Raw genomic sequence first — 144,179 nt, 5'->3', positions numbered from 1 at the left:
ATGCTTCCTCTGGAGAACTACATAATTCAAATTGATTTAACAATTGCATTTTAGGAGAACATTCAAAGGAGCTGCAAGTTTTCCACTACAGTAATTCTGAAGATTGAAGTCTACTGAGTTTATAGCTTTCTATTCAATTCAACAGGATCTTTCCAAATAGACAGATGGTTACTTACAACCCTTTTTACAACTTTCCTGCAAACAAGTCTGGCAAGCTTTGCTTTAAGGCAACGTTTAAGGTTGTTGTACAACCGCTTTGAGGTTATTTACAACCAAGCGGCGTATAAATGTTATGAAATAAATAAATGAACAACATCCATTTCTTTCAAGCAGTGCTTTAGAGGATTTCACCCACAATGCAAGCCTCATTCAAAATAAAGGAATGAGTTCAAATCTCATATGAAATAAATAATGCAAACTGGCACAGAATTCCCCGTAACAGTTGTGGCAAATTCCCTCAGTAAAGATGGGAGTGAGGCAACATGGTCTGGGTGATTTAAACTTAGATACTCCCTGTTAGAAACAACTATGAATTCAGAAACTCTATGAGTGTGGTAGCGCTTACTGTAATTCAGCAACAAGGACTCGTTGTTGGGGTCCTGTGACCACTTACTTTGTGAAGTGGAAATATATGAAAGATGAGGCACGATGGAAACAAAACTGGAATTTTATTAACGAGCACTCTATGAGAGATAAAGCATTCTGCTTTCACTAGTAAAGGGACAGTACTTCATTTCAGTCATAACTTGATGTACTTTTAACGTTCCTCTATAAAACTATTTCTAATAAATTTAATTCCTCCCAGAATGGCTATTGGTTTTACGCTGCCACTGAAATGCCTCCAGCCCTTTTCTGGGATCTCCTCCTTTCCCTAGGGAAAATTAAACCTGTTTGTAGTGCCTTACAAACCCCTGACTACCACCCAGCTACTTCCATAGCCAGGCCCTCTCAGAAAGTTAAACTCAATTTTTACCTTTTTCCTCTCTGGTCCCTCCTGATTGGTTGTTTTATTCAACTGGCCATAATTGGCAACAGGGTCTCCAGGAGGATGAGCCAAGCTCTGTCTGTCATACCAGCCACCACTTTTGCTTAGCCTCATATACCAGGCTTGGAGCAAAGGTCTAATCTCCTTGACTCAACCCACACCTGCCTTATATAGCCAGCAGACTCTTAGGTGAGATCCTGGCCTCTTGCAGTTTTGACTAATGTGCACATTTCTGAAAAAACGCTCATGAAAATTCATTTGCACTTAAATGTGTATTTCCCCTAATACACAGGTTTGTCTGCAATTTTGCCTAATATATGCATTTTTCCCAATATATGAATTTTTGTGCATATTGCTTGGTTAGAGAACTGCACTGCAAAATTCAGTTTTTAAAAGGTTTCATTTTAATTGTGAATGTTTATTTCAATGTTTTGATGAAATTGTTTCATTGTGCATTTTAATATGAATGCTGTTTTGAAATTGGCTTGATACTTGTAAAGTGCCTAGAAGTGGTAATTAGTTAGCAATTACGCCATAAAAATAATAATCATGGTTGATAATCATGGTTGACGGGCAATGTCAAGGCACTTGCTCTCCCTTCCTACGTTTTCTTATTCTTAAGTTTGATTTGGATTGGACAGCTCTTCAAATAGAAGACTGTCTTCCATAAAGTATGACACGTGGCCACTCTGGCTTCACACATCCCCAATAGACCAGAGCTATTGCCCCATCTCTCGGGCTCTGGGGATATTTTGGATGGCCCTGTTCTCCATCAGAAGAGACACAGGTAGGCTCAAAATCTTTTTCCATACTGAGCAGAGCCACTTCTCCACGTGATCGTTTATTCCAGTATTACACCAGAGCACTCTGGTCAATTACAGGACTTCAGGCAACTGTCAAAAGTTGGAGTTTTAAAAAAACTTCCTTGGGGCTAAGGCTTAATGCATTTCAAGCAGGGGGAAGCAAGAGAATGACATGAACTTGGCTTGGGGCTTTGACTTGTGTCGGCTGCTGCAGACTAGACTGTCACTGATTATATATATATTTGTTTCCATTGCGTTATTCTGAGTGTTCATGGCTACATTCCTCGGTTCTTTGCCAGACTTCCTCCTCTAAATCTGGCTATTTTCCAGCAATACAATGTGGTGCTTTCTGGTTTATCTGCCAAGACTGGTCAAGAACTGTTTCTGTGGGCATTATTTATCAAAGCACCCATTCAGTGAAAACATCATTCATCACCAGCACTCATCCTTGCATTTTCAAAGCTCTTTCATGTACACTATCTCACAAGAACTTTATCTATTAAGAACCTCCCATGGGTGTTAAGGTTGGCAGAGAGGGCCCTATTGGTAGTTCCACCACCCTTGGAGGTTCAGGAGAAGTGGAAGCACAGGAGAGGGCCTTCTATCTGTGACAGCCTGTAAACTGTGGCCTCCCCTCCCCCATAAAGGTGTGTCTAGTACCCTCATGATATAGTTTCCATCCTTTTCTGAACATGCACCTCTTTACCAAGGCCTTTTGGCATCTGAGATACATGTTCTTAGGACTTCGTATTTTAAATGTTTTCAACTGATTTCAATGTTATATTTTAACATAGTTGAAACCTACCCTGGGAGCATGTGGTGGCTAAGAATATAAATAAATAAATAAATAGAGCTGTAGCCAACAGAGTTTGACTCAGAGTAAACACATTGTAATTAATGAGCAAAGCTAGCTTATCTTCATTGATTTCAGTGTGTGTTCTACTAGTGCCACTCAGAGTAAACCCATTAAAATTGATAAATTAACTTATTCAAGTTCATCAGTTTCAATGGGTCGACTCTGAGGAGAACTTCATTGAATATAACCCATTATTAGTGCTGTAATTCTAGGAGGAATCATAACTTGATAGAAGGTTTATCTACAGGGCTAACACCATCTGCACTGTCACTTTTTGTAACATTAGAAGGCTGATTTTGATCGTAAAATAAACTAAGGAGATTGCTTAACAAAACTTCAGAAATTGGATCAGGATTATTCCCTCCCTGTTCCCATCACATTTTGTTCACAGCACCTCAATAAAGCAAAGGTGACCCCGTGTCAGTTTCAGCTTATTGGTTAATTTTTCTAGTAGGGCTGTTTCCCATACTATTTGGTACCATTGGTCCATGCTTACTCCTGACAGGTCTTCCCAGTGTCTGGTTATGATGCTTCTGGTTGCGGAGAGTAAGTGGGTTATGAGTTCTTTGTAGTGTACTTGGGCATTATTGTCTTGGAAAATGTTTAGTAAGGCCAATTCTGGGGTCATTTCTAATGTTTGCTTGGTTATTTTACTTATTTCCCGTATGGTTGTTTTCCAGAATAGTTGAATTTTGGGGCACTCCACCTCATCTACTTCTATCCCCCTCTTTCTTCCCAATGTCTCAACAAATGAAACTGATTTGTAAACATGTTATGAGAGACATTGCATATATTTCTGTAACTCAAGAAAACCTTTAATAAAATAAAAATAATAAAAAATAAAGCAAAGGTGATATCCTGCAAGGCTGCCAGGGGGAGAAAGGCCAAATCTATCTTCCAGAATAAAACTCCGCAAGAACAGATTACCTCATTTGACAACTGACTGAGCTCAGAGACTGCCACTGCTCCCAGTGGATAGAGTTGTAGCTACCCTGTGACAGCAAACATCCTGTTTTGCAAATTTCAGCCACCTGGCCTGCCACTTTTGAGTGCTTAATGTTGCACTGCTGTATGATACAGCTTCTCCAGATGGCTAAATCTCTTTCATCTTTCCAGTTGCTAATGACAGATGTGTCGGCAGGAGGAGGGGAGCCACTAATCCTGCTAAATCTGTGTTTTGGTGAAGTGTGTATAACCTATCCCGTTGTCATAAAGGATCTAAAAGATTAAAGTGTACCATCACTGTCCAGGGGGCGGCACCAGTAAAGGCTCTGGGTCTTGATCCTTGCCTGAACCTCCTTTAAAATTGCATTATAAAAACTACTTGAGCCGATTGACAGCCTTTCTTTTAAAAACAGCGGCACGTCCCTACAACTTTGCTGCACAGGAAAAAACAATTCCCTCCTCGAGGAATTGGCTTTTATGCCGTCATTCAGAGTATATGTTTCAAAACATTATTCATGTTAGCAACAACCATATCCAAAGCTGGAGTGTGTTCTTAAGGTTCCAAATTTACTCCACAGCTTTTCTCATGGTGTGTGTGTGTGTGTGTGTGTGTGTGTGTGTGTGTGTGTGTAGCTGAATGACCTCAGGGTTGGCAGAATCAAGTGAAATGGAGATAGCAATTCGATGTTCCCCTTTCGTGAAATATCCAGTATTGTGAAATCGTTGTTAGACTGACCTAAATAGATAAGGTGTAAATTTGTAGCACAGGAGGTCAAATGAATACTGGCTCCGATATGTCAGGTATGAAGCAATCTCCCTCTCACTTCTGTTGGGAAAAGGCTGGAGCGGGGCTGTGGGTCAGTGTGCTTAAAGGCAGGCTTGAGAATGTGGGGGTGATATGTGCACTCCTATTGTTAGCCTGCTTCATCGTGGTTAGTAAAGGACTCACCTGTTACCTGTGAAAGGGAGTCCTTTGAGGAAGTGGGGTTCGATTCTTTTGCTCAGAGCCAAACTACACTTGGTGTTAAGCCAGGGGCAGCCAACATGGTGCCCTCCAGATGTGTTGCTGCACTACAGCTCCCTTCATCCCTGACCATTGGCCATCCTGGATAGAACTTCTGGGAGCTGTGATTCACAACATCTGGAGAGATGTTTAGCCTGGAGAAGAGAAGGCTAAGGGGTGATATGATAGCCATGTTCAAATATATAAAAGGATGACATATAGAGGAGGGAGGGAGGTTGTTTTCTGCTGCTCCAGAGAAGTGGACACGGAGCAATGGATTCAAACTACAAGAAAGAAGATTCCACCTAAACATTAGGAAGAACTTTCTGTTCAGCAGTGGAATTTGCTGCCAAGGAGTGTGGTGGAGTCTCCTTCTTTGGAGGTCTTTAAGCAGAGGCTTGGCAGGCATATGTCAAGAATGCTTTGATGGTGTTTCCTGCTTGGCAGGGGGTTGGACTGGATGGCCCTTGTGGTCTCTTCCAACTCTATGATTCTATGATTCTATTCTATGAGAGCGGCAGGTTAGCTACCAGCTCTCTATCAAACCATTGGCTTGCGTGGGCTAGATCTTCTCTCCCTCGTGCACCAGTTATTTTATTTTATTTTATTTGCTGGAAGCCTTTTGCCATTGGGAAAGCTCAAAATGATACAGCCCCGCCCTCAGTCTGAAGCAGCCTGCTCCACTCCACCACCTCTTGATTCTACCACTACAGTTCTATGTTTGTATGGAGCAGGAAATTAGAAAGCTAATGAAGCCATCTCTAAGCAAATTGCAACGAATGCTTTAAGGCAAAAACAGAAGCTGGACACAATACTTCCGGTCAAATAAAATATAGAAATTGCCTTCAAGATAATTTGGACATAGAACCGGCCCTATCATTAGCCCAGGTGAAATGCCCTATCTTAGATGGCGGATTCTAGAGTGTTGTCCAAGGGCAGGAAAGGGACAGTTATGTAGCTGTTGTTATATTTTTAGCTCTAAGGGGATTCAGAATTTCAATTTTCTCCCCCAAGTGTACAAAGATTTCTTGGTCCCTTTATTTTGGGGTATTATTAACTACTAGACTTACATGTTTTAAATGACAATTGTAATTACATTTTGATAACATTTATATTAATAAACGTATGAAAAGGGTTTAAACAACTATTGATTATCTTACTTATTTGTGATAAAAAGCATATATCACTATCCATAAAAAGCAGTATGGTTTACAACAAACATACATTAAACCGTACAATGAAAACCATATAAAAAAATAAGAACAATTACAGAAAAGAATTTTCTTAATTGCCAGCATAAGCTTGGTAAAGGTAAAGAGACCCCTAACCGTTAGGTCTTGTCACGGACAACTCTGAGCTTGCGGCGCTCATCTCGCTTTACTGGCCGAGGGAGCCGGTGTACAGCTTCCGGGTCATGTGGCCAGCATGACTAAGCCGCTTCTGACGAACCAGAGCAGAGCACGGAAACGCCATTTACCTTCCCACCAGAGCGGTACCTATTTATCTACTTGCACTTTGACATGCTTTCGAACTGCTAGGTGGGCAGAAGCTGGGACCAAACAACTGGAGCTCACACCGTCGCGGGGATTTGAACCACTGACCTTCCAATCAGCAAGCCCTATGCTCAGTGGTTTAGAGCACAGCGCCACCCGTGTCCCTCTAGCATAAGCTTAGTGGCATAGAAATGTTTTCAACAGGCATTTACGGATTAAAAGAGAAGGTGCCTATCCCATTAAAGATATAAGATAGCAAGCAACATTTGATTATTATTTGTTTACTGCTCAGTGCAATGGATGGTATCCAACCTGCTCTGAGTAGACCCACCAGACTTAATGGGCATGACCAACTGAGTTTCATTCATTTTAGTGGGTCTACTCTGAGTATGAGTCAGTTAGCTACAGCCCATCAAACCCTGCCCCCTCCCCCCCCTAGGCCTAGAAATAAAATTTTATTGATAGCTTATTGTAGTATTTTTATTGCGCTGTCATTTTTCATATTGGAAATTACTGCATTTGCTTTAGTTTCATATTATTGGGAGCTTTGGGGCTTCCTTTTGAAAGGAGAAGCAGTGTACAAAAAGGCAAAAGGCAATGAAATGAAAGCATCACCAACTGGATGTTCTCAATCACATTTATTTGAGGTGTTTACCTAGAAATCTCCAGGCTGAATCTCCAGGCTGTTTAAATCACTCCAGTTGCAGAATGGCTCCAGATCACTCAGGGGAAAGAAAATCCTTCTCCCAGTTTGGGGATTCCATTCCCTTTCCAATTTAGGGATTAGATTTGGCACGGTTCTTTTTCCTCCCAGCAGCCCTCCCCCACCCTAGCAGCAGAGCGCAGTGATATTTGGATAGAGAACATTCTGTTCTCTGCCACATACAAAACGTTACAGAAATGGGAACGAGAGCTTGCAGAACACAGGCAGGGCCTCAGCCAAAGGCTATCCAGCTTCCCGGCAGAGGGCTACAAAGTCTGCTAAAATCAACAATGGGCAAAGACGTTCCTTGTAATATTAGTTACATGTCTCTAAACAGATTTTCCAGGAGGATTCTTTGTCCCTTGTGAATGCACAGACACGCTGAAGCACAATATACAATTTAGCCTCATTTCGCTTGCCACCGCCGCCTTATGTCAAATGGTCTTGCAGCCCAGATTAAGCTTCCCTGCCCCTAGTTTCCAGGTGAAGCATCTCCTGTCCCCCTCTGCCATTCCTTCTGTCAAAATTTAACATGGAGATGGCCCTAAGGAATGGCAGCTGCTCAGAATGTGTTGGGCTGCAACACTTCATGACAATGTTGGACTGCAGTATTTCCCACTAATAATATTATTTCCCTCAATGAATCAAGCGGGAGATAACCAGAGCATGTACCACTCTGGCGAGACAGTGTGCGGGCAGGTAGGGTCTCAGCCTGCGTACCAGATGGAGCTGGTGGATACAGAATTAACCTGTGCTTCCATGGGCGGCTGAGAATCCAAAATGACCCCAAGGCTTTGCACCTGGTATTTTAGTGGCACACTTACTCCATTCAAGACCAAGGAGTCCCCCTTGCCTGCCTGCCCCATGTCCCTCAAAAACAGGGCTTCTGTCTTGTAGGGATTCAACCTCAATCTGTTAACCACAATCCTTAACAAACTCCAGTTCCCAGGATTATTTGAAGGGAAATGTTTAAAATGTGCTTTGTATGTATGGTGTCTTCACAGCTTCACCTCTTTTTCTTAAAAAAATAATAGTCAAGAAAGTTGCATTTCAAAATACTTTCTTCTTCCTGTGACAATCCCTTTAACATTTGACTCAAAGTACCTTTTCACTCCCATTGCCTAGACTCATTATTGCTTAGAATGTCAAACAGACCAGGATGGTAAATTAACACCTGTACAGCAATGCCTTACAAGCGGTCGGCAATTTCCAGCCTAGTTTCCTAAAGTGGAGGTAGTGATCCAATATTCTGGAAAATGAAGAGTGAAATGGGTTGAAAAGTCCCTTCTGTACCAGCTGACAGGCTTCTCCGACACGTTGTTGGGTAAAATAAAGAGTTTGCATCTCTGGAGAGCTTGCTACAAACTGGATGATACACAATTAAGTAAAATTGCTGCTGTTATTGATTGCTTGGGGCCAATTATTCTCTACGGAGAACTGGAGATTTGTTATCTTATCTGTTCTGTTAGTTTTCACTGCTATGATTGCTGCTTTCTTTCCAAAAGACTTCCTTTGTTAAATGTACTTCATGTGGACAGGGGGAGGTAGAAATCAGAACTTCTCCCAGATTAACTGAACCAACAGCTGGTTCACATATACATATAAGGTGTCTTCAGTCCTTCTTAATTTGCATTCATGGAGAGTCATAGGGGTGTCCATTCCAACCACAATCTCTCTGCCCCAACCTTCCCACATGATGATGATGACGATGACGATGACGATGATATATTTATATCCCGCCCATCTGGCTGGGTTTCCCTAGCCACTCTGGGCGGCTCCCAACAGAATATTAAAAATAGAATCAAGCATTAAAAACTTCCCTAAACAGGGCTGCCTTCAGATGTCTTCTGAAAGTCAGATAGTTGTTTATTTCCTTGACATCTGATTCCTTGACATCATTCCTAAGGGTGGGCGCCACTACCGAGAAGGCCCTCTGCCTGGTTCCCTGTAACCTCACTTCTCGCAGTGAGGGAACCGCTAGAAGGCCCTCAGAGCTGGAACTCAGTTTCCAGGCTGGACGATGGGGGTGGAGACGCTCCTTCAGGTATACTGGGCCGACACCGTTTAGGGCTTTAAAGGTCAGCACCAACACTTTGAATTGTGCTCGGAAATGTACAAGGAGCCAATGTAGGTCTTTCAGGACTTGTGTTATATGGTCTTGGTGAGTCCAAAGGGGGACAGCAAGCACATTCAGCTTACAACCCCACTTCAGACCTTCTTCCTGAATGCCAGGAAGTTAGAGTGGACAGAACAAGCCAAACACACACACAGCTCTGCACTCCTGCATGGTTACAAATTCACCGGAGGAGAGCTATATACGATCATTCAACACTTCATTATGCAATATTTAGGAGCATAAAAAGATCCCTAGGCCTATCTAGACCAGCATTCTGTTCTCACAGAGGCCAACCAGATGTCTATGAGATGCCTGCAGGCAGGAACCGATCACAACAGCAGACTCTCTCCTCCAAGGTACCAACACTTCTTGGTATGCACTGTGCATTGATTACTTTAAACAGTACCATATTTGAGGTGAAAGGGGTTGATGCCAATGTTATTTTTGACTGACATCAGACATGACATTTGACAAGTGACAGAGACCATTTAATAGCATTCCGACTGCTCTGTAAACAATTTACATTATTTTCTTTACCTGTAGAAGAGCTGTGGCAAACTGGTTCTGCAGGATTTCAAAGTGGTTCAGCCTGAATGGGGGAAAACCAGCTTTGGGTGTTGCCTATTGACTAGCATCCATGCATTGCAAACTCACATTCCCCATCTCCCAATCCCCAAAGTAATTGCCAGGTCCTTTTAAAATGCTTGCAAACACATCACCCTCGGTCTTCAGCTCTCTCTGTCTCTCTGCTGGGGACAGACAGATCAGTTTATTTCTAGCCCATGCCAATTTTGCATGTACTCAATTATCAATTACCCATTTCCATGCTTTGACAAAATATGTGTTTTTGTAAACAACTGCCCCCACCTAAACTACTCATGTTTCTACACATTGCATCATCAAAGAGCACACATTATAATCTGTGCATTTTGGCACACCTTTTGCTAATCTTTTTGAGCTGAGAACCACATAACAAAATGCAACAACTGCAGGGTCATTGTGTTCCATTCCATGTGCAAATCAGGTTGTTTTACTTAAAATTACAAACTGGTTGAAATCATTGAACATCGCTACACCCTGCTTAGGAACCAGGACACCCACAGCCCTATTTGGAGATTTCAGGGGCTGAAACTGGGGTCTTCTGCAAGAAAATAGATTGTACCACTGAACTATGGCCCTCCCCTTCAGACTCTCTCAGCTGGTTCAGGCAATGCTAAACCATGTCCCCACCCCTGCATTCCCCTGGTGTGGTTTTGGTACAATTTTACACCAACTCATTTACAATGTCATCGAATTACAAAACTAGAAGAAATCTCAGTTGCCATCTAATTATCTGAGGAGAAATCCTGGTTTCTAAATGGAATGAGGTTCAACCTGTTCAAACAAGACTGGAAATCTGGCTTGCAAAACACCAACAACAGCAAAATGCAAACAAGAATAAAATTTAAAACAATCTCTATACAATAAGTACCACCAACATAAAAAGGCACAGATTCACATATAACCTAGGAAAAAGCAACCTAAAATCAATATAGAACGAGCCCCTACTACTCGCCCATCCCCACCAAAGAGCCTACATACACCAGAGACCTAATATACATTAACATCTTTAGTTAACTAGCTAGCTATCAAATTTTGATCCCCCCCCAAAAAAAGGCACCCCAGGGGACAAACATCAAAATATTGAAGCAATACAAATTAAAATAATAAAAGCATATTTAAAACATTTAAAAACTTTCAAATGTCTAAAAATGTTTAAAAGCAATCACATAATTCAGTTACTTATTTGAGAATCATGTGGGATTATTTGGTAATAATTATTTGGTAATAATAGGGACCCAGGTGGCGCTGTGGGTTAAACCACAGAGCCGGGGGCTTGCTGATCAGAAGGTCGGCGGTTCGAATCCCTGCAACGAGGTGAGCTCCCGTTGCTCGGTCCCAGCTCCTGCCCACCTAGCAGTTCGAAAGCACATCAAAGTGCAAGTAGATAAATAGGGACCGCTCCGGCGGGAAGGTAAAGGGCGTTTCCGTGTGCTGCTCTGGTTCGCCAGAAGCAGCTTTGTCATGCTGGCCACATGACCCAGAAGCTGTCTGCGGACAAACGCTGGCTCCCTCGGCCAATAGAGCGAGATGAGCGCCGCAACCCCAGAGTCGGACACGACTGGACCTGATGGTCAGGGGCCCCTTTACCTTTACCTTTACCTATTTGGTAATATGTCTCTCTGAGTAAGTTCAAGGTAGTGGTGGTGGTGCTTCTTTAATAATGAGATGTTTCATCCCTGGAAGAAATTATGGAATTATTAGGTGGGATCAGACTAGTCCATTTAACTTAATTTAGCTGAGACATGACAATGGTTTTAACCAGGAAATATGGAGGTATAACAGCTGAAACTCCTTTCAAATTACAGATAATAAAACGTATCTCCCAGTGTTCTTCTACTAAAATTTATCTAATGCTATTAAACTCATTGAAAAAGGATGATCATTTTAAGGAGGAATGTGGAAAATATATAGTACAATTTATTTTATGGGATTAATGGGTCGAGATGTGGAAAAATATTCTATCTTCTAGACTGAGCCCTGCATAACTGAAGGAAAACTTCCATAAAATATATCAATAGTATCTAACATCTCACAGCATTTGCAAAAAAATTATGAAACAAACTATGATGTATTTAATTATCTTTGGCCTTCTCAGCAGAAATCTTTGATATATTTTGGACCTGCCCAGTTATTAATCAGTTTTGGAGGAAATTAACTGGCAAATGGTTGAGATTAACATGGTCTTTCTCACCAGCTGACCTCACAGTAATTTTATTGTGTTATATGAGGGTGATAGTGACAGGATCTGATTTAAAATGAACAATTAATGTACTAAATGTAGCTCGTGTCTGCATTGCAATTTCCTGGATGAACACTGTCCCACATTTTTATTTTATATCATATTATTTCATAAGATCTAAATACTGCTTGGTGGTTGTTGTTTATTTTTAAAAAAATACCTCAATGTGGTTAACAAATGAATAAAACAATAAAATTATCAGTAAAAGCAGTTAAAACAGCTATTTAAAACATTCTAATAATAATTGAGATCAATGATAGGCTAAGAACAGATTAAAACTCATGTAAATCTTCTACATATATTTTATTTCATAAAATTTATATATTACTCCTCTGGAAAAAATGGCACGTTGCTGTTATTTGCATTTTTATTTTTATTTTTTGAGGGCTCAAAGGGAAGTGAATGTTGACACTTGCGGGTTTTTGGAAATGTGGGTTTTATTCACTGCATTCTGGAATGAAAGAGAAACAGAGAATGGACATTGACATATCCTTCCTGTCAGTTTCCATTTCTTAGTGCAGAAAGTATTGACCCAATGTGTAGAGCTCTTTCCTATTCTGATTAATTCAAGAGGGTTCTGGAAGCTACTGGAAGCTTCTCTGTATGAAAGAAGCTTCTTGGTTGTTTGGGTTATACCTTCAGAGAAGCTGAGTACAGCTGGCTTCAACTGGTTCTCTTATCTCTTCCAATTAACTATAAATATAAACCAGAAGGAGCCTGGGTTTTACTATCTCTTTCTATCTCTCTTCCTTCTGGTGTGGTGTTCTGTACATAGTATGCTTAGTGTTAAGGTTTAGTCTTGTTGTAAGTTTATAAGTTTTTGTAAGTGCTGCAACTGGATTTTTATCCTGATTATATTAGATTTGTGACCATTATGCTCATTTGCCTTCAGTTGCAAGTAAAGCTCTGCTGGATGAAGTACAATTGCCTCTGGGTCTGTTTTTTAGAAACTCAGCTATGTGTTTAAGTTTTGCGTGGACAGGCGGAGTCCCCCCAAAACCCCGGCGCCCCGCTGCGCAGAATAAAGACGCATAACAACGTGCTATGGGATTCAAATTGGCCACAACTTTATTAAGATTCAGATGTAGGGAGACCTTGGCTCAGGCATTGAGCGTTATCCTTCCCAGTCCCCAGCCGGGGTTCTGGGAGGCTTCGGGGTTATCTACATGTATGGGGGTTGGGGCTGGCTCTGGAGAACATATGTTCAAGCAGAGAGAGCCCGCCCCCTGTTCGCCGCCGCTGGAAGGGGGAAGTGATGACGCCTATTGGCATGGTCAAAGCTGCCCCCAATACCCTGCTCTTGTTGCCGCAAAGGGGGTGAGGTCTCTGCCTCACGCACCTCCCTCTAGGAAAATCGCCAAAGAATTCCACCCAAGGCCTGACACCGCCAAAGTTGTGACGTATTGCTACGGGAAAGGCGAAACCTGCCAATGCAGGAAAATTCCTTTCCGACCCTTCAACAGCGGCCTTAAGATTCAAATGCTCTTGTGTGAGCCGGACAGTCCCTCCCCTTACCTGGCCATCCCCTGGTAACACCTCCCCAGGCAGGATTGGATGCTGGGCTTGGGTAGGCACAGACCCCTGGCATCCTACCTGGGAAGGCAATGCCAGCCCCAAACTACCAGGGAGTCGCCTCTGGGGCCAGGGGGCTGCGAGCGTCCACGCAAAAGTCGTCCCCCATTGATGTGTGGAGGTCATTTCCCTCCTCCGGCACTGGCATGTCACTTCCATCCCTAGCAGCGGTTTTTCCGGGGTCTTAGAGAAGGGTCCCTTTTCCAGCAACTATTTGGAGATATTGAGGTTTGAAACTGGCACCTCCAGTATGCAAAGTGTGGGCCCTGCCTCCCTTAAATGTGGCAAAACACAGTTAAATGCAGTTTGGTGTCGAGGCCCCCAAGACATCCTCAAATAAATTCACGCTTCACACAGAATTTTTGTTTAAAGATTTGGGCATAAATTTGGCCACAACTTTATTAAAATACAAAATATGAGTGGTTGCTTAGGCATTGGTTACAACTACGGTATCTGTCCCCGCCCAGGGACAGAACTGACCTCCGCACGCCTGCAAAAGTCAGTAAGGGAAAACACTTTGGGGAGAGAATGGAGCTGGGCGTCAGACCCTCGCCTCTCCCCTAATGCTCCCATGCACTCTTGCGCAGCCCTAGCCCCTTGCCGGGGGTACGGACAAAAGCATGGCAAGCCCCTGGATTCCTTTGATGGCCTTGCAGCAGCAGCATTGGAGGGGCAGGCACAACCAATCCATACCCCTCCACCAACCAGTTTTTTAAACCAATGCCTAACTGCAACCTTACAAGTTGTGACCATTTGCTACGCAGTAGGCAAAAACCAAATGGCACCAGCCAATCAGCCAAATGGACAAAATTCCCACGAGGCCCCTGCCCCCAAAGCAGATGACCCCATGACAGGCATAGCAAGGTCAAACGCAAACAGCCCTAAAATAGGGAGGGTGGGCGGGTGATCTGATGCGCGCAGCGAAAAGAGAAAGCTCAACGCTGCGTGCAGGGAATATATAATTTCTAAACTGTCAATCAACCATTGGCAACATCAACATCTCCCCAACAACCAGAAGAGCCCAATCACATCCATGGCCATCCAAACTAACCCACCCAGCAACAGAGGGGTGTCTTGCTAGCCCCCACCGCAACACGTGCTCTCCATGAAGGAGAACCCGCTTTGTGCAAAGGCTCCAGCATCTGTCTCCTGACCACTGTGTCTGTTGGGAAAGGGCTGTGACTCAGTGGCAGAGCATCTGCTTGCATGGAGAAGGTCCCGGCTTCAACCCCCAGCATTCCCAGGCAAGGCTGGGGAAGATTCCTGCCTGGGCAGCTATTGCAGTGAGACAATCCCAAGAAAGGATTAGGCATCTTCCTAAGCCTGTAAATCAATTACACATCCATATATTCTTCAAGACATCTTCTTAGCTCCTTCAAGAATGTTCCTTAAATTGCCCTATCCATTAAACTTTGTTTCTTGATGGTAGCAATTGTATTAATTATAACTGAATTGCAGGCAGGGGATATCATGGGCCCTTACAGCCAAATGCAATTGAGAGTCATCAGTTTGGCCTTCTGTGTGCTTGCACAGCTAGAGAAGAGTAAATCCAGGCATGCTAGGAGCAGCGGCTGGCAGACCTCCAGCAGCTAGCTTCAGATTCTGTAACATCTCAGCAATTCTCCCAATATCACCAGAGTCCTGAAAAGAGCGGCCTTAAAGAGGCAGGGCAACATTTTAGACTCGGATCTTGGATTCAAATACAGAAATCATTTCCAAACCTTTGCAGTTCACAGAGCACCTGAATATCATGTTGTTCTCTGCAAAACAACAAGAAAAATGGTGCTGGTTGTTGATTTATTGCCCACCAATCACACTAAGATTCCAGGGCAGGACACAATAATATAAAATACATTAAAAGTAGTTTATGCCATCATTCAAACTTGGAACAATATTAACAGATAGCAATTAAGTGTTATATTGCAGTCTACATATCTAAAGAAATAATAATGATTATCATAATTGCAGTAACAAAAACTATATTTATTTAATCACACTAACAAGGACAAAAGATAAATAAAAATAACAAAATGAGCCTAATTATGAAATTTAATGTGATGGTTGAGCCTGATGGCTTTAGTAAATACCCTTGATATCAGGTGTGATATCTGTCAACTAAATGTGCATTCTGAGTTCTGAACTCAGTTTCTGAACTCTGTTTTTGTGGAGATATAGCTAGAAAATCCAGTATCATGCAGAACTGGGAAAAGGTTGCCATTACTTGATTTCTGTGACAAGAACCCATTGGTGCATGGAGCAGCTGTGTTCTGCAGGAGCACAGTTGGGGAAGGTGCTTCCACATGGCTGTTTACTGTGGCCTTGGGTTTTTTTAGCTCATCAGATTGCCCACAGAAATGGTAAACCAGGAATAAAAGGTGGGATAGGATGGCATTTTGATACAGGCCAGGTTGTACGGATACTATGAAAAACTTGCAAGCATGAACAAGCACCAAGAACACCATCATAGAAGCATAGAAATGTAGAGTTGAATGGGATCCTGGTGATCATCTTATCCAACCTCCTGCAATGTAGGAATTTCAACTACAGCATCCATGATAGATGGCAATAAAGTGTTATGTGGAAGCACAGAGAAAGGGAGAGAGCGAGATTAGTGCCAATGAATTGTTTGAGGTTACTTTTATATTGTTTTTATTTTGTAAGCTGCCTTGAGAGAGTTTTACTCCTAGAAACATAGATAGCTGCCTTATGCCAAATCTAGATCTCTATTGTCTTCTATGACTAGCAGGAGCTCTCCAAGGTTTCAGGCAGGTGCCATTCGTAGCCCTACCTGAAGATGTTGGGGATTGAAACTGGGACCTAGTTTGAAAAACAAATAAACTCAATGGGTCTTAAGTCTATCCTAAGCAAGCAAAGACCAGCTATATCTTTCATTCTATTGTTTCTTCTGCAGAGAAAGCGGTTTTCTGTGGGACTATTATGATCTTGACATTTTCTTTAATAATTTGTCAATAATTTTCTGTACTTGATGTGATTGTTTGCTGATTGCCTTGTGTTTCCCAATGGAAATGACTTCATTCAATAATTCACTCTATTCCCAAAGTTCAGGCTGTGAGTACTGTTGAAAAAAGCCCCACCCACATGCAAGAGGGAGGTATCAGCAGGCTGAGGAGAGTGCCAAGGTTTACCCTGGGCCAGTCTCTCCACCACCTTGGCCCTCCCCTTCTCCCTCGCAGCTAGCAGCAGCAGCCTCATGTTGGAAATCCAGGTCAGCAGCACTCCTGCACTCTTACAGCTGCTACTGAAGATGGGAAACTTCCCAACGCCATAACATTTTGATGCAAGTCCCTCTTGTAAATAAACAAATCTTGTACGGTGCTGCAAATCATCCTACATGATTACTTTAGGACTTTAGCTACACACACACCCTCAGCATTGTGGAATAGATGGAATAGTCAGCAAAGGAATTCCCAGTGGTTGATTTTTAAAGACGCTCCAAGTTTCAGTTGCTTCCAGGTTCCCTCCACAGTTCAACAATAGCACTTGCCTTTATGCTCTGCATATGTGCTTTCCAGACTACTGACTACTGGAAACAGAATGGTGGGAAGAGATCTGCAGTGGAGAATCTTTGGCCCTCCAGATATTGCTGAACATCAACTCCCATCAGCCCTAACAATCCTGTTGCACAGCCAGGAATAATGAGAGTTGTCGTTCAGCAACATCTCTGGGGCAGGGGAGGGGGGAAAGGTTCCCCACACCTGAACTAGATTGACTTTGGTCTCACCCATCTGATTCACCCTTACATTCTTATCCATGACATTTTCTGCCACAGGAGACAGTCACATTTGGTTGATCTTCCCCACTTAATCTTCTGGTGGGATTGCTAGCAAAGAGTGAAACCTGACACAGAGTACTTTCCTCATCAAATAATTCAATTTTGATATGAATTCATTCTTCCGCCATCGTTAACAGTTAACAGTTAAAATGTCCCATTTCTTCCCAGTTCTAATTTACCATCTGAGGACTTCATTATTGACTCTCTCTTTTTTAGATGCCTTGAAAAAATGAGTTGCTGTTCAAGAAGATAAGAGGCAATATCTCACATTACAGATCAGCTGTGTGCTCTTACAGATGAGATTCTGGCACTAGAAATATTAAACTGATGTTGTTTGGCAAAAGCTTAGCCATAGGCTGCAGCTGCAGTGTGTTTGAAAACCAAATTGATTGGCAGCACACTATATAATTGAGCTTGTTTTCTACTGCTAGGTGAGGGAATATTATCTCCCTTTATTTTGATGTTTCTACTTACAAGCAACCAGATCTGCAAGCTGGTTAAACTGAAATTTTTGGCTTTAAACACGTGCATACATATTTCACTGTCTAAATTTATCAAAGTTTTATACCCTGCTTTTCCATCCCCTAAAACAGAGGTAGGAAACCTGTGGCTCTCCAGATATTGTGGGACTGGAACTCCACTGATCCTTGACCATGCTGGCTCTGACTGATAGCAATTGTCATCCAACCACAAGTGCCAGCTCCCAGCTCCCAATCTTCTTTTTAAAATGCTTCTTGTTTGTTTTTAACTGCTGCTGTTCTCACAGATTGAGCAGCGATATTCAAGAGACACTATATAGTATCACTGAACAAGCTTGCATCAAATCTCTAAGTCTTGTTGATGTCTTCCAGCAAATTGTAACAGAACACAGGCCCTATCTGATAACATCTACAATTAATAACTACACACAATCAACACACCGTGGCTGGTTGGACGGTCCATGCAAAGCAAAAGTTCTAGCTAAGGGATTGCATGAGAATCCAAGGAAAATTTGACCAAAGGTAGATTGGAATACAAGAGTCTGCTCAAAAACAAGAGAGCTGAAAATAAAAAAAACCAGTGGTAAGGAACTGGGACTAGCAGTAATGGAGCAGGGGGAATACAAATTATGGGAACTGGTGGCCCGGGGTTTAAATGAAGTGAGAACATCATTCCTGCCTCTGGTTGGGTTATGTAAAAATTTCTCCAACATAGTTGGTTGTCAATCTGGGCAATCACATGTGCCAGCAGTGTGTGTGGATTTCTCAAACCTACCTGAATGGCTACCAGTCTCCTGTAATGTGACAAAGGCCATTATTTCCTGCATGAAATCAAACAAAGCTCCTGGAGAAGATATGCTTCCACCTGAGCTCTAGAAGGAATACATAGAATGGTGGACACCTATCCTGGTAGGCTTATTTACCTAAACAACACAGACTATGAGAGATATTTCAAATTGGTAACATTGACTGCAGACTTCTGCTATTGATCCAAGAACTATGCAGCAACATAGAGATGAGGGTCAGAGTAGGTTTAAATGGTGGTATGACTGATGCTTTTAAAACACCATGAGGAGTGAAGCAAACTTCCTCTCTCGGAAGTGCCAAATGGAGGCAGTGAAAGTCAAAGCACAGAAAACCAGAGGGGCATTGATGAAATTCTGTTGCAATAAGGGAGGACAGCTGATTGAACCTACTCTAAAGATATTTGGTGCCTAAATGCTTACTCAAATGCTCGGTGGTGTTGAAATCTGGAGCTCTGTTTGAATTTCATTAAAGTTTTGGAAATTGTGCAGAATAATATTTTCCCTCCAGAAACTATACTCTCTACCATCAGGAATATCAGCAGCTCTTTCTTGGTTCAGAATCCAGGTAGCCAACAATTCAGGCAAGAGTGGACTGCACTCAGTTAAAGTATATTTTGAAAATAGCTGCTATGCCTATTGAGCATTTTTCTGCACTGTGCTATATGGAATTGGGTGAAAACCTATCATACCAGTTTTGTATAGTTAACAAGCAATCACTTCTCTGTAAGAATGTGGCCTCCATCTGTGCTGCTACCAGGAAATGGATTATTAATAGCTTAAACAAAGTATCTTAATTTGCTCCTCAAAATTAAAGTCTAGGTCTTTAATCACTGTAATAGTCAGGATTTTAGAGATCATGTGGAACACATCATCCCCAAACTTCCTTACAGGCTAACACTATAAGCAATATCAACCATTCTCAAATGTGACCTGTGTGTTTCATTCAGGTGGTCCAGGAAAGATTGTGTGTCATGAACTGGCAGGACAGCAGGGAGGAGAAAGAGGAGTATAGCCATGACTGGGACACACCAGGGCAAGCAGGAGATGGAGAAGGAGAGGATGGTGTAGAAAGTACTCACGGGATGATGGAGGATGGCAAGGGGATGAAGGTCAGTGCACAGGAACCAGAGCTGTGACCCATCACCGGAGGCAGAGGGGCTCCTGTCTCCCTGAACATGCCAAGCTCTAAGGCATAAGAAGAAGCAGGAGGAACACTCTAGGACCGTGGTGGCCAAACTTGGCCCTCCAGCTGCTTTTGGACTACAACTCCCATCATCCTAGGTAACAGAACCAGTGGTCAGGGGTGATGGGAATTGTAGTCCCAAAACTTCTGGAGGGCCAAGTTTGGCCACCGCTGCTCTAGGAGGTGGAGGCAGGCCAGAGCCCAGATCACTAGCTGGCCAGGTAGAGCTTGTTAGCTCTGAGAGGAGGTGTGTGATTCATTTGCTGGAGTAGGCTTGGAACAGGTGAGGGTCACATGCCTTGTCAAACCCAGATGCTGCAATCAGCATGCAAGGTATAAAAGAGAAGCAGAGCTGACATGTTGGGTCTTCCCATGTCTTGGATGTTCCAGGGAGCTCTTTGGGGCTGTGCTTGTGCAGGACTGACCTCAGGTGCTCTGATCCCTGGATCAGCTGCAGAGGCAGGAACCTGGCCTGACTGTACTTCGGACCTGTTGGCCTGCTGGACTGCATGCTAGCATCTGCCATAGGATTGTGCAACTCCAGCAGGACTTGCTGCCAGGTACCCCATGGTTCAGGACATTCTGTAACAAACAATCTAGAATATTTGTACTTGGCCCTACATTTTGTTCCCTCACCCACCCATGACAGAGATGACGGCAACTTTGACCAGGGCAAGGCTATTAAGGCTCTAACTTGGGATGCACAATTTTCTTTAAATGGGGCTGGTGCACTCTACTAAATTTTCTCTGAAAGCTGCCAGTTCTCAGCAGGCTGGGCTAGGGCCAATGATTTTCACAATGTGGCACTGGTTTTGACCATTTCTACGCTGAAAGAAAACAATGAGTTGCTTTCATTCATAGGGGAAAAAACAATTATTCATTCATTCATTCATTCATTCATTATTCCAAGTGGCACACGCACATTCACACATGCCCACGCCCACGTATGAGAATTGCTCATAGGACATGGTTATCAGACCCCTCACTACCCTGGTCCACCTCCCCTGAATTTCCTCCAGTTGGCCAATTTTATTCTTAAAACATGACACCCATAACTGGACACAGGACTCCAGGCAGATGAATCTGCCAGTTTGGTTTCTCTCGGTATCTCATTTTCCCAACCTTAATTTCAGTTTGCAATTTTTTAATTAAAAAAAAATACATGGAAGTTTATTAGTGTTTAAGTGTGCATAATGCAGTTTGTATGCAATTTTGCCTAATATATACATTCCCCCCCAACAGAATAAGTTTTGTATGTTATATACACTAATAAAAGCATTTATATGCACACCCTAGTAAATGCAATTTTATGCACATGTTTCAAAGGATGGCTGCATTTCAGTTCATATATTATTTTGGAGAGTTTAAATCTGGTAGGTCCTCGTTTAAATGCAAGCTGAATCAGATTTCTTTCCCATCCCTATCCCTGACCAATGCAGAATAAAACGGGATGATCAGGCTATATGCTGTTGCAAACAGGAAGGTGGGCTACACGGACCTTAGGTCTTGCGCAGCAGTTCTCTTCTGATGTTCTCAGCATTTCAGAAAACTGTCAGAGAGGTCAGACGCTTTCCATGTTCTGTGTATTTGCTGTGACCAATAGGACTGGGAGCTCCCTGCTCTCAGTCTCACACGTCTGCCATCTCAGTACAACATTAGCGGCAAGGGGGCTATAGAACAGGTGGAGAATCAATAAGGACCCGCTGGAAGTTATTTGCAGATGCTAGGGGGAATGGGGAAACACAGCAAGAAATGGCACATACTACTTATTCAATAATAAAAGGACCCTGCTGGAAATGGAAGAGGAAGTGTTTTCTGAAAAGCCTCCAGGTTTTCACGGGGAAGAGATTGCGAGAACTAACAGAAGCACCAGTTTCGGCAGCAGCTACTTAAACATTCCAGCAGGTTTGAAATGGCAAAATTCTGAAGATAAAGAAATTCAGGGAAGGGTCACCATGTACCCTACTTTTTGTCCATGTATTTTATGGATTTGCTGCAGCTTCTAAGTTATACTCAGAGTAGTTCCATAGAAATTAATGGACCTAACTGACCAGGTCTAACATAGGATTAGGGATGGACAATTTTTCTTTTTTCCAGTTCTTAGCATTTCTGCATCAGCTTGTGATTATTGTTTTTTTTCCTCAAAACAAAAGTTCTTGTTAAAATTTGCCAGCATTTTAGTGCGAATTTCTCCTAATACATAAATTATTGCCAGCAAATTTCCCGAATATAATGCATTATATATCTTTCTATAAAATTTTAACTTATACAGTGGTACCTCATGTTGCGAACGGGATCCGTTCCGGCGGCCCGTTCGCAACATGAAAAGGCCGCAACATGAAGCGCCACATCTGCGCACACGTGTGACGCAATGCAGTGTGCATGCACAAAGCGTGATTTAGCGCTTCTGCGCATGCACGCAGGTCACGGACGCGCCGAACCCAGAAGTAATCCGTTCCGGGACTTCAGGGTTCGGTGCGTCCATAACCTGAAAAGATGCAACCCACAGTGGACGTATCCTGAGGTATATGCTTTTTATATACTTTTTATGCACACTTTCCCCTAGTAAGTCACATGATGGACTGTGTGAAAGTTGCTACAGGTTTACCAGTGAGTATGCGGCCTTAGTTAGCAGGGAGAATGCATAGCTATAATGACTCATTCTTCTCATCAAAACCATGCCTTTTCCCTGCAAATGCTCATTTAGCTAAAAGCCACTTTTTGATTCTGGGTTTGTTCAGCTCCATTCTACTCAGGGACTAGCTGGAGCTATTTTTGTTGCTTAATCACCTGCGTTCCTATAGTTGCATAATCAATCTGTGTAGACGGGGATTTGCTAGACGACTGAACAAACGGAAAGAGTTCAGGCCAGTGTATGGGTTTGTAAACACAGCCCAAGAGCAGGCTTGGATCGGAAAGAAAGAAAAAAGTGGTTCCTGGGAGGAGGAAATAGCCACAGAGTGGAACTCACAAAAACACACAGAAAACAAAATCTGAAAGCAAAGGAGAGATTCAAATAAAAGTGATTTTCTCATTCATTTACAGCAATGGACAGAAAGAAACATCCTCTAACACACTGGCAATGTGCTACGGATGAAAATATTCCCACCGTGCACACATATACAATGTGGGGGTAAATTTTGCCTTTTTATTAACATCTGTAGGTGTTGTGTTTTGTGATTATTTTATGCTGTAAGTGACTTAAGGACATTCTTCTTTGTGTAAGAACATCTTCCATCAAGATTGCCCAGAGACTGCAGAGATGAAGGGCAGCATACTCCGGCTTCTACCTCAGTCACAAAACTAGGACACCCCTTGCTTCCCAGGAAACCCATGAGGGCATAGGGAAGATCATGGTGTAACTCAGACCCTCCAAGTGTCCCTATTTTCCAGGGACGTCCCTGATTTAAAGAAGCTGTCCCGGTTTCGGATTTGATTCCGGAATGTTCCACTTTTCCTTAGGGTGTCCTTATTTTCATTGGATAAATGTTGGAGGGTAAGGAGTTACACAACCCCCAAGTTGTCTGAAGGCAATCCTGTAGAGGGAAGGTTTTTTTTAATGTTTAATGTTTTATTATGTTGGAAGCTGCCCAGAGTGGCTGAGGCAATCCAGTAAAATGTGTGGGGTATAAATAGTAAAATTATCATTATGGAATGGGACTTCCCTATGTTCATCGGAGAAATGTTGGAGGGTATGGTAACTTCTCCTGTATCAAAGGCAGGAGGATTCTGAATTCCAACTGCTGGGTATCACCATTGGGAGAAGGTTATTCAACTCATGTCCTGCTTGTTGGCTTCCCACAGGCAACTGCTTGGTCACTGTGAGAACAGCATGCTAGTCTAGATGGGCCTTTGTTCTGATCCAATATGACTGTTCTTAAGCTATCAATGTGTAAGACAATCAGCAGAGGTAACTTACTTGCTTACTTTCCTCCAAGTACTTCAAGGTGTAGATCACTTCTCACTTATCTCATACCCTCCAACATTTCTCCGATGAACATAGGGACGTCCCATTCCATAATGATAATTTTACTATTTATACCCCACACATCTTACTGGGTTGCCCCAGTCACTCTGGGCAGCTTCCAACATAATAAAACATTAAACATTAAAAAAAGAAAAAAGAACTTTCCTGTACAGGATTGTCTTCAGACAACTCAGAGGTTGGATAACTCCATAGCCTCCAACATTTCTCAATGAAATCTGGTTTCGGTGTTTTGTTGCGCCAGAAGCGGCTTAAGTCGTGCTGGCCACATGACCTGGAAAAACTGTCTGCAGACAAACGCCGGCTCCCTCAGCCTGTAAAGCGAGATGAGCGCTGCAACCCCAGAGTCGTCCATGATGGTCAGGGGTCCTTTACCTTTTTAGGAAAAGCCGGATATTTTGGGATCAAATCAGAATCCAGGACAGCTTCTCTAAATCAGGAATGCCCCTGGAAAAAAGGACACTTGGAGGGTGTTATGTACTGAGCTGAATCCTAGAACAATAGGATTCAGAATCAGCAGTCTGATTGGTCCGCAGGAGCTACCCAATCCAACTCCAGGTGGAAGTGAATCCGCAACCTGATTGGCCTGCAGGAGCAGCCAATCAGGCGGCTGGAAGAAGTGAATCTGCAACCTGATTGGCCTGTAGGAGCAGCCAATCAGGCTGCAGGCAGAAGTCAATCCACAACCTGATTGGCCCACAGGTGTAGCCCTGAGGTAGCCAATCACGCAAGAGCCATTCTTCTTCTCTTCTTCTCCTTGATGACTATGAGCTGAATAAAGAGCATGAAATTCACTCTCGACTCCGAGTATATTTCACTGGCGACGAGGATGGGATCCTGCTGAGAGTGAATTTCAGAGGGTCTGTTATCTTCATGATGCCATGTTAAATCCATTTTATTTTGGAAAGCTTGTAGGGATGAGGCCCAGTTGCCCATCTAGCCTAGCATCATGTTCTCAAAGTGGCCAGTCAGATGCCTCAATGGGAAACCAGCAAGCAGGACCCAAACCCAAGAGCACTCTCTCCTTATGCAGTTTCTAGCAACTTATACTCAGAAGCATTGCTGCCTTCAAATGTGGAGGCAGCATATAGCCATGTTGGCTAGTAGCCATTGTTAGCCTTGTCGCTCATGAATTTGTCTGATCTTCTTTTAAAGCCGCCCAAGTTGGCAGCCATCACTGCCTCTTGTGAGAGTAGATTCGATAATTTAACTCTGCATTGTGTGAAGTACCATTTTCGTCTGTCCCGAGTCTTCCAACATTCAGCTTCATTTGATGTCCCCATGTTGTAGTGCTATGAGTAAAGAAGAAAAGCTTCTCTCTGTCCATCTTCTCCACTCCATGCATCATGCTGTACACCACTATCATGTCGTCTTTTACTTTCCTTTTCTCTAAACGAAAATTGCCCAAAGGAAGGTGCTTTTACCATTTTGTCGCTGCTGCACTATACATGCAGAGCCTCTTCCCCAAGTGACATTATGCCTGTTTTGAAAGCTGAAGGAGTGGACAGGAACATGGGGACAGCATAGCAGATCCCCCAAACCCAATCAACACAATATCGTTTTCCCCAGCCAAGATGGCTCCATTTATAAAGCTGAAACCTTCAATTAAGTGTAATGTGCTAAACCCAGCAATTCAGGAGAGACGTAAAATTGTATAGACCAAATCTAACCACCAAGGAGAATTCATAAAGCTAATTATCCCTTGTTGTTCACAGCTCAGATTTGATCTAAATGCAAAATATTTATACAGAAATGTTTGTTTCACTTAACACTCTTTATGCTAGCTATCAGATTTTGCCCAACTTATTGCTTCTGTGTCATGCAGTACTTAAAACAAAAAGACATATCATTTGTAAAAAATATTGGAGTTGCTTTTGGGGGGGACAGAGAAAGGGGGGACAAAGAAACTGGTGGTTAACGATGGCAGGAGAATACTTCTTTATGTATTTCTCACTGAAAAAGGCAGTTTTATTATGACATATGATGGGAAACAGACACACAATTTTGATATTGGCTATGATTGTATTTACAATTTTGTGTGTGCATGCCAAATGTTGTCTTTGAGTAATGTAAAGGGAGAAGAATAGTCACAATGAGCTGTGTGTTTGTGTTTGGAGAGAAGATGGAACGGGGCATGAAATCTTAAAAGTAAGGGGAACTAGGGACTGAAGCAAAGAAAGACAGTGGAACAGCTGTAGCTTAGTGGTAGGGCATCTGCTTTGCATGCAGAAGGTCCCAGGTTCAATCCCCGGTATCTCCAAGAAGGGCTAGGAGTGAACCTGGTCTGAAATCCTGAAGAACAAGGTGGACCCAAGGGTCCAACATGGTATATATTCTAGTTGGGATGGTGATGGTGATTTGGTTGGTTGTTCATTAGAGCAGGAAAGAGGATGTACGTAGGTTAAAGAACACCCCACCACCACAGCCAAAAACCAACAGCAGTGGTACCACCTTCTTCCCCACACAGCCAAATACTTTCCTGAATAGAACAGCTTTAGCTTAGCACTGAGAAGTTGAGGGGGAAAAAATGTTATATTTGCATCATGCTTATTGATCTGCTCAGGTGACCAGTTCATCTGAATGAGAAGCATGAGAAAATAGTGAGGAAGTAGGGATATATTTTAATATAAGCCGATTTTGGTTGCAAATCTAAGCAAGTTTAAATCCCACTGTAAGGTTGCAAGCAGGCTAACTGTATTCAGGATTGCTGCAGTAGAGAAGCGCTTTATGAGATGAGGGGTTTTCAGAAGTACATTTTGGCAGATTATTCAGAAGTGCCATCAGGAATGTCTCAAAATCATTTTCTCTGCCATTTTCCTCATCAGCAACCGCAAATCCCCATCATTAATATCAGTTCTCAGGTAAAATTATGCCTTCAGTCACTTTCTTGGGGTACAAAAAGCTTATTTCTGTGAGCAAGCACAGTGGTGGCTGATGTAAATGCCTCCCCCCACCCCCCTGTTGGGTCAGCCTCACTGTGGTAATGGCACTCTTGTAGGTATAGGGTAGTTGTTCAAATGCTTTATAAGTGTGGGTGTTCTGTTCAGGAAAGTTTTTGGTTGTGGGGGGAGGAAGGTGGTGTCACTGCTGTTGATTTTAGATTGCATTTTTATATGTATTTATTTTGTTTGTAGTGGGTTTTTTACGTTGCCTTTATATTGTTTTGTTAAATTTTTGCCAATTATTAAACCACCATTTAAGACAGCCATAGCTTGGGCAAGGAGGCATTGCACAAGCAGTCAGAACATTTTACTGTAAGTAATCACTTAGACAAATGGGTAAGCCAAGGATTAGCATGCTTCGAGGAGCATCTGCTGCTTTATAAACCTACCCAGGCCTTTGGAGATTGTTGATATGACTGTTTTTACATTGTATGTTGTATTTTATTTTTAATTTTGTGTATCACTACGGCAACCTTTGAGCTCTTGTATTGGTCTACTCAGGGTTCCTGTGAAGGAACTGGAATTTCAGTCACTTTTTGTTGGGCTTTTGGTTGAAAAATATAGCATATAATGGGGTTGCTTTTTCCTTTAAGGGCTCTTGTGCATAGGACGATCAGGAGATCATATGAAGATTAAAAGTTCAATGGGGTGTTTTGCTCAGGGAGTTGTCCACAGGAGAGTCAAAAGTTTAAGAGGGGATGTTTTGCTGAGGAAATTTTGCACAGGAGGGTCCAAAGGTTCATCCTAGGCACCTAGAAATTAAAGAGAAAGAGAAACTAAACCAACACTCTCCTCTCCTTCTGAATCACTAAAAAGCTGGAAAGGAGAGAGAGTGCAAATACTCTATATGTCAGGCTAGAAAAACGTGGAATAGGCGGAAGGTTGTGGAGTGAGAAGTTTGAAGAACTTCATGAGACGGGGGGGGGGGATTTGGAATAGTGGAGGGCACTGGCACTGCAGGAAGAAGGAACCAGGAGAAGGTCATGAAGTGATCCAGAAGCTGAACTTAACAATGTGAATGGATAAATATTGGTTTGGTCAGGGAAATAATCTAGAAAAGGTACACCTAGATATGTTTATTTAAAAAAAATGCTCTTTGGGGTAGCAATTTCCTTGAAAACTGTGTAATGTGTTGTCTTTCTAAATCTGTAAGTAAAAGCCTCATGTCTTTGGGAGAGAGGGGAATTAGTCTAAGGCCTTGTTATGCACCACACACCTACCGGGAGTAGGCTGGGTCACTTAGAGACTAGAAGGTTAAAGAAGCAGCCAGGGAAAAATTTACATATTCACTTGGCAGTGGTGATGTTAATAAGAAGGAGGTGTTGGTTCGACTGGTTTGCTTGCTTGCCTCCCTCCTCTCTTATGATGCACTGTGCAATCACAGTGACTAACAGCATAGGTGTAAACAGTAATAATGAAATACTCAGCTGATGGATATATGCATGCAAGGCTGTGTATTTTGTGTATTGACCACCATGCTTCTTGATATATATTTTTCTGCCAAGTGTGTGGAGTCAGTTTCTAAAATGCACTTAAACATGAATCACCCAGCAGTCTCAGAAGGATGAGCTTGCATTAGTCATAAACAAACACAATAGTGTAATTACAAAAAGACATCTACGGTGAGCAGGAGGAGGAATGAGAGCATGAAATACAGTTATTTTTGTCAGCAGAAACAGTGCACATACATTAAATCAAATTAACTTCAACATTCATAGCCAGCAGAGGGAGCCTGGACAAGTGCTTAACACCCTGAGAAAAAGATTAATACTGTAAAAATAAACTTTTTAAAAATGCAAATACCTCCCCCCACCCCTTTGCACATGTCAAGCGCTTTGCTGCCTTCTGTGATTTAGAATTACTTGGTACGTCAAATTACTTGGTACTCTCAGCATTTGAAATCCCATGGTCCCAAGCATGTGGTTGGACCCACACATATTACCCTCTGCTATGAGAATGGAGAAGGAGGAGAGGAGTTTGGATTTGATATCCCGCTTTATCACTACCCGAAGGAGTCTCAAAGTGGCTAACAATCTCCTTCCCCTCCCTCCCCCACAACAAACACTCTGTGAGGTGAGTGGGGCTGAGAGACTTCAGAGAAGTGTGACTAGCCCAAGGTCACCCAGCAGCTGCATGTGGAGGAGCAGAGACGCAAACCCGGTTCCCCAGATTAGGAGTCTACCGCTCTTAACCACTACACCACACTGGCTCTCATGGTGACCTTGAGTGTAGCATGTAGCCTGATATGTGATTACCTCCATGCATATATCTGGCCAGTCCATGTAACCTCTCCATTCCACATATTGAGAAGGGAGAATAATGAGATTTATATGATACATGCTTATGTACATATGTGCATATGTTCCCTGTAATATTTATGCTGTACTTTTCCCAGTTGCATTTCAGACAAGTGTTGAAGGTCTTCCTATTGCTACGAGTCTTTTAATTGGATATGGTTACACTTAGATGCGTCCCAAATCTCCAAGCGGTGGAGAGATTTCAGGGGCACCAGGCGTGCTTATCAGGGTCTGTGTTTCTTTTTGGATAATGAGGCACAGCAGAGACTGTGGTGTCTTTATGATGTATGGATTATATACGCATATACACAACCAAAGTCTAGAGGGAGAGAGGGCAGAGCGTTCACATCCCAAGAGGGTCCTGTTCCTTCCATTGCTGCAGCTTAGATTCAAAGAGACCACAAACATTGTGTCTGAGTAACTCTGCGGCATAAAACATAACACCCGCCTTCTGCTCTGGCCCCTCCCTCTCAGGCTTGCAAAACTGACACTGTTTCCTGCTCATTTACATCGGGCAAGCTGAAATCCTACACCCTTTAAATCCTTCTGTCTCTTCCCACTAACACACAGCTGGAGGAGGAGCCCCACGCCTCCTTGTCTTGGCCTTCCTAACGGACTTGTCTTATTTCCCTCTCTTTCCAGGGAAGTCCTGGAGTTTGTAGTTCTGTGAGGGGAACAGAGGTCTCCCGGATAACTCCCAGCACCTAAGGTTATTTGGGGGCAGCCAGGAGTGCTGAAGTGTTGTCAGAGTGCTTTAAATGTATAATGTCCCTAAACCATGGGTAGGCAAACTAAGGCCCTTGGGCCGGATCCGGTTCAATCGCCTTCTAAATCTGGCCTGCGGACGGTCCAGGAATCAGCGTGTTTTTACATGAGTAGAATGTGTGCTTTTATTCAAAATGCATCTCTGGGTTATTTGTGGGGCATAGGAATTCGTTCATTTCCCACCCACCCCCTCCCCCCCAAAATATAGTCCGTCCCCCCACATGGTCTGAGGGACAGTGGACCGGCCCCCTGCTGAAAAAGTTTGCTGACCTCTGCCCTAAACTGTTTAGTAATATCTATTTCTATGTTGCTATTTTTATCTACCATGGAATCATAGAATTGTAGAGTTGGAAAGGGACCACAAGGGTCATGTAGTCCAACCCTTGCAATGTAGAAATCTTTCACCCAACGAGGGGCTCGAACCCACAAGCCTGAGATTAAGAGTCTCATGCTCTACCGACTGAGCTACTATGTCAGCACCTTATTCTTAAAAACCTAAAGCAGAATAGGAAGGACATAAAGGTAAAGGTAAAGGTAAAGGGACCCCTGACCATTAGGTCCAGTCGTGACTGACTCTGGGGTTGCGCGCTCATCTCGCATTATTGGCCGAGGGAGCCGCCGTATAGCTTCCAGGTCATGTGGCCAGCATGACAGAGCCACTTCTGGCAAACCAGAGCAGCACATGGAAACACCGTTTACCTTCCCGCTGTAGCGGTTCCTATTTATCTACTTGCATTTTTTGACGTGCTTTCGAACTACTAGGTTGGCAGGAGCTGGGACCAAGCAACGGGAGCTCACCCCGTCACAGGGATTCGAACCGCCGACCTTCTGATCAGCAAGCCCTAGGCTCAGTGGTTTAACCACAGCGCCACCTGGGTCCCTAGGATTACGGACATACCGTAATCCTAAATCAGACATTGTTGAACTACAGCTCCCATCATTCTTTAAACTATAACTCCCATCTTCCCTCACTATTGACTGCTATAACTGGGGCTGGTGGGAGCTGGAGTCCAGCAACATTTGGCAGGCCACGGGTTCCCTAGTCCTAGTTTAACACTTTGACTGGATCATGTTCTATATTTCCTTATTTCAATCACTTTGATCTTCTCTTCTAAGAACCTACAACAGCCTTTCCTATTGGCAATGACATTATTAATTCAGGGTTACAAGAGACAGTTAAGAGTTTGATGTCTTCCTTCATATACTACTATTCTCTTCCACAGTCGCAAAGCATCAGAGCTGTTCACCCTGAACTGCAAGAAGCCATGATTCTGTTAATGTTCTTCGCAGCAAGGAAAGCAAACCTCACTTTGCTTTCTGTTTATTTGCTGATCACAAGTATCGATTGACAGTTTCTATTTATATAGAGGGTTTGCCAGTTAACTGCAATCCACTTCTAACACCATCCAAACACTGGAAACTTGTTTCTAATTGTGATAGCAGTAAATTTCAAGAGCTCTGATTCAAACTATGGCTGTTAAGGCCATTTTATGCATTGGTATGTTTAGGACAAGAGTAGGCAAAAGGTAAATCAGGATCAACTGGTATATCACTGAATGATCAGCCAGAGAGTTTCTGACTCCCAATTGAGTTCCCATATCGGAAATTAAACTTTTTCATCCTTGACCAGTAATAAATGTACATTTCTGTTTTTTTTTGAGGATTTTATAATTCCATTAGATTCTTACAACATTTTACAGCATCAAACACAACATTATATTCAGCCATTGCTCTGAAGATGGAGTTTAGGCAACACATCACAAATAATGTCCAAATAACAAGTTTCTATCCCAGATAAGCATTTATATAGACGTTTATATACAGTTTATGCTAAACAAAAACAATGTATAATGTGAGAAGAGTCCTCTGTCTTCATTTTTAGCCATGTACGTAATAAAGCTATATCAGTCGGGCTGCAAAAGAATCTCTGTGCTTCTGCCGATTTTATAAGTGCTATTTTCAATACTTTATTGTATCAGATTGTCAAAAAAGCATCCTCCATATTCTTCCAGTATCTTGTGATTATGAGCCTGGCCGCTGGTAAAAGATAACATTAAGTTACAGTTCAAACTCCTAATAAGTTATCTTCCATAAAAAGACTGAGCAGTGCCAGCTCTGGACAGGTAGAGGCTTTTTGTCTGGTAATTGCTTTTATTTCAACAAATAGTTCCTCCTAGAACCGAGCCATTTTCCCATGTGTCCATCACATAAGTTGAATAAAGCTTAACATTCCATATCCTCTCTAGCAGTTCAGCAAATAGGAGGCAGCCAAATGGGCCAAACATATACTGTAGGTGTGAGATACCATCTGTGCAATATTTTAAGTGTGACATCTTTCATTGTGACAGATTTAGAAGGAAATTTCTCCCACACTCAAGTCCAGACCTCTTCATTGATAGCAATCTGCCAATCAGCTTCTCACATCTGCTTTTGACTATTATCCAATCTGTTATGATTGGCATGCTACACAGTCTAGAGACTAGGCCCTGTTCTATATTTTGGGAGTCCCAACAAAAATTCAAAACGGGCAAAGTCCCTCGGTGCCTGTTCTGTGGTGTGGGTTTGGCATATAACATTTTCACTTTGGCACCATATCAATCAAGGGATTCTACATTCCTTAAGTTGGGATTTGCACATATCCCTTGGATGTAGTTGGGGTAGAAAAAGAAGTTTCTTCTGGCTGCACAGATGCCATTGTTAGGAAAGGTTTGGCTTCCTGGACCATAGTCTCCATTTTCTTGAGGAAGGACTTATGGCAAGAGATGGGCTGTACCTCACAGCGGTTGACAAGAATGTGTTTGCCAAGAGTCTCACGAACCTGATCAGGAGAGCTTTAAACTAAGTTCTGACTATATTATGAATCACAAAGGAACACCGGGTATTAGGAATAATAACTTAATTCATGCACAGGAAACTGAGGTAGTGCTTCAGTAACCTGCTAAAGGGCTGGAAACTGCAAGAAGGAAACAGCAAGAGGGAATGACTCATGGTTTTGCTTGTCTCTATACTAATGCACAGAGTATGGGAAACAAGCAAGCTGAATTTAAGCTCTTGGTACAGGATGGCAAATATGGTCTAATAGGCATTACTGAAACCTGCGAGATGAGGCTCATGACTGGGATGACAGCTCTCTGGGTTCTTCATCAGGTGGTAACCCAGAGAGCCCCCTCAAGGAGATATTCCCCATCAGATTCAGGGGGTCTTGGCTGGTCCTGAAGGTCCACAATCTGTGGTCAGATCTCTGACAGCTCCATGTTTGTCAAAAAGTTGGGGACTAGGCATGACAAAGTATTGAGAATCATTGGATAAAAAGCACCTTTTGTATTTTCCATAATACAGTGGTACCTCTGGATGAGAACGGGATCCGTTCTGGAGCTCCATTCGCATCCAGAGCAGTATGGAACCTGAAGCGCCGAATCTGCGCATGCTTGCCCTGCAATTCGGTGCTTCTGCGCATGATGTCATTCGACGCGCATGCGCAAATCACCGAACCTGGAAGTAACCTGTTCTGGCACTTCCAGGTTCGGCGAGTTCATAACCCGTGATGTATGCAACCCGCAGCGAACGTAACTAGAGGTATGATTGTATGCAAGTTTAACAGGTACTGAGATTTCTTCTGAACAAGTGGTGAAATTCATTAAGGGTGCTTAGAATGTGAGCAACTTGCCCTGAGAGCAACTGACAATGTATTATGACAAGAATGGCATTTCAATAGATAAATTATTAGCCTGTTAAAGGTTACAGCCTGTCCTAATGACCCATGATTAACAGTCTGCCTCACACTATTATTTTGAGCACTGAAGGAATAAGGTTTGCAAAAGGCTTTCGGCAATAAAAGTGCTGTATAAATGATGGCAGTGGAGACAAATTTTGAAAGCAATTAGAATGAACTGTTACTTCCCTGCCACTTAAGCTCCAATCCTATGCTCATTTACCTGGAAGTAAGTCCCATTGAATTCAGTGGCATCCTCTGATGTGTAACCAGAGCATGCAGGGACATGCCAGGGTGGGCTTGCATAGATGCTTCACCTTCTTTCCAGGCTAAGTGCTCCTGCATTCCCACAAATGTCTGAACATAAGTAATGCCAAACATATGGAAAGGAAGTCCATTCTTGTGCTTAGCTTCAGAGAAGGCATTTCTTCATGCTTGATGAAACTGATAGAAGCACACGCTACTCATCAACAATGTTCTCTCCCAATTAAAATATAAAAGCAAATACCAGTCTCTAAACTGCAAATGCTTTCCTGTTGAATTATCAGCAGTAAAATATTGTAGCAAACTAAATAACACAAGATGTACAAATAGTCCCATTAAGTAGTCTCAGAGGTGATGTGTAAATAAGATTATTTTTTTGAATTTCTCATCAAGATTCTGCATGTTTCAGTCCAGCTAATTTGTATCAACTTGGTAGCAGCGGAAATTTAATGAAAGAGATCAATAAATCATGATTTTTCTTTTTTCTTTCTTTTTTTGCAGTGCAAACTTAACTTTAAAAGCTCATTGCATTCATAATTCGACAGTCTGAAGCTTCCGCTTGCCGCCAAAGCTGCAGGGGAGTAATGTAGAGACAATATTCTCTTATCCGTTTCAGAATGCAGCCTAAGAAGATATGAGTGAGGAAATAAGGATAGCCTGCCTGCTTGTAGAAAAATACACACTCTGGACTAAGAGAATACCAGGATCTAAATATAGAGAAACTTAGCACACAAGTTAGACAACATTACTTCACCATAACACCTAGGAATACACCTTCAAACTGCAGTAGACAGTTGTATCCAACTGACTTTTACTTAGAGTGGACCCACTGAAATTAATGGACTTAAGTTAATTATGTTGGTTTTTTTTTAATTTCGATGGGCCTGCTCTGAGTATGACTGACACTGGATGCAGCCCAAGGGTTTCGTTCTTGGTTTTTTTTAAAGCAAGGTGGGGAATATTTTTTGGCCTTTTGAGCAAAGTTCCAGGGACTACTTGCCAGTGATGGGCAGAGGCAAAAAGTGGGTGGAGTAACAAATGTTAATTTTGCCTTTGTACATTACACTAGTTTCCACTCACATCGATGCAGATAAGCAAGAGGCATTATCAGAGTTCAGTTACTCATTTCAGGTAGGCCAAAACATTCATGTGGAAGGTAAGAGGCAGAGCCACTAGGCGTTGTGGCTGGGCAAGAAGTCTGCCCTGGGAGTGTTCTGAGGACCAGCTAGACAGGATGGAAGGATCACTATGCCCCCCCCCGAGTTCCCCACCCCGGGTTTAAAGATGCACTCAAGCCTGGTTTTAGAGTTGCCCATGTGCAAGCCAGTGAGACCCGAGGGACAGCTGTACAGTCACCATCTCAGTCCCCCCCCTCTGAAAAAAATGCCCTGCAAATTCTGTTGTGCTGGTGTATTGTGGGTAAAAAAGCATGGCAGCTCACAGCCACTATGTTTCTGTGGTGGCCACCATTTCTTCTTGCCCACAGTGCACTGGATTGATAGGGCAATAGTACACAGGGGAAACTAATATTGATCCATAGTCACTGGAAGTCTAGAGCAGAGGTTCAGGCAGTAGTGGGAGCCAGCAGGTGTCACTATCATCCATGAACATTGCAGCTCCTGAGGATACAGGATGGTGAAGCTGGGGGAATACATCTCATGCTGTCAATAAAGACATATCTCTACAGCTACCAACCACTACTGAAAACTGATATTTTAATCACAGGGATCTTACCCTTCTTCAGTTTATTCAGAAGCAAGTCCCCCTGTGTCCAGTGGTGCTTCCCTCCCAGGTAAATGTGCAGAGCATTGCAGTCCATGCTGGGGTGTGTGTGTGTGTGTGTGTGTGTGTGTGTGTGTGTGCGTTTATGTGTATCCCTTGAGGCATTGCATTTCTGATAATAACACTGGCCACACTCCAGACAAAAATGAAACAGTGCCTTTAAAAAAAAAACACCCTACTGATGCTTTTTACGGTAAGTGAACAGCACACAGCAGTTTTACAGAGTGATGTATTTCCTTTTTATCACGATAGGCAGCCAAGTTTCATGTGATCTTATTTTCAACTGCAAAATTACTTCCTGTAGTGACTTCAACTGCTCAAAAAAAAAAAATTGCAAAGAGCCCAGCTCTGCAGGAAACAGTCTTGCCCTATTTAAATATTTTCTCATTATAAAACTTGTTTCCATCCAGATTTTCCCCTCCCCCTTCCATTTCAAAACTCTGAAAACTTTATTTGGTTAAGATCCTAATGTACAGTAAAGTTTTCCCCTTTTTTTCCTTTCATGCTTTTTAAAATAATAATACCCAATCTCTTCAAAGAGAGCTTTTATTATACCTGATGAATATTTACGCTATCTTTTCCAACATCAGCAATAACAAAACGAGGCAACAAACCTCTGGTAGTTTCAGCACATCTAATGAAATTGAGGTTCATGTGAAAATGAAATTTGGATTTTCTACTCTGATTGAGGCCAACCTAATCATTCCAACAGTTTTTATAAAATAAACACACTATACACTTGTGACTTTTTTCAACTAGAAGCTTTTTATTAGCTGTATTACATATATCAAGTGTGAGAGGGGAGAACACATCTAAAAAAACTTTATAACCATGCTAGTATTTTTATCATATAAATTCAGCTGTTTGGGGAAAGACCAGGAATGGATGAATCTGTCAATTTGCATTTCTCTCAATTGCTCATTTTTAAAGTTTTCAGTTGTTCTTCACATTTCCAAATTAGTTTGTGATTATTACATTTCCAAATTAGTTTGTTCATCATGAAAATTTATCAGCATTTTGGTGAACATTTCTCCTAATCTGTGTATATTGCATACAAGTTTCCCTAATATGCACACTTTTGCAATACAGTTTTCCCTAATAGGGCATATTTTCTGTTATTTGCACCAATTTTATTATGCAAATTTCACTTTAACCCATGCATATTTTTGCACATGTCACTTTACTGGAGAACTGCATTGCAAAATTCAGAGAAATGTGAATTTTAGTGTGAAAGGCTGTTTCATTTTACGTATTGTTTCTGAATATGCAAGTTAGTTAGGTTTGTCTTTAAATGCAAACTGAATCAAATTCCTCCCCCATCCCTATTTCAATTCTCTGTAAAATCTTGCTAGTATTTTTTTTATCAGATATATTCAGATGATTCTATTTAGGGAGAGATAAATATGCAATGGCATTCAAAGATGCCATATATGCAAACAAATCTTATGAGAGTCCAATAAAAGCAGTTCCAAGCACAATAGAATACTGGGTCCCCTTAACAGCAAAAGTTATATTTAGACCAGATTGACTTTGGAAGCTACCTACTTGGTAGACCAGTTCCCACCATAGCTGCCAAGTTATCCCTTTTTTTAAGGGATTTTTCCTTATGCTGTTCTTTAAAAATAAGAAATAATTTTTTTACTGATCAAACCCTAAACTCTGTACCAATAAATGTAGAATTCTGCATAAATTATGCCATTTCACAAACTTTGTGTCTACTGTATATGAAAGCTATTATTATTATTATTATTATTATTATTATTATTTTATTATATTTGTATGGTACTTCCAAATGCCTTGCATACACTATACATATATTTGTATTTATTTAGAGGTCTGTAGCTCAGCAGTAGAGGATGTGATTTGAATGCACAAGGTCCCAAGTTCAATCTCTAGCAACTTTAGGTAGGGCTGGGAGAGAGAACCACGTCTGAAACCCTGGCGCTGCTACCAGTCAATGTAGACAATATTGTTACACTCATATATTTTTATGTGCACCTTCCTACACTTGAGGCCTTCCTTCATTTAAATATCCAATAAATGCCGCCATCTCTGTAATCCAGCGTGCGTGCAGGATTGCAGCCCTAGACGCTGCCCCTTTTAGCATATTTTAACTCAGAGTAAGTTGGCACAATAAGACCAATTGTTTATTTTCTCTCATTTGTGGCATCAAGATGTAATTACATTACAAGGGGGGAAAGGATTCACCCTCCCTTTTTTCCGCCATAATGGCAAACTCCATCTGGAATTGAAAAATCAGCTGTGTTTTTCCTTTTGCTTGAGAAACATCACTAACGATAAAGATTGTTCATTTGCAACTTGCGTTTCACAAAATCTGTATTCTTGAGGGAGAACAGAAGCCAGCTAGGCCTCCCAGAACAGTGAAAGTCAACTTGTTGAGGTGACATTCAGTAAAAGAACTGCATTATGCCACAGATAATATGCACAAATTATATATACAGACACACACATACACCCAAATAAGCTAGTGAAGTGAACTGCCAAGCTTCAATTAAACACTCAATAAGTTCTAAAAGTCTGTTTGAGACCTGGGGCATAATTTCTTGTATACCCTTTGAAGGAAGCACAGATTTGGCTCGCTAGGCACAACATCCCTGGGGGGGAGAGGAAGATCCAAGGAACACCAAAACAGGCAAAAAATGACATGAATTCAAGAACCAAAAGCCTGGAGAAACAAAACTGCCTTGGCATGGAGCTGAAAAAGCCAGCAGTGGTGCCAGGTGAGCCTTGTCCTGGCACCTGCAGAATCCTCTCCTCCATCACCCCCGAATCAGGTTTGAAAGAAGCACTGCGTTGTAGCCAATGGAATCAGTTGCGGTGTAGGATTGATAGGAGTCTTGGTGGACCACAGACTTGACATGCGTCAACAGTGTGATGCAGCAGCTAAAAAATCCAATGCAATTCTGGGCTGCATCAATAGAAGTATAGCATCTAGATCAAGGGAAGTAATAGTACTACTGTATTCCGCTCTGGTCAGACCTCACCTGGAATACTGTGTCCAGTTCTGGGCACCACAGTTCAAGAAGTATACTGACAAGCTGGAACGTGTCCAGAGGAGGGCAACCAAAATGGTCAAAGGCCTGGAAACGATGCCTTATGAGGAACGGCTTAGGGAGCTGGGTATGTTTAGCCTGGAGAAGAGAAGGTTAAGGGGTGATATGATAACCATGTTCAAATATATAAAAGGATGTCATATAGAGGAGGGATAAAGGTTGTTTTCTGCTGCTCCAGAGAAGCGGACACGGAGCAATGGATTCAAACTATAAGAAAGAAGATTCCACCTAAACATTAGGAAGAACTTCCTGACAGTAAGAGCTGTTCAACAGTGGAATTTGCTGCCAAGGAGTGTGGTGGAGTTTCCTTCTTTGGAGGTCTTTAAGCAGAGGCTTGACAGCCATCTGTCAGGAATGCTTTGATGGTGTTTCCTGCTTGGCAGGGGGTTGGACTGGATGGCCCTTGTGGTCTCTTCCAACTTTATAATTCTATTATTGCAGCGTGTGTGTGTGTGTGTGCGTGTGTGTGTGTGTGTGTGTTTTGCAGATATTGGCCACCTGCAGCCCAGAACAATCTATGACCATTGGGTAAAAAATGTCCTGTCGAGGAATGAGCTAGATTATATGTCTGGTGAAGTGAATCCATCAATCCATTCATGTCATTGCATTTATTAATTGCCAGAAGGAGCCCAAGGTGGTGTACAATATAAGATAAAACAGCAAAATAACCATGGGGTGTATCCAGCTCAGTCCCACTCAGAACAGACCCTCTGGAACTAATGAACCTAAGTGGGTAATGTCCATTTACTTCAGTAGACCTGCTCTGCACATAAATAGCATTGGGTACCACCCTGTATATTTATAAAATAACGAAATCGTTAAAACACAGGAGAACACTGACTGCTCTTGGTCTCAGCAGGAAATGTAATGATTTGTTTTTATCTGATGGTGCTTATACTTTATTTTGTTAGTATCTTTGGGCATCGCTGTGTTGGAAATGCAGGTTATAAGCCTACTTATAAGTAAAATAAAATAAAATAAATAACACAGTGTCTTTCCTAACTAATAGGTTTGTATATTGCACTGAAAATGCTCCATTAGCAATCATATAAAATATTTGCTTCACAGGCACCTAAACTGCACCTTATTTACTATGATCAAAACACATAGGACACAAACCATGAACAGCTAATAATTTGCTGTATTATTATTATTCCTCCAGTCTATGAAATCCTTTCGGGAGTTTGTGATTAATTTGTGATGGAGGACTGGGAATATGACTAACATGCAAAGCAATAAATTGCATCAAAATAAAAGGAGATAGCTGTAATGCTGTGAGGGGGTTACAATTGGGTATTCACTGCAAAAATATGACAACTTAAGTGTCTATTAGCCACTAATGTCATCATGAATAAAGGATGTTTCACAATATATTGTGAAGGCATGGATTTAAATAGAAGTAGTCTAACATGAGAGGTTTTATATTAATAAGAGTATTATAGTTTCCACAATAAAAGAATGAATGATATATTATTTAGTGTGGTGCAGTGGTTAGTGTTGGACTAGGACCTGAGAATCATAGAATTGTAGAGTTGGAAGGGACCTCGAGGGTCATCAAGTCCAACCTCCTGCAATGCAGGAGTCTCAACTAAAGCATCCATAACAGATGGTCATCCAACCTCTGCTTAGAAACCTCCAAGGAGAGTCCACCACCTTCCAAGAGTGTCCTTTCCACTCTCAAACAGCTCTAACTATCAGAAAGTTCTTCCTGATGTTTAGTCGGAATCTCCTTTCTTGTAACTTGAATCAATTGGTTTGAATCCTACCCTCTGGAGCAGGAGAAAACAAGCTTGCTCCATCCTCCATATGACACCTATTAGATATTTTTAGGTGGCTATCATAGCTTATCTGTCTCCTCTTATCCAGGCTAAATTAATCCAATTCCCTCGACCATTCCTCATAAGGCTTGGTTGACAGGCCCTTGATCATCTCAGTCGTCATATGTTCCAGCTTGTCAATATCCTTAAATTTTGGTGCCCAGAACTGGACACAGGTGTGGTCTGACTAAGGCAGAATAGTATAGTACCATGACTTCCCTTGATAGAGACGCTATACTTCTGTTGAAGCAGCCTAGAATAGCATTAGGTTTTTTTGCTGCTGCATCACACTGTTGACTCGTGATAAGCTTGTGGTCTACAAAGACTCCTAGATCCTTTTCACATGTTTGAGTTTATCATGGAAAGTTGTGGTATAAATGTCAAAAGAAAGATACAAAGACACAGTTGGTCGCTTTATGTGCCTGTACTTGGTCTGTGGTTTTGGTGTGCTTTAGTTTTATGACTCATAAGAACATCAGAAGAGCCCTACTGAATCAGGCCAAAGGCCTATCCAGTCCAACAAACTGTTCTCAGAGTGGCTAGCCAGCTGCCTCTGGAATGTCTGCAAGCAGGAAGTGAGTGCAGCAACACTCCTCACCACCACCTTTGGCTCCCAGCAACTGGGTATTCAGAGGCTTACAGACAGTAACCTTTGATAGTCTAATCCTCCATGGATTTGTCTACTCCCTGAGATGGGGCATTCTCAGTGGTGGTACCCTGGCTACAGAACTCCTCTTAACCTGCATTCAGGAAACATTCAACTTTTCTTCTTATTTTATTAGAATGCAAAATCAAGCATAGAACAAAATAATCACAGAAAGTAGGTAGGAAATATCAAAGCAGAAAGAAAACAGGGGTGGATGGAGAGACATCCATAATACAGTCCAGTCCTTTAAAATATATATATTTTATCCAGGCTCCCGGTCGAGAGTTTATGAAGGTTTTACACTGCTGGTTTTTAATCGCTGCCTGCAACATGTTATAATGTTGTCATAAATTGTTTTTGTCTGATTTTATCATTGGGAGCTGCTCTGAGTTCCTTAGGGAAGGAAGCGTAGGTTATAAATTTGAAATACTAATATTATAGACTAGGAATGAATGAATCTGTCCGTTTCAATTTTTCTTACTTCCTTATTTTTCCAATCTTTGGTTCAGTTCTCCACATTTCTCCGTGTCGTCATGAAAATTCACCAGCATTCTCCTAATATACACAATTTGAATGCAGTTTTACCTAATACACATTTATGCACATTTCCCTTAATTTTGCATGCTATTTTCAATAATATATACATTTTAAAGCATACTTTTAACAAATTTGTACACAAATTTAGAGAAATGCAAATTTTGAAGCATGTCTATGTTTCAGTTCACATGTGGTTTCAGGAACTGCAAATTAGGCCAATTCAACTTTAAATGCAATTTGAATAAAATCTCCTCCCAGTATCTGCTCAATGAAAATATTGTGGCCTGTCCCAATTGCTCCCAGGGTAGGCGCCACTTTTGCCCTGAGTTGCATCACTTACATAAATGTATATAAATGCAGAGAATGTTCAGACAAACTTGGTTCCCACCAGTCACCTGTTTCTAGATTTTTGCTAGGAAAAGACACGTCCATTTGTGTGCACAGGTCAATCAACCACAACTTGACTGCAGTGAAGAAGTAATCCACAGTTTATATTCTTGAGCACAAGATTGGGAAGTGGTTTCTTGCCAGTAAAGTCCCTCACTTCATTTACCGGTAGCTTTTCCCCCCCATCAAGAAGCATTTCTGAAAAAGGAATGCCAATTGATGGAGACATTCCATTCTTGTTGCCTCTATAAATTCTTCTCTGATGGCCAGTACAGGCAATCACAGAGGAGACAAAAGATGCAATATGTGTGAGTGAAGGTGAAGCAAAGAATTGGACTATCTGAAAGTGTGACTGTCCCCTCTTCACAATTCTTGTGGTGTGTTTGTTTTTCAGAATCTCGGTCCCCAGTAAATGGAAAATTTATAAATAGAAAATTTATTGTGGGTTCAGGGCTCAGCTCTGAGCTGAAAAGAGGAGGGTGTGGAATGGATATGGGAAGGCCAGTGCTTATCATCCCATCACTGTGCATGGTGCTTGATAGAGTAGCTGCATGAGAGCAGGTCCTTATCTTACTGGATTGGGGTCTTTTAATTTCCAGGTGGGTTCGAAAGAGCCCTTGGCAGGCTTCCATCCAATGGGCCCTGGGTCATTCTTACAGCCATAATACTTCCCCCAAAGTTCAAAGAAGTTCCATCTTTCTCGGGCACTTTAAATTCTTATTTTTTATTTTAAAAAACCACTATCTGTAGCTCTCACAAAAACATGGCAGAACTGAGGCAACAACCTTCTATAACTGAACATGGTGAGAGGCTTGCTCTTAAGATTCTATTTACTTTAAAGATACAGTCGTGTATGTACATATGGGGTGTGATCACAAAGGGGACTGCGGAATAAGGGAAGAGGATTCATGTAAGTGAGGAGTCCTTGTGCAACTGAGTGTTTAGAAAGGGAGGAGGAGGAGGCAGGGGGAGTGCAAAGGGGGCGGCACAATAGGAGAAAGGAGAAAGTATTGAAATAGGGGTGAAGTGTATGCAAGGGAGAGTTGAGAAAAAGGAGGAGGAGGGTGGAGGGGAAACGTAAGTGAAGATGAAAATAGAGTGCAAAGGGGATTGCAAAAAAAGAGAGAGTAGGAGGCATAGGACTAGATTTGAAGATGAACGCAAGGGCATGAAAGGGCATGAACAAGAGGAAGGGATGGTGGGAAGGGATGGGGTGGGAAGAGGAAGTTCTAGCTGGTTAATATGGGGAGAATGGGAAAGGAGTTGGTAAACTGAGTGAGCAGGGATGCAGCCCCTAGTTTAAAAATAGTACATTTTGTAAGCTGCCTTGGCCATTTTTATTTTTGAAAGCTGAACAGAAAGGATTGAAATAAACCATTAATAATGAAATAACCTTTTTTTTACTTGATCTTCCTCTCTCTTTCCACCCAGGGAACTCTGAGCTGTCCATAACTTGTGAGATTAAGGTGACATTCCTATGTAAAAATGTAATGAGAGCTGACCAGACTGGGGTGGAATCTAGACACATATTTAAAAAACGCTGTGAAAATGAATTTTTAAAAAAAATATTGAATTTGTCATAGCTCACCTTCGCAACCTAGTGTCACATTTGTATAATGCACTTTACAACACACTTAAAACGTTTTATTTGCAGCTGTATAGCTGAGTCCATACTGAGTGCACACTGGAAGGACAGATCCTGAAGCTGAGGCTCCAATACTTTGGCCACCTCATGAGAAGAGAAGACTCCCTTGAAAAGACCCTGATGCTGGGAAAGATTGAGGGCACAAGGAGAAGGGGACGACAGAGGACGAGATGGTTGGACAGTGTTCTCGAAGCCACCAACATGAGCTTGACCAAACTGCGGGAGGCAGTGGAAGACAGGAGTGCCTGCCGTGCTCTGGTCCATGGGGTCACGAAGAGTCGGACACGACTCAACGACTAAACAACAGCTGAGTCCTAGGTATACTTGGTGTTTTCAGTTGTGTGTGTCATTGTCTAATTATCATCAAAAAGTGGCCAGGAGTAGCTGAAAGCTATGGTTTCCTCATTATGAACTCTTGCTCTTATTGACTACTTTCCTTCTTGCTTTTCTAGCTGCCATTTTCTGAGATTTGTACAAAGTATGGCTGAGAGAGTTAGAGAGATCGGAATGATTCACATCTCAAATGCCCTTGCACATAGCTCATCACACCACCACTCCTTTTAATTACTATTTGCTGTTTGTGTCTGCACAGACGATCTCCACCCACAAGCAGTAATTTGACCCCTTGCATTTCATGTGCAGACGTGTCATTACTGATGCAAAACTTTCAGTAGGTGTCCATGGGGAAGAATTTATGAAAAACATCTCAACCAGTTTTACCGGGCCAGTAAAGGCCGATGGGTTGCTTATCCCAGTGTCCGGCATATGAAGTTTATATCTGCTTTTGGCACAGGATTTCTTCAAATGAGGCATTTGATACTAGTGGTGCATCTGAAATTATAAGCCAAATTTCTTCCTGACTTTTGAGGTTCTGAATTATTCGGTCTTGTTTCTAGAGCCAGTTTTTGTTTCTGAATTTTGTTACAAAACACAATGCATGTTCAGATTGTTATAGATTTAAATGCCTTCCATTCCCCTCAGATTCCTTCCTCCCCCCGTTACATTACCTAGGCACATACATACAATGGCAAAACACACACACCCCTTAAAAAAATATTTATATGATTTGTACACCAGATTGCATCAAGATTATTTTTGTGAGCTGGGGCCATGTCAAATGTTAGTTCTACTCAGAGTAGACCCATTTAAATTAATGGCTAGGGTGAACTGAGGCACATGAATTTTAATAGGTCTACTACTCTGAGTAGAATGGAATTGGCCCAAACCCTTATTTCCCATTAGCTGCTAGATTAGCAAATGGAATGAGTAAGAGTACAAAAAAATTGTGCATTGGGTTTTTAAATTTATTTATTTTTCTTTGCATAAAAGGTATAATTTTTTTAAGTGAAGAAAAGGAAAAAGGAAAGGAAAAAGAATATAGTATATCACTATAACAACTGCTACCAGTTAACAATTACATTTTTTAACCTACTGTATATTGTATAAATGAGTTCCAAATTGCATTATCCTTCTCCATGCAAAGTCTACATCTATAAGCAATCCGCTCATAAATGGCAAGTGTAGACAGGTCTTCAATCCACGGAATAAATGGAGCCGTATATTGATCTTACCAATGCAGCAATATCAGTCTCTTGGCCACTGTAAGGGCATGGAGAATCTATTTATGTTGCCCAGTTGTCAAATTCCATGTTGTAGGTATATAGCTCAAAAGCATATTATCCTCTGTAGATTTTACCTTTTTCCACACAGTACAGTCATAATTATATAATCCACTACTTCCTCCCAAAACTTACTAAGTATGGGACATTTTAAAGACATGCTTTCAAGAAGCATTATCCTTATTCATGAGATTTAAGGGTTTTCCTATTGAATGGGGTTATGTTATCGAATAAGATCCTATCAACGCAGGAGGAAAATTTGGGGCTTTATTTATTTATTGAATGGCATGTGTACGTTGGTAATGCGGCAGTTGGAGGGAAGGTGCAACTGAACTGATCTGAACACTGCAACACACGGCATACTCCAATTCCAGAATGAATTTCAAAAATTCTCAGAGTTAAACCAGAATTCAGAAGGAGAAGAAAGCAAGTAGAGTAAACCCATAGTACAAAAATGAACAGAATGGATGAAACCCTTTCATCCCTATCTGACACCAATGGAGGAAATGGCAGGATTATTAAGGATGACAAGAAATTGATAAAATATGGGACACTTGTAGCTGTTTTGGTCCTCCTGCTATACCATGAATCTGGCTCAAAGAACATTTGGCATGAACTAGTTTTTCCTCTCTACTTGTTGTTGTTGTTTAGTCATTTAGTCGTGTCTGACTCTTCGTGACCCCATGGACCAGAGCACGCCAGGCACTCCTGTCTTCCACTGCCTCCTGCAGCTGGTCAAACTCATGTTGGTAGCTTCGAGAACACTGTCCAACCATCTCGTCCTCTGTCGTCCCCTTCTCCTTGTGCCCTCAATCTTTCCCAACATCAGGGTCTTTTCCAGGGAGTCTTCTCTTCTCATGAGGTGGCCAAAGTATTGGAGCCTCAGCTTCAGGATCTGTCCTTCCAGTGAGCACTCGGGGCTTATTTCCTTCAGAATGGATAGGTTTGATCTTCTTGCAGTCCATGGGAATCCCAAGAGTCTCCTCCAGCACCATAATTCAAAAGCATCAATTCTTCGGCGATCAGCCTTCTTTATGGTCCAGCTCTCACTTCCATACATCACTACTGGGAAAACCATAGCTTTAACTATACGGACCTTTGTTGGCAAGGTGATGTCTCTGCTTTTTATGATGCTGGCTAGGTTTGTCATTGCTTTTCTCCCAAGAAGCAGGCGTCTTTTAAATTTGTGGCTGCTGTCATCATCTGTAGTGATCAAGAAAGTAAAATCTCTCACTGTCTCCATTTCTTCCCCTTCTATTTGCCAGGAGGTGATGGGACCAGTGGCCATGATCTTAGTTTTTTTGATATTGAGCTTCAGGGTCTTTCCTCTCTTGCAAACCCCCAAATAGAGTCTTGGCAGCACTCAATAGATTGTTGCTCCTGGCTTCTAGATGAAGAGTACACTTACCCATTCATAGTCCATAAACAATACGTATTTGTGGTCCCCATTACAATAATTGTCAGCCTTTTTTATCACATGCATTCTGAGAATGCAGAGTACATATTTTCCCTGCTGCCAAACCAACTGAAGTGAAAGCTGCACCATTTGCACATTCTCAAAATGAAACTTGGCTGCAAGGTGCAAAATTAGTCATTGAAAATTACCTTAAAATATAGGCAAAGGATTATTAGATCATTGAACTACTGTATTTACGCGACTCTAATGTGCCATAGAATCTAATGCGCACCTCAGTTTTCAAAACCTTGAAACCAAAAAAGTATTTGCTATGTCAGCAGCGTTTTTCAAGCTTGCAATCGAATCTAATGAGCCATCAAATCTAATGTGCACCTTAATTTTCCCGACATAATTTGGCCAAAAAATGTGTGCATTACATTTGAGTAAATATGGTATATAATGTTTGTTAAAGGAAGAGTTGCTTTCCATCCTAGAATGAAATCTGAAAGACATATGTAATGTTGAACACAGTAAGACGAAGCAATTTACTTGGCAGAGACTGCAAACAATTATTTTCGAGTCTGGACCTTCCTTTTTCAGTTTGATCGGGCCCTCCCTAAAAGAGGGCATGTGTTGCGGTGAGACACCCTGTGTTGTGGGTGGGTAAGATTGGTCAGCCACAACACCCAATTGGTAGATCCTTTGATGTTGGGTTCAATCTGGCCAATGGGGCGCAGTCCAAACAGATTGAGGGACCTATATATGCCCATGCATGAGACCCAGAGCTTCCTCTTTCGGTGTGTGCATTCGGAACAGCAACAGCATGTCCTCTGTGCAACCGAGATTGAGATTACCTTCAATTACCTTCCTGGTGATCTTTTTCCTTTATTCCCCCTTCTTTCCCTTTGATTCTCCCAGTAGTTATTCTTCCCTCTTGGTTAATTCCCTTCCTTGCCTTGCCTTTCCCTCCCCCCCAAGAAGGGCTTTCGCCCCACGGAGCTTCAGCCCCTTGAGCGCTCCCAGACTGGGGAGCTTGTTGCTGCTTGTTTTCGCGCAGCGGTTTTTTCCTTTGAGGCTGCAGCTTTGGGGCTTGGAAAAATTATTGGGCAGCCAATCGCTATGGGTTTCGCTGAGAGTTCCCTCTCCGAGCGAACTGCTTGTTATTCTTCTGCTTAAGGGGCTGGTGGTAAATTCTCTAGGCTGGTAATAACACACACACACACACACACCAAGTTTTAACACGATTGCCATTTTACCTGCTTATTGAGCGAGCGCAGGTGCTCATGTGGCGGATAGGCTCTGGTTCAGGTGATAGGGATGGGGGAATGCTCTCACCATCCCTATGTGAAGGGTATTCTGTTAAAGGAATCCAGGGACTCAATGGTTTGGTCAACCCCGTGAGGGGGTTGTGCCCGTTCCAGAGTCCAGGGGGACATCTGGGTGGTGGACATAGCCTGTTCTCTCGGTCACATAGCTGGTGCCCTCGGTCAGCGCTACCTGCAAGGGTTTAGGGAGCTAGTCGAACCAGAGCCTATGCAACCACTCACTTTCTGTAATCAATAAAGTTGTGACCTAAATTCTGCCAAAAACCAAACCAAAATTTGAGTCATGTGAATTTATTTATGGAGGAGGTTTATGGGTCTGAACATGCAACTGTAGTTGACATTTAATGAATATACTGTAATCTGGTACTAGTTTGGGAGTCTAACCTTGTTCCACATGGGGAGAGGTGAGAAATTTGGTTCAGTTTGCAATTAAAGGCAGACCTAACTAACACACACTTCCTAAAGCATGTGAACTGAAAAACCGCCATAAGCTCTCCAGCCAAGCAATGTGTGCAAAAGTGCACCTACTAGCTTGCACAAATGTGTTTTAGTAGGTGAAATTGTTTGTATATTACACAAAACTGCATACAAAACTGTAATTTAGGAAACATTTTCACAAAAAATAATGATTAATTTTCATGAGGACTTTTTAAAAAAACACACACAAATTGATGTGGAAATGTGGAGAACTGAACTTCAGACTGGAAAATTTAGAAACATTGACTGTCTCATCCATCCCTAGCTCCAAGGTTCCAGGTTGCTCTTTTGTCTCCTAGGAGATCTCAGAGTAGCAACAGACAAGGTCAAAATAGGAACTATCAAGGCACTTTGTATGCAGGCCTGCACCAGTTTCTCCAGCTCCAATAAATATTGAAAAGGGGAATCCAACTTTTTCACGTGGCTGAGCACAAGATGGAAGTAAGGGGGAAGCAGAAGATGCCTTATCAACCTTTCCTCCTCCCTCCTCTATTATTATTATTATTATTATTATTATTATTATTATTATTATTATTATTATACCCACCCAAGACAGGTTACATTTTAACATAATATTTAAAAAAGTTTAAAACCATTTGCAATCACAAAAATAAGGTGAGTCCTTATTTACACCCTTCACCAAAAAATGGTCACAGAGCAGTTTGCAAAAAATAATAGTGAAACATAATACATTATAAGCAAAGCATTATAAGGATTCTTCTAAATTGCATAATTTATAAGCCTCGCTGCTGCCCTGCCCCATCTTCATCCAGATAAATGACAGCAATGCTAGCCTCCGGAGGGAGGCTCCATTGTTCTGCCCCCACTACAGCCTATGAGATCTTTTTTATGAAGCAATTCCACACATCCAGGGAAGTTCTAGAATCCCCAAGACACCATATTGCTCAAGAATTCACAATGAAGCAGAAGTATGGACATGTGAAACTGTGTTATACTGAATCAACCCACAGAAGCATCTACCCAAATGGTGTCAACTCTGGTAGCAACTCTCATCCATACTACCAGATTCCTTTTAAAAGCCAGGGAATTAAATCTTACGCATGCAAACATGTGCTTTGCCATTGAGCTATGGTTCTTTCTCATATTAATCTCACAACCTGGATTTTTGCATGAAAGAGCTATTGGTCATCTTGCACAGCTTCCAAATCCCCAATGACAAAATATGAATTTTGATGTATGTGATGTGCAAAATACTGATTTGAGTAATGGGAAACCATATTGCTTTGCCACCCTTAATCTTCTGCAAATGAGTAACTCTCAACCAGAGATGCGCTTTTGCAGTTGCCTGTACTCGTCTCCTGGCCACAATCAGGTGACAACAGTGAGTCAGCATTCTTCTTTCCAGTTAACTCTGATCAGGAATGGAGTGCAAGATGATGCTGGCAAGGCATTTCCCTTTAACATATTTTCTCTTTGCAGACTAAGAGCAGTGCTATGTGGAATGCCCATTGCAGGGAAGCTGAGAGGAAATTCCAGAGCTATGCTGCTATAACTCGTTCCCTTGTCAAGAATGATTAAATATGCATTGTCAAAGCGTATGAGCCTTTGCTGTGGCATTCTGCTAGAAAACTCACATTGGTTGGTTTTAAAAAAAAAGAGCCATCTCCTGCCTGAGTCATAACTTCTTATCTGGAAACTATGGTTCCTAATATCAATCATAAGAGCAGAAGTGGTATAGTGCTTAGCGTACTAAGTTGGACTGTGACCCTCCAGGTGTTGACTGCACCCCCCACCACCAGTGCTGTCCATAGACCATGTTGGCTGTGACTGAAGGGAGATGGGGTCCTACTGCATCTGGAGAACTACAGGTTCCCCATCCCTGCTCCAGAGTATTTAGAATCTGGTGAGCCCTGGACACAAAATTGGAAAGAAGAGCACTGAAGCAACACTGAATGCACACTAAAGTGCGCAAATTCAGTGATTCATGTGTGCAAATAAGTCAATAAAAACATTTAACTAGTTCTCCTGCAAACACACACCTATGGTGTGACTGTGTGGCGTAAGAGAATAGAGTGTTTCAAGGGGCAGATCCAGGCTCAGATTTGTACCCAGCCATGAAACTTCCGGAATGACTTTATGTGAGTCACTATTTCTCAATCTAATTACGTCACAGTTTGGTTTTGATTATTATTGGTGTGGGGGATTGGACATGTGTACAGCCTTATGCTTCTTGGTGGAAAGACAAGATATATAGTACTGCACTTTTCCATAAGACTAGGGTTGGTTTTTTTACATTAAAATGATGTTTAAAAATTGGGGTCATATTATACATGGATAGTGCTGAGTGTATTTTCTTAATTTTGAGTCCCCCAAAATAGGAGGCGTCTTATACACAGGGGCGTGTTATACGTTGAAAAATACGGTATATATTATTACAAGTAGTAGTGTCTGGCTGTATATTGTCTCCCTGCTTATTTAACTTTTATATACAGAATTCATCATGTGAAAGGCTGGACTGGATGAATCCCAAACTGGAATTAAGCTTGCCGGAAGAAATAACAACCTCAGATATGCTGATGACATAACCTTGATGGCAGAAAGTGAGGAGGAATTAAAGAACCTTTTAATGAGGGTGAAGGAGGGGAACACAAAATATGGTCTGAAGCTCAACATCAAAAAAACCAAGATCATGGCCACTGGTCCCATCACCTCCTGGCAAGTAGAAGGGGAAGAAATGGAGGCAGTGAGAGATTTTACTTTCTTGGGTTCCATGATCACTGCTGATGGTGACAGCAGTCACAAAATTAAAAGACGCCTGCTTCTTGAGAGAAAAGCAATGACAAACCTAGACAGCATCTTAAAAAGCAGAGACATCACCTTGCCGACAAAGGTCTGCATGGTTAAAGCTCTGGTTTTCCCAGTAGTGATGTATGGAAGTGAGAGCTGGACCATAAAGAAGGCTGATGGCCGAAGAATTGATGCTTATGAATTATGGTGCTGGAGGAGACTCTTGAGAGTCCCATGGACTGCAAGAAGATCAAACCTATCCATTCTTAAGGAAATCAGCCCTGAGTGCTCACTGGAAGGACAGATTGTGAAGCTGAGGCTCCAATACTTTGGCCACCTCATGAGAAGACTCCCTGGAAAAGACCCTGATGTTGGGAAAGATGAAGGGCACAAGGAGAAGGGAACGACAGAGGACGAGATGGTTGGACAGTGTTCTCGAAGCTACGAACATGAGTTTGACCAAACTGTGGGAGGCAGTGGAAGACAGGAGTGCCTGGCATGCTATGGTCCATGGGGTCACAAAGAGTCGGACACGACTAAACGACTAAGCAACAACAACAGTAGTGTCTGGTGGCATTTGTATAGAATTCTCAGAGTTCAGGGGCAAAAGCATTCAATGATATTGTAAAGCAAAGGCCCATAAGGGATATAGTGGATGAGGCTAAATAAATAGGAAAAATCCTTTCATCTGCAGGAGGGCATCTTTGCATTAAACCTACTGTCTGATTGCCACAGCAGTTAATATCTGGGAGAAATCTATGGGGTGTCAAGATCCTGGTCTTCATCACATCAAGCACTGTCCTAAACCATTTAGTGACTCTGTGAGATAAATCCAGTGGGCTGTGCGAAATCAGGGGCAGGGCTAACAAACATAGTCCCCCTCTCCCTCCATGCACGCAGGGCTCCTTTACATGACCTGTTTATTGAGCATTTATCCTGATTTGCTTGATAATTAATATGCCTCTGAATCACCAGTGGTCTTTTAAAAATTGATTTATTATTATTTTAGTAAATGGATAACAAACAAGACTAGCAGGGTATTCCAACAAATTCAACAAAAAGTGGGGGAACCAACTGGGCACGGTCAGGTGAAAGGTAAGGAAATGAAAGATATCCATAAAAATATCAGAAGAAATTTGAACAAAAGAGGCAATATGGCAGTATTCCAAGACATAAACAGTGGGTCAACAACTCGTACAGTCTAAAACACTGAGCATTTGTTCCAATTTGTCAGGAAGTTATACAGCAATGCGCATTCATCCTGCCTAGGGTGCTCAGGCATCTTCCCATTATTAATTTGTTCATCCTACTTTTCAGTGCATTTCCCCCTGATTGTGCTTGCTGCACAAACTCTGGTTCTTTTTGAAGTGCATTTGTTGCACTACAGAGACTGAGCACTTCAAATCTACTTTATGGAGCAAACCTAAATTTTCTGGGATGCACTTGAATCCTTCCTGTAAAATACTAACAGATTGGAAGTGCCCATTGTCTACACATCAAGGTTAACTTGTAAAGATGGCTGAAGAAATTATGGGAAGTACAGTATTTACTTACCTACTTACTTACTTACTTACTTACTTACTTATGGCATTTATATCCCAACTTTTCCTCCAAGGAGCTCAAGGCACCGTACATTGTACTTCCCCCCTTCATTTAATCCCCACAACCACCCTGTGAGGCAGGTTATGCTGAGAGGCAGTGACTGGCCCAAGGTCACCAAGGTCAATGTGGGGAGAGATCACCTGAACATGCACTAGGCACCACAATTTAAGGGCCCCTCCAGAGTGCTGGTTATTAGTTTTAAGGTGTATTCTGCAACATGTCATTGGCACAATAATAGTGCACCAGTGATAAATTTATACCGGACCATACACGCATCATTCTATTTCATAGACTGTTCTGTGATGCTTCCCCAATGTTATTGCATTATTGCCATCGGGAGAGGCACAACAAACACGAGACAAAAAATAAACTGGAACATTTGTGATAGAAAAGGACACGGGATTTGAGCAGGCGGTTACAGGACATGCAATGACCAGAAACAAAGCAGTTTGCCTGCCCTGGAACCTTTGCAGAGCCAAATACTGTTGAAAGCAGGATTGTGTCTAACCACCTGACACCATCACAAGCCCAAATCATAATGAATAAAAAGGGAGTGTGGAGGGACCCTAAGATAGACCACTCTAATATGTCTTCAAGGATGTCACCAACAAAACACTGGGGGAAACGGAGTTGGGAGGAATGTTTAGCCAAACTATTTCACAGAGCTGTAATGAACGAGCTGATCTCTTTATGTTCAAGTTAGAGTAGCAGGATGATCTATGGATAGGTTTTATGAGAAATGCAATCCATTTGTTTTGCACTGCAATGCTTAGAATGAGGACTGTGTTACTGCAAACTGGCAATATAAGATTGTATAATTTATCTTCTTGTTTTTGCTTGGTTTTCTTTCTTTCTTTCTGTTTAAATTTGAAAAATAAGGGAGGGAGGAAAAGAAAGTATATATTGAGCAGGGGTCATGGAGTCCAATTTTCTGGCTTCTGGATGATCCATAACATCAAACACATCCCAACACATTTCTAAATATCTGTCCCCAGATGTGTCCTGGATTAATTTATTGGATCGTGGCTCCAGCAACAGCCAAGACAAAATAGCTATTGAACCATAGTTTTATGATTAAATAAATAAAAGGCATACTGGAGTGGAAAACAGAGCAATAAGAATTAAAGGTGTTTACTCAGCTCTTAGCAATAAAACAACTCTAATAACTTTTCAGTGTTCAGTTGCCTATACAGAATGCTTGGTAAATTCTGCTCTTCTAATAGAGACCACAATTTTGAGAGATGGTAAGCTTAAAAATAAAATAAAATGCATGGTATCATTTCCAGAGTGCTATTTGCATTATTGATAGTATTATCAAGTACAGTGGTACCTCGGGTTACAGATGCTTCAGATTACAGACGCTTCAGGTTACAGACACTTCAGGTTACAGACTCCGCTAACCCAGAAATAGTACCTCAGGTTAAGAACTTTGCTTCAGGATGAGAACAGAAATTGCGCGGCGGTGGCGGCAGTGGGAGGCCTCATTAGCTAAAGTGGTACCTCAAGTTAAGAACAGTTTCAGGTTAAGAACAGACCTCCAGAACGAATTCAGTTCTTAACCTGAGGTACCACTGTACTGTACAGCAAAAGATTTACAAAATTGTGCAGTTAATGCAGAACAAAACGTGTCCTATCCACTTGAGTATAGATACTGGTGGGTTTTACTTGTGAGTTTCTCAAATCCCTGTTATTGTTTTAACTAAAGACTTGGTCTGTTCAAAGACTAAATATAAAGAATGTCAGGTTATATTCTTAACAACACAAAGCACAGGGTTAGCCTTAGCCTAACACAGCCTTGGCACCTGTCAAGGCTTCTACTTTCTGTATGTCATATTGCACTAAAGCGAATTTCATAGCTGCCAAGTTATCCCTTTTTTAAAAGGGATTTTCCCTTATGCTGAATAGGCTTCCTCGCGAGAAAAGGGAAAACTTGGCAGCTATGGCGAATTTAGAGGAGTTGAGAAGAGGTGGAAATGAGCAGGATTAGGCAAAACCAGTTCCCTTCTCAGTCGACTTAATTAAGGTGGCAATGTTGGGTAAAGTCTCTTCTCCACCTCTGGGGGAGGAGATGTTGTGGGCGCCACGAGGCCTTCACGTGGGGGGGGGAATGGTTAGCATTCCCCCGCCCCAGCCCATTGGTCATCTCCCTGCCGCGGCGCGCCCCTAGTGCGGCCAATTAGGTCGCTCTGGGGGGGCGCGGCTCGCCTATTTAAGCGAGAGCGCGGCAGGGACTCTGCCTTGCTTCTTCTGGATTCAACAGCTGCGTTTCTCCCACCCACCTCCCCCACGTAGGCAGGGTTCCTTCACGACAGTGCTATGGACTACGGTTTGTCGCCTATTGGGGCCTGGTAGGAGTTTTTCCCACTTGGCAAATTGGCTCAGGCCTTGTGGTTTTCGCCTACCTCGTAGCTACTCGTCACAACTTGGGTTTTGGCGGTAGGCATTGGATTATCTCGTGAAGGTACAAGTGTGGGGGGGGTTGCGGCCATCACCTCCCCCAAAATGCGGAAAGGTACTCCCTTAAGGAGTCCGGGGGCGTTGCCAAGTCCGAAGCCGTGGTAGGTGAGGGCCAGAGGGCACGCCCCTAGTGGTGGCCCCAGGATGAGCTCCTAGTTGATGTGCATCGCAGGACTCATCCAACGGTGGTTAACCTTTCACAGACTGCCAGCAGAGCGGGCTGGAGTCGGATATAGTCGGTTAGATCCAATGCCTAGGCCAATACCCCTCTACATCCGTAATCAATAAAGTTGTGGCCTTCTATGCAATGTGTCTAGTGTTTTTATTTCTTGGGGAGGCGTTGGGGTATCGCCACACAAGCAATCCTTTGGCTAGAAAGCCACAGATGCCAATCCACAGCAGCCAAATCATCCTCATCTCAGGAGAGGAAATAGAAAATGCTAGAAATGTCTTGTAGGAAAGACCTATCTTTATTTTACCTTGCTCCCTTCCACTGGAGCCAATAGGGTTTACATCTGACTAGACATGCATAGGATTGTTCTGTTGGTTAATGAGTTTTGTGTCTTCGCAACTACCCTTTGGAATTCCCTCCCCTTGAATAATAGGCAGGTACAGTCTCTGTTGTCTCTTCACTGCCTACTGAAGGCCTTTCTTTTCCAACAAACCTTGAGTATTGGAACTGTTTTTAGGTGTTTAAATCATTTCATTGCTTTCTTGTTTGCTGCCCTGGACATCTTTGCGATGAAGGGTGGGATATAAAGTTTAACAGCAACAACAACAATCATCATCATTCCTTCAATTTAGAAAACACTTTTCATTAAACATTTATATTTAAAGGATGACATCCAATGTTAGTCATACCCAGAGTAGACCCACTGGATTTAATGGACATGACTACCTTAAATGTATTAATATCTATGGGTCCACCCTTGACTGTGACTAACACTGGCTACAACTCAACTACATCTGCCTTACAAAACAAAGCAAGCAGCCACAGTTCAGTAAGCAATTTAAACTATCTGAAACATAATGAAAATGCAGTCAGCAGTCCTGTAATTACACTATAAAACTTAATAAAATATTTATATTAAAACAGCAGAGGACAAACATTAATATTCTATTTGAATATGTGAGTTTTCAAAATTCATTTGAACATGGGAAGACATGAAGCCTCGCAGGTCAGCCCAAGGAGGGAATTCCAAAGTCTGGGTGCTACTACCCAAAGGACTCTGACCCTTGAAAATAAAGGTCCTGCTCACTTTATTTGTGTATGAAGGGAAGGGAGTGCTCATTATGGGAACATACTGGTTGAGAAACTGAAAGGAACTGGAAAGTACAAGGAGAATCTTGATCCAGTATCTAAGAAGGCAATGTTCTAAACTTGTTTCTTAATGGTCAGAGTACTACACTATGTTTTGAGAGCTGGATTTTTTAAAAAACAGTAAACCAAAGTCATATCTCTAACATTATGGTTCCATGTGTGGTGAGTGAGCTGGGTGATGTATGTGTATCAGTGAAAGGCTGGTCGACCAGGGCAAATGGTGTTATCTATATAAAATAAATTTTGATGATATGCAAAGTAGCAGAGTACCTTACAGCTAGGAAGCTAAATAACTCTTCTAGGTGATTGATAGCTTCTTTTAAAGACTATACAATGACACTTTATATTCAAAAGAACTTTACTTTCATAAACATATAACTAAGAAGAATATATTTACAATCTCATGCTTATTCAAACATGGGTACGTTCTCAGTTGAATTTTAGACTGAAGTCTACTTACTTAGACTTATAAACAAAATAGTGTTGAGACTTGCACCAAAGTTTACCTAACTCAGGGCTTACTGAGAGCTCCTGCGCAGGTTTCTCCCTATTAACATTTAGGGATCTTTCGCTATCTGTTTCACATCAGACAGATCACACCATGCCATCCTCAGCAGTATCCTGAGAAGCCTCTCTTAACAGCCATTCTACCTCACACAAAAAGAGAGAAGAGAAAGCAGTTAAAAACAAGAGTTACTGGAATAAGAGTCACAATAGAATGGAATGCCTCTCATGTGACTCACAGTCAGCCAATCATATGAGAGCCACTGCCTGAGAGGGGAAAACCCCTATGTTTAAAGTACACAGTAACTTAATATAAATAAATATTCCCATTTCAGGAATTTAAATCATTATCCTTAACATGCCTGTCATTGGCTCAGGCTCTACCTACTGTTGGCCTCCCTCCCTTCTGCCCTATCGGTCACAATGGGCTCCAATCACCAGAGAAGTGCATATATGGGAGGGGGATATTTTATAGATTTATTTTGACACGACACCATTATCAGAATGGGTAAACTTTTGAGACTGTGAGAAGACATACCAACAATCTACATCCCTAAATAAAGATCCAGATATAAAGATGCTGAATCAGATCATTGTCCCATAACTAAATATTTTGTCGAGTGGCAGAAGCTCTCCAAGTTTTCAGGCAGGGGGTCTCTCCCAGCCCTAACAGGAGATGCTTGGGACTTTCTGCCTGCAGAGCAGGTGGCTCTGCCACTGAGCTATGGTGGAGGAATGAGTTTTCCTCCCCTAGCAACAGAATAAGTCAATAAGAGCAACCACAGAAAACTACAGAGACAACCAGTCTGCACGGCTGCATTCATCTTTAGTACACGTTTAATAAACAAACTTCCCCATACATTTACCACTTGATTAAGTTGATATGTCTTCACCCCATGTCTCATTACTTGATGAATGCATGTCCAAATACATGAACTGCTTTCACTGGGAAGCATCAATGCTGGTATGAGGTGGCATGAAATTTCTGTCCCTTGTGGTGTTTGATTGGCAATGATTCAGCCACACATGCAACTTGCCATCACCTAATGTTGCAGCCATGAAGTGATAGGAAGGTGGTTGTGAAGAATCAACAAAGCTGCTATAAAAAATGTTGGCAATGTATTCTGTTGGAAAACTGTCTAGAGAGGTAGCCATGTTAGCCTCTTGTAGCAAAAAATATATAGTCTTGTGGCTTAAATGTATTATGGCATGTTGTTTAGTCTTTTAGTTGTGTCCGACTCTTCGTGACCCCATGGACCAGAGCACGCCAGGCACTCCTGTCTTCCACTACCTCCCGCAGTTTGGTCAAACTCATGTTGGTAGCTTCGAGAACACTGTCCAACCATCTCGTCCTGTCGTCCCCTTCTCCTTGTGCCCTCAATCTTTCCCAACATGAGGGTCTTTTACAGGGAGTCTTCTCTTCTCATGAGGTGGCCAAAGTATTGGAGCCTCAGCTTCAGGATCTGTCCTTCCAGTGAGCAATCAGGGCTGATTTCCTTCAGAATGGATAGGTTTGATCTTCTTGCAGTCCATGGGACTCTCATGAGTCTCCTCCAGCACCATAATTCAAAAGCATCAATTCTTCAGCGATCAGCCTTCTTTATGGTCCAGCTCTCACTTCCATACATCACTACTGGGAAAACCATAGCTTTAACTATACAGTACAGACTTTTTTCGGCAAGGTGATGTCTTTGCTTTTTAAGATGCTGTCTAGGTTTTCATTGCTTTTCTCCCAAGAAGCAGGCGTCTGCAGTGATCATGGAACCCAAGAAAGTAAAATCTCCCACTGCCTCCATTTCTTTCCCTTGTATTTGCCAGATGATGGGACCAGTGGCCATGATCTTAGTTTTTTTGATGTTGAGCTTCAGACCATATTTTGCGCTCTCCTCTTTCACCCTCATTAAAAGGTTCTTTACTTCTTCCTCACTTTCTGCCATCAAGGTTATGTCATCAGCATATCTGAGGTTGTTATTTCTTCCGGCAATCTTAATTCCGGTTTGGGATGCATCCAGTCCAGCCTTTCGCATGCTGAATTCTGCATATAAGTTAAATAAGCAGGGAGACATATGGCATAGGTGCTTAATCAACTGGCAAGATCAGAGGGCTAATGCTTTACTGTGAAAATGTGGATTAATTTCACTGCTTCCTACTAGGGAGTAGGTGGGACACAACATAATGCTTGGCATAGCATTACCTCTGAACTGGAAAGTATGACTTGTTTTGCTCCGAACCAACCCTGATCTTGGCTTTCTGTTTGTGGCTTGTTTTAGTGAAACAAACTGCAATCTCCATTTTGGATGTAACACTAAAGACTGTAGTTGGTTGTGCTCACTAGCGGCAAGCAGCAGAGGAAATGATCAGCACATTCATAGCAATCCGTCAACCGTGGTTTATTGTGACACATTATAGTGATCAACATGCACTTGGGCTTGCATGTTATGTTGTGTATATGGCTGGTCTACTGAGGCCCATCCAAGCTGCCAAAAGATGTTTCTACTCCCACCCTACCCCTTGCATCTATAAGCAGGTGGATGGGATGTCTTTGGGGCAGGTTGAATTTGAGACTGGGAGACAACTGGAAGGAGAGGAAAGCAAAGAACCTGTCAAAACCCTAACCCCCCAGACAAATCTGATCTGAGCTGGTCCTTAAGATGATGGCGATGTCCTCCTTTTGGAAGGTAGGAAGTCACATGATCAGGCCTCTGGCTCAGATGGCCTACAGTGACGGGCAGGGTGGCTTTCCAGGGTGGCTCTCTCGGCCCTACCTGGAAGAGGCTGGGGATGGAACCTGCGTGCAAGGCAAATGCACTACCCTGTGAGCCCTTTCCCCTTGGTCAGCCAGGACCTCTGGCGGGTCTCTTTAGACGAACAGCCAAGCGTGTTTGCAGCTGCGGCGGCAAAAGGTGCAGGGACTTTTGCTCGTTGGGGGGTTTGCCATGCGGAGGGATCATCAGCCTTCCCTTTTTTGTCCTCCCCGCCCTTGTGCCGCTTCACTAGGGTGCATAGGCGGGGGGGGGGGTAGAGTTCCTGAAGGCGCAGAGACACCCTCGCGCAAACACACACGCACACGCACACACACGACTCTTTCACACGTACGCAGAGCGCCGCTCTCTTGCCGCTCCACAACTGCCACTGCTGCTGCCGCCGCCGCTCTTGCTGGTTACGCCAGCCCGCCCGCCCGCCCGCCCGCCTGCCGCCCGCCTGCCTCTCGCCGTCTCCCCTCGCCTCCGATTCTGCGCACACAGCCTGTCATTCTGCACAGCACAGTTTTTTCGCTCCGCTCGGAGAGCGAGTGGTGGAGAGAGAAAACACACACACACACACGGAGGGAGAGCAGCTCAGGAGCCCGGCGAGAGAGCGAGGCGCCCGAGTCCCGCAGCCCAGCATGGCTTCGGGGGACCTTTACGAGGTAAGGCGCCGGAGCGGTTGTCCGGGGCTTGGCCGGAGGGCAGCCGGCGAAAGGAGGCGGGCAGGCAGGGAGGAAGAGAAGGAAGGAAAGGAGGAAGGGAGGGAGGGAGGGACGCCCCGGCCAAAGAGGCTGCGGGGGCTTGTTTGGCCAAGGCGTATTTTCCGCGCGGGGTCTTTCTCGCGGGGGGCGTCGGGGGGTCTTCTTCTCTGGAGTTCCTGGAGGAACTGAGAGGAAATGGCCAAGGTGGGGAGGCGGAGGGGGTTGGTAGATCTGCTGCTGCTGCTGCTGGCGGAAGGGATGGATGAAGCGCTCCCTCCCTGCTTTCTCTTTCGAGACCCCCCCCTCCACTTTCCACGGGGTATGAGCTGAGTAGGCCTTAGAGGAGAGTTAGCGGGCCAGGGGGAGGGGGCACCCCAGCCGGACAGCCCCCGGTGCGGAAAGTCCAGGTAAAGTCATCTGGACTGCTCCTCCTCCACCGCCCTCGGAACCCAACCCGGTAGCAGGAAGGAGAGAGAGAGAGAGAGAGAGCAGAGAGGGTTGCGCCCCGGCACGCGGTGGCGCAAAGTCTGGGCAAAGCGGGAGGCGCTGCCTGTTTTTCTTTCTCTCCAGGGCTTCCCAGGCTTGCCCCCAGGGGGCGAATGTAAGCCACGGGGGAGGGGCTTGGTGAGGAGGAGGTGGAGCCTCTGGTGGACACCAGTGCATGCTGGGGGATATTTGGGGCGGGGAGGTGCACTCAAGGATGCTGGGGTCGGGAGGTAGGCTGTCAAAGTTTGGTGGGGTCTTGAGAGAGGAGGTCTTTGGGGAGGCAGGTGTTCCTGGATTGGGTTAGCCTGGATGTCTTCAAGTGAATTGTTTTGATCAAGTCTTCTGAAGAAAGAGCCACTGATTCTGTGCCGGTTTACTAGTTTATCATACAGCATTCAAGTGCAAAAGGAGAGAGGGATTTGCCCTCTCCCCACCATGTTAACTTGAGTAGATCCTATTGGATTGTTCCATGTGGATTAGAGGATGCTGCCTGTGTCTGTACCATGATTTTGGACTAGAGGAAATAAGTACAGGAAGTAGCACTCCAACTATCTGGTTGGTCAGAGGTCTGAGGTGCTGAATTGGGGCATCTGCAACCCAATGGAAACTTTGGATCTCACTCCGTCAGAATTTCAATAGGTGGACTACATTTAGCCTCTCCATCCAAAGTGCCACCAAACCTCTACCTCAGATGACACAGGGTGATATCTAACTAAGTTCTACTCAGTCAACCCATTGAAATTGAAGGGTCTGTTAGTCAGTCCATTCATTTCAGTGGGACTACTCTGTGGGTTACAACCCATAGGGAGTTGCTATTTTGATTCATACCAGTTGTTGACTCCATCTAGCTCATTGTTGTCTACACCAGTGTACTCAGATGTGGTTGAACTACCATCTCCTTTGGCCATTGGGTAAGGTGGGCTGGGGGTGAAGGGAATTGCAGTCCCTCAGTACTAGAAGATCCAAGGTTGAAAAACACCAGCTGACTGTAGCTCTCTGGGGCTTCAGAAAGGGAATGCTCCCAGACCTACCTGGAGATGTTGGAAATTGAACTTGGGACCTTCTACATGGAAAACAAGTGCTCTACCTCAGAGCTACAGCCCTTCCCCAATCTAAATAAAGCAAATTTAATCTCCTAAAGTACAGGTACACCGAACTTGATATTGTGTAGCTAGCAACAGCTAGCAACCATCAAGGCTACCAACGGAACAAGTCTGGAAATAATAAAACCTATTTGTTAGAGTTTGACACATAACATGCCTGAGATTTAAATCAGTTCCGATGTTGGGTTTACCTGTGGAGCATCTTATGTTCTGATAGCTGTTTTAGACACCACAAAGAAGTGGCAGCAGATGTCACATAATACAATCTTGAGCAATATAGAAGCACCTAGAAGATTCCCTCTTTTTAAAATTAATGCTCACCCTCCACATAAAGATTATTCAGACAATTAGCAGACTTGTTTGCAGCCAATTAATTGATTAATTAACCAATTCAATGGATTAATTAGCTAATTCAAATTCATGTTAAAAGTCTTAATGGTAATTAATCCCAACTGGAAGTTTGGAGCCTCTTTTCCTAGAACTCCCATATTGATAATGTGTTTATAATAAAATGTATGAGTGGTATGTTAATGCCTGTGGTATTTTGAAGGTAGTTGATGATGTTACTAGTCTCTCTGGTCCACGAGACATACAAATTATACTTTCTTCGGAAAAATAATATGTGGCAGAGGTGACAACTAATATTAAACACAATGGTTGCAATCCAGGAAACCATGTATCCCACAGTAGATCTTGCTGTTAGGCTCCGCCAAGAAGGTCAGTGAACCATTCCCTAGTTGGCTTTGGGAAATCCGTAACTGCAATTCCAGAAGTCAAATCACCAGATCATATCTATTGCCTGAATAAAGAAATGTATATTAATTATCTCCAACAATGCTGACTTCATACGCGTTAGTGCTGCTTAAAAGCCATTTGTAACACCAGATTTTTAAGCAGTGACTGCTGAACCAGAGTTTTTTGCACCAGTGAAGCTAAGTTAGTGGTATTGATGGCTATTTTTGATGTGGTGATTTTTAACTTTGAAGGCCAAACTTTTGCTGGATCAAGTTTAGATGCTTGTCTTGAATTACAGCTTTGTGCTCAACCTTTGAGGATTACTAGGACGAGCACTCTGAGAGGAAGGGCAGGCAACAAACGTTGGAAAATGGAACAAATGGATTTTTGTACCTCCTGCTCTCCTTATTTGTTTTCTCTATGGAGTAAGCATAGCTACAAGTTGCTTTATCTTTCGATGGTGTTTTATGGATTATTTAAAGACACAGGTGTTCAGATATGGATGGAAGACGATGGATGCATCTTTAGCATCTGAGTGCCCTTGAGGAGCAATTAAAGTTTTGACCCTTTGTGGTACAACTTGATTTCTTCTGGTGCAAACAGAATCTCTCAAGGTGACATCAGCTACTCAGAAGTCTGTTCCGATTTATATTGATGCCTTTAGCTTTGCTTGAAGCTTGCATAGGTTTGTAGCCTGCCAGGGAGCTCATTGCATCGGTTTTCTCTCTTCTCCAACTCCACCATTGTTGGTGAAATTCTGCCTGTTGATTACTTGCTTGGTTTAATGTGCTTGCTTGGTTTATTGATATATTTGTTTTGTGCATCAAATGTTTACATTTATTTCATACTCTGGGAACATTTCAGCATGAATACGCACATGGGTGCTAAAAGAAAGCGTTCATCTTTCTCCATGAAGCTGGCATTGCATTCATATAGACATCCTTGCTATTCCTACTTTTCTTCAGAAATATTCAGAAAATATGTGCACTTCAGGATTGTGCCTGTGAAGATAGATTGTTGATTATCTTACATTCTTCATGGAACATACAAATAAATATATGAGTATCAAGCGGAATTTCTACAAGTAACACTATTATACCACTGTAGTGAACAACACTCTGGGGAATGGTTGTAGCTCAGTGTAGAGCATCTGCTCTGCCGACAGAAGTTCCAGGTTCAGCCCTTAACATCTCGAGAGAGGGCCAGGAATAATCCCCATCTGAAACCTTGAGGAGCTGTTGTCAGTCACTGTAGACCAGCTTTTACCAGCCTGATGCTCTAGAGATGATCTATAGATGTTTCAGCAGCAGCTCTCATCAGCTCCAGGCTGATGGGAGTTGTAGTCTAAGACATGGAAGGGACCAGGTTGACAAGTTCTGGTATAAACTGAGCTGGCTGGATCAATGGCCTGACTCTGTAAGGCAGCTTCCTATGTTGCTGTTACAGGATACTCAGCCAAAATCATCTTAACATCACAAATACCTTTACACCAGGCATCCCCAAACTTCGGCTCTCCAGATGTTTTGGACTACAATTCCCATCATCCCTGTCCTGTTAGCTAGGGATCATGGGAGTTGTAGGCCAAAACATCTGGAGGGCCGCAGTTTGGGGATGCCTGCTTTACACTGTTTGACGATCTACCAGAATTGTGGATAGGCAGCTCTGCATATTACTGATTATTGGTTTTTAGGTTGCCTTTTTCCTCAATGATTACGTTTACATTAAGGAATTTGCAGAATGGAGAACACCTGCATCCATTGTTTGCAAGCATAACTAAAACATACCTTCAGATGGATGACATCAGACAATCACCTGTTATGTTGGGCAAACTCTTTGCTTATAGCAAGTGTAGGGAACCTTTGGTCACCCAGATGCTGCTGAACTACAGCTCCCATTAGTCCCAACGAACAGGGAAGATGGAACACACCGACGACATCAAACTCTGCGTTTTAAGTAGCTGGGTATCTTTATTTTACCATGTTATACTGGAGAAATGTCTTCACACGTCCTTTTGGTTAGTAATATCCTTATGATGCCCTGTTTAATATCGGAGATTGTGCTTACAGGCTTTTGCTGAAGTGTGGTATAGATGATTATTATTATTATTAGTTTTGTCATAGCCGTAATCTGCAATGTTTGTAAAATTACAGTGGTACCTCTACTTACGAATAACTCTACTTACGAATGTTTCTACTTACAAATGGAGCTTTGTCCGCCATCTTGGATGCGGTTTAGATAGGATTTTACTATTTTTTTCTTCCAATGCATTCCTATGGGATTCGACTTACAAATTTTTTCGACTTACAAATGTGCGTTCGGAACGCATTAAATTCGTAAGTAGAGGTACCACTGTACTTTGCTACCTACGATTACGGTCTCAGTGATCAAAGAGTTATGACTAAATGGAGCACTTTCAGCATCTGCAGTACATAATGTTGACTTTTTTGTGGCCTATGTATGAGTTCTCAGAAAAATCAGTAAGAGGAGAGAGAGCAAGAGATGTCAAGATTGAATTAGGGTGGAGTAAGATAGGGTAGTTGTTATTTATTTCATTTATGAATCGCTTCCTGGAAAACTGATTTCGCAATACAATTTTTAAAATTCTTTGGAATAATGTCTTAAAACAGTTAAAAGAACTGCATATATAAATAAATATTTCAAATCCAGTATCGAGCAAACTGGGATAAAAATCTCTTCTTAGAAGTTTTGTTGAAAGAACAAAGTGTTGCCTTCTATGCACTATCCAATGGCCATGTAGCAAATGTGGGGAAGGGCTGTAGCTCAGTGGTTATGCATCAGCTTTGCAGGAAGAAAGTCCCTGCTTCAATTCTCAGCTTTCCCAGCTAGGAGTGAGAGAAAACCCTGCCTGGAACTCTGGAGAGCTACGGCTAGTCAGTGTAGATAGTACTGACCTAGCTGGACCAATGGTCTGACTACCTATAAGGCCGCTTCCCATGTTCCTAAATGCATGTGAAGATGACACTTGTACAGTGGTACCTCTACTTACAACATTATGTACTGCAGATGCTGAAAGTACTCCATTTAGTCATGACTCTTTGATCACTGAGACCGTAATCTTAGGTAGCAAAGTACAGTGGTACCTCTACTTACGAATTTAATGCGTTCCGAACGCACATTCGTAAGTCGAAAAAAATTGTAAGTCGAATCCCATAGGAATGCATTGGGAGAAAAAATTCGTAAGTCGAAGCAACCCTATCTAAAAATTTGTAAGTAGGAAAACCCCTATCTAAACCGCATCCAAGATGGCGGACGGAGCTCCATTCGTAAGTAGAAACATTCGTAAGTCGAGTCATTCGTAAGTAGAGGTACCACTGTAGTAGATAATAGCAGCTACCCTTCCATTAATAGGTGTGGAACTTGCGAAGTTGTGCCGTCTGCCCTTCCATTCAATAGAAATGGCACATGTTGGACCAATCCAGTTTTTGAGCCTGTGCCAGTAAGTGCTGCAATTGCATACTCTCCAACTAAAATTGTTCTCATTCATTTATAAAAGGGGGGGGGAATTAAGCGCGCGCTTAACTTCACAGCTGAAATCAGTGGAACACAATAGCGCTTGATGTTGAATGGATTGTGCCCCGTGCTTTTAATCTTTCCGACTTCATGATATCATGTTTACATCTTTTGAGAGTTGTGTATAGAATTAATGAAAATTCATGGTAAGTTTAAACATATAAAATGACAAATTAGTCACAGCATTTTATGTTTTCCTGATCTGTATTTCACCGTGTGTGTGTGTGTATTCTAATGATGTGAAATGTGGTTTCCTGTACTACAATTAAAAAATTGTGAGGTATTTGTCATTTAGAATGAGTTTACTTAGGTAACTTGAAATACATTCCTGAGTTTTCACATCTTAGAAATACAGCCATTGGCCTTTTAAAAATCAAGTTTAAATCCTGCAGAAAGCAGAAAATATAACTTAGGTGTCTAATTAAGGTACCTAATGTTCAATTAAGCAATTAAGTAAATATTATTAATTTAAGTATTAATTTAGGTGTTATTTTCAGGGCCAAGTATAGCAGGCTTGTTCTGAGTTTGGTTAGCCCCAAACTATTTATTTTGCAGACTATTTATTTTCAGCACTGCTGCCCCTTCAACTATTTCTTGGCAATTCCTTTGTGAATGTCTGCCACTTGATTTATATTACTGTGTGTCAATGTGTCTCTCACTTGGATTCATTTCCTCATGTAGCCAAATCACTGAATCCATGCCCTCATTCTCAGCTGACTTTGTTTGCCCTCACTTAACATTGTCAATTCCATATCTCATTGGTCATGCAGAGTAATGATGTCATCTTATTCACCAATATGGTTGGCTAGAGTTGCCGTGCAACTAAACCAGAAAGAAACAATGAAGTAAACAGAAGGTGGGATAAAATGACATTGAAGTAACAGGTGGGGAAAGCACTAGGATAAAACCAGATTGGATAAATGTGCATATTCTGACTTACAGTCAAAGAGTTTTGTTGGGTACGGCTTGGTGTGCGGAAGCTATTTCTAAAACTCATTTATTCTGAGATCAATAAAATTGGAAAAAAAATTATTTAGTACAGCCCAAATTCAGGAGCCCCACACAGACTACAACTTCTTGCCTATCTGAGTTGTTCTAATGCTAGAAAACTGGATCTAACCTGAAACCAGCCTTGCTATTCAGTCCAAAGGTCCATTTATTCCAGCATCCTTTCCCCCAAAATGGCCAATCAGATCCCAAGCAAGACATAAACTGGGTTTTCTCTGAGCCCTCCCTGCAGATACTTAGGCTTGAATCTGGGACCTTCTGCATGCAAAGCAGAGTTGTGGCCTCCTTAATAGTAAGAGTGGTTTGACACTGGAACAAGCTCTGCCACAGGAGGCATTGGGCTCTCTTTCCCTGGAGTATTTCAGCAGAGGTTGGGTAGTCTATGGTAAGGGATGCTGGCTGCTGCAATGGTCCATCCCAGCTCTATGATTCTATGGAAGGCACCAATTTATGAAATTCCCGCACAGAACCATGGGCAGACAGAGCAAAAGAAAAAGAGAGCAGTATAAATTTCACCTGTTGTCTTTGTCCATAGAGTTTTCTTGGCAGGGATACTGGAGTGGCTTGCCAATTCCTTCTCCAGGTGGATCACGTTTGGTCAAAACATAACTTCTCTAAGTTATTTAAGCCCCTTCGCCACGACAAGGCAGTGATCCATGAAGAGGCTCCAATACTTTGGCCACCTCATGAGAAGAGAAGAATCCTTGGGAAAGACCTTGATGTTGGGAAAGATGGAGGGCACTAGGAGAAGGGGACGACAGAGAACGAGATGGTTGGACAGTGTTCTCGAAGCTACGAACATGAGTGCTATGGTCCGTTGGGTCACAAAGAGTCAGACACGACTAAACGACTAAACAACAACAAAGAAATTTCACCATCGGAAAGTTCCTTACACTGTGTATTTAACATAGCAGTCTGTGTGTGTCACACACACACACACACACACACACACACACGTATGTACAGTTTTAGCAAAAGCCCAGTTTTATTTTCAGCATTTTGTTTAAATAAAAGAGCTGATCCCAAAGTTTTTCCTAGGAATATGAGAAAGCGTTTCTACAGTTGCTCCAAATGGTTGTTAAAGGAACAATGGGCTGATTCATTTTTTTTTTGTCAACACAAGCAGTCAAATGTCTTCTCCTGTTATGCACTTGTGTGGGGAAAAGTAAATGTCTAATGATAAATATGGCTCGTCGAAATTTCTGTGACTGCAGCTGCCAGAGAGGGCAGAATCATAGCAATGGTCATACTGTATGTGTTTCCCTATCCAGGACCATACATTACATTTATTTGCAGAAGTGCATGGTTGACGGGAATGTGGATTGTTCACATGGTCAGGAAAGGCATTGTGTGAACTAACCTGTAGGCTTTTAAAATAATTATGGCTTAGTTCCAACGAATTGTGAGCGGAAGGAGAAAACACATTAGCGTTGTTCTGTGAGCTCTTGCAGAAGCTATGTTGGAGACTTCTCACATGACAGTGCCCTAATGTGTCAAAGTTTGCACTGTTTCAGTGTAAGAAACAGCAAATCGGGAAAATACAGACTTAAGTGTTTATATACCAACCATGGGGAAGTCTCAGGGTTGGATCTGCATAATGCCTTAACACAAGAATTTGCACCAACGGAAGTACACATCTGGATTTGGGGGTGCTTTGGTCAGGAAACTGCTGTTCAGCTAAGCTGGAAATCGTTTGTAAGTGTAACAGACCTCTTGCTATCGATAGCTATTGGAAGGAGGCACTATTGGAAATTCTCACTAATTTCCATTTAGAAAATAATTGCAATGTCTTTGGGTTTCCCCCTCCATTTTCAGTTTCTTGGTGAGGGGCAGAGTAGAAGGAATTGTGCCCAGTCCCAGCTACGGTATCATTTTTTAGTTTCTCCATTCTTTAGCTTCTCTGTGGAATCTCTCTTCTGTCCTAGGGGAAAATTAAAAATAGCTTCTCAATGTGAATCAGGAAGTCACCTGTCCAGACAATGGGATGGTTCTTTCTAGTGTGTGTGTGTGTGTGTGTGTGTGTGTGTGTGAGAGAGAGAGAGAGAGAGAGAGAGAGAGAGAGAGAGAGAGAGAGAGAGAGAGAGAGAGAGAGATCCTGCTCCAGCCACTCTGTTCTGTTCTTCTATCTCACCTGACACTTGTTTTTCTTCTCAGGTTTTGTCATTGATATATTTTTGGGCTGTTTTGGGGGTCTTTCCCCTCTTACGTTTTCCTGCAGATTTTTTATGGGGTTGTTTTTTTTAACTTGTTTGTATCTCAGGATTACCTTAAGAGTGCTTTTACTTCTCTTGTGTGCATTTGTGGTGTGGTTTTGAATGTATAATTATCACAAGAGTGGGAAGACTTGAATCTAGAACATAGATGATGGTAAAGCTTAGAGGTTTTGAATCACACTGATTTCAGTGGAAGCCCCTACTCAACACCCTTACTGAAAAGAGAGGAAATTGAAGGTGCTTTCTTTGGGGTGGATCATGCCCAGTGTCATTGAACAAATCAAATGAAACTACTGATGACATTAAGTATCTCCATGAAACCCAAATGAAATACTTGTCAGTGACATCCGTCAGAGCATTTGAACACTCCGTTTTCTCCCCATGGAAATACTGTAATCCTTTAAATACTGCTGGTGGTTACTACTGACTGCAGTCAGTAAAAAGGCCCCAGAATGGGCAGGAAGGGGCTGAGTTGTCACAGGGTATCTACTGCTGTCATGTGACAGCATCAGGCTCCATCCGGGGGGCCCAGGAAGCCTGTGCAACAGTTTTTCTGCCCCCACTTCCACTTTGGCTAGTTGAACCTTGGCTGGTTAACTCCTTAGCTCCCTTAAGCCCCGCTTGGCAGCAACCAGCATCAGCATTGCACACTTAAGCCATTAATTAATCAAGCCATTAATTAAGCAAGCGATCCTGAAGAATGTTATGTCGTAAGATAGTTGAAGCTAAGCAATTGCGTCCCCCATCAGTGCCTGAATGAGCAACTGGTTCCTAGGAGTGTATGTAGGGGATGTTGCTGTACATATAATAGATAAAAGAAGTGATGGGACGAGGGCATAACCTTCTGCAGTTTAATTTTTACAGTTCAGGCAGCTGTTAAGCTTGTTGATACAGAGTCCTTAGTGATTTTGATGACAAACAGAATTAGTACCGTATATACACACATAAGTAGCAAATTCCAGCATTGTTTATTGACACTCATTAAAAACCCTTGTTGACTTGGGATATCCTTATGCATTCTCCACATTGTGCTCTGCTCTAGCATGTAAAGGATAATGAACAGTTCAACCTTAAAAGCTCTTCATCAACAAAAGCCCTATTCAAGTTAAATACGGCCTCTGTGAATAGAGGTGCTTGAAGATCTCACCGCCAGGTTTAAAACAGAAATGAAGTTCTTGGAGAAATGCATCTCAGCAAGATCAAAGCTAGGGCTGCGAGGGATTGCGGAAGTGAAATCAGTGGGAGGAGCTCCCTTTTGCAGTCCCAACCCAATTTCAAATCTTGCAGTTTTGGGTGGGCAGAATTATATCTGCTCACTTTTTAGCAGGTTGTAGCCACCGGCAAATTTTGGAACAGCCGCTAGAATTTCTGGAGCAGAATTCAGTAGTGGCAAGACCCGATTCATTCTGAAAGGTCCTTTATTTTCTCCGCCTCCCCTTCTTTCCCCAGACATGCAGTGCACCAAAGCAAGCAATTGAGAACGCTGCTGAAAAAAGTCTCGCCTCATAAGTAGACCAGCAAATAAGCCTCAGCTTGCTACGCATAGCGCATAAAAGGTCAAATGTGACCGGCCTCCTACCTGGCGCCCTGGGTGCATGCAATCTGGCCCAGCCCTCTAGGGCCTTGCGCACAATGAATTTCGCGCAAGGATCTCTAGAATAAAGGGACTTGCAAAAGAAGGAAATGGCAGACGACTGAATTTGAATGGACTATACAGCACAACCCATAAAACACAAGTGTGCCAAATACTGCAACACCTGCTGTGTGGATGGATACTCAGTAGAAAGGCTGGCTGTGAGCTGCACCCTGAAGGCTAAAAAGTCCGTCCAGGCCTTCTTATAAGACCTCAAAGTGGAAGGAGAAATAGATGCTACTATTCCCTGCAAAACTAGCTGCTGCCAAAGTTCCAAAGTTGGGCTGGGAAAAATTCCGGAAGTTGCTGACCATCTGGAGCCAGGGATCTGAAGCGCTCCATCTGAAAACAGGATAGGGCATCAGCAATGTCATTATTAGCACCAGGTATAAAACAGCCTGTGGGACAAGAAGCTACAGTTAGAACTGGATATGGAACAAATGATTGGTTCAAAATTGGGAAAGGAGTACGACAAGGTTGTATATTGTCTCCCTGCTTATTTAACTTATATGCAGAATTCATCATGCGAAAGGCTGGACTAGATGAATCCCAAGCCGGAATTAAGATTGCCGGAAGAAATATCAACAACCTCAGATATGCAGATGACACAACCTTGATGGCAGAAAGCGAGGAGGAATTAAAGAACCTTTTAATGAGGGTGAAAGAAGAGAGCGCAAAATATGGTCTGAAGCTCAACATCAAAAAAACCAAGATCATGGCCACTGGTCCCATCACCTCCTGGCAAATAGAAGGGGAAGAAATGGAGGCAGTGAGAGATTTCACCTTCTTGGGCTCCTTGATCACTGCAGATGGTGACAGCAGTCACGAAATTAAAAGACGCCTGCTTCTTGGGAGAAAAGCAATGACAAACCTAGACAGCATCTTAAAAAGCAGAGACATCACCTTGCCGACAAAGGTCCGTATAGTTAAAGCTCTGGTTTTCCCAGTAGTGATGTATGGAAGTGAGAGCTGGACCATAAAGAAGGCTGATCACAAAAAATTGATGCTTTTGAATTATGGTGCTGGAGGAGACTCTTGAGAGTCCCATGGACTGCAAGAAGATCAAACCTATCCATTCTTAAGGAAATCAGCCCTGAGTGCTCACTGGAAGGACAGATCCTGAAGCTGAGGCTCCAATACTTTGGCCACCTCATGAGAAGAGAAGAATCCTTGGAAAAGACCCTGATGTTGGGAAAGATTGAGGGCACAAGGAGAAGGGGACGACAGAGGACGAGATGGTTGGACAGTGTTCTCGAAGCTACGAACATGAGTTTGACCAAACTGCAGGAGGCAGTGGAAGACAGGAGTGCCTGGCATGCTCTGGTCTATGGGGTCACGAAGAGTCAGACACGACTAAATGACTAAACAACAACAACAAGAAGAGAGGAAAAACTAGTTCATGCCAAATGTTCTTTGAGCCAGATTCATGGTATAGCAGGAGGACCAAAACAACTACAAGTGTCCCATATTTTATCAATTTCTTGTCATCCTTAATAATCCTGCCATTTCCTCCATTGGTGTCAGATAGGGATGAAAGGGTTTCATCCATTCTGTTCATTTTTTGTACTATGAGTTTACAATACTTGCATTCTTCTCCTTCTGAATTCTGGTTTAGCTCTGAGAATTTTTGAAATTAATTCTGGAATTGGAGTATGACAACATAAAACAGCCAGAAAAAACAATGTTAAATCTGAGGCACCGCGGCACGAATGTGCGCAACAGGGCAGAGACTCTAGTGGAGCGGGATAACTGCTTTGCCAAAATGCTCACCACAGCCTGGTTATCGGACCAAAAACAGACCTGCCGATCCTTGAACTCCAAGGTCCAGATGTGCACTGCTACTACAATGGGGGGGGGACTCAGGAAAGGTTAAATCACGGGTAATTGCTATGTCCTGCCACTGCTCAGGCCACCTCTGAGTGCACCAACGGCCACGGACATAAAGCCCAAAACCCAAAGAACCAGCAGCATCCGGATGGACCTGGAAATCAAAATGCAGATTCAAAGTATCCTGCCATAAGTATACGTCATTGAACTCCTTCAGGAATTCAAGCCACATTTGACCTCACTAGGCAAACGCACCCGATGATGGGGTGAACGCAGGCCTGCTGAAAGCCTGGCCAGGCGTGCACAAAAGGGGCGACCAGAAGCTACTAGTCTGCGAGTGAAATTCAAATGACCCAATAGGGACTGGATCTGCCTCAGTGTAATCTTATCGCGAGGCAGAAACTGCATATTTAATTCACGCAAAGCCACCAATTTTAATTCAGGCAAAGCGGAAGTCTGCGCCACCATATCCAGCTGTATCCCTAAATAGGATAACCTTGAGGCTAGGCCTTCAGTTTTATCAGCCGCCAAAGGAACACCTAACTCTACTGTTAGGTCATTAAATGCCTGCAACAGGAGCAAGCATTCATCAGAATCGGCTGCAGAACTTAGTAAAAAGTCATCGAGGTAATGGGTCATGCCCCTAAAACCTGTTTTAGTACGCAAGGCCCAATCCAAGAACGTATTAAACGCTTCAAATGCTGCGCAGGATATAGAACATCCCATAGGCATTGCCTTATCCACATAATAAGCTCCATCAAACTGGAACCGAAGCAACTTAAAATCATGTGGATGCGCAGGAAGTAGGAGGAAAGCATCTTCCACATCGCACTTCGCTAAAAGAGCACCTTTCCCAAAACTCCGTATTAACTTGACCGCCTGGTCAAAGGTGGAATATTTAATGGAGGATAGCTCAGCAGGGATAGCATCATTTGCTGATGAACCCTGAGAGTAAGATAAACTGTGGATTAGGCGAAATTCGCCAGGGGCCTTTTTAGGCACCAAGCCCAAAGGGGAAAGGTGCAGATCAGGGTATGGAAGGCTGTCAAATGGACCAGCAATTCTACCCAATGCCAGTTCCTTCCTGATTTTATGCCTTGCCACCTCAGGCATTTCTCTTACCGATTTCTGATTTTCCACTTTCAAAGCCCTGGGCAGGAACGCCCCTGGGATGCCAAAGCCTTCGGAAAATCCAAGCCACAAATAAGAGGCAGCAGCCAAGTCAGGGTACCTGTTAAGCCATGCCCTTAAAGCGGGCAACTTAATAAGAGTCCTTGCTAAGGTCGATAAGGCCTCACTTAACATCTCGGATTGTTTGAGGAGAGGCTGCCTTCTGCTCCTGCTGAGAGCCCCTCCTCACCCCTTGAAAGGGCTGCTTCATCCCACAGGATGCAGCAGGGTGACTCCCAGAACACTAATTACATATATGAGAGTATTTGCAACCCTGATGCTGGCAAGACCCCTTATTATATTCCCAGCAAATAAGACGCCTTGGTGGCTTCTTACTGTCTTGCTTAGATTTCTGGAACTCAGCAGACTTGCTCTCAAAGTGTTGGGACACGTAAGTGGTCCACACATCAAGATCCTTCCGATCCCATTGAGCTTAAGGCGGCCCGACGTCAAAAACTCTCGTCATAGCTTATGGCTGCCGCCTCACCTGCCAAGTTAAAAGCTTTCCTCATCAGGGATAAATAAATCCACAAATGCGAACTTATTTTGGGGTAAGCTGCAGAAATGACCCCAGCAAAAACCTGAAAGGCATCCAGCCACTTCTCAAAAGTCTTCTTGACTTTGCTGGAGCTGGCCTTTCCCTTGCCTGAAGTAGACTGCTCCTCTTTGTCTGGGCATTCATTCGGAGGAAGGAGTTTTAAAATATCGACATAACGCCCATTAAGTATCCTTATTCCGGAGCCTTCTGGCTAGTAGCTGCAGTGGCGAGCTCCAGAGCCCAAGGGGCCAAAGCCCCGTAAGGCAAAGCCCCTCAGGGTAGTGGGAAACGGGGGGGAGGTGGGAGAGGGATCAATGGGACGAGGGGCTAAAGAAATAAAAGGGGAAATGGGGAAGGTTGAGAAATAACGAAAACAGATCACCGTAATCGTCAAAGGTAGATTGGTCTCTCTTTCAGCTCGCAACGGACACAATGCTGGTGTTCCGATGCACTGACCAAGAGAGAAAGTTCAGGGTCACATGCATTGGCATATATAGGTCCCTTGATCCATTTGGCTAGCGTCCCATTGGTCAGGTTAAACTCAGCAACAAGGGAACTACCAATCAGGTGTTGTGGCTATCCAATCCTACCCACCCACAACACATGGGTTTGGTTGCCAGGTCTCACCACAACATGTGCCCTCTTTGAGGGAGGACATGATGATATGATGATGATGATGATGATGATGACAACGACAATGGCATCCATCTCTCTTGGGAGACATTGGAAGAGTGCACCTTCGGAGGTGAAGTCAAACCATTGGAGAATTATCATGCCATGACAAGGAGAGAATGAAATGAGAGAGAGATGTTTTATTGCAGATATAGCAGATGCAGCCGTCCGGTTTTGCTGCTACAGGTGCACCATGGTGTTTTTTTCTCTCTCTGCTCTCCTCCCTTCCTCCTTTGGTCACTGCTATAGATACAGCAGTGAATTAATTAAAAGTAAATGAATTTCAGTCAGAGTCTGGGGCATCCTGAATAGGGAGCAAGAGTAGAATCAGCAAGGGCATGAAGTCAGTGTTACCATAACCAACCCAGTAGTGTCCTTGGGTTGCATCTCTTTGCTTTATCCCATACAAATGAATGGCTGCTATATTCCCCTTTGGTGCAAAATGCAGTACTGTACTGCCCTTGGGGATAGCAGCAAATGACTCACTCAGCACTGCTGCTGTTTAATCCCTTCAGGTGCTGTGTGGGATGTGTACAGAGAAGACCTTTTTCCCAGCAAAGGAAAGATTGAGAAACGGTTTCTGTCCGAGGACCACATTCCATTTTGGGCCGCCTTCCAAAGGCCATGTGCTTGTGTTGGCTGGGACCAGAGGCACAAGTAGGCAGAGCAATGGGCACAAATGTTCCCCTTAATAGAATAAGCTGGTTTCTACACTTACTCGGACACCGCTCTTTATCCTTCATCCAGACAAGCAAGAGGTGTTATCAGAGTTCAATGACACATTCCAGCCAGGCAAACATGTTCAAGGAGGGCCAGTGAGGGGTGAGGCCTGGGGAGAGTTCAGAAGGCCAGAGAAGAGGCTCGGAGAGGGTGCAGCTTGCTCCCAGATCTGAGGTTCCCCACCCTTGCTCTGCAGAAACACGCACTGCCTGTCATAATGCAGGGCAACTTCCTAATTACATTATAAAAAGCAGAATAATGCAGTGTGTTTCTGGATAGTGACTGCTGACAACCTGGAGGAGCAGACGAAAATGCCACTTGCCTTCATATGCCTTAGCCTCGCAGATTGAATTAGATTAACAGCAATATGTGTCTTTCAAGAAGACTGACATAACTGAACTGCAATAATGTAATTACCGGGTAGTACAGTTGTTTTTTACAAAGACACAGCCAATTTTATCAGTGTCAGAAGTAAAGAAAGTGTTAACTGCTGTTTATTGTGCTGGAGTTTTGGAGGGGAAGTAAAGGAATAACTGCAGTAATCTAGCCTCCGTTGTGTGACTTGCTAGCGCATTGCTGTCAAATGTGTTGGGGGGGATACAGAATATGGAACATAAGGGTGTGTCTAGAGTGTGACTCAGGAACTATCCTTTATGACATGTCAGAGTTACCTGTGAGAGCACACCTTGCTGTTCTGTGCAGGGAGGGGGGGCCTTTTTTGGTTTGAGGCTCACATCCCTTCATGAGCAACCTTCCAGAGTCTGTAAGCTAGTGGTGGGTGGGTCCGTAGACAGAAGTGGGTGGAGCAACAAATGTGATTCTTAGCTTTGTAGAGTCGGTGCCTGCAGTAATGCCTCTAGGGCTTAGAGTCTAAGGTATATGGACTGCTAAAAACCTGGCACCGGGTGAACCACCCTATCCATATTTATTGCAGGAATCGGATTCATTCACTTCATCTGACTCCTAAAGTAGCAGCCATATGAATGTGCTATATTACTGATTGCATTCAAACATCACAGCGAGCCATGGTTTTTTCTCTCTTGTCCATACCCAGTTGTTGAGAGAATAAGGATAGGAGAGAGACACAAAAGTGATATTGTTATGCTCTAGACTTGCCTAGCCAGCTGGAACATATATATGATGTTTCCCTGAAATAGATTATACAACTTTCGCAGAGGCAAGTCATAGTAGTAATGAGGACTTTCAGCTATTCTGATATATGCTGGAGGTCTAACTCTGTTCCAGGTGGAACATCCAATAAATATTTGACTTTTCCTGCTAACAACCTCACAGCTCAGAAGGTGGAGGGGAAGGTTCAGGAGTCCTGCTATCCTGACCGACAAGGCTGAGGAAGTGAAAGTGGCAGGAACCTTGGGGGGGAAAGCGACAGTATCATCTTGGAATTTGTGATAGGGAGAGGTGTGAGAACCTAAGCATAATAAGACTTTAGGGAAGCAGATTGAAAGGAGTTCAAGGAAAAGTTGAGTACGAATTCATAGCTAGAAATTCTGAAGGAGAATGAAGGTTGATGATGGATGGGAGAGTTTAAAAAGTGAAATTTATTAATTATTTATTAAATTTATAACCTGAACCTTCCTCCAAAAGAGCCCAGGGCAGTAAACATGTCAGTACTAAAACAATGCAGTTAAAATGTCTAAAAACAGTTTAAAACTCCTAAAAGCAATCACTAAACACAATCCAATAATTTCAAGGTTGCCACGGACAGAACTTTTAGCCATCAAATGGCTGGGCAAACTAGAATGTTTTAAATTTCTCCTAAAAGCTAATATTTATTTATTTAAAAAATATTTATGTACTGTAATACATAAAAACAAACATACACAATAAAAACCGTTAAGAAAAAACTAAAACAGAGATCAGCTAACTACTGCAGAAAGATATCGATAATAGGGAGGGAGACTGGTGCATCTTGCTAAGGAGGACGTTCCACAAACAGGGAACCACTACAGTGGCAGCACCGCCTACAGAAATACTGAAGGCACAATTACAATCCGTTTCCATGCCCAGTGCGGCTGCACAAGGAGCTTTCTGATGAGCCGAGACTTTAAAACAGGCATGGGGAGCCGTTGTGATCCTCTAAGCCTCTCTATCTGGCTTTTGGGACTCTTCTCCACACCACACCACACCACACCACTTCCCTAGCCACTCACCCTCCTCCCAGGCCACGCCCCTCACCTGCTCTGCTTCACACACCCTTCAGCGTTTTTGCCTGGCTGGGGATAGCTCAGCATGTAGAGCATGAGACACTTAATCTCAGGGCCATGGGTTCGAGCCCCACGTTGGGCAAAAAGATTCCTGCATTGCAGGGGGTTGGACCAGATGGCCCTTGTGGTGTCTTCCAACTCTATATGTATATATCATTGGACTCTGATCATGGCTCTTTTCTCGCCTGGATGGAGGATATGTGGATGTGGGTAGAAAGTAGCCTACTGTGAAATTTACATTTGTTGCTGTGCCTGCTTTTGCCATTGGCCCCTCCCACCATTGGCATGTCGCCTGGATGGTTGCCCAGGAGGGGATACAGTCCTCAGGCTGAAAATGGTCCCCCATCCTTCCTTTAAAAGGACATGCATAGGAGATGGGTTATATAGTCAACAATGAGTAGACTAGAATACCTCTTACTTGTAATGGCAGTGTCAGAAAAGCTTTAAGTCCCAGAATGAGCTGAGACTTAGATTAGATGCTAAAAACGAGGACTTCTCTAGTTATGTTTGGAGCAAGAACAAGAAGGAAGGGTTAGGTCTGTTGCTTGGAGAAGATGGTGAAGCCTTAACAGGTGATGCAGAGAAGGTGGAAACTATTCGACTCCTATTTTGTCTTGGTCTTCTCCCACAAGGGGAATTGGGTTCAACCTGGGAAATGTAGAACAAATGATATTGGGTGATGGTTAGGCACACCTCGCTACTCTTCTTCTTGTGGTTGTTGTTTAGTCATGTCCGACTCTTCGTGACCCCATGGACCAGAGCACGCCAAGCACTCCTGTCTTCCTCGCTACTCTTAAATGAGTTCAAATACCCAGGGCCAGATGAATTACACCCTGGAGTGCTGATGGGAGAGGCAGAAACCATTTCAGATATTGAAATCTTCAATAATTCTTGGAGAACAGGTGAAGTTGCCTGGTGACTGGAGGTGGGCAAATGTTGCCCCTGTTTTCAGAAAGTGAAGAAACTACAGACCAGTCAGCCTGCCGTTAATACTAAGCAGAATTCTAGCATAGTTTATTAAGACTGTCAGCATCTAAGAAAGACTGTACTGCTTATGATTATTTTATTTATTTATTAATTTCTTCCTATGAACTACCCTGAAGCGATTTACAATAGAATATCATATATAAAACAGTTGTGCGCATGCGCGCGCACATATATATTTCATAAAATTTATACACCACTTGATTGTAAAAACAAACAAACCCTGAAAGTTGCTTTAAAAATTCATATTTAAAAACATGAGAGAGATTTAATCAACAGCAGCACATACATAAAATAAATTCAAATCCAAGAGAGATACCAACTGGGATAAAGATTACTTGAAGCCAGCATGAGTTTATCAGTAGTGCATCATGTCAGAACAATCTTATTTGATAGACTCTGATAGATCTACTGGTAGACAGGGAGTGTCATGGGTTGTATACAGCTAAGTTTTATTCAGTGTTGACCCATTGAGCTAATGATGCCCATTAAAATAAATGGGTCTACTTTGGTTATGACTAACCTTAGGTATGACCCCATGGACATTGTATAGCTTGATTTCAGAAAAGCAGTTGACAATGGAACCCATAATACCCTTATTGATAACTTTGTAGAATGTGGGCTGTGAATTTGTTTTGAGAGCCCCAAACAATTTGTACTTATGATGTCATAAGTACAAGTTGATGACTTTAGTGGGGACGTGAGCTGTGCCATAAGCATATAATTACTGAATGCTCAGACGTGTCCTGCCCCAAACAATCGTAAAATTCAAATGTAATCAGGATCAACCCCTTTTTTTTCTATCAAAGAATTGATTGTGACGACTAACTGCTGTGTGTGGAAAAACATGCTCCATTGTCCATTCATTAGCCTTTTAGCAGCCTAGCGTTTTTTGGTTTTCTATAGTTCTCTCTCTCTCTCGCTCGCTTTGTCTCTCTGCCTCTCATTATCCATATATAGGGGGAGAAAACACTTCATAATCTATTGTATGACATAAGCATCTTGGTGGTGTCAGCCTTTTTGAATAAAGAATGAATTGTTCTTAATTGTGAAGAGCACAAGAAGCGTCAAAGGTTAATATCCAGCCATGACAATGCATGAAAACACTGGTGGAGCAATGGAAATGTAAGGAACTATTAACATCTGTGTTGGTTTTACAGAAATTAAAAGACTGTAGCCCCTTACTTTAGTCTCCCCAAAGGAAGCTGTTATTTCAGAACAGTATTATTGTAACAACTTTCTATTCATTACACAAGCCTTACCCAGCAGGTTGGTTTCATACATGCATCTTTTTCTGTTATCCCTTACCAGTTGTAGCATGTGGGAACTGCAGCAAAATGTTGCAGCCTCTTCAGGTAGTTTCATCCTCTCTGCCTCCTGGTTTTCTGTTTGTCCACCCCTTAGAATCAGTCTGAATTCCATGACTGAGCTGAACACGCTCAGTCTTCATTCGGCCGGGTTTCTTTTGGGTGGGGGCTCCCTTGTATTTCCTTTTTAAAAAATCACTTTTGTACCTCCCCTTTTGGAACACTTACTCAGTGCACTTCCAAAGGCTTCCATGTGTTTTTCATGGAAGAGAGAGATGTGGTATGGCACAGGTGTTCTGTGTTCAGGCTTGTTTTACCAAGGTGCTGGCAAGCTGGGTGGAAGAACAAGCCCTGCTGAGGGATGTGGCTTAAGGAGAAGGGATATGCCTAGGGAGAGTCCTGTGGATCAGATCAAGAGGCCCGGAAGGCTGCATTTGTCCCCCGGGCCTGAGGTTCCCCCATCCCTGCATAAAGTATGCATGACAGAAAAGCGATTATGGTTGCAAAAATCATACTTTGCATGGAACACCGGTGTAATATTAGGTGCCCAGTGGTTGGCAGGGACTTCCCGCTGCTTCTGCATCCAGCATGCGAAGATTGTTGCCTCTTTGCAGGTGTATGAATCATGGCCAAGTAACCAAGCATTCCAGAATTTAAAAAGGCAGAAGTGGGAAGAGGCAGATCGAGAAATCTCTCATACAAGACCACATACAGGATTCATTCCAGAAGCGTTGCATTGTTTAAACTGGAGCAGCGGGAGCATGCGTCCAACCCCCCACCCACATACAACACAGAGAGTGCCGGAGCACATTGGAAACTAGTATGAAATGCAAGCATGGATGTTTTGTAGATACAAAGTGCAGGCTTTGAATAGACATTGGCAACTACAACTAAGTCTAACGTTCACAGGTTTTAATTTTTGCATTGTCAGGAGCTTTCTAGCGCTAGAGAACCAGAGCTCTCAGTTCTGTGCACAGCTGTCTCTGCCCCCCACCCCCATCCCTGCTTGCTTTGCATCAATAGAATGCCATTTTAATCCTGAAAATCTGAAAAGAAAGGGCCCTAGAAGTATACTGTCAGACTCTTAAGTACCATATTTTTCCATGTATAAGACACCCCCATGTATAAGATGACTCCTAAATTTTTAAACCCAAAATTAAGAAATTAAGTTGTTTAGCTTTTGGGGGGGGTCACTTCCGCCAACCGCTCACCCACCGGCCCGCCACTGCCAATCGCTTGCCACAGCCACTGCCAATCACACACCTCACCACGGCCGCCAATTGTCTGCCCACTCACCACCACCAACAGCCCACTTTTTGCAGCCGCCAATCGCCTGCCCAATTGCCACAGCCACCAATCACCCGCCCAATCGCTGCTGCCAATCTTCCGCTTGCTGCTGCCATTAATCACACATCCCCCCTCTGCATTCACTATCCGTGATTTTTTGCCTAATATTTTTAGCAAATAGCATCGTCTTATACACGAAATAAATATGGTAATGGCTAAGTGAATGGCTAAAGATAGATAGAATTGAACCTGTCTATTTAAACATTTCAGCATGGGGAAATAATGTTGGGGAAATAGCCATAGACTTTCATACATGATTCGAAAGAGCAAATCAGCAATCTTGAAGAAAGCACCTCCAACTATTTGTTTCAAAACATTGGAACTCTGATAGCCACAGTCTCTCTGACTTGGAAATACAGTCATACCTCGGTTTAAGTACGCCTCGGTTTGAGTATTTTCAGTTTAAGTACTCCGCGGACCTGTCTGGAATGGATTAATCCACTTTCCATTACTTTCAATGGGAAAGTTCACTTCAGGTTAAGTACGCTTCAGGTTAAGTACAGACTTTCGGAACCAATTGTGTTTGTAAACCGAGGTACCACTGTATATCCTATTGCTAATGGTCTTAGTGGACCAATTGATGATTTTTTCTGCCTCTTATAGCAATTAAAATGTGCTGTGCTAGGTGGTGTATGATTTTTAATTGTATATTTATTGCTTCTTTTATTTCTTATATTGTATTTTATCTCAGTACAATTTGAACTCTCCTTTCCATAGAATTAAAATTGTAATACAGCAATACAATACAATACAATAGAGAAGCAATTAAATGCAATTAAAAATAAATGTGAACATTTGATGTGCCATTTCTCACCTTCAACAACAGATCCACCGACATGCTGTGGATTACATGAATGAAGCTCACGGACCACTGGTGGTCTGCAGACCACAGTTTGGAAGCCCTAGTTGGAAGCAGTAAATCTGGGAATATTAGAAAGAAAAGAGAAGTTTTGGGGAAAAGACTCAAGACTCAAGGTCATGAACATAATCTGGAAGATGATACTTCTTTACTATATAATATATCTTTGATTTTCACTTTTTAGAAAAATGTTTAGCCAGACTCCTTTAGAATTTTTCCATCTTAAGTGTTCTTAATGGGATTGGATGAAGCTGTCTTGATTTGGTTAATGTCTCTTTTACATGTGTTGACCAGCATCCCCACCATCTCCATTATGCATAGATCCTAAAAATGTCACAATTTTAGCATTTTTTATATAAAAAATTGAAGTACCTATTAGATGTTCAGACGGCTGCTTTTTTCTTTTTTAAGATTTTCAAGCTGCTTGGAGAAGCTATTATTAGTACAGTATGGCACCCAGTAGGTAAAATGCCTTTTAAATACTCCAGGAAGGAGCCATAAAACTTAATGCACAGTGGCTTCTGGAGAATTGTACAGAGAAAGATAGATGGGTGCCTTCTTGTACCCATTGGCCGGCCATCTTTTTTTCCTGTACAGTGGCCCTGGTAGCCTCCCATATTTTTTTTCTATATATAATTCCCCAGGAAGGGACTGTTCATTATGACTTATTGCTACCAACAGAAGCATTTTTAAAATAAACCACATTACTAGCTGCTTGACTGTTACAAGAGAGAAAACGTGAATAATTTTGAATATTTCATGCTGTCCCAACTCAAATAGAAATAAGAAGTACACACCATCTAACACTGGGGGAAAGCTCTGGCAAAATCCGTCCTCAAACAAACATTTAATGTGAATCTCTAAGAAAGCTTCTATAAACTCCTTTATTATATTTGACATCATTGTGACTTAATCACATTTATAGCCCAGCAAGTAAACTATGTTGGAGATGCAATACAATAAATGCAGACATGTTTTCTTGACTTGTCCTAAGATAAATTCTAGGATAATATGATAAGAGAAATGGAAGCAATAACAGGATATATACTCCCAACAGATCCATTAGTTATTTTACTCAGTGTGTTAAAGATCTGGCCTTAACAGATGATAGAGAAATGGTCTCAAACTTGCTTGACTATTTGTCATAACTGGAAAAAGATAAGAACTCTGACACTTGAAGACTGCGTAACCAAAGTGTGGGATGTAGTAAATAACATAAAATGGACTAATATGGTCAGAGGAAAGAGAGCTTTATGACCATTTTGTTGAGAAATGAAACATATTCATAATGTAAAAAGGTAAAGGACCCGTGACAGTTAAGTCCAGTCGCGAATGTTTGTCCGCAGACAGTTTTTCCAGGTCATGTGGCCAGCATGACTAAGCCACTTCTGCCAAAACCAGAGCAGCGCACGGAAACGCCATTTACCTTCCCGCCGGAGCGGTACCTATTTATCTACTTGCACTTTGATGTGCTTTCGAACTGCTAGGTTGGCAGGAGCTGGGACTGAACAACGAGAGCTCATCCTGTCGCGGGGATTCAAACCACCGACCTTCTGATCAGCAAGCCCAAGGCTCAGTGGTTTACACCACAGCGCCACCTGCGTCCCTATTCACAATGTATTGGTGTGCAAAAACATACGGTACAAGAAAATATTGATCCACTCAGGGATGACTCACACCCCGGCCAGCACCTCTTTAATCTCCTACCTTCGGGCAGGAGATACAGAAGTATAGTCAGCTGCACCAACAGGTTAAAGAACAGTTTTTATCCGTGGGCTGTTGGGCTGCTGAATGGAAAAAAAATAGTGGTGCAATTGACTTCCAACAAGCACATAGAGTGCGAACAAGACTGAGTCTATGGGGGGGGGGGCTCATTTAATTTCACTGCACACAGGTGGTGTAGTGACAATAAAGTTTATTGTTATTATATCTTGTGAAGTATCTGCTGTGTGTTCATATTCCTTCTAGTTAAGATGTCCGTTTGCCTTATTATTAATGGTTTGTTATAATTTGCAACAATCAGATATATTAAATAGTCCAAATATATATTTGATTGAAAAATCCTTGTCTGGAAAACCGCAATGCCCCTTCTAGAAACCTTTAAGCATCATTGCAAGATAGTCTTTTCCTGGTGTGTGAAACTGACATAAGTGCTATATGCACAGCAAAGCAAGGAAGGCACTTCATAATAAAAGATTGTTCGGGATATGATCGCACTTGTAAGAGGTGAGTAATGGGACTCACAAAAGAATTTCTTCTAGGAAAAGTGCTCTTTTACATCCTAAGTGAGCTGAAGACACAGGTGATAATTTATAGAAGCCACCAACGTAACTTGAAGGGCAACATCCAGTTCAGACTGGAAAGATCTTTCCAAACTGAGCATCAGAGTAGAGAGAAGAAGAGCATCTGCTGGATCCACTTCAATCTGGGTATAGAACTGGCTTCAGGACTAATCTGCCTTAGTGGAAAATATATTCCATAGTAGAATACAAAGGTCATAGGTATACCAAACATATAAAATAATCATGAATGTTGCCAAAGAAACTCATATTTAGTGGGGGGGGTGCCAGCTATGAGATTGTTTAGTCATATGAATCACAAATGGCCCCCAGGCAGAAGCGAAGTCGGCTTGATAACTGATATTGGAAAACATTTCACGAAGCAGTTTTTCTAAATAACACTGTGCTTATAAAGTATATACTTGTGTGCTCTGGGAATAGTCAGAACCCTCCATTTTCCTAATGAGGTTTCATCAGGCTTCATGAAATACTCATCCTATGAATGCCATAACTCGACAAGAATGGAGAAAGACCATTTGGAAGTGGCACAACCCATTCCTTCTTAGCAGTCTTCTTCCTTGTCTTTTGTCCTCTTCTCATGCACCACATTAGCTAAGAAATGGCCTTGCAACATCAAGGGTGTCTTAATGGATTCTGTTCCACATAGCTTTTTAAATGATGCATTAAATAGTAGCATAATGTTGAGTTCTGCTTCACTTCTGGTAAGGAAGCATCTATGGACAAAATATTATGGAACGCTCCGGTATAAAATCAGATGTGACTTCTCTAGACATGTATCAGCTCAGCCTTTAACTCCCAGATGGAAAGGAGGATGGGACCGATGGATGGATACCTGTATACATAACATACTATATAGATTTTTCCTTCTGAATACCAGTTGCTGAGTGGCAGCATAGAAGGCCTATTGCCCTCATCTCAGAAGCATTTGGTTAATCATGGGAAAGAAAATGTTGGACTAGATGGACCTTTCATCTGATCCAGCAGGAATCTTAGATGCTTGTGAATGGATTGCAGTGGTCCAAACACACGTCCCGGTCCATGTGATAAGCACACATGTTCAGGGAAGGGAGCATAGTTTCATGGTAGAGTACATGTTTTGCATGCAGAGGGGCTCAGGTTCAACTTCCAGTTAAATGGTCACATGGCAGGCCGTGGGGAAAACCTCTACCTGTGAATCTGGAGGGCTGATGCCAACTGAAGTAGACAATTTGTTGAGCCTGGTGTGAGACCACTTCTGATGTTTTAAATGTAAAGTAATTGTGATTAGAAGAATTAGGTGTGTTTAGGCACATTTACTGGGTCATGTCAAAGTTGTAACAAATGCTTGTCCCCCTTCCTATATAAGCTTAAATTGTTCTTTTTGTCTTTGATGCAATGCTGTGCCTTCGGTCTATGCATTACTGCCACTGCTTCTTTCTGTGCTGTGTTCATAATCTCACACACACAGAGGGAGGGAGGGACTGGTGCCACTTTCTTTTTGCTGGAAAATGACGGTATGGGATCATAAATTCCATGCATAATTGCAGAGTCATTTAATCCTGGAGCATTCTTTGCCTCAGCAAAAGAAAAAAATCATTTTACTTATGACCTTACAGCAGTTGCCACACCTTCTGGATCCTGTTCACTGTTAGGCTATAGATGCAGGACAGACCAAAAAAAAAGGTATTACTTCACACAGCACATACTTAATGGAATTTGCTCCTGCAAAAGGCCGTGGTGTCCACCGACTTGGATGGCTTTAAAATAGGATTGGACAAATTCATGGAGGATAAGGCTATCAATGGCTATTAACCCTGCTGGCCATGCTCTTCCTCCACGGTCAGAGGCAGTATGCTTCTGAATACCATTTGCTGGCAACCACAGGAGAGTCCTTTTGCACATAGGCATCTGTGAGAACAGGGTGCTGGACTAAATGGGCCAATAGCATGATCCAGCGGGCTCTTAAGAATGTTCTTAGGTTGGATCCCAGCTAGCTCTGTGGTCCAAAGGCACAGGATTCAGAAAACTTTCTGAAGCAGGTCTACGTCTAGGTGTCTAGGTGTAGTGATGCTTCCTACATAAGAAGAGAGTTTCAGGATCAGACCAACAACTCATATAGTCCAGACTCCTGTTTACTATAGTGGCTAACATGGTACCTCAGGAAAGCCCACAAGCAGAGCATGAATCTTCTCCTGTTGTTGTCCCCCAACCAGGCTGGAAATGGTGGCCCTCCAGATTTGTTGGACACCAACTCCCATCAGCCCTAGAAGCATGGCCAAAAGGTTAGCCACCTCTGTTTCTATGAGACATACGGTACTCTGTCTAACCATGGAGGTTCAATTTAGCAATCATGATTAGTAGCCATTGGTAGTATTATCTTCCATGAGTTTGTCTAATCCACCTTTGAAGCCATCTAATCTTGCTGTTGCGTCTGTTGTAGGGAACCCCTACAATATATGGCATTTTCATACTAAAACCATTGCCCACAAAAACCCAGTGAGGCCCTTTTACATCTCCCCCCCCCCCCCGATCAACTTTTAAAGCACCTAGCACGGAAAAACCCTTAACCTATTTGTCTGCAATTTGTCAAGTTTCTTTCTTGGGGCATTTCTCTCATATATGCCATTTCCATACAGAAAACAACAGCAGACATTAAGCAACTCCTTTTTTAACTACTCCAAAATGTGCAGGAAAACCACATCAGCTATCTTTCTGAAATTTGGCTGGATTCCCCTCAAAAGGGGAATGTCTATAAATTCCAACTGATTCTGCCAAAGATGTTATAAATGGTTCATTTTTTAAAAAAAAAATTTAAATGTGCCCAGCACAAAATCCCTAGATCTGTTTTCTATAATTTGGCAGGCTTTATTCACCCTGAGGGGCTACTATGCATGCAAATGCCATCCAATTCTGTCAAAAGGAAGAAAAGTTACAGGTATCATTAGTTTTACTCATAGTTGTGAATTGGGGAAGAAAAAACACTTCATTTTTTCCTTTGGACCTAAACTAAAGCAGGCAGCTTCCACGGTGCTTCAGACTAAATTTGGCTCCAAATTGGAATCTTGAGATCAGTGAACACCTTTACCATCTACTGTCAGACTATTGGTCCATCTGGCTTGGTATGGGCTACACTGACCAACAGCAGGATTCCTAATAGTGGGAAGGCTTCAGCTGAACACACTGAGAAGCCCTGTTCAGACCTTTCCTCTCAACGCAGGAAGATCAAGGTGGAGCAGCCGCAGACGAGGACACTGAGGGTTGGATCAGAATGTCTGCGCCTGCTATTCGTACATACTTTATGCCTTGTTGTTGTTGTTGTTTAGTCGTTTAGTCGTGTCCAACTCTTCTTGACCCCATGGACCAGAGCACGCCAGGCACTCCTGTCTTCCACTGCCTCCCGCAGTTTGGTCAGACTCATGTTCGTAGCTTCGAGAACACTGTCCAACCATCTCGTCCTCTGTTGTCCCCTTCTCCTTGTGCCCTCCATCTTTCCCAACATCAGGGACTTTTCCAGGGAGTCTTCTCTTCTCATGAGGTGGCCAAAGTATTGGAGCCTCAGCTTCAGGATCTGTCCTTCCAGTGAGCACTCAGGGCTGACATTATGCCTACACTCATTCAAAGAACTCATGAATAATGCTTGTAATTTTTTAAGCATCATACTAGTTTATCTTTTTTTACGCGAAGGTGAATATTGATTTTATATATCCGTATAGTAACTGAAATCAGAGAAGTGCCTAGCATTTTAAAATTCAGAAGGCTTTCCCTGAAATTTGGCCCAGCCATTTAATGTAACAATAACTGTAAAATTGTAGAAATGGTTTTGTTCCCTTTAGTTTCCCTGCATTTTATATTTTATCTTATTTTACTGTAAATTTTTGTTGTGGAGAAGCTTATAAACCTGCAAATAAATAGTAATAGATGAAAAATCAAGAATTTTTGTGAAGCCTGGTGCTATCTGATAGGCTTGACAGCAACGAACTCAGTTGGACAAGCTTGTTAGATTGGCATTCAATATACCAGGAGTAGGGACCTTTTTTGGTCCAATGAGCCATATATTTCTCTCCTCGTGTGAACCAACCCACCTGTCTATCATATGATGACATAATAATATCAGGTACGTTGTCCCAACCACCTGTCAAAGTTGGCCCATAGGGATGGAAAGGTATTGCCCAAGCAGAATTGAACTCCCCATGCATTGCTCGATGTGTGAAAAGTTCAATCCTGCTTTCTGCAGGTTTGGACACACCAACCAGTTCCCTGCCGGACCTCACTGATGTGTCCAAAACCAACAGAGCAAATATATTTGGATACTTTTAAACGATTCAAGAGATGCAAATGAGTAAAGCTTCACCAGCTGAGAAATGTTTACTTACATTCCCCGTGATCCAAATTAGTCCTCTGGAAGAGGCAGGGAGAAATAATGTATGTGTAGCATTACATATGACGCCATGTTAAATAAAATCTTAACCTTCCAAGCCTTGTTAAGTTCCTTTCAACAAGGACTCAGAAAGAGCTTTGCAAGTTTAAACCTCATTAATAAATTAAGTCTCCTCATTTCTACAAGGTGAGCAAAGTGTAAATAAGGAGCATTTCCAGAATATTAAGTCTTCCGAAACGGTTCAGCGTAAGCCTGGTGAACTTCCTTTCTTTAAATAACTATTTGTACTGGGAGACAAGTATGTGCGTTTTCAGGGTAACAAAATCTCTATTAAATTAAGCATGACTATGAGGCTTATTTTGGGAGTGTTGGGTTATGCGTGCTTTGCACTTGGACTTAGAGCTGCATATTTTTAAGAAATTTGTGATAGTTAATGTTTTTTCCTCCTTTAAATGAGAAATCAGCTGCACCAGTGTAAAGGAGGAAAAATACCCCCAGTGGACAGGATTGGAATGTCAAAACGTCAAAGCCGAGTACTGTATTCAGGAGAAACTGAGCTACTGCTTATGATGGGAAGAGTCACCACGGAATGACTTTTTGTATCAAATCACACCGTTTCCTCATAGGGCATCACAGCTGTAGAACATCCTCCCTGTAGAACAGGGGTGGGGAATCTCAGGCCAAATGTGGCCCAGAGACTTTTCCCTCACTCCTCACCAACTCTTCTCTGTGCCTTCCTTGGACTAGAATGTGTCCTTGCACTGTGTCATTCTCTTGCCTCCCTGGATGGAAGGGGGAATGAGTGTGTAGAAACTAGCCTACCAAGGAAAGATAAAATTGGCATTTGATGCTCTGTCCACTTTTGCCTCTGGCCCTGCCCACCACTGGCATGTGGCCCCCAGAAGATTATCCAGAAAGGAAGGTCAGGCTCAAATAGTTATACAGTTTTTTACAAGGACGACGTAGTGCCAACTTTGCTGTCAAACCTTTCTGTTTGTGTAGACATTTTAGATGTTTTGTCTGCCCTGTGGTGTTTCACTGCTTCTTAAAATTGCTTTGACTGTATTTTATGGATTTTTGTTCATGGTTCCATTTATTTTGGTCTTATTTTGTACACTGGACTGATATCTAACTGGTGAACTCTGATCACCTCAGCTATCACCTCAGCCTGGCTGGGGATAATGAAAGTTTGAGTTTAGCAGCATATGGATTATCTAGACTGGATGCTTTCAATCTCTTTGCAGAGGAGAAGAGGAGTAAGGGAAATATGGGAGCCAACAGTAGACTTTTGTTCATTTATGGAGTGCAGGGGTAGCCAACATAGCACCCTGCAGATGTTTTGAACTACAGCTCCCATTAACTCCAACCATTATGACCAATGGGTAGACATCAATAATAGAATCATAGAGGTGTAGCGTTACAGGGTGAGACGTTTAAAAGAGGCCTCGTGGATACAGAGTACACATGTGCCATGGGGCCTCTTTTAAAAGACTCACCCTGTAGAAGGGACACCAAGGGTCATCTAATCAAACCCCTTGCAATGCAGGACTCACAGCTAAAGAATGCCTGACAAATGGCCATCCAACCTCTGTTTAAAAAACCCCAATGAAGGAGAATTCATCCCTTTCCAAGGTAGTCCATTCTAGTGTTGAATAGCTCTTACCATCAGAAACTTTTTCCTAATGGTTAGTCAGAATCTTCTTTCTTGTAATTTGAATCAGTTTGTTCGGATCCTATACCCTCTGGAACAGCAGAAAAACAAGATTGCTCCATCTTCCATGTGACAGCCCTCCAGATATTTGAAGATGGCTTTCATATCAAATTTCACTCTTCTCTTCTTCAGCCAAAAACCAGCTCCTTCAACAGTTCCTCATAAGGCTTGGATTCCAGATCCTTTATCACATGGTGGGACCAAAATATCTAAACGGTACCATGTCATGCTGCACCATGATTTTGTCCTATGGCCCGGGAATTATAAGTGGCTGTTTCCTGTGTTGCATGCTGTCAGCCATATTTACAAGTTATGAAATAGCATGCTAAGAACAAAAGAAGTGTTTTCACTTCACGGTGAGACTGCTTTAGGTGCAGCAGAGATTAAAGGAAAAGGAAATTGTATGCATTCTCCAATTTAAGTTCACAAAAATGGGGAATATAATAATGATTTGGTTTGTATGTGTCAGTTCCAACTGAAAGGAGAATGGATGGGGGAATGGAAAACTAAATGACTAGTTTCTTCCTTTTCAGAATTGAAAATATATTTTGATTAATCTCTAGTAGCCAGATAATACATTTTTTTCTTATTAGCAGAAACTCCCTCAAATGTACTTTGAGAAGCTGTAGAACGTAAAAGGAGGTTATTATCAGACTATGAAAGTAGCAAAATACTCACAGATTTTCAAAGCTGAAATAGTGGAAATGAAACTGCCTCTTCGAAGATAATTATGGGTTGCCCATTGGAGTGCACTATGAAGAAAAGGGTTAGGTTCATCTCTTGATGATAATCATGTTCTCAGACTGTATTATGATATTTTCATTGAACCCCATACATGGCGGGCTTGGCACTTGTTCATTCAGCAATCCTACATTGTGGGAGCTACTGCTTTTAGTCAGTAATACTGAGTTTCAGTGGCACTGCTCTGTACAGCAATGGTTGTGTATCTATGTGCATTCATTCATTCATTCATTTTATTTGTTTGCCAATTTTCCAGACAAAAAACATACTGAAAGCAGCTTACAACAAAGGAAACAGGAATACATTTCAACCAAAACACTACAAAAACAATTTCCTAACATTGCAAAACAATAACATAGTAACAATTTCATAATTAAATAGCAAAACAAAAGCAAACATAATAACATACAAAAAAGCCCACATTTCAGTATTATAAATATAACAAGAATACTTAAACAACAAGCAGCATGCAATAGCAAAAATAACTAGGGAGTTTCTTAGTTTCACCTTAGTCTTAGAAACACCCCTTCCATGATTTTGCCCAGTGTCCCTTGCAAGGCTTCCAAGGGCAAGGGGTGGGGTAGCTGAAAACACTCACCTGCCCGCCAAGATGTTGCATAAGCCTGCATCAAGGATAGAGCATCTTTTTTAAGACTGAGGGCCACATACTCTTGCAGGGGTCAATCATCTAGGGACCGCATGGTAAGCGTGGGTGCGGCCAGATGCAAAGGTGAGTGTAGCAACTGTGGGACTAATAATAATAATTTTATTATTCATACCCCAGCAACTCTGGGTGGCTTACAGCACATAAAAAATGGTAAAACATTAGACATAAAATGTACTGATACAGGGTTGCATTCAGATGTCTTCCAAAAGTCAGATAGTTGTTTATTTCCTTGACATCTGATGGGAGGGCGTTCCACAGGGCGGGGGCCACTACTGAGAAGGCCCTCTGCCTGGTTCCCTGTAACCTCACTTCTTGCAATGAGGTGAGGGAACCACCAGAAGGCCCTCGGAGCTGGGCCTCCATGTCAGAGGTGAACGGTGGGGGTGGAGAAGCTTCTTCAGGTACACTGGGCCAAGGGCATTTAGGGCTTTAAAGGTCAGCACTAACACTTTGAATTGTGCTCAGAAACGTACTGGGAGCCAATGTAGGTATTTAAGAACAGGTGTTACCGTGTTTCCCCTATTTTAAGACGTAGTCATTATATAAGCCATAGCAGGATTTTAAGCGTTTAGGAAATAAAAGCCATACCCTGAAAATAAGCCATACCTCCGAGGAGCGAGACCGCTGAGTGCCCCAGCCAGCCAGCGGGACCCAGCACGCTGGCCGCGGCAAGAGTATAGAAAAGCAGTGCCCCGAGCCTCTGGGAGCTGGCAAGAGCAGGAGGCGGCTTGCCAGGTCGGCATCCAGCAGTGCGCGCGGAGCACCCCGAGCCTCTGCGAGCAAGCAGGACGAGGAGGAGGCTTGCCGGGTCGTCGCCCAGCAGCGCGCGCGGAGCGCCCCGAGCCTCTGGGATTGTTGTTGCTGCTGCTGGCTGCCGGAGGCTCGGGGCGCTCCGCGTGCGCTGCTGGGCGACGACCCGGCAAGCCTCCTCCTCGTCCTGCTGGCTCTCAGAGGCTCGGGGTGCTCCGCGCGCCCGAGCCAGCAGCCTGGCCTCTCTTTTTTTGCCTGCCCGAGGCGGCTGCCGCCCCGCCACCGGAACCGGCGGCTGCAGAGCGGAGCGCTCCGCAGCGCCAGGCGGAGCACAGCGGCCTGGCCTCTTTTTTTTCTTTTTTGCCTGCCGCCCCGCCACCGGAACCGGCAGCTGCAAAGAGGAACGCTCCGCAGCGCCAAGCGCTCGGAGCGCCCTGCAGCGCTGGGCGGAGCACAGCGGCCTGGCCTCTTTTTGTTTTTTGTTTTGCCTTTTTTTTTTTTTGCCTGCCGCCCCGCCACCGGAACCGGCAGCTGCAGAGAGGAGCGCTCCGCAGCACCGGACGAAGCACTGAGCCAGCGGCCTGCTGCCTTGGTGCCTGGAACCAGCTGCTGCTGCAGCGCCGCACAGAGCGCCCAGCAGCACCCCAGCCAGCTGCCTGGCCCCTCCGAGGAGGCCTTAAGGTACAAGACATCCCCTGAAAATAAGACACCGTGTGTTTTTTTGAGTAAAAAAAAGAATAAGACGGTGTCTTAAAAAGGGGGAAACACGGTATATGTCTTGGCAGCCACTCTCAGTCACCAGCCTAGCTGCCGCATTCTGGATTAGTTGTAGTTTCCGGGTCACCTTCAACGGTAGCCCCACGTAGAGCGCATTGCAGTAGCCCAAGCGGGAGATAACCAGAGCATGCACCACTCTGGTGAGACAGTCTGCGGGCAAGTAGGGTCTCAGTCTGCGTACCAGATGGAACTGGCATACAGCTGCCCTGGACACAGAATTGACCTGCACGTCCATGGACAGCTGTGAATCCAAAATGACTCTTATCTTTCTACAGTAGGCTGCATTGCACCCATGCAAACATCAGAGGTTTCTGTACATGTGCACAACTCTCTCTCCAAGTAGGAAAGAGGCATTGATTCAAGGAAGCATTCAGGGAGGGGATGAACAAGGACCAATGAGAAAGGTTGTCTCTAGGAATGGGCTACAGAGAGACCTGAGGGCCAGAGCACAGCTCTTGGCCCTTGAGCCTGAGGTTTCTCACTCCTGACCCACACAGATGAGGTTTTAATGCTCACTCATAGCAATCCTAAAAGGAAGAGCCAGCCAGGTTTTTATTACTGTCAACCCATCAATATGACGGAATAGAAAATATGAAATCACAGCTTCCATTATAACCAATCAAGTTGAGAACTAGCAATCATAGCAGGGCTATTAGAACATTCAGATGTATGTGAACTGTTTGATAATAAATTTATTGGTCACATCATGGAAGATACTCAGAGCAGTGCTTTTCAGTACACAATGGTATGCCGTACCAGCAACTTTTGGCGGGGAAGGAGACAGGAGGGCTTTCAGGCCCTCTCAGAGCATTGTGCCTCCTTCCCTAAGCTGGGCAAATGCTCCCCGGGCTCAGGGAAGGAGGCACAATCCCATGTCCTGGTTGGACAGTATGACCCTGTGGTGAAAATAGGCATGTGCAGTTCGGGTCTGTGAGTACAGAAAAAGGTATGGTGTTACAGCAAGTCATTTAATTATAATGCATTATACCAAGATTATACCATGCATTATAACTGTATACGCAGATCTTAACGAAGTTCTATTAAAACATGTAATTATTTTATGTGTAATTGTTTTTCCTAGCCTCAAGGAAATTTTGTGCCCAGGGCAACAGCATGACCAGGGGTAGCCAGTGTGGTGCCCTTCAGTTGCTGGACTACAACTCCCATTAGTCCCAGTCAGTGTGGTCAGTTGTCAAGGATGTTGGGAGTTGTAGTCCAGCAGTATTTGAAGGGCACCATGTTGGCCACCCCTAGGTTACACAGGCAGAAGATCTGCAATCTAAAATCTTTTGGCGGTAGAACATTAAAACAGGCTCCACTTTTTGAAGAAGTCTCTCCACAAAGCAGTTTACAATCCAGTCAAAAAACCCTACTCCCACCTGCCAACAAAAGATAAAAATACGAAACGCCCCATTACAATAAAAACCAGCACAAAAAGTGGAATACTGAAATACAGTAGGTAGAGTATTAAGCATACAAACATAGGAAGAGCCCTGCAGGATCAGGCCAGGCCAGCATCCCATTCTCACTGAGGCCAACCAGATGCCCGGGAAGAGTGAAAGCAGGACCTGGGGGGCAAAACAGCCGCACCCTTCCCACCTCCAACAGTGGATACAGATCATAAATGCAATACTAAGACATCAAAACTCAAAAAAGAATTAAAAACTGCAGGGATAAAATAGACTAATCTGGGAAGGCTTTGGAGGAAACGGAGGCTTTCAACAAATGTCAAAAACGTAACTATGTTAGGAGTCTTGCTTCTGGAGGAGCAGAGAATTGCCACGATGCTAAAAGCACATTCTTGGGTCACACGCTAGGGATGTGGCCCTATTTCTGTTAGCCTGGCTTTCTCCTCCCGTGCAATGCTAGAATCCCCAGCTTTTGTGCTAACTATAGAGTACTGCTCAAATGTTTGTCCGAAAGTGTGGGGGCTGAAAGTAGACAGAGGCAACGGAGAGGCTGGTGCCCATTAAAACTGGTAGGGCGTAAGGCAGGGTACCTGGACAGTAGGAGGTGCCAGAGCTAATGGCAGGCAGAACCGTCTTATTCTGGTTTTGTCCCCATCCTCCTCACACTGAGACTAAGGAGGGGGAAGCTGACAGCCTGGGCCACCCTGGACTGGCTGTAAGTAAGGTGGCAGCTGGCTGAGCTTGGTGGGGCAGTGCCCTGTTTGCCCTAGTGGGTTGGCTTCCTCTGGGCAGAGGCATGCATTCCAGTCCTGCCCCTGGTAGTATTTGGGCATGCTGGCACCATTTCTGATCTTCTTTCATTGAGAGAGACTCCAAATACGGTCCAAATTGCAAGGAAGACTCTAGACATCTTCACCTGAATGTGCTTAAGATCGCTCTTAAAGTGGGAAACTTGGACACAGAGCCAGTGTGGAGGGGGACATTGGGGGCAGGGTTTGTGTGTTTGCCCTTGGCCCCCTTCCTCATTTTTTTTTTAGCCCACACACATTAAGGGGGATGCCTGAATAGGACTTAAGTTTGCTGTTACATTCCGACAAGGAGATTTGTGTGACTGTCACAGACAATCTTTCCAGAAGAGTAGCCTTGTCTCTGCTGTTGCAGCAAAAACAATGGAGAGTCTTATGGTGTGTTAGTCCCCATCTGCACTATACGCTTAAAACTGATTCATAGCACTTTTTAAACAGGCATGGCTTCCCGCAAAGCATCCTGGGAACTGTAGGTTGTTAAAGGTGCTGAGTGTTATTAGGAGACCCCTATTCCTCTCGCAGAGCTGCAAAGAGGTTTTTAAACCTTTTTGTGTGGAGAATAGGGATCTCCTGACAACTCTCAGCATCCTTAACAACCTACAGTTCCCAGGATACTTTGGAAAACCATGACTATTTAAAGCGGCATAGTACAGCAATAAATGTATAGTGCAGTTGGGGCATAGCACATTTAATGTGGCATCATTTTGTCAGGTGCATGAAGGAAAGTTTTGGCAGTTCTGTGAAGGAGAAAATTGTGAGTTATGAATGGCAATGAGATGCATAAAATTAAGTCAGTGATCATTAGAACCCTGCTTAACATCCATTTAAGCTGGATGACAGACGGGCTAAAAACACAGGCACAGTCAGAACAGGATTCCTCTTTCTAAGGCAGGGAAAGAATGTGACCCATTAAGTGCACTCTCTCAGAATACACGGTTTAGCTTTTCATAAGAGAGATGGCCGTTGGGTTGAATGACTACGTGCTCTCATTTCAGAAATTCTCTTTGAATACTGTGGAATTTCTGTGTTGCTTTTTTGCCCTTTATCGCCCAGAGAGAGCCCACTGCAGAGTTTCTAAGATTAGATCCTGTCACACTGTGACAGCGGAATCATATGTTCTACTAAAGTCAGTTTCATCGGCAAAAATAGGGCATCTGTTAAAGGGATTGCAGTCAGTGTATAAAATGTATAACTTTGTTGGGTGTTTTAGATAGCAGCCATCTCATTTTATTAGGTGGTGGAAGGATGAAGGTAGAATCCAGTGCTAGTCCTACTCAGAGTTGACCTACTGAGTTAATGGACGTGACCTGCTTAGGTACATTAATTGTAATGAGTCTTCTGTCGGAAGGACTTGGTTGGATACAATTCTAAGGGTGCAATCCTAACTTCACTTTCATGGAAATGAGGCCCATTGAATTCCATAGGACTTACTTGGCTAGTACTACTTTTCTCATATTTTCATATGTCACAGGAAAGAAATACAGAGTTGTAATAAATTTATTGATAGTTATTGAATACTTCCATAATAGAACAGCTTTTCAAAATGCAGTTTTCTTTTTCATTCATCTAAATTAGTTATTTGTATTTTACAAAGAGAAATATCATCATGTTATTATCTGTGGCTAGAATAATTTACAGGCACCCTCCCACTTACTTGGGAGTTGTGCTGCTGTATGGATAGGTGAAATTGTGTAAAGTGGGGAGCTCATCACCTTACTAAATAAGCCGCATGGTGAGGAGAGCGAGATATTCATGTGTACCACCAAAGCAGCTACTTTCCCTCTCTCAGGGCCACTGCCCAGCACACCTTTCCTCACCCTGAGCCTTCCTTCCAGTCCCTCCTGGGCAGTGTCCCTGAGTGACTTCTGAGCCGAAGCTTGATTTCCTCCTCCCCTTCCCATTTAACCCAGCTGCTCTCATTGCCCTTGACTTCCCTGATCAGCTCAGCTAAATTATTTATTATTATTATTTTATTTATTAGATTGATACGCTCACACTTTTCCCCCACCACTCATTTTCTCCTCCGCACCTCAATCCCACCTTGTTTGGAGATGGATTCACACCTCTCCTGCTGGCCCGGGGCAGTGTGGTTAATGGGGCACTGGGTCGCTCATCCTCTAGGCTGCACTCAAGAAGCACTTTATGGCCCAGCGGCTCAGCAGGCAGGCACTGATCCCATGTGCTCCTGTCCTTTCCCCCTGCCTGCTTCTTGTCTGAGGCTGAGTGGCATAGTAGCGGCAGCCCAGGCAGGGCACACGGGTGGTGGGGGCTCTGTTTTCCCACTTACACCTTGAGTTTGGCACTGGGGATGAGCTGGCATGTGTCTGTGAACATGCACCCCACTGTGCTGGGAGTGGAGATCTGAGCTGCAGGTAGGAGTGGCCAATCAGTTTGTTTATTTATTATCCAGAACCACAAATACATGTGGTCATGCACAAGTCAAATGTGTGTATTTCACATATAGGATAGTAGTTTGAAATGTTTATGCAAACCCTGGAATATTGGACTTCTAAAACAATCTCTTGCTCCAGAATCTGTTAGGAACCTGGCAACTGATTGTCAGGTCTTCCACGTTTGGTTGATTAGTTTATGCAAACTAGAGGTCCTTTTAATTTTACTAAAATTGATGCCCACATTTCCATTGGCCAGCAGATTTCAATTAAAGAAGTGTAGTTTTTTAAAATACATATATAAATGATTGGCTTTTGTAGAACATTTAAGTATATAATACAACAGCCCTAATCTCTTCCCCCTCTCCAGTAACTGGTATCAGGTTATACATTATCGTGCATGCTTCTTACCTGTTCATATAGATCAGGGGTCCCCAGACTACTGCCCAGGGATCGGATATGGCCCGCTAGGCTCATTTATCTGGCCCCCGGTGACCCCCGCTGCCCGCTCTTTTCGGTGCGGTGTGGTACGGCGTGGTGCAGCTGCCCACTTCCTGGTCGCCGGAGCATTGGAAATAGCTTGTGTGCATGCTCAAGCATCATTTTCAGCGCACTTTTCCAGTGTTCTGATGTTCCAGCAACCCGGAGGTGCAGCGGAAATGATGCTGGCGCATGCACACAAGCTATTTCCGACGCTCCGGTGACCTGGAAGTGTGCTGAAAAGTGCGCTCCCGTGCACTCCGGCCTGCTACACAATTCGGTGCTTGAGGCACTGGCCCAAGGCCAGGTAAGTCTGGGGACCCCTGATATAGATTATCCAAATGTCCATCATATAAGGTCCAGGGGAACAGCAGAAAAACTGTCTTATCTGTCACAGGCAAGTCGTTCCCAGAGAAGACTGTAGTCCAGGCCATACTAGTTATGATAACCTTATTGGCAACAGTGCTTTGGAGAATATATCCTTAAGACCAGTATCATTTGTATAATGAATAAATAGCACTTGGTTTTCATTCCTTTTATCGCTTTTAAATTATGAGTTATTTTCTCAGCAATCACCAATCACCCAAACATTTTTGTGCCATAAATCCAGGGGGATAGTCTTTGTAAGGCCTTCCAGGCTTGAACTACAATTGAGAGTAAATACATCCTTTGTCTTTATATCAGCATTTAGGCCTTCAAAGAGGAACAATAAGCACTTTGGGGGTGATTATGACTGATAACAAGTCCCCTTAGTACTGCCAACATCATGGTTGAAACATGGACAATGTGAACTGGTATCTGATACCACCAATGTACCACTTTTAAGGTGTTTTCTGTAGTATAAGCAGAGGCAGAATTTACCTGAGCCAAAAGCCATAATCTTTTCCATTGTGTCTCATCTATACCTTGCCCTTGAGAAAAGGGTGCAATTCTTCCAAAATCTCCATTTGGAAACACCATCTTCTCCTGTATATGAGAGAGGACAGGGAATGCATTTTCCAACAATGAAGCCAAGCTTTATCACCTGATAGCAGAGAAATCTAACCTTTTTTACAACTTGGCTTTTCTCTCTTATGTAAACTAATGTAGATTGCATTGAACAATCAGTTATCTCAAATGCACATAAGCAATTGATCAAGATTTATTTAAACAGGTACATATATTAAGAAAAAATGTACACTAATATGCACATGAGTTTTTCTGCAGACCTTTTTTTCACAAACCACCCTGGAAATGGGACAAACTGATCTTAAGACAGGAAGAGTTAAAACTGAATAAAATAAAAGCCAACAGATTTGTTCTTCTCTAGGTAAAGGTAAAGGGACCCCTGGCCATTAGGTCCAGTCGTGACCGACTCTGGGGTTGCGGTGCTCATCTCGCGTTATTGGCCGAGGGAGCCAGCGTACATCTTCCAGGTCGTGTGGCCAGCATGACAAAGCCGCTTCTGGCAAACCAGAGCAGCACACGGAAATGCCGTTTACCTTCCCACTGTAGCGGTACCTATTTATCTACTTGCACTTTGACGTGCTTTCAAACTGCTAGGTGGGCAGGAGCTGGGACCTTTTGATCGGCATGCCCTAGGCTCTGTGGTTTACTCTACTCAGTGGTGAATCCCATTGAATTCAGTGGGACTTGTTCCTTGGTCCTTTATCCAGCCAAGTCCTAGTCATAGCAGACCCATTGAAATGACTGGACTTAAGTTAGTTGCACCCAGTTACTTCAGTGGATCTGCTCTGTGTAGGGCTAGCATTGAATACAACCCTGCAGTCTGAAATATTTTCCCTTATTCCAGCTTACCTTTTTTTTTTCTCCACTTAGGTTGAGAGGATCGTAGACAAAAGGAAAAACAAAAAGGGTAAATGGGAATATCTTATACGGTGGAAAGGTTATGGGAGCAATGAGGACACCTGGGAGCCAGAACATCACTTGTTGCACTGTGAGGAATTTATCGATGAATTCAACGGACTGCATGTCACGCGGGAAAAGCGAGCAAAGCACGGGAAACAAGCCGGTGCGCCAAAATTTTTACGCGAGAGCAGAGCGTCGTCCCTCGACAAAATACCACATAGGCCATCTGACTCTGGGAAGAGCAAAGGGCTGCCCCATAAACGGAAGCGCATGGCCCCGTCATTTCAAAAGCAAAAAAAGGGTTACACGGCCAAGCCAGCACCTTCAGGAGACAGGGCTGCTAAAACAGTCTCTTACCGGACTACTCCCAGCGGCTTGCAGATTATGCCATTGAAAAAGCCACACAATGGCTTGCAGAATGGAGATGCTAGTTATGAAAAGGATTCTAGACATTTTGGGAACGGCCCCCCAAAGCCAGACTTGGATTTAAATGAACATGAAGCGGAACCTGATTTGCCTGGAGTGTTGGATGTGAATAATGAGCCACCCGTCATGAATGGAATTGGTAGGTGGTGTTTGTTTTAAGCATTTTTTTTATTATTGCTGTTGTTGTTTTATTTGCACAAAATGTGTATTAGATATGTTATATGTCTGCATATGTAGTATGTTACAATATTGTATATGTACAGTGGTACCTCAACTTACGAAGGCGATCCGTTCCGCGGGGCTCTTCAGAAGTCGGAAACTTCGTAAGTCGAAGTGTCCATTTTGCGCATGTGCAAAGCGCGTTTTTGTGCTTTGTGCATGCGCAGAACGCATGTGCGGCGAAAATACTTCCGGGTTAGCGGACTTTGGAAGTCGAAACCTTCGGAAGTCGAGGCATTCGTAAATCGAGGTACCACTGTAGTATGTTACAATATTAACATGCTAGCATCAATGCAGGCAGAAAAATCTACATGTTGTTAATACATTGCTTTACGATGTAACCCTATGCTTTCCTACGCAAAAATATGTCCCACTGAATTTTACAGGACTTTCTCCCAGGTCAGTTTGTATAGCAGAGTAAGCCACAGGTTGTTGGACTTCAACTCCCATCAGCCCCAGCGAGCATGGCCAATGGTCAAAGGTGCTGGGAGCTGTAGTCCAGCAATTGGCAAGCACCACATTGGCAGTCCCTGGTGTATAGCATTGCAACCTAACTATTTCAGTATGATATCACCTTAATCCAGTCATATGGACAATATTTTCTATCCCTTTCCTTTGGAAGATATGTCAAAGTTCCCTTTATCCTGTCTTCACTATTAAAAGTGGCAGCATTTTAACTATTTATTTATATTTTGATACTTTATATAGCGCCCAATCACAATTATCTCTAAGTGGTGCACAAGTAACCCAATACAGTGGTACCTCCAGTTACAAACATAATTCATTCCAGAGGTTCATTGTTAACACGAAACCGTTCTTAACATGAGGTGCACTTTTGCTAATGGGGCCTCCCGCTGCTGCCGCGCGACTTCCACTCTCATCCCGGGGCAAAGGTCACAACTAGGGGCATCGACTTCTGGGATAGCGGAGCGCGTTATCCGAAGCATTCGTAAAGGGACCAGTACATAACCCAAGGTTCCACTGTACAACAAAAATAAAAGTCAATGGAAACTATAAATTCAGGCATCTATTTTTCAGCTAGCCCAGGAGCCTTGAAACAATATTTTAGCATTTTCCACCCTCATTGGGGATCACCTTGGCGTGTCCATAAATGTGCAAAATGGGAAGCTTAATGAGCATCAGTCCTAATGCTTGGTGCTCTTGAAATCCATGTCATGCATATATGATGATGCTCTTTTTATTACTGTTATATGTTCCAATTAGTTCTATTTATGTCCCTTTCCATTGTATGTACAGGTGAGAAGCAGTATTCCTAAATCCCTTCAATTTTCTTCTCTAGGCCACACAATCTCACTATCTTCACAGCTTCCTTATATGGGAATCTTCTCCAACTATTTTTGCGAATCATTTCTCGAGCCTTTTGTCTTTCTCTTACATCCTTCTAGAGATTATGAGATCAGGGCTGAGCACACTGTTCCAACGAAGGATGTCAATGCAATATGTGAGATTCAGTGTGTAGAGTCTTTCATCATCCACCATCTCTCAGTGTCTTTAACGCTGGTAGTGCTCACTCAGCAGAAGTTTTCAAATGGTCAGGGCAATCTTCTGCTGGAGTTTCATTTCAGACTAAGCAGTTTCTTGCTTCATGCCTCAGATGGCCTTGCCAGGCCCCTTTTTAGGACACAGGGAGGCAAGAGGCTGAATATTCATATAGTCCCCCTGTTCCTTCCCATTGCATCTGTCTTCCTTCCTTCCAAAAATGTATGTATGCCATCTTTCATGGCAAAATTATCTGAAAATCATACATCAAAATGGACACATTGTATTTTGAAAATAGGGTCAGGATAGACAAGGGTTCTCTACTCAAGGCTAGGGATGGGGGAGGAGTTTGACTCAGTTATCATTTAAAGGGAAACTTAATTCACACTTTCCTAAACCGCACACAAACGGAAGCACAGCCATCCTTTGAAATTCACATTGCTCCGAATTTTGCAATGGCAGGTCAAATGATGTGTAAGAAAATGCACACACTGGGGTAAAGTGTGTATACCTTGTTTCTCCTAAAATAAGACATACCCATAAAATAAGCCATAGCAGGATTTCTAAGCATTTGCGCAATATAAGCCATACCCCGAAAATAAGACATAGTGATAGGCGCAGTTCTGGAGGGCCCCAAGGAAGAGGCAAGGCTGGACGCATAATAAAAAAATAAGACATCCCCTGAAAATAAGCCACTGTGTGGGTTTTTAGGAAAGCAAATATAAGACGGTGTCTTATTTTCGGAGAAACACGGGTATGTTGCTGAAAATAAGATGCCAGAATGCATTATATTAGGGGAAATCGCTTTGTAAAAATAATGTGCATATTGGGGGAAATTTGCACTTAATTGCTAGTGAATTTTCATGAGGCCCTTTTTTAAAAAAATTACGAATTGGTGTGGGAATGTGGAGAACTGAATTTAAGACTTGGAAAATGAGGAACAGAAAGCAACAGAAATGGACAGGTTCACCCATCCCTACACTAAGCTCAATAACCAGGCAAAATGCTTTGCCAAGGGATGTTTCAATTGTCTTATGTTGATGGCATTCCCCCTCCCCGTTTGATGGTGTGTGTTGTTTTTATTGTTGTTTTTTTCAAATTATTTTTCACATATAGTACATAGGAACATAGGAAGCTGCCTTATACCAAGTCAAGCCAGTGGTCCATCTAAGTCAGTATTGATTACAGCGACTGGCAGTGGCTCACCAGGGTATTAAACCTGGGACCTTCTGCGAGCAAAGCAGATGCTACAGCACTGAACTGCAGCCCTTCCCTGAGATAGCTAGATGTATATCTGTGCAGCGTTTGAGCACATCGACTGACAAAACCCTTGCAAAGTGTATTTGGATGGAAGGTACCCCACTTCCACTCCACTCCCTGCCCTGCTTCCTTGCTGTATTCCACCGCTGCCTTCATTTAAGCCTGTACACTCCCCATGCTGTCATCTGCAGCAGCAGCAAAAGGAAACTGGATTCCTTTATCACTACATCTCTGAGCCCTGGGCTCGCCTGTTCTTCAAAGTCTTTGCTTATGAGGTTCGGATGCCAGCCAGTGTTGTTTCGCACTGGGCAACCACGCACACACGCGCACACACACAAACAAACAACACACACACTGCAGCAGAGCTGAGAGAACAGAGATGAGGCAGTCAGAATGCAGTGGGGGATGGAGAGAAGCAACAGAGGAGAGGAAAAGCTGACTGTGGGCCACAAGTTAAAAATAATGGGGAGTGGGGTGGTTGATACTATAACCATCATGGTAATCAAATTATAATCATTACAGTATAGGAAGAGTTGTTGTTTTTAAAACATTTCTTAAATTAGCATTAAAGCATGGGTAGCCCATGTGGTGGCCTCCCCATGGTACTGGACTACAACTCCCATCACACGTAACTATTGGCCTTGCTGGCTGAGGCTGATGGGAGTTGGGAGTTCAAGAGAGCTGGAGGGGCCCAACATTGTAGCACTATAACACTCTTCTATTTAAGCTGTGTTCCATTTATTTATTTATTTATTTATTTATTTATTTTTAAAAACCCACAATTTTAGCCGTAGATTTGTTTCAGTGCTAATTAAAATATTGATTACAAAATCAATAGTGTCATAAAATAACACCCACTGCAAAGTTTATACTAAATCTTCATTGAGCTTCAAGTGGCCACTCAGCTGAATTGGGCCACATCACACTCACTGGGCGAAAGTACAATATCCCTGATAGCGTGGAAAGCCAGTTGCAATTCTAGCTTATTTATTGCATTTATATCCTGTCTTTTTTTCTAAGGAGCTCTAGGCAATTCTCCTCCCGCCAGCAATCCTGAGAGGCAGTGACTGGCCCAGTTGAGCTTCCTGGTCCAATGGGGGTTTGAACCTTGGTCTCCCAGGTCGTAGTCTGACACCCTAACCTCTACACCATGCTGGCTAAATGGGAGTACAGTGATTATTTGCATTAGGAGAAACCCATCTCAAGAATCTGGTGTTCCCACCACAGAGAAAGCAGCACAAAAACACTCAAGTGCTTTACGTAGGACAAATGGGACCTGCAGTGTGGCGTACTCTTGCCCTAGCCCCCTTAGGACATTGATATTCCATTCCCACCCATATTTTTTGTATTCACTTGTGGTCACTAGGCATTGGCCTCATCCAGCAGGCTCTTCTTACATTCACATGTTCTTAAGGCAGTGAAGAGGAACGTGACACAGGTTGTATGACGCAGGTTGCTGTGCCGATGAAATGGGGAGGGGAGAGAATCAGGCATGCCACCTTCTGTTCTGAGGAGGAAAATATGTACCGGTAGCAATAAAAACAATGAGTAAATAAATAGTTGCCCGTCAAGCTACAACTGGAAGCTCTTAGTTCAAGTGGCAAGCTAGCTCTCCCAGCGTATTGCTATCAGCCAGCAGATGTCAACACTTACCGTGGGTGGGAGTGTCACCCAGCCCACATCAACCAAGCCCTTGATAACACAGAGAACATCTGTTGCGGTTTCACCGAACCCACATGAGCATTCCATCATCTTCCATTGGTGCTTGCTGTCTTCTTTTGTCAGGTTTCTTGATAGCATTATTAAAATCAAAAAGCAATCCTTCTCCATCTCTATTGATCTAATTCTCTGCACCGTTTGCTAAAGATTGCCTTTTTCATTTAGCTTTACACTGAGCCTTCTGTGTTTTTTTTTTATTTTTACCAACAGACGCCAGGGATAATCTTTAATTGCAATGCTAGTTTTACTCCTAAGGAAGTCAGTGTTTGTCCAGCTAATATCACAGCTAATAAAATTCTACTGCGCTTCTTAAGTTTGAAAGGATATGCCTTGCATGTTAACCTGTACCTACAGTACCCTGAAGAAGGCTGCAGACAGAAGGTGAACACAATGAGCGTGGACAGTTTTTAAATGCAAATTTGAAAGCAAAGTTTTGTGAGCTCTGCCTCTTGGAGCGGGAAAACGCTTCAGTGGCGACCCCCTTCCAAAGTTCAATTTTGAGATGTGCTTGTGCAGGGTGGATTCAGCCTCAACTGGTGCCTCCCACCTCCCAAACCATTTTTTAAAGATTGTCTGTGTTGTGTATTGAGTCAATACACAACAGTCTGTAGATATTTTCAGGGGTCCCAGTCACCCTCTTCTCCTGATAGGGACCCCTGGACTGTGCCTTGTGGCCTCTCTGAAGCTGTAGCATTCTGGTGCTCCCCAGCAGAGGTGTGGAACTTCAGCCCTGGGGGCCAAATGTGGCCCATGAAACTGGCCCCTGGATCTCTCCTGGGGGCACACCCCTCACTGCCCCTGCTTCACATCCTCCTTGAGCATTTTCGCCTGGCTGAACTGTGCCCTTGAACTGTGCCCTTGAACCATGCCTCTTACCTGCCTGGATGGAGGAAGAAAAGCATGTGTGAGTGTATCTATAGTCTACTGTACAAAGGTAAAAATGTACATCCGTTGCCCACTTTATCATCTGGGCCAGCAGGTTGCCCAGGAGGAAATATGGCCCTCTGGCTGAAAATCCCCCTACGTCCTCCTGGCATTGTCCACCCTCCACCACCACCACCACAGCAGATTTATGATATTAGCTTTAGCCTTCCTTTAAACTCTGCATTAGGAAAGATTCGCACAGCAGTCAAAGGTTAGAGGAGAGAGGGGAAGGTGATGATGAGCCTATTACTTCCCCTACACCAGAGACATAAAACCACCCCATTCTTTCCGTGCTGCAACCTGATACATCTCATCATATTGCCGCTGTCGGGTCATTTTGTGCGAGGTCCAGGAAGCCTGTGTGAGGTTTAGGCGGATTAGTGTGTGTGTGTGTGTGTGTGTGTGTGCATGAAATAGCAAAGCACATGCCTGCATTGGATCCCATTACACGCCACCATCTCTTCTCTTGCTCCTTTTTTGTTTTCTCGCAAATGTGGCAAGGGCTCTCCTGTGGACCAGCCATTGGTTCCATTTCCCTCCTCTCCACAGAGAGGCTTTGCTTTGCTTGGGGGACCTGCTGTGAGGTTAACAGCCTCTTTTGTCACCTCTTCAACTTGCTTGCTAGGTGCTCTCTTTGAACAAATGAAGAAACAACAAATAATGATGATAACCTGATGGATGAGAAGGGTTTATGTTGTGTTAGATTTCCCCGGAGGATTAATCCCCTGCCCTCTTCCCTTACCATCTGCACCTTCAGCAGCTGTTGCTTATTCCTCAATAGCATATAAATTTTCCAGCCCAAGTCTGCCTTCATCCATTGCCCAGGCACTTGCATGTGATTTTTCAGAGTTCCCTGTCCAGATCTACTTGAACCTGCTTAGATCTAATTCCTAACAGACACATGGCATTCTTTTGACCCTGAGCATGCTCAATCCTCATTGGGAGGTTGCTTTTTTAGCAAGGGGAAGGGGTTGCCCCTTTAGATCCCCCCCCAAAAAAGGTAATTTGTACTTCTGCAAACCCTGGGGTAGCCTCAAGCGTTCTGATGATACCTCTCTGTTGTTTCTTACTGGCCCCCATTTTGGTTACAATCTGGTCACAGCACTTGCCAGGTGCATAGCTGCCAAGTCTCCCGTATTCCCTGGGAAACCCCCGTTTTTCCAGCTGTTCCCAGCCGAAAAACGGATTTTTTTTGTTTTTCCCCGGTTTATTCTGGCGCGGCAGCCATTTTGGAACTGGGCGGAGCATGCTCAGAAGCGACTTTTGATGCTGCTTTGCCCAGTTCCAAAATGGCTGCAGCACGACTTCTGGTGCAGCGGCCATTTGGAACAGGGCAGAGCAGCATCAAAAGTCGCTTCTGAGCATGCTCCGCCCAGTTCCAAAATGGCAGCAGCGCTACTTCCGGTCTGCTACTTCTGGTCCAGTCCCTTATTTCTCAGGCCGGAACTTGACAGGTATGGCCAGGTGGCTCCACTATTAGAGGGAGTGATTATTATTTGAAGATTATTTGGAGAAAGAGAAAGTATACTCCCTGAGTGGGCTTTAACTGGTGTGCTGGAATAAGATCTGGAAAGACCCTTTGCCCTTGAGGGAGACAGTTCTCAAAACATAGTGAGCAATCTTCAAACAATAATAAACGGTTGTTTTCAAGCAGCAGTCTAGGGTTTTGCTTCTCCTTTCTTTTAGATTTCTTTTGGATTGCTACATTTACTTCCACCTGCAGCTCTCCTCCTCTTCAATGCATCCACTATGTGGGCGGTTTCAGTATATATAGAGATCAGTTGGTCCATCTGACTCAGTCTTGTCTATTCCAGTGGGGCCATAGCTCAGTGGTAAAGCATCTGTCTTGCATGCAGAAGATCACAGGTTCAAATCCTGGCATTTCCAGCTAGGGAAAATTGTGGGGGTTTGGGGGGGGGCTTAAATAAAACAATACAAATATTTGGCATTTGTCTGTTTTGAGACTATTAGATTGTGTCTTAATGTGTAAAAATAGTATCAGTGTACTGTATTAATATCCCTAATTATGAAGAAGGCAATACTGTAGGTGAAATATGTAAGGTGAATATGTCTGGAATATGTTTATAAATGCTTCACTGTGTGGTAGGATTAGCTGTCCAATCACAGACTATTAACTTTATTTTTTCCTTCAACACCCTCAAAAGTACAGGCCCCAGTGACATTAATTGAAAGACTTGTCTTGCCTTTGGTTACTCCCTGAGAGACTAATTTACCTTAAACTCCCATGGCAGTCCACCAGCACTTTCACTAAGCAAAGATGAATCCAATCTACAAAACTCATATCTGGGTCCCAGTTGTACATCTTTTGATTCTGATTGAAATTACACCCTGCTGTCTGGAGCCTAGAAACAACTTTGTTCATTGTATGTATAAGGGAAACAAGAGAGAAGTTTGGATTTAAAAAAATATTTATTTGGTTGATTTAAACCCCTTACAAAGCAGTTTACAGCAATGAATAGATACAATGGATTATATCTGTCACAGTGGCCGGAGTGGACTACTTCAGAGTAACGACGCTACGCAGCTCTGCATTTTATTCTTTTATTGGTGCTGCGTATTTACAGTGCTCAATTCATTGCTATTTACACGGAGCGATGTTGTCAGTCGGTTTCAGAACCTCCTAATGGCTTTTGGCGCGTCTTTCTCCAACACAAAAGCTTTGGCAGACCCATCCTCTTGCCCCTCCTCTTCCTGCGTAATTCTGGAGTTGGGGGGATGGGTCTTCCCCCCTTACTTGCCCCTTCCTGTCCCACCTGGGACCCTGGCTCCTCTACCTTGCCTGAGCCTCGGACACGACTTCCTGCTTCCCCACTGGAATCGGAACTCTCCCTGCTTTCCCCTTTGCTCGGGGACGGGCTTGAACTCAGGAGGGGAGGGACTTCGCGATATCCCCTGTCCCTCACATCCACCCCCCTCCCAAGCTCTCCTTCACCCCTCCCCAGCCCCCCCCCATGTGTCGGTGACGACTGGAAGCCTAAAAACTCGGTGCTCTCCGAGCCCGTTGGTGTGAACACCTCCCCCCAGTCCTGCGAGCCCCCCCCTTCCGCCTGGGAGGACGGGAATCCCAAAAAGTCCGTGGCGTCAGAGCTGGTGGGGGTAAAAATGTTTTGCCAATCTGCTCCTTCCTCTGACTGGGTGGATCTTGGCGACACCCATACCTCATCCTCTGGTTCCTCAAACTCCGCTTCCCAGCGCCATGGTGAGCTGTTCTCCCGTGCCTCCTCCTCCTCCCCCTCCCTTTCCATGTGCCAGGGCTTGGGTCTGTGGGGAAAGAGGGCGTGAAATTCTTCCACCAAGAATTCCTCCTGTATCTGAGTGGCGGGAACCCATTCATTCTGGGACGGTGGAGCATCCTCCCATGCCATGAGGTACTCCAGGCCCCCCACCCCCCACCTTGAATCCAGGATGGCCGTGGCCTCATTGAGTTGCTCCCTGCTTTCCCTCTCCCCCCCTCCCTCGGGGGTTTGTTCGCTGTCTCTGAGCCTGCTGCTTTCCCTGTACGGCGACAGCAGCGATCTATGAAACACTGGATGCACCCTCATGTCCTCTGGCAGTGCCAGCCTGTATGCCACCGGGTTGACCTGTTGCGTGACCGTGAAGGGGCCCAGCCATTTGGGTGCCAGCTTTTTGCACCTCCCTCTGGTGGGAAGGCCCTCCGAGGACAACCACACCTTGTCCCCCACCCTGATGACCTCCCCTTGTCGCCTGTGGCGATCTGCCCCCTTTTTGTACGCTTCCTTGGCCCTCTCCAAGTGTTCTCTGAGCTGCTGGTGCACCGTCTCCAGTTCCTCTGCCCAATCCTCAGCCTGTGGGCCCTCCTCCTCCTCCTCCCTCTCCCTCTCTGGGAAAGATCTGAGGTCGCGCCCGTAATTGGCCTTAAAGGGCGACACCCCTGTGGAGACGTGCACTGCATTGTTGTAGGCAAATTCTGCTAGTGGCAAGCGATCCACCCAGTCCGTTTGCCGCTGGCTGACGTAGCATCTCAGGTACTGCTGCAGAATGGCGTTGACCCTCTCCGCTTGTCCGTTGGTCTGCGGGTGTCTAGCCGTCGACAAGCTGACCTCCACCTGCAGGAGGTTCATGAGCCGCCGCCAGAACCTGGAAACAAATTGGCGGCCACGATCCGAAATAACCCTTAAAGGTAATCCATGCAGTCTGAAAATGTGATCAACAAACAGTTTGGCTGTCTCTTCTGCCGAGACTGCCCTGGCACACGGTATAAAGTGACACATTTTGGACATGAGGTCCACCACCACCAACACTGCAGTCTTACCCCTGGACGAAGGCAGATCTGTGATGAAGTCCATGGACACCACTTCCCACGGCCTGTGTGGTGTGGCTAAGGGCTCCAGCAACCCTGGTGGCGCTGCTCTGACCACCTTCGCCCGCTGGCAGGTGGTACAGCCCCTTACATAGTCTCGAACATCTTCCCTCACCCCTGGCCACCAGAAGTGTCTCATGACTAGGTGAGTGGTCTTGTCCCTTCCAAAATGCCCCGCTGTAGGGTTGTCGTGCATCTGCTTGAGGACCGTACGTCGAAGCTGGGTGGTGGGTAGGTACAGCGCACCCTTGTAGAAAAGTAGCCCTCTGCGTTCTGCAAAGTCTTTTGCCTGCTCCCTCCCCCCTCTCAGTTCTCTGAAGATGCGGTTGGCAAATTCATCCGCTGCCGTCAGTGCTGTGAGTTCTGCCTCGCTCACCACTGCTGCTCCGCAGGACCATGCCGACGGGGGGAAAATGTGCCTTGGGGCTGGTGGCGCCTCCTCCTCCATGTACTCTGGCTTGCGGGAGAGGGCATCCGCCCTGACATTCTGCTCTCCTGGGATGTAGTGTATGGAGAAGTTGAAGTTCGAGAAGAACTCCGCCCACCGTATCTGCCGCTGGTTGAGCACCCTGGCAGTTCTCCAGAACTCCAGGTTCTTGTGGTCTGTGCACACCTGGATGGGGTGCTTGGCGCCCACCAGGAAGTGTCTCCAGTGCTGGAACGCCGCGTGGATCGCAAGAAGTTCCCGATCAAAAACTGTGTAGTTTCGCTCGGGCTGGGTCAACTTCCTGGAGAAGAAGGCACAGGGTCTCCACTCTCTGTTGGCGTCCAGTTGCAACAAAATGGCGCCCACAGCCTTATCAGAAGCATCTGTTTCAATGCGTAGGGGCGCGTCCTGAACCACGTGGAACAGGTTCTGGTCTGAGGCGAACACCCTCTTGAGGCTTTCGAACGCTGCTTGCGCCTCTGGTGTCCACCTGAACTTCTGCTTGCCTCTCAGGCAGTCAGTGATGGGAGCCGTAACTCGAGAGAAGTTCTTGATGAACTTCCTGTAGAAGTTGGCAAAGCCTAGTAGGCGTTGGGCATCTTTGCGCGTCCTGGGGCTGTGCCAGTCCAGGATGGTCTGCACCTTGTCCTTGTCCATTGCCAGCCCCTTGTCTGACAGCTTGTAGCCCAGGAAGTCCACCTCCTTGGTGTGAAACTTGCACTTCTCCAGCTTCACATACAGGTGGTTCTCCTTCAGGCGCTGTAACACCTCCCTGACGTCCTTCACGTGCTGCACTGGGTCGTTGGAGTAAATAAGGATGTCATCCAGAAAGACCAAGCATTTCCTGAAGAGTAGGGACCCCAGGACGTGGTGCATGAAGGCCTGGAAGCATGCTGAGCCCCCTTGCAACCCGAAGGGCATCACCAGATATTCAAAAGAGCCCAGAGGCGTGAACATCGTGGTTTTCCACTCATCGCCTTCCCGGATCCTGATCAAGTTGTACGCCCCCCTCAGGTCTAGCTTGGTGAAAATCTTGCCTCTGCGTGCCGCTGTCAGGAGATCATCCACTCTGGGCATGGGGAAAGCCACTGGCTCTGTCACCGAATTCAGCCGTCGAAAATCCACCACAAGACGGCGCTGTTGCGTGTCTTTCTTGTCCACCCAGAAGACCGGGCTGCCCCCTGCTGCCTTGCTTTCTCTGATGAACCCCCGCTTGAGGTTCTTGTCGATAAAAGCGCGCAGATCCTCCAGTTCCTGGTCTGACATGGCGTACAGCTTGGCTGGGGGTATAGTTGCCCCAGGCACCAGGTTGATCTGGCAGTCAAAAGGCCTGTGTGGGGGCAGGTGGTCGGACTCCGCTTCACTGAAGACCTCCTGCAGGTCCCAGTATGGTTTGGGTATCGCCTCACCCCCTTTGACGTGCATGGTGGCCACCGTGGCTATCGGAGGCCCCTCCCCTGGTTGGTGCTGCATGCAATGTTCCAGGCAAAAGTCCGATCCAAAAGTGATGCATCTCTGATGCCAACTTATGGAGGGGTCGTGGCGCGCCAGCCAGCTCATGCCCAAAACGATTGGGGGGTCTGAGATGGTGGTGACGTTGAATGCCAGTGTCTCTGAGTGCCTTCCAACCGTCATTCTCATGGGGGGGGTTTGATGAGTGATGGCCCCTCCCAGCAGCTCTCTGCCGTCAATGGTTGCCACGTGCAGAGGAAAATCCAGCTGCAGAAGCTGGATCTGGTGCTCTCCTGCAAAGTTTCTCGAGAAGAAGTTGGCTGAGGCACCACTGTCAATTAGGGCGAGGACCGTCAATGGATAGCCATTTGGGAGCGTGAGCGTCACTTCTAGAACCACTCCTGCTCTGGGAGGGGTGGGCTGGCTCTGCTCCTCTCTGTGCGGGTGGGTGGGCTGGGGCTGTTGTCTGCTGACTGTGCCTGGCTGCCGCCCCTTGTCTCCTGCAGCCAGGCTTTCCCGTTTCCCTGCTGTGGTGCTGCGTCAGTGGGGGAGGGCACAACCGTTCCCGCCTTTCCTTGCCACTCCCTGCGATGTGGGCAGTCTCTGACGAGATGCTGGGGGGAGTTGCAGAGAAAGCAATTCCCACCCCTTCCCTCCTTGCGTCTTGGCGCCGCTGGGGTTTGAAAAGCCCGCGCGCGCGCGCTATCAATCTGCATGGGTTCCTGGTCCTGACTGGCCCCAGGCGTGGCTTGAAAGGGTTGTTGAGGGAGTGGCTTCTCCTGCGACCGTGGGAACCAAGCCCGCTTTGCGCGCGTTGCTTGCTTGTCGCTCCATCTGGATTCCTGCCTCACCCCCACCGCCAGAGCCGCTTTGCTCAGTTGATCCATATTACTGGGCTTTGGACCTCTCGAGAGCTCATCCTTCACCTCCTCATGCAACCCCAAGTAAAACGCCGCTTGCATTGGGGCAGACTCCAGATCCCACCCCAATCTGTGCACCAGCATGGTGAATTTCGCCCAATACGCGCGAACTGTCATATTTCCTTGGCGTAAATTATGAAGTTCCTCCTTAGTCTGGTCCATATGACTATCGGACGAATACATCGTTTTCAAACCTTCTAGAAATAGTTTGACATTCTTCATGCAAGGATTCCTTGTTGCAATTAACGGTCTTAGCCACTCCCTGGCCGCCCCTGTAAGGTGCTCCACAATAAACGCTACTCTGTGCTCATCATCAGGGAACTCATCGTGGTGCAGCTCAAGAGCATACACAATCTCAGTCTCAAAGCCCTGAAACTCCTTCGGGTCTCCATTGAACTTGCTTACTAGGGTCCCGGCTCTCCTTCCTGGCAGCACTTGGACTTGGGGTGCCCCTCCCGCCTTGTTTTTCTCTGCATCCAGCTTGTTTTGGAGGTCTACCGCCACCGCCCTTAAATGCTGCTCTTTTTCCTGGAGCTCTCTCACCTGTTCCGCAAGTTGTAGCCGGTCGTCCTGGACCTTCTTAGTCTCCTCTTTAGCTGCCTTCAATTCTCCCTGCGCCTGCAGCGACAGCTGTTGCAGTTCTAGCTGGGCTTGCTCAGCGATCTGCCGCCACTTCTCCGCCTCTGACACGCTCATCCCGGCAACTCCAAAGTAGCCCAAAAATGATTAGGAGGTTGCTGTCACAGTGGCCGGAGTGGACTACTTCAGAGTAACGACGCTACGCAGCTCTGCATTTTATTCTTTTATTGGTGCTGCGTATTTACAGTGCTCAATTCATTGCTATTTACACGGAGCGATGTTGTCAGTCGGTTTCAGAACCTCCTAATGGCTTTTGGCGCGTCTTTCTCCAACACAAAAGCTTTGGCAGACCCATCCTCTTGCCCCTCCTCTTCCTGCGTAATTCTGGAGTTGGGGGGATGGGTCTTCCCCCCTTACTTGCCCCTTCCTGTCCCACCTGGGACCCTGGCTCCTCTACCTTGCCTGAGCCTCGGACACGACTTCCTGCTTCCCCACTGGAATCGGAACTCTCCCTGCTTTCCCCTTTGCTCGGGGACGGGCTTGAACTCAGGAGGGGAGGGACTTCGCGATATCCCCTGTCCCTCACAATATCCAATGTGAGTTGTGCTCAGAGTAGATCCACTGAAATTAATAGATATAGCTAACTTATGTCCATTAACTTTAATGGGTCTACTCCAGGGGTCCCCAAACTTACCCGGCTTTGGGCCGGTGCCCACCGTGCCGATCGCGCGGCAGGCCAGAGGGCAGGGGAGTGCATGCGCATGTGCACACACTTTTACAGGCACGGCGGCACGCTTCCGGGTCGGGGGAAAGCGCTGAAAATCGTTTGTGCGCATGCGCATGGACCTCCCCTGACCCGGACGTGCACCGGAAATGACATTTGCGCAAGCACACAAACGTTATTTCTGGTGCACTTCCAGGTCAGGAGAGGCCCATGCGCATACGCACAAACAATTTTCGGCATTTCTTTTCTGACCTGGAAGTGCGCCGCCGCACCGGTAAGAGCGGGTGGCGGGGGTTGTCACAGTCATCGCGGGCTGGATAAAAGAGGCCTTCGGATCTACTCTGAGGTTTTTTTTTTAAAAAAAATTGTTAAATACAGCCCGATACATTGAACAATGCAAACATTAAAAACCCAACTGGGGATGAACAATTAAAACAGCAGCAACATACATGAAGCCAAATAAAGTCATCAATAAAAAGCAGAGTGGGTTTTTTTTAATTGAAAAAAAGTTCAAAGCAATGCAGGAAGTTGGACTAGAGAACCCTCACGAACCCTTCCTATTCTACAATTATATAATTCTGTGATTCTAAAATTCATTTAAAAGAGAGCAGTGAGGAGCCCATTCACACTTCCCAAATAAGGGAAGTCCACAGCAGATAAGACCCTGTTTATGTCCCCTTCCAGTCTCATGCTCCTTGGGCCTGGGCAGGTTCATATGCTTCGAAATGCTCAGTATTTCCTGTCTAGGAATGGAAGAGAAATATACAAATTTCGAAGAATAATCGTGTTTCACTTTGTGTATTGGTTCGAGAAGTGTGAATTAAGCACTTTCACATTAAAATACAAATGAAATTGAATTTCCCCACCCCTTGTTACTTACTAGCTGTCTCAAGCTTTTTTTTGAAAATAAACAAAATATGTATTTTTCAAAAAGCCAGGCAAAACAAAAATCCAGCACAAATCAAACATGTGAACAGCATGATCTTATATATTTCTACTGAGAAATGAATGCCATTGAGTTCACTGAGGTCTGCTCCTAAGGAAAGGGGCATGGGGTTGCAGCCTGAAGTCCCAGTGAGCTCAATTGAAGTCTTTTAAGCACCCGCCTTGCTCTTCCCTTTAGCAGGAGCAGTGGTAGGTAACCTCAGTCCTGGCAGGTCTGATGATCAGAGCCTTGAGGTTCTCATCAGGCCATACTGTTCACAGGCACTGCTCTGTGCCTTCTGAGTACTTTTTACTGGCTGGCATGTATATGTGAACTCTTTCTTGTCTGGATGGTGGATGGAAAAGATACTGGGAGTGAGCATTGAAAGCTCTGGTTTCTGTGTAGCCTTACTGCACAAAGGTAGAAGTCACATCCACTGATCTGCCTACCTTTGCCCCAGGCAAGATTCCCACTTTGTCTCTGGCCTCACCTGCCAGAAAGTTGCCTGCAAGAGAAGGCAGCCTGTAGCCTGGAAATGGTTCCCCGTGCCTGAAGTAGAGCATATTCAGACAAAATATGGTTCACTGAGTATGTACTTATTTTTTTAAGGGGCTGAATTTACTTTCAAGGAAGGCAGTAGTATGCATTGGCTTTTGTCGGGGAAGCTCTAGCAGTTGCCGCTGTTCAACTCCCTTAGTTACTCCATCCTTTAAAGCAGAATAAGAGCAATTCAACCAAATGAAGAAGGCATCATTTGAAACTGAAGTACATCAAAGATGTACTTCTTGGGGAGAAAGGGGCCATGGTGGTACAGCATTTGCTTTGCATGCAGAAGGTCACAGTCAATCCCTGGCATCTCCAGGTGGGCTGAGAAAGAGTCCCTGTCTGAAACCCTGGAGAGCCCATGGTCAGTCATTGCATAAAATATTGTGCTGGGGAGGCCCAGTAGATTGACCCAGTGAAAGGCAACTTCCTACGTTCCTGTGCTTGCCTTTTGGGGGATTCCTAGAGATAATGACATGTTTCTCTTCTGACTCTTTGCCTTTTGAAAGGTTCTTCTCTGGCAAATGGAGGCCTGAATCTTCATAGCACTGTGAAAAGGAAGCTGGAAGGGGAGAAAGATTACGTCTTTGATAAGCGACTCAGGTACAGCGTGCGTCAAAACGAGAGCAACTGTCGGTTCAGAGACATTGTAGTACGCAAAGAAGATGGATTCACGCACATCCTCCTCTCCAGTCAAACCTCAGATAACAATGCACTGACTCCAGAGGTATGCAGGTGAACGTCAAAGCAAAGGGGAGAGGCCCTGTAAAGTGGGAGGGCGATAGTAGCCAGAAAGCTAAAGTCAATCTTAACCTGAGTTTACCGTTGTCCCCTCATCACCCGTGAAGAAGCTCCCATTTCGGACTTCTGCTGTTGATGCCTGCAATATTTTTTAACGAAAGAATAGAATCAGAGGCTGCAGGTTTGTAGTCCATACACAACATTTTTATTTTCCTCAGGGTTTGAATGGAGGCCACAGGAACTTAAGTGATGCTTGCATTATGAGTTGATGACTCCCCAACCCCGTCATGTTCACATGGCGGCCAATTGGGGGGGGGGGGTTCAGATTGCATTCCCAAGTGGCAAGATACTGAGGCTTACTGATGGGGAAGGACCATAACCCAGTAGCAGAGCATAGACGTTGGATGTCATAGGTCCCAGGTTCAATCCTTGACATCTCCAGGTAGGTCTGGGAATGTCCTCTTTCTGAAACCCTGCAGAACAGCTGCCAATCCATGTAGACAATGCTGAGCTTGATAGACCAATGATTTGATGGTACAAAGCACCTTCCTATGTTCCTTCTGATCACCTCTCAAGATATTTGAACTTTTGGCCATTCTCCAGGGTGAAATAAGTATCAAGATCTTCCTGCTTCATTTATTATTATTATTATTATTATTATTATTATTATTATTAAATTTTATTCCAAAAAAACTATGGGTAAAAAAGGTCACCTCAGAGTTAACTGTATCATGTCACAAAAATACAAAGCTGGGTACAATTCATAAAAATCTGGAGAATATTATAATGCTTTAAACATTCCACTGGAATGACTCCTATTTGCATGGTTTGCCTACAGCCCTGATTACTGATAAGATGAGCCCCTAATCAAGGATCACTTCCCCCAAGCTCTTTGAATCTCCACTTCACATTCTGAAATAGCACAATATCCTTTGGGGGTTTGTTTTCTGAAGGCGGTGGCTTCTGCTGCTTTATCCTCAATTAATTAAAGGTGCCTCAGAACCTGGTAATTGCATTTCCATTCTTTGCACAGGTTTAAAGCAAAAACAAAACCAGAGCAAATGTTTTGCCTAGCAGAAGACACAAGCTACTGCAATGTAATGTGCTATCGGAATTGTTTCTTCCAGACATTCAAGGCGGCAAACGGCACACTTTTATGAAGGCATTTCTCTCTGTTTCTTCTTCTTCTCTGGTGCTTCAGAGATTGTTGGACTACAGCTCCCATCATCCTTGACCATTGTCTGTGCTCTCTGGGGCTGATGGGACTGGATTCCAACAGCAAGTTCTTCACCCCAGTTTCTTAGGTCTTCTCTTCATTGTCCCAGTCCATGACCACTTGTAAACATCAGCTTTCTTAACAATACCTTCAAAAATGGCTTTGAAAATAGATTTTTCAGGTGCTTCAACTGTTCCTAATTTCTCCCAATGAACACATTTTGTATGTATCTGACTAATATACACATTTTTTAAATGTGATTTCCCCTAATATAATGGATTTTTGTATGTTATCTTCACTAATAAGTGAAGTGAGAGCTGGACCATAAAGAAGGCTAATCGCCGAAGAATTGATGCTTTTGAATTATGGTGTTGGAGGAGACTCTTGAGAGTCCCATGGACTGCAAGAAGATCAAACCTATCAATTCTGAAGGAAATCAGCCCTGAGTGCTCACTGGAAGGACAGATCCTGAAGCTGAGGCTCCAATACTTTGGCCACATCATGAGAAGAGAAGACTCCCTGGAAAAGACCCTGATGTTGGGAAAGATTGAGGGCACAAGGAGAAGGGGACGACAGAGGACGAGATGGTTGGACAGTGTTCTCGAAGCTACCAACATGAGTTTGACCAAACTGCGGGAGGCAGTGGAAGACAGGAGTGCCTGGCGTGCTATGGTCCATGGGGTCATGAAGAGTCGGACACGACTAAACGACTAAACAACATGGAGTTTGCCCTAGTTCATGCGTTGTTGTGCAAATATATGGTTGGAGAACTGCATTGCAAAATTAAGAGCAAATTTCAAAGAATGGCTGTGTTTCAGTTTATGTTTTGTTACAAAAATAGCAATCCATCATTATTATTACTATTTATATCCTGCCTTTTTCCAGGCAGCTTACAAAAAATAGGCAGATCTGCCTTTAGATGCAAACTGAATTGAATTTCTCCCCCATTGCTATCTAAGAGTAAGGATGGATGGATTTGTTGATTTTGATTTCTCCCAGGTTCAAAAATTTCCAATCTTAAGCTCAGCTGTTCCACATAAGTTTGCATAGATAGATAGATGATAGATAGATAGATAGATAGATAGATAGACTCCCCATCAGCCTTTTTGTGTGCCGTTCTACCATTTCTCATATGCACCTTTATGCAGTGTAATCCTATTTGCATGCAATTTGTTTAATATACACCTTTTTGCATGTTACTTTATCTAATATATACAATGCACACTTTCCCCTAATATGCACATTTTTTTTGTTCAAGGGCTGCCCCGTAAAATCATGGGAAGTGTGAATTTTGAAGGATAGCTGTGTTTCAGTTCATGTACGGTTTTCATAATGTGAATTATGAAGGTTCATGATAAAATTCTAGCCAAACCAGATTTCCCCCACATCCCTACCTGAGAGCAAGTTCCCTTGAACATGGTGGGGATTACTGATCATAGTAAGACGAGCTCCACTGTAGTAAACGTTCTATTAGAGATTGTTTGGTCCAGGGCCTCTTGGGACTGATCTGACACCACTTTCAGAAGATAATGCAGGACAAGCTAATTTCTGGGTAAACGAAATGCAGTGTGAAGCAGGCGGGAAAGAACTTTCAGCAATAGTAATGATACTGGGTGTGAGAACATGTTTTTAAAACACATCCAGTAACTTGTTTATATTATCAAGACAATTTATACCCTGCACAAGACAATCAGTGAGAGTCACAGTGGGTAGCTGAAGCCAAATCATTCCTAAATCATCTTACCTCATGAACTAAAAGCCTGCTGAAATTTTGAAATCAGTTTCTGAGTGCTATATGAATAAACTTAAATTCGTAAGAAATCATGGATATGAATTATATCATCTTCCCAAGGCTTTTAATGTTCTCTTCCTTGCAGAATTAAAGTGCCGGCAACCATGTGGATGTACATAATAAAATTTACAGTACACCTGATTCTCAGAAAGCTTCCCCAACCCTCTTTGATTCTCCCAAAGAAAGAGCCCCGCTAACCAAGCTGGAAAGCTCATTTCCTGCCAACGATGTATTCGTTTTATTGTCGCTTGACTTTCATCACTATTTATTTTATTTTTTTAGTTTCCTTTGCCAGCTTTTGAAAGTTGCAAAGCAACTTATAAACAATGGGTGTAGAGCAGAGATAGCCAAAGTGGAGGCTTCCAGATGTTGTTAGGCTTCAACTCCCAACAGCAAACCCATCCAATGGCCAAAGTAGTATTGAATATATGTTTGAAACGTGCAGTTGTAGCTGAAACAATGTGAAGCTAGTGATCACTTTAGCTGTGTGTGAGAGTGTGTGTCAAAGAACTGTTCTTGTTTTTGGGTCTTCACAGATCATGAAGGAGGTCCGGAGAGCACTGTGCAATGCGTCAGCTGACGACAGCAAACTCCTGCTTCTCAGCGCAGTGGGTAGTGTCTTCTGTAGTGGTCTAGACTACTCCTATTTAATCGGCAGGTTATCCAACGACAGAAGAAAAGAAAGCACTAGGATTGCAGAAGCTATTAGGTGACTTTGTCTTGCCTCTGATGCTCAGGAGTTGCCATGCATGGGGAGGAGGTCTTAAGATATATATTTTTTAGTTTTTGTGGTCACTGTACATGTTTATGTGTTTCTTTGCTTAATAGGGTTGTTATTATGGAGTTGTTTTTGTGTTTTATTTCAATTACGTATTTTGTGTTTTTATATTGTGATTTTATCTTGTGAACCACCCTGGAAACTGTGGGTATAGGGCAGTATACAAATAATAATAATAATAATAATAATAATAATTCACTTATAAGATACTAGCAGCCACTCTGAAGTTTTATTACAATCAAGCAGTGTATACGTTTTGTTAAAATAAATGAGCCAAATTAACACAAAGAACAGATACCCTCATGGCTTAGAATTCAGTGTAGGATAAACTAAAAAATTGTTGTTGTTGTCACTATTTTACCCAACGTTCACCCTAAGGCCCTAAGGTGGGTTACATTGAAACAATATACATACAGCAGATGGCACACATAATCAAGCCTGGAGGGTTGACTTCGATCTGGGATAAGGAAGCTTTCGGAGAAGTTTGTTGGACTACAACTCCCATCATTCCTGTTGGTTGGCCATGCTCACAGGGCCTGATGAGATCTGGAGTCCAGCAATCAGCCACCAGTTCCCCATCCCTGACTTGGGCAGTGATCCTTGGCGGGAGATGTTACAAGTGCGTCCCCATTTTCATCTGGGAAATGTGAAAGGGTTGAGCTCACCTGGAGATCACCAACATGAAGTACAAGCCCTGTATAGGGTTGCCAGACTCCATAGAGGACAGGACTTCTGTGCCTTTAATTGCCCTGCTCTCTTTTGAGTCTGGAAACCTTAAAGAGAAACCAGCAGACCCTTTGTTTAATTTCCAAGCAAGGGGTCTGCTGGTTTCTCTTTAAGATTTCCAGACTCAAAAGAGAGCAGGGCAATTAAAGGCACAGAAGTCTTGTCCTCTATTGAGTCTGGCAACCCTAGCCATGTAGAGGTTTTGATTGTAGCTTTCCTTCCTTCTGGCATATCAGATATTGCCTCAGGGACTTCAGCATATTCATAAATTTCAGCACTCATGATGATTGCTAGCATAGCAGCCTTGCTTGATTAAAACAGGTTTGTGCAATATGGCTGAGCCTAACAAAGGAGGTGTTCTGCTCTTTTCCTTAGAAGTAAAATGACATCATTTACATGTAAATGGACTACCAGTGTTAAAATGTGGCCTTGCTTTAATAAGTGTCATATTATTTTTAATAGTAATCTGCCTAGTGTGAAGCATGTTCCTTAAATCCGTTGCCAAACATGCTCCTTCCTGTTTGGAGCCCGATCCCAAGCTGCTGCCAATTAGTGCCCATGCAATCATGACCCATTTGTGCCAATTATGTTTCTGGCTCGGTGTTTCGTTTGGGAAAGTCTGTAGCTCAGGGGCAGAGGACATGCTTTGCATGCAAAAGGTCCCAGCTCCAACCTCTGACCGCTCCAGGTAGGACTGGCTAGGGCTCCTACCTGAAATCCCAGAGAGCTGCTGCCGTCAGAGTAGACAATACAGTGGTACCTCGCAAGACGAATGCCCTGCAAGACGAATTTTTCGCAAGACGAATGTGTTTTGTGATCTAATGGTGACTCGCAAGATGAATTCGTTTTGCGAAAAAATTGTCTTGTTCCTATGGACCCAGGTGGCGCTGTGGTTAAACCACTGAGCCTAGGGCTTGCTGATCAGAAGGTCGGCGGTTCGAATCCCTGTGACGGGGTGAGCTCCTGTTGCTTGGTCCCAGCTCCTGCCAACCTAGCAGTTTGAAAGCACGTCAAAGTGCAAGTAGATAAATAGGAACCGCTACAGCGGGAAGGTAAACGGCGTTTCCATGTGCTGCTCTGGTTTGCCAGAAGCGGCTTTGTCATGCTGGCCACATGACCTGGAAGCTATACGCTGGCTCCCTCGGCCAATAATGCGAGATGAGCGCGCAACCCCAGAGTCGGTCACGACTGGACCTAATGGTCAGGGGTCCCTTTACCTTTATGGGCAAAAAAAGAAATTTCAATGCATTCCTATGGGAAACCGTGATTCGCAAGATGAATTTTTCGCAAAACGAATTGACTCGCGGAACGAATTAAATTCATCTTGCGAGGCACCACTGTACTCAGCTACATGGACTCAGCATAAGGTATCTTCCAATGTACTTGGGGGGGAGGACGACTTAGTTTGTAATGTACCCAAAAAATTGCAAGGAAAATTGCCACTCAAATCAGAAGTGATTTCAGAAGTTGCACAGGCATTTTAAAGGTTACAAGTAGGTAGCCGTGTTGGTCTGAGTCGAAACAAAATTTAAAAAATTCCTTCAGTAGCACCTTAAAGACCAACTAAGTTTTTATTTTGGTATGAGCTTTCGTGTGCATGCACACTTCTTTTTTGCACACGAAAGCTCATACCAAAATAAAAATTTAGTTGGTCTTTAAGGTGCTACTGAAGGAATTTTTTTTAATTTTGTTTAGGCATTTTAAAGTTTCAGGAGGCTACAGTGTCATAAAGCAGGGGTGGGAAACTTTGCTCATCTCAAGGTCTGCATTCCTTTCTGAGAAATCTTTCAGGTGCCACATGTCATGGGTTAGAGGCAAAAGTGAGCAGAATTTGGCCTTTTGTACAGCAAATTAGTTTCTTCACATGCAAGCCCATCCCTATCTATCTTCCTGTCTGGACAAGCAAGAAGCATGATAAGAGTTCAGGAATACATTCCAGCCAGAAAGGAACCATGCCAGGGGAATGCACACCATGGCTGCTGAGGGATGTGGCTAAGCGGAGAGTACGGCCTGAGGAGAGTCATGGGGGTTGCATTTGGACCCCCCGAACCTGAGGTTTCCCCATCACAAAGCCAACATATCCACATATCTCAGGAACATCTGTTTTAAAGAATATTTGGCTCTTCTATGATGGATGGAATCATAGAATCAAAGCAGGAATTGCAACTAAGGAATCCCTAACAGTGAGTTAAATGCCCATGCAACGTTTTACAAATTAAAGACAGGCAGTCAGCCTGTTTGAAGGAGAGTGACAGCTGAGCCAGCACTGAATTCACTGGCATGTGTGCACCACTTGTTAAAGTGGCAAAGCCGGCCAGATGTGTAGGGCTCGCATTACAGCTGGAGGATGCATTTCTTCGCCCTCCGCAGACATCAAGCCAAGATGGGTGGGGAAAGGCTGCAGCTCAGCAGGCAGAGCATCTGCTTGGCATGTTGGAGGTGAATCAGTAAAATCAATGCTGAGTTAGATGGATCAAGGGTGTGTCCCAGTATAAGCCAACTTCTTAGGTGTACTTGCTGCTCCGGGGAGCTATAGACCAGTGGGTAGCGCATCTGCTTTGCACACAGAAGGTTCCAGGTTCAGTCCGTGGCATCTCCAGGTAGGGCTGGGGAAAAGGCTCCTGCCTGAAACCTTGGGGAGCCACTATCTGTCGGCATGGACAGTTCTGAGCCAGATGGATCAATGGCCAGACACATTATAAGGTTGCTTCCTGTGCTCCTATAGGCTGCAAAGATGAACCCATTTTCAGAGGGAATAGGCATCAGTGATAGGGAGTCCAATGGGCTTTATTTGTGAGGTTCTCTTAAGTTATCTGGCTCCTTTGCCAAAGGTTTCACTCCAATCCAGAAAGGTATTTCTCACGTTTGTTTCCATTTATTGCAACACTATATATTGTAATTATACATATATATATATATATATATATATATATATATATATATATATAACGTACATTAACACAGAGGGTTTCCAAGCAGGGCACAGCATGCAGGAAAGGGAACAAAAAATGCAAAATAACAGAGGTTCTGCAATAAAAAGTGTTCTCAGAATTGCTAGTGATTTCCGGTTATTTCCCAATGGGATGATTGACATTTTTTGGAATGTGATTAATAACAGTTCTCCCCCTTCTCTAAAACCGCAGGGATTTTGTCAAAGCTTTTATCCAGTTTAAGAAGCCAATCGTGGTTGCGATCAATGGACCTGCTCTCGGCTTGGGGGCTTCCATTCTGCCGCTCTGCGACATCGTCTGGGCGAGTGAAAAGGCCTGGTTTCAGACACCTTATGCAACTATTCGTCTCACGCCAGCCGGCTGCTCTTCGTACACGTTTCCACAGATACTGGGTGTTGCTCTGGTAAGTCTGCTTCCTGGATGATTTCGGTGGTCCAAATCTAGGCAAATGGCTTGGATCTCAAAGTGCCCTTCTTGCAAGCACAAAGCCTCATTATCCACTCATAGAGAGACCACTTCTGACTTAACGGAAGAGGATTGCGCAAGGAAAGTGAGCTGAATCCAGAGTTTCTCTTCTTCTGGGGCAAATCCTCATTCAACCATATGTGCAATGTTGTTTGCTATTTCTTCCCCTGGATCCCATACCTTTATGGTTTTAACTCACTTAATGCAAACCAAGTCCTTTTTCAGCCGGAGGGCAGCATCCCCTCATAGCCAAACTTCTGGGAGCCACATGCCAGTGTTGGCCGGGGGCTGAGGCAAAAGTGGGCGGAGCAAGACCTGTGACTCTTACCTTTCTACCAAAGGCTACATTCCAGCCCTGCAGAAGTCCGAGAAGGGTCTACACACACATTTCAGCGTCTTGATCAAATATTGGTATCTGAAGAAGTGTGCATGCACACAAAATAAAAACTTAGTTGGTCTTTAAGGTGCTACTGAAGGAATTTTTTTATTTTGCTTCGACTCACACCAACACGGCTACCTACCTGTAACTTGATCAAATATGTTTGATTGCAGGCAAATGAAATGTTGTTCTGTGGAAGGAAGCTAACGGCACAAGAAGCCTGCAGCAGAGGACTCGTCTCCCAGGTTTTCTGGCCCACAACGTTCGGGCAAGAAGTGATGTTGAGGGTGAAGGAAATGGCATCCTGCAGTGCAGTGGTAAGAAACATGCAGTCGCTGGGATTGGCTAAGGCATGACAATGTTCATTTTTTGGGGGGGAAACTCACAAACTGATATAGGAATGTGGAGACATGGATTTAAGCTTGGAAATATAAGAAACCGAAACTGATAAGTTTGCCCATTCGTATAAAAGCATCAGCTACAATATGCTTAGGTGTTATATGTATTACTTTAAAAGCTAGTCTCATCTCTTCCAGAAACTTCCAGTAATCAGGATTGTTGGGAATAATAATAATAATAATAATAATAATAATAATATACTGTAAACCACCCTGTGATCTTCAGGTGAAGGGCAGTATATATGTTTAAACAACAACAACATAATTAATAGGTTACAGGTAGGTAGCCGTGTTGGTCTGGATCGAAGTAAAATAAAAAAATTCCTTCAGTAGCACCTTAAAGACCAACTAAGTTTTTATTTTGGTATGAGCTTTCGTGTGCATGCACACGAAAGCTCATACCAAAATAAAAACTTAGTTGGTCTTTAAGGTGCTACTGAAGGAATTTTTTTATTTAACATAATTAATATGCAGTGCTTTGAGGACTCTAAAAAGTTACATAAAAATATTTTGTTATTCTTGTTGCTGCAGTCTTGGGGGGCTTTTTAGGGAAAGTTGGCAAGGATGTATTATCCTTTACCTGGGACATTTTATTCAGGGATGGGGAGCCATGTTTGTCTAAGGACTGCATTATCTTCTATGTGATCAGGGGGGACATATCATTCGTGGGCAAAGGCAAGGGCAAAAGTGGGCAGAGCAAGAAGCGTAAATTTGAGCTTTGTACAGTAGGCTAGTTTCTACAGACATTCCTCTCTCTATTCTCAATTCAGGCAAGCAAAGAGGCATTATCAGAGTTTCAAGGACACGTTTCAGCCAGACAAAAGGAGAGGGTGTGAAGCAGGGTGGGTGACAAGTGTTGCTTGAGTGGGTGGATGGCATGGGGAGATCTTCAAGGGCCAAATAGAGAAGTTTGGAGAGCCTGTGGGTAGACTCTTAAGTCCAGGAATAAGCTTGGGTTGGGACCCAGGTGGCGCTGTGGTTAAACCACTGAGCCTAGGGCTTGCCGATCAGAAGGTCGGTGGTTCGAATCCCTGTGACGGGGTGAGCTCCCGTTGCTTGGTCCCAGCTCCTGCAAACCTAGCAGTTCGAAAGCACGTCAAAATGCAAGTAGATAAATAGGTACCGCTACAGCGGGAAGGTAAACGGCGTTTCCGTGTGCTGCTCTGGTTTGCCAGAAGCGGCTTTGTCATGCTGGCCACATGACCTGGAAGCTATACGCCGGCTCCCTCGGCCAATAATGCGAGATGAGCGCGCAACCCCAGAGTCGGTCACGACTGGACCTAATGGTCAGGGGTCCCTTTACCTTTAAGCTTGGGTTAGTAAACAGTTGGGTGAACTGGTGGATAGGAGCAGTGTTAAGCGCTCTCTCTTCTGCCCACCAGTTTCCCCCTGCAAAATTCGTCTCCACCCCTGGAGCAGGGAACATGTTTTCCATGTTGTCTGGCAAACATGACAAACCCAACTGCACCAGGGGAAAAAAAAGTTCCTCCATCCTGTTTCCAACAGGTGCCAACCAGATCCTTCTGAGAATAATCTTTGCTAAGCTTGCTTTTTATAATTTGGATGCCTAAATCTGCCTTATAATGAGCCAGACCATTATCCTATGTAGCCCAGTGCTGCTTATGGAAACATTGTGAGGTTCATGGTGTCACAGGCACTAGCCAATCAAGGCTATGAGCTTCTGCTGCAGACTCAGTTTCTCAGATATCCACTTCAGAGAGGAAATTGTTCATTTGCACAGACTACATATGCACAGGAAATGTTCTTCAAGAGCAGTCCTGATTTTCAAATAATGTGTCATGTGTGGCATCTGATTTTCTACCCAAAGAAAAATAGAATATTTTTGTCACCTTTTATAATAAAAGATTGTAGCTCTGCCACACACGTCTTCAGCAAAGACAGAGCAGGTACTGGAAAGGTTTGGAGACACAGTGAGGCACTTTTAATTAAATGAATTGCAGATAACATCTCACGTGGCATGAGAACCACAGAGGAAGCACAGACTGAAAAGACACTGAAGCTCTTGCGGATTGTGCCGATAAGCACATAAATTGATCTGACAATGCCCCCAGCCTGATCCTGCATTCCCCACTGTTGTTTCCATTGTTATCCTTGTTTCTCATCTTCTGATTTCATAAGATGATGAAATGTAGCCATGCACATAAGGAAGCCTGTAAAACAAGGGTGGGGAGCATCAGGCCTGTATTTCTGACCCTCAGGACCAGGGCTGGCCCAAGACATTTTGCCACTTGAGGCAAAACAGAAAATGGTGCTCTGCCGCCACTGTCTCTACTGCCGCCGCCTCCTGAGGCAACTGGGGGCAGCCTGGGGAAGCCCCAGTGAACTGAAGGCGACAAGAGAAGCAAAAAAGGAGGTCGGAAAGGAGCAGGCAGTGGCAGCCTCACTCTTCCCAGGCAGTGGCGGTGGGCAAAAAGCACAGGAAAGTCCAGTGGCATGGCCCTCAGGGGCCCAGATTTGCCACCCCTCCCAGCTGCCCCGAGCCTGCCACCTGAGGCTACCCCTCACTTGCCTGTGTAGAGGAATGTGCGTACATGTGCAGAAATGTCTGGCTTTGCATGCCAGGAGGGCAACTTGTTGTACAAAGGTATATCATCTTCACAGCTCTACTCTCTTTTTTTCTCTGGCTCCACCCATGGCTGGCCTGCAACCCCAGAAGGCTACCCATGAGGGAGTATGGCCTTCAGAATGAAAAAGCCCCCATCCCCACTGTAACAGAAGAAGAAAGAGTGGTCAGGTGGAGAGTCACAAGCGAAGGTTACAATGCTCAATGAGCAACCTTCCAGGGGCCACATGCCCAAAGTGGCTGGGACCAGAGGCAGAAATTGGGCAGAGCAATAGGTGTGCCTCTTACTTTGATATACAGTGGGTGCTCAGGTTGTGAACGTGCAGGAAGCACGTTTGCAACCCGCAGCGTTCGCAACCTGCAGCGCCGCGTCTGTGCACACGCGGTCGCGTTTCAGCACTCATGCGCAAAGCGCAATTTAGTGCTTCTGTGCATGCGTGAGTGCCGAAACCCAGAAGTAACCCATTCGAGTACTTCCAGGTTTGCGCAGTGCGCAGCCCAAAAAGACGCAACCTGAAGCGTCTGTAACCCAAGGTATGACTGTATTAGGCTACATTTCACCCCCAACAAAAGACAGAGGCTTCTACACATACATCTCTCCATCCAGGCATTACTGCATTTCAAAGACACACTGCAGCCAAGAAACAGCATGTGGAGAAGGTACAGAGTATGGCTAGTGAGGGTTGTGGCATGGAGAGGGCTGGATAGAGAGGCTTTGAGGAGCGCATTCGACCCTGAGGCCTGAGACTCCCCACCCCTGGTCTAGCTCATAAAATGAAAGTCTGCTAGAGCAAAAAGTAGTTCAATAACTGGCAGAAAACGTTGCATGGGGCCAGGTGCTCCATAATCTGGCTTTAGCCATTGAGAAGACCTTTTCCTTTTGTCCCAGCCAGACATTCTTACACCATAGGTGAGACACAGATAAGGGTCTCACCTTCTGGTCAGAGTCCAGAGACCTTCCCATATGTATAGGGGGAAAGGCATCATCTTAGCTGTTTCATCCTTTCTTCAACCATCTCTTGTCACCCATTATCCCACCATCCAACTACAGTACTTGGAAAATGAATGTTTTAGATTGAGAACCTTCCTTGCCTCTTATCTGGAGTTGTTTCACTAACATTCAGACGTTTGGTTCCTCCTAAACTGGCCGCCCTCTTGCGTAGTGACACTGGCCAAACTCATAATGGGTTTTACAGAGTTTCTACCTCAGGAGCACCTACTAACACTTTTGCAGCTGCATTCTGGGCCAGCTGATGTTTCCAAAGAGTGAATAAATTGAAATGATGAAATGGGCTTAACAATTTCTTTTCTTAGGTACTGGAAGAATCTAAATGCCTGGTCCGGAGCTTCCTTAAATCTGGCCTCGAAGATGTGAATGAGAAAGAATGTCAGATGTTAAAACAGCTCTGGAGTTCTTCCAAAGGACTAGATTCATTGTTCAGCTACCTGCAAGACAAAATTTACGAAGTCTGACATCCTTGCGCAACTGTGAAAGAGCAGGGAGGAAGAATGATCCAAGAGAAAAGCGATTTCAGGCGTCACCAAGGGTTTGAGAAAATAATATAAAAATCAAACCCAGACCCAGCAAATCCTTCAGAGGAATTTGTGATAGTGTATCTAACATACCTATGGTTGTGTCAGTTTCCTTGTGAGTTAAATAGAGAAGTTCAGTGGCTGTTCCTAGCAGGTTTGATTATTGTTCAACAAAGGAAGAGACAGATGTGTTAAGAACTGCCTCTCAGTGTACACTTGCCTAGAGAGAAGTGTACATTCCATGTGCTAGAAAGCACAAGTGTACCCCATCAAGGTACATACTGCAAAAATCAATTGTTGTCTTTAAAAAAAATTTATTTATTCTTGCTACTGCAAGCAACTTATCTTTGCATTGACTGAAGTGGCTCAGTTTAGAATTTGGGCCAAAGCCACACTTTCAGGGCCCACTTTAGAAATATTTTAATAATTTTGTTTTGTTCGTTGAAAGAATAACCATGGAAAAAATTGAAAAGGGGAAGAGTATAATTTATATGTATGATGTAAAAAAAAATATTTTGGAGAAAAGAAAAAGAACCTACCTGGATTTGTGTTTTCCCCGCTCTGTTGGTGAATTTATTTAATTTATTTATTTGTGTCTTGCTTGATTGTTGATTGATTGTTGGTCTACTTAATATATAATTATCATTTTTAGATTTCCCCAGATTGGACAACTGTTTTGCACGAGTACACAAGCTCTGTGGTTTACAGTAAACGGATTGAGCTGTGCATACAATAAAAATAAGATGAAGCAGGAATGCTGTAGGGCATTAAAAAGCAGCAGAGAATAGACATCATTTTAGATACCTTAAGAAAACCAATCAAATACCGACGCTGTGAGTTTTACACAAGTCTCCTCCTGACAACTTGAGGCACAGGTAGCATGTGCTACATTTAAAAGAAAAGCTAATATGTTTACTATTTTCTTATTAGCTCAACATTAATAACAGGGTGAATGGTGCCTAACTTGTGGTGCCAACAAAAGATTAAGCATTCATTTGTGCTATGAATCTTAGAACCTTACCTTCATGAGCCTCTTTCCTCAGATGTGGTAGTATATTTTGGAGAACGTTGAGAGAGGCCAGCAAGAAGCTGCTAGAGGATAATGAATTAGACGGGGAAAGGCTTTCATACTTCTTTCATTCTGGCCAGACTCTCCACCAGGAAATTCCACAAGGACACAGGTTTCCCTCAGGACAGTCTGTGGTCATTTACTATTAGAATGTGACCCTAATGAATAGATTCTTCCATATTGCATCAGTTTGTTATGTGTCTGAACTCTCTGGAAAAATACCAGAAGGAATGCGTTCTTCAGATTAAGCAAAGAAGCTGGCAAGTCCAATCAAGATGCATTAAAATAAAAGGTGTGGGCTGTTCTAGTGCTTTGTATGGCGGCTCTGCATCTTCTGACTACTCTAAAAATTATTGTTTTCTTAAGATTGCAAAAGAAAAAGGAATCCTGGGAACAGACTGAAGGTTCACATTATCTCTCAGATTTCATGGAATACGGAGATTGGCTTCCATGACTTTCCCTATCTATCTGTCTTGTCTGTCTGTCTGTCTATTTTGCTGCCCTTTCAAGGTTAAGTAGAACACACTTTCCATTTCTTTTTAGTTTTTAGAGGTTCCAAATTAGACTATTGGGTTTGGATTTTTTTATTATTTTGTTCTGTTTTTTTGCTTCATATTTGGCAAAGCTCCACTTCCTAGTTAGCGCACATCCACGCGGATCTGCTTACAAATCAATGGCAGAGTCTGGCTTCTTGTTCAGCCGTGTCTAAATATTTTTGGAGAGCAATATTCAAGGTGGAACGCTTGTTACCCACAAGTGTCGGAAGCCAAGGCCACATTCCGCAGTCAAGGGGTGATGCCTCCCTAATTCTCAGTTGTGAACCGTCTTAACAAACCCACGAATCATTTTCGTCCAGTTGACTTCCTTAGAGTCAACGTGTGAACTGGAGTCATACCCTTGAATGTACACTTGCAGGGCAAATAATTGTATCGAAATATATGGGAAAACATCTTTTAAACACGTGCTTTCATGTCTCTCAACAAATGGTGCAACCCCAAATGATGTGTCAGACATTTTAATGAACCAGTAGAAAGTCCTTGAAGCATGGGGAAATTATTGCTCTGTGTAGACTCTTGGGAGTGCGACATTTTGGTTTTGGAGCAGCAGTTTTTCTTAATGTATCTGATTTTTCAACATTGTTTCTTCAACAGCATTTTCAAAGCCTGGCAAATTAATAGCTGAACAAAACTGAGTACCATTTCTTCATAAAAATTAACTCTGAAAGCTCTAAAGCTTTTTAAAAAAAATTTTTAATAAAAATAAAAATCATGTCTAGGTGGTTAATTTAATTTCTGTTTAATTTCTTTTTTTTAAAAAAGGGCAGTGATTATTTTTTAATACACTTCCTTATTTTGTTTTCTCTTTCTATGGTCACTGGGTATTCAGCTGTATAAGTATACTGTAAATATTAGACCGAATACTTTTATGAATATTCACAGTATTTAATTAAAAAATACATGCAAATTTGTTGTTAAGTATGTTATATTATTTCATGTAAATTGTTTTGTACAAATCTTTAAGGATTGGCAGTTTTTGCATTTGAAGATATGGTAAAAGGAAACAATTTATTTCTGTGTGTTTCTCTTGCATGTACATTTTCGCTGTACATAAAGTGTGGCTTTAGTTGGGTAACCTTCTGTTTCAATGAATAAGCTGTCCGACTTTAATAAGTATATATTTTCAAAAATATAAACTTTTATATTTCCGTGGTAGATTAGGGTAAGCGTTTTAGGCAATCTTTTTCCACAATGGTTAACCATTATTTTAATCTCAAGCATCCTGGGATTGGTGCCAATTGTTTTCCTCTTAGAATTCTAATACACACTTTTACTCTTATATATGCAGGCAGGGTGTTGTTTTATTATTTCTTTGGGGGTTTTGTCCCAACCTTGAAATAACAGAGTTTAAGGTACAATTTGTAAATTTAGTGCATTTGTGAATAAGCCTTACCACTGGGTTGAATCAAACGTTGTTAATTGCATAAGTAAGATGGAGGGTTCAATTAGATGTGATGGCAAAAGACCCATGTTGTAGAACATTTATTCTTGTTGTTATAGTTGCCATCATGCAGATATAAAAAAAGACGATGGGGGGAACTTCATGCCAGCGCCTTTCTTCACACATCTTTTTCCCCCACTGAAACTCCCCCCTTCGCTTAAGTTGCCTCCCCCTATCCAGACTCTAAAACCAGGTATAAGCTCTCTAGAGGGGCAAAATGCTAGGGAGAGGTGTTTCTCAGGATAGGAAACACACAGACAGAGAAAGTGTTCAGTACAACCTACATTCTAAGGAATGAGTTGTGTCATCATCATATCTAATTAGACCTGGAGAAATTTCCTCTCTTCCCCCCACCCACCCCCCAGTTGAAGCATTCAGACAGTTGGCAAATTTAGAATGCAAGGCCTTAAGGTTTTTTTCTTGTGATATGGATTAATACGGGTTGTTTCTTTCAAACAACATAGTTAGGCTTGTCAGTGTGGGTATTGTTTGATATAAACTCTGCATACTGTCCACCCGGCCACATTACTCAGTCTCAGGCTCTCTCTTTTTCAGTGGCTGGGTCTATAAAAGTCAAATCTGACTGAAGCCAACTCTCTTTAGGAGGCACTAAAGAAGTTTACATAAGGGACTTACAGACAATCTTATTCGTAGTGCATCTAAGTCCTCCGTTTCCTGGATGTGTTATCTGTCTACCCAATTAACTGTATGTTTCTAAGCCATACTTAAATCTCTTTGCCACTACTTTAAATGCCACACGGGAATTCAATTGCTAATTCACTGACATTGTCAACAGGATTTTTAACTTCTAGGGAATAATATATATAAATATATATGTATCTTCCATTTTTTAAAAAATAAGGACCAAAGAGTTATCAATTATCCTAATGAAGCATTGGTTTAAAAAAATGAAGCAGTTTATCTGTACAGCAAAGGGTCGTCTGTTGATTCCCTTTCAACATGCATTTTGTATCATTCATTTCAGGGATAGAGAAAAGGGCAGGATAGCCATTGTGGGTCTGTCTGCTTTTAACATGTTGGAACATGAAAGATAGCCAGTAAATGATGGAGTGCCTATTGGTAAGGCTTATTACCAAACTTTGGAGATAAAGCAAATAACCAAAAAAAAAAAAAATAGCAGAATTGCAAATTTAATCTGTGAAGATTGTTTGATTTCTAATGAGTGTCTTACACAAAGGAATTAAAACATTTTCTGATTAGGCCCATAAGTTATTTTGTTGTCCAAATAGCATAGAATAAGATGGGAACAGTTTTCAATATTTGTGATGAAGGAGAGTGCACAGTATATAACAAATATGAGGGTATAGGGCACCCCTTAACCACAGTGTTGTAAATAATATTTTGGAAGCTAGTTCAGTACTAGTTTCTTCTGATTTATCAAATATTGACTGTCTAGATCAAATTGTACACAATATATTTGTCAATGGTCCTGTAAACTAGTGTATGAACACATTTTTCTGGGTGCCTTAGAAGTTGTATTTTTCATGTGTGTTAATATGCAGTATTTATACATTGTGAGAAGCTGCTTTGAATAAAAACATTGAAACTTCCATTTTCTGACTTCGGGGTTATAAAAATGGTCATGGTGAGTTTTGCCAAGAAGTGTCAATGTGTATATCCATTACTGCCAACATCAAACTTAAGGGGAAGGTGCATGCCAGATTTCCCAAGCAGTCACAGGGGGTTCTTCACCCGTGATACGGGCCTGACATCATCACCTGGCAACCTAGGGCAATTGCTCCAGCAGAGCCTACCAGCACTAACATTTGCCCCTCCACGTTGGACAGTTGCCCCTCCACGTTGGACAGTTGGGTCTGTGAGCCTTCCTTTTCATATCCCCAATGTCCTGGCATGACACCAGGTAAGACACTTTGGGTCATTGTGATTAATCAAGATGCTGATCACTGCACTCGGCAGAAGAGGGCCTTCAGTGGAGATCTTATCAGGAGATCATTTCTGCCCAATATAGGAATCAGGCCTTTAGTGTTATGGGTCTGCCCTTTGGAAAGCCTCCCATTAGACCTACTGAGGGCCTTCCTCTTCCAGCAATCCTTTTCAATCCAGATCTTTCCCAGCCTGTCTCTCTGTTGGAATTGTTCTTAGCCATTTGATCGTTTAAGTGTTTGCTGCCATGTGCCCCTTTAGGAGGAGGGCGAGATATAAATTTACTGTAATTCATGTGTAAATGTTATATGGCGGCTCTCGCCCACCCTTGCAATAAGATGGACAGGTAAGCCCATCAACCTCAAGCTAAGAGGTGCCCGCCAAAGTAACTTTGTCCCTGCATATGTCCAAAGTGAGTCAAATGATGGATGAGTCCATATATCACGGTCAACCATCTTACAAAACATGCCTGTTACAGGCACACCACATTGTAATATTTGCTAAAAATAACACACTTCATCAGAGAATGTGCATGAGCCTTGAATGTGCCATCATTTCTCCTCCTTGCCTTGCTATTATTATTATCATTATCATTATCATTATTATTATTATTATTATTATTATTATTATATATTTTTATTGAGTTTTCAGTCTTACAATTGCAACATTTTCCATTCTTTTACAGCATTTAGTTTGGACTTCCCACCCAGAGTTCCATAACAGTTCTTTACAAATCTTACTTAGCTGCATATGCATTAATTCCTTCACCTTATTTTCCAAATTCTCATAACCTTTACATTGTATATCCCCCTAAATACTTGCACTCACTCCTCATCCATTTGTCATCTTGGTTTATTATATTAGATGTCATCCTTACAAACTTGACATATTCAATTAATTTATTTAACCATTGTTCTTTCCCTGGGGTCTCTTTGTTTCCAATATCTTGCGTATACCATACTCATAGCTGTTGTTGCGTATAAAAATAGTTTGTGGGCTTTTGGGGGTAACTCATTCCCAAGCATGCCTAGAAAGGAATGCTTCCAGTTTCTTGGGATTTGTGAATTTAAAGATTTTTTAAAAACCCGTCGGCTCTGTGGTTTAACCCACAGCGCCACCCACACTGTTTAACCAATTTAACCGGTGTCAAATACCATCTATATTGCATTTTTTGCATATTTTCTCTTATTTGATAGCATGCAGAAATGTTCAGTGTAAAATTCCATAATTTTTCCCATTCAACAATTTCAATATTATGCCCAATGTCAATGACCCTTTTTATCATTGCCTCCTTTATAAGTTCATCTTTAGTCTCCCATTCAAACAATAAATTATATAATTAGAAATTATTTTTTATTAGGTCCCAAAATCACCTTTTCAAATTCTGAAACTTCTTTCTTTATCTTTTTTTCCTTTATCTTCTTTTAAACACCTCCTTTGTTTGAAAATAGTGAAACCAATTAGGTATCCAGTTAGATATCTCCTGCCTATCTCTTAATTTTATGTTATCTTCTTTATATTCAAGCAGATTTTTATACTTTTGCCAAGTCCTATCCATATTTAACCGTACTGCAACTGCTTCAACCAGTAATATCCAACCAGAAGTATTTCTTTCTAAGATATCTCTGTGTCTCATCCAGATCTAATATAAACTTCTTCTAATCACAGGATTAAAAAATCCCTTGTGAACCTTGGTTTTTTCATACCATGGGTACGCATGCCACCCATAAATCAAATTGGCCCCTTCTAAATCCAATATGTTTACATCCTTCAGTTCTATCCATCCTTTCATCCAACTGCTTTATTGTAGAGCTTCAGATCCGGAAGAGCAAATCCCCCCTCTTTGCGTTTCATCTATTAATATTTTATATTTAATCATTTTTTTCTTTTGCCATAAAAAGTTCAGTATGTCTTTTTCCATTATGTAAAGCCTTGCTGCAATTAATTCCTGGAATAATTGATCAGTTTCTCATGTCATCCACGTTGTGAAACTATGACTATCAGGTATAGAACAAACCTGGCTCAGAAAATGCAGTTTGAAGTTAAATGGGTGTCAGCTATTGTATTTGAACTAAGTGGACCTCAAATCTGATCCAGCAAGACTCTTCCTATAATAGGGACAGTCAAAGCAAATGGGAAATTGACAACATCTGGAGGACCAAAGATTCCATCTTCTCTGGTGTATATTTGCTTGAGTTCCATTTTGATATTCTCATTTGAATACATTATGATACTTCATTTCCAAATCTGAAATTAAACAGTCAATATTTAGCAGTATTGAATAACTAAGACACAATCTTATTTAACATTTGATATGCAATGGCATTTTGTGTTTGATAGCCTTTTGCAGGTAGCGTGCAAACACACACCATTGTTTTTACTGGAGGGAAGTGGGGAAATGAGGAATTTCTTTTGTTTTGGCAGGTGTTCCATATTTCCTGCAGTTACAATGCATTTTACATCAATGTGCAGGTATGATAATGTTTTACCTGTATGCATTATTTACACGCCGACTGCAGTGTGTCTTTGTTCTAAAGAAAAGATTGCTGAAAGGTGCTGGAGCAGGATAAACATATTCGGTGTAATTTCCTTGCTCAGCTCCAAAGGTGTCAAAACAATATTTTACGTTGGTTGCTTCCTTTTGTTTCATTTGTCATTCTAAAGCAGACGCTAAATTTAAATGAAAGCATTGTAAAACATTTATGTGCTATCATAAGGAAATGCTTTGCTTTACAATCATGCAGGCCATTTTTTAAAAAAATGATTTCATAAGGTGATAACCATTTCATACAAGTGAAGGAGCCAGGGGAAGGATAATCAAAATGAGACAACCGGCTCCACCCAGTGCCCAACTAGGTGAAGAAAGAAGATTCCACCTAAACATTAGGAAGAACTTCCTGACAGTAAGAGCTGTTCGGCAGTGGAATTTGCTGCCAAGGAGTGTGGTGGAGTCTCCTTCTTTGGAGGTCTTTAAGCGGAGGCTTGACGGCCATATGTCAGGAATGCTTTGGTGGTGTTTCCTGCTTGGCAGGGGGTTGGACTGGATGGCCCTTATGGTCTCTTCCAACTCTATGATTCTATGGTGGGTCAGTCAGTGCAATGCTTCCTTGTAGCAGCTTCCCCCCCCCCCAAGCCTCCCTGGGGCCTGTACCATGTGCAGGAGAGTATCCTTAGCTGTAACACGAAGTATCCCCCTCTGCTCAGTCCACTCTTCCGCTCTGAAAAAAACTGCTGTCATGAGATGGGTTAGTTATTTCCACAAGGTTGCCCCTTATCAATCAGCCTCCAAATTCCCCCCAAGGCCCTCCTGAAGCCTTTTAAAGTAGTGTGGTATTATAGCTCCTAAGTGTGAGAGTGTTAAAATAAGAAGACACCACACCTGGTTTATGAAACAAAGTCTAAAGTGTTTTGTTTTTAAGGCAGAAAAAGTAATGGAGTTTTAAGGAAAAGATATGCAATGTGTAATTGACAGAAATGAACCCAATTCAGTCAACTGATTGGTTAATCTAGTTTAGGATTGTGAACACTTGACTGACAGCAGCCCTCTGGGGTTTGGGACTGGGGGTTTTGCCATCCTCTTTAAACTGGAGATGCCAATCCTTTAACTACCCAGTCCTTTTAACTTGAAGTGCCAGGGATTCAAAGTATGTGTTCTACCACCGAGATACAGCCCATCATTTTCCTATCCCCTTGGCCTTGTTCCCTCCTTCCTCCTCATCCATTGCTGCCTCCTTTAACTCACTCTCTACATCCTCAAGTCTCCACCATCTCCTCTTCCACGTTCGACACTCCATCCTCTTGACAACCAGGATTTAGATACCTCCTCACCTTCCGATAGGTAAAGGTAAAGGTACCCCTGGCGGTTAGGTCCAGTTGTGGACTGGGATTGCAGTGCTCATCTCGCTCTATAGGCCGAGGGAGCCAGCGTTTGTCCACAGACAGCTTCCGGGTCATGTGGCCAGCATTACTAAGCCACTTCTGACAAAACCAGAGCAGCGCACGGAAACTCAGTTTACCTTCCCATCAGAGCAGTACCGATTTATCTACTTGTACTTTGACATACTTTCGAACTGCTAGGTTGGCAGGAGCTGGGACCGAGCAATGGGAGCTCACCCCATCGTGGGGATTCGAACCGCTGATCTTCCGATTGGCAAGCCCTAGGCTCTGTGGTTTAGACCACAGCGCCACTCGCGTCCCCACCTTCCAATAGTGCAAGCCAAATTTCCCTTTAGTTCAAGCTGGTGTCATAGAATCATAGAGTTGGAAGAGACCACAAGGGCCATCCAGTCCAACCCCCTGCCAAGCAAGAATCCCCTGCCAAAGGAGATTCAGTTACTAATGGTACCAAAGAGACAAAGATGAGGCAGGCAGACACACACACACACATCACACACAGACACCCTGTGTGAATAATTATTGAATAACTGAATGGTGGACAGGCACTGTCTTGTTAATCAAAAAGCTGTTGTATGCTAATAAGACCTCCTTATTCTTAGCCTACTAAACAACTTTACAGTCTCCTTATTCCATCTCCTCCTCAACTGCATGTATATATTAAGTTCATAATATGCTTAAAATCCATAGTGAGTAATTACGGTATGCATATTTTCAAAATGGTTCATTGAAACTTCTAAAATTTCAAAAGAAGATGTGTTCATTTAAGATTTCCTGGAAATGGTTTATTGGATTCCATTTGAATTCTGTGAACTTCTCTCTAACTCCTTGACATGTCAAGTAGTGAATGATATACTGTATCTGAGTCTTTACTTCCTATCAAGAGACTTTCCTGTCTGTTTCAATATAATTTCACCTACTTCAGTTATAGTAACTGGATGACAGGTAGGCAGATGGATAGATACATTAATATAAAGTTTTTAAAGCATCTTAGAAAAATTGAAAATCCTAACAGCCAGAATTCATGCTGTCCATGGGCTTTTTATCCTGCTGTTTGTGTCCAAAGCTTGTGTGGGTTTAGGAACACGGGGATTGTCTATCATATGAGAGAAAGCCAGTCTTTTTAAGGTTTTTGTGCTGGAGCACATGGCAGAACAAGATGCTTTGAACAAGATGCTCTATTTATTTGAACAAAGCTCTTTTAATGAAACTCATCCTCATTCTTGGTGCCTGTTATTAGACCCAGAAAAATAGCCCACAGCTATTTTTAAAAGAAAAACTTAAACAGATAGGAGATTTGTGTATGGATCTCTCATTGTCCCATCTTCTTTAGACCTGTTAGTCTAATTTGCATTGAAATTCAAACTGTGTGAGAACATAACAGTGTTTATAAGAACATTCAAATATTGACTTATATCATCCTATGAGCAAGTTGATCATAGGTGCTTAATTAGCCCCTCAGTAATAAATCCAAGAATGAAGGCATCATTATTTGCTTAACCTTAGCAAAGAGGAAGGAAAGACTGCAGGCAGAAAGACACTTTCACAGAGTTAAAACGATTTGGGGTGCAGGCTTTAATTGTACAACCTGAATTTGCTGGTATGTGGTTGAATCCAACCCACCAAATAGTTGAGAACATAAAAAGATCTTGCTGGATCAGGCCAATGGCCCATCTAGTCCAGCATCCTGTTCTCACAGTGGCCAACCAGAGGAAAGCAGCAAGCAGGATTCTCGCCTCCTCTGGTTACCAGCAACTGGTTTTTCAAAAGCTTACGGCCTCTGAATGTGGTGGCAGAAGACAGCTATCATGGCTAGTGGCCAACAGTAGCATGAATTGGTCTAATCCTCTTTTAAAGCCATCCAAATTGGTGGCCATCATTGCTTTCTGTGGGAGCGAGTTCTATAGTTTAACTCTGCACTGTGTTTACAGTCTGGAAGCACCTTCCGAGTGGCGGTCAGCAGTCACATGTCTTTGAAGCAATGGAAGAGCCTTGTGGTGGGGGATGTGGCGTGATCTTCTTGAGTTCTTGCCCATTATGAGTCTGGTGGGCAAACAATTATTGAGGAGGAGGTTACGCCTGACTTTCAGTCTCTGTCAAACAGCTCACTCCAGCTGCACAGGAGGTGAAGGCTTTGCATAATGCCGCTCTTGACTAATTAGGCATGGGGAGTGAGTTTTTCAGTGATGCCATTATCCATTTAATGACCTCTTATAGAAAACGGATACTCTGGAGCTTGTTTGGAAGGCTATGTAATCCGTAACCAGAAGGCTGGAAAGATAAGGCAGTGCCCCTCTTCTAATATCTTTGACTGATATAAGGCTGCAGTGTTTAGTCAATTAATTGGTACAATTCAGTTGATTAAAAACATTTTAATCAACTAAAAGGTACCCCCATGTTTTCTGAAATGTTTTTCTGAGACTGGCTGCGAATTAAATGTTTACATATTCTGTAATTTTAACAGCTGGTTGCCTGTGTTTCCTCCTCCCACCCCACTCCACACACAAAGGATCCCTTTTCCCCTTTGTATGTATGTGTGTCTTACAGTTTATAAGGCCAAGGGCAGGGACTGTCATTTTTATTTTTATTTTTATTGATCAGCAAGCCATTATGGGAGCATTTTTGGCTGAAGAATGAGGCAGAAATGCTTTAAAAAAATTTAAAGTAACTAATGTTTTAAAATAATAGTGCCCTAATTAAGAAGGCAGGAGATTGTTTTTTTAAAAATACATACATACATAGCGTGTCATCTAATGCTAGACATACACAGAGAAAACCCACTGAATTTAGTGAACATGGCTAATGTAGGTCTATTAATTTTAATGAGTCCATTCCAGGTAAAATGGGAAAAAAATATGAATATAACATTTTATCATTTTATTATTATTATTATTATTTTGTATTATTTTGTGGAAGCACCAGAGTTTTTACATTAAAAGAAGCATTCCTGCCCATGTTGTTTTACATTGCTGTTTCTGTACTGTACAACTGTAATTTTAAATGTTGTGGTGCTTTTGCAGCAGGAGAGCAGCATATAAATGTTCATACATAGGATTGCAGCTGTTATACATAGGATTGCTGATATGAATAAATAACCAAGAAGACAGCAGAACACAGAAGCATAACAGCTGCCTTATTGCACAGCCCTAGCTATGTCTGCAAACCCACTGATTTCCCCTGATGCAAACACGCACAGGATTGCAGTCTTAGGCTACTTGGGAAGCCACAGAAATCCCAGTCCCTACTCTAGATTCCTCTCTCCACATTGTATGCCTAGTGTACAGAATAGCAGAAGACGTAGTGATGCTGAGTTTGTTAGGGAAGCAGACAAGAGGGGTTTGTTGGGGGGGTGCATGTATTTTTCTTTTTTTTAAAAATGCTTGCATATGCCTATACAGACTATTTGGGCAGCTTTCGAGAAGGAAATTGTGTTTAGCCATAGGCGATGTACTGTAAAACAGGAAGCAGCAGAAACCACCTTCTGACAGGAAAATAAATAACAAAAAAGAGAAAATGTGTGGTAGAGAGGGTGATGCTTTGTCTCACTAGAGACAAACTGTACAGTCAAACCCCGGGTCCCAAACACCTCCATTTTGGAACATTTTGGCTCCCAAATGCTGAAAACCCAGAAGTAAATGCTCCGTTTTTCGGATGTTTTTCGGAAGCCAAACGTCTGACGCAGCTTCCGCTTGAGTACAGGAAGCTCCTGCAACCAATTGGAAGCCGCGCCTCGGTTGTCGCACATTCTGGAAGCTGAATGGGCTTCTGGAACAGATTATGTTCGACAACCGAGGTTTGACTGTACTTCTGGGACAAGGAATCTCAGGACCAGGGGCCAGGGCCAAATTTGACCTTTCTGTCTCTTGGAACTGTCCCCAGACCACAGCTCCTCCCCAGCCCTTCACTGACTCTGCCTTGAAGCCTCCTTTACCTGGCTGCAATGTGTCCTGAACTCCAACAGTCCTTCTGCCTTACCTGGGTGGAAGACAGAAAATGGTGCATGAGTCAACTGATCTTTGTTACACCGGCCACTTTTGCTTCTGGCCCCACCCACCACTGGCACGTGGCCCCTGAGAGGTTGCCTAGAAGGGAATGTGGCCCTTAGGCTGAAAAAGCTTCCCCACCCCTTTAGCAGCCGGTGGCAGGACCAGAGTGAAAAGTGGGCAGGGCCAGCAGCAAAAATGGGTGGGGCCATAGCTAAAGGCAGGAGGGACCAGAAGGTTAGAAGGATCTGTCAGCTTCTGTCAGTTTTGTCTTCTCTCAGCTACTCATTTTTCCCAGTCTTAAATTCTCCACATTTCCTCATCAGTTTGCATTATTATTATTATTATTATTATTATTATTAAGTCTGCAATCATCGGCATTTTTGCGTGCATTTCTTGTAATAAGCACATTTTTACAAGTGAGTTTCCATAGTATAAGAAAGTTTAATGTTACTTTAACAGGTATATGCATTTTAATAGACACTTTCTCCCAGTATACAAATTGTAGTACATGTTATTTGGTTGGAGGCTTAAAATTCAGGGAAGTGCAGATTTTGAAGGACTGCTGCGAATCAGCTCACATGATTTTGGGGGAGTGTGAGTTAGATGCAAACCTAACCCATTTTCTCCTCCATCCCTATGGATGAAGCCTGGGAGAGACAGAAAGGCTTGGATGGCCACATCCCCCCCCCCCAGGCCTGAGGTTCCCCACGCTTGGCCTAGCCTTTTGACAGTGCTCCATTCCTCAGTCAGCTCAGATAGTGCCTGGACCGACTCAAGTTCCACCTCTAATCTAGTTGCCTCCCAAACCAATTCAATTGTCTCCGTTCTTTCCCAAACCAGTGGGATCAGGATCTTATTCTGATATAAAAACATTTAGCAAA

The 144,179-nt window shown here is 43.3% G+C and overlaps 1 protein-coding gene across 1 annotated transcript; it reads left to right on the top strand.

Moving 5' to 3' along the window:
• Positions 1-60,080: 60,080 nt before the first annotated feature.
• On the top strand, positions 60,081-135,984 carry CDYL2 (chromodomain Y like 2). Its single transcript, XM_035118043.2, has 7 exons — positions 60,081-60,290; positions 100,894-101,488; positions 117,393-117,610; positions 121,169-121,341; positions 125,280-125,490; positions 126,105-126,248; positions 130,228-135,984. Exons 1-7 carry the CDS (start codon positions 60,267-60,269, stop codon positions 130,384-130,386), a joined length of 1,524 nt encoding a protein of 507 aa, XP_034973934.1. The 5' UTR covers positions 60,081-60,266; the 3' UTR covers positions 130,387-135,984.
• Positions 135,985-144,179: the final 8,195 nt, after the last annotated feature.

The sequence above is a fragment of the Zootoca vivipara genome, chromosome 6, assembly GCF_963506605.1.
Source record: "Zootoca vivipara chromosome 6, rZooViv1.1, whole genome shotgun sequence".
NCBI classification, from domain to species: domain Eukaryota; kingdom Metazoa; phylum Chordata; class Lepidosauria; order Squamata; family Lacertidae; genus Zootoca; species Zootoca vivipara.
This window is presented reverse-complemented; position numbering and strand designations above follow the sequence as displayed.

Bases quoted from the DNA above. Each gene is read 5' to 3' on its own strand.
- CDYL2 (XM_035118043.2), top strand. From the start codon at position 60,267: ATGGCTTCGGGGGACCTTTACGAG. The intron at 60,291-100,893 runs GTAAGGCGCCGG...TTCTCCACTTAG, and splicing joins CTTCGGGGGACCTTTACGAG to GTTGAGAGGATCGTAGACAA. The intron at 125,491-126,104 runs GTAAGTCTGCTT...GTTTGATTGCAG, and splicing joins AGATACTGGGTGTTGCTCTG to GCAAATGAAATGTTGTTCTG.